This window comes from Bufo gargarizans, chromosome 2, assembly GCF_014858855.1.
Source record: "Bufo gargarizans isolate SCDJY-AF-19 chromosome 2, ASM1485885v1, whole genome shotgun sequence".
Classification (NCBI taxonomy): domain Eukaryota; kingdom Metazoa; phylum Chordata; class Amphibia; order Anura; family Bufonidae; genus Bufo; species Bufo gargarizans.
In genome coordinates, this window is record NC_058081.1 from 78,156,029 (window position 1) to 78,300,207 (window position 144,179).

General features: G+C 46.4%; 1 protein-coding gene across 3 annotated transcripts; it reads left to right on the plus strand.

The window, feature by feature from the left end:
• The first annotated feature begins 17,025 nt into the window (after positions 1-17,025).
• On the plus strand, positions 17,026-112,657 carry KANSL3 (KAT8 regulatory NSL complex subunit 3). 3 transcript variants are annotated; one of them, XM_044279241.1, is made up of 23 exons: positions 17,026-17,158; positions 31,636-31,894; positions 33,245-33,415; positions 34,163-34,253; positions 34,338-34,523; positions 34,622-34,753; positions 34,843-34,959; positions 38,739-38,840; positions 39,199-39,270; positions 41,023-41,097; positions 42,334-42,491; positions 47,475-47,538; positions 54,686-54,886; positions 66,503-66,653; positions 68,614-68,691; positions 82,599-82,772; positions 84,845-84,926; positions 92,798-92,946; positions 94,659-94,780; positions 99,841-100,063; positions 100,145-100,266; positions 108,232-108,376; positions 111,577-112,657. In XM_044279241.1, the coding sequence occupies exons 2-23, from the start codon at positions 31,680-31,682 to the stop codon at positions 112,041-112,043; spliced, it is 3,297 nt and encodes a 1,098-aa protein (XP_044135176.1). In that variant the 5' UTR covers positions 17,026-17,158; positions 31,636-31,679; the 3' UTR covers positions 112,044-112,657. The 3 variants fall into 3 exon arrangements, with proteins under 3 accessions (XP_044135176.1, XP_044135177.1, XP_044135178.1); XM_044279242.1 differs by having other exon boundaries at positions 108,293-108,376; positions 111,577-111,713; XM_044279243.1 differs by lacking the exon at positions 108,232-108,376 and having other exon boundaries at positions 111,577-111,709.
• Positions 112,658-144,179: the final 31,522 nt, after the last annotated feature.

Consider the following 144,179-nt stretch of genomic DNA (forward strand, 5'->3'; position numbering starts at 1 on the left):
TTTTGTGGACAGTTCAGCATGTCCGCAAAAAAAAGGATTGCATTCCATAGACTTCAATAGCGCCAAGACCTGTATTTCACTGACAAGTATAGGACATGTTTCATTTTTTTGCTGAGCAGTGCAATGCAAGAAAAGGGCCCCATAGAAGTGAATGGGACAACATCTAATTCGCTAAAAAAATCCGCATTTTTGCGGACAGCATACGGCCGTCTGAATGAGCCCTAAAGCTAATTTTTACACAAGCGAGTTCTTGTGAACGGACAGCATCCGGACTGAAACCCGACATGTTTATTTCAATGGGTATATGCTCACATGTTTTTTACTGACCATCTATACATTCAGTAAATATCGAAGCATGGTCTATCATCATAGTTTTTTCACGTACAATTGGTCCATTCAAGTGAATAGGCCAGTGAAAAAAAAAAACTGCCAGTACACACATGGTATCCTGATGCAGTCTGTTTTTCACTGATATATTCTATTTGAGGTGTGTTATTCTTCAGTTTTTCTTCACCCACATAAAACGAATGTAGTCCTGACAGAAAGAAAAACCTAAACACTGAATGCAGTCTGATTTAGGGCTTATGCACATTAAAGGGGATGTCTCATCATAGACAATGGGGACATATCGCTAGGTTATGCCCCCATTGTCTTATACGTGCGGGTCCCACCGCTGGGACCCGCACCTATATAGAGAACGGAGCCCAGCAAGTTGGTGCCTGGAGGACTCCGGTCCGGTCACCACCAAGCCGGCCCCCATTCATTTCTATGGGGCCGACAAAAATAGCCGAGCCAGTGCTTGGCTATTTTCACCGCCCCCATAGAAAACGAATGCAGGGCGGCTGCGCATTCGCAGTGCGCACTCCTTCACTTGCAGGGCTCCGTTCTCGATATAGGTGCGGGTCCCAGCAGTGGGACCCGAACCTATGAGACAATGGGGGCATTTCCTAGAGATATGCCCCCATTGTCCATGATGAGACAACCCTTTTAACTTTGACTTGAATGGGTTCGCAATCCGCAAAATACAGGACATGTCCTATTTTTTTGCGGTGCGGAGGCATAGACCTGAAAGCCCATGAAAACGCTTGCGATCTGTGCCTCCGCTCTGCAAAAGATAGCACATGTCCTATCTTTTGCCGTATCTTGCGGATCGCGAACCCATTCATGTCAGTGGGTCGGCATCCGCAGCACGGAGTGTGCACAGCCAGTGCCCGTATATTGCAGAACCGCCGTCTACGGTCCGCAATACGAGCACAGAGCCTTTAGGTTCATGTGTATGAGTCCTTATCTTGCATGAAAAGGAGATTTTTTGTGAAACTCACCTGTAAAATCTTTTTCTCGTCTTTTCCATTGGGGGACACAGACCATAGCTTAGGCTACCACTAGGAGGAGACACTATGCAAATAAGAAAAAACAGCTCCTCCTCCACTGGCTATACCCCCATGCTCCAACAGGAGGACCTCAGTGCGTGCAAAAGCAGCAGTAGGAGGAGGAGACCAAAAACCAAATATCAATAAAGAAAACAGAACCGAGGAATACCACCATCAGGCCCTTAACCATAAGGTCCCAATAGATAGAACCAACCTTTCCTGTAACAGACAAGAATGGGTGGGAGCTGTGTCCCCCAATGGAAAGGACGAGAAAAAGATTTCACAGGTGAGTTTCACAAAAAAATCTCCTTTTCTCGCCCATTACATTGGGGGACACAGACCATGGGATGTCCTAGAGCAGTCCATTGGGTGGGAGACCAACACCTCCAGAGGGAAACGTCCAACGGTTAAACAGGAACCACAGCCTGCAATACCTTGCGCCCTAGGGCAGCATCAGCTAACGCCAGAGAGTGCAGCTGTTAGAACTTGGTAAAGGTATGTAAGGACGACCAGGTGGCCGCCTTACAAAGTTGTGATGTAGAGGCTCGATTGCGCTTAGCCCAGGACGCCCTGGTGGAGTGCGCGGTAACCCCCGCTGGGGGAACCCTACCCCGGGATCGATAGGCCATGGCAATAGTCGACCGAATCCACCAAGCCACAGTCACCTTGGAGGCCGCCAGACCCTTACGAGGCCCCTTGGGAACCACAAAAAGGGACTCCGACGAAATGGGGCAGCCACCGACATGTACACCCGCAAAGCACTGACAACATCCAGAGAATGGAGAGCGCGCTCCTTGGGGTTATGTCCTCATTAAGGTGGAAGGCGGAGACCACCTTGGGCAAAAAAAGAAGGGACTGGGCGCAGTACCATCTTATCCTTGTGGAAGACCAAAAAGGGTGGCCAGCTCCGATTCCCTCCTGATAGAGGTAATGGCCACCAAAAAGACCACCTTCCAGGTGAGAAGACTCAGTGAAATGTCCCTCAGGGGCTCAAAAGGAGCCGTCTGGAGAGAAGACAGAACCAGGTTCAGATCCCAGAGGGGCAGGGGAGGGACATACGGAGGGACCGAATGCGCCACCCCCTGTAGGTAAGGTCCTCACCGGACCGAGCAGAGCCAGCGACCGCTGAAAGAAAATGGCCAGAGCAGAGACCTGACCCTTCAGAGAGCTCAAGGACATTCCCATCTCAAGACCCGACTGGAGAAAGGAGAGGACCACCGGAACGGAGAAACGAAGGGGAAAAACACCTAACTTCTCGCAAAAGGTAAGAAAGGCCTTCCAGGTACGATAGAGTCTGAGAAGCCCCTCTTCTTCAAGATGGAGGTCTCAACAGCCACGCCGTTAAACGAAGCGGCTGTAAATTCTGGTGGAAGAGCGGTCCTTGAGACAGCAGGTCCTCCCTGAGAGGAAGAGGCCACGGAACGTCTGCCAGCATCTGAGTGACTTCCGAGAACCAGGCGCGGCGCGGACAATCAGGGGCGATGAGTATGGTCGGTATCCCTTCCGCCGCGACCCTGTGAAGAATCTTTGGAAGTAGAGGCAGTGGTGGGAAGACATAGAGGAGTGTGAAGTCTTGCCACGGAGACACCAGAGTGTCCACCCCTTACGCCTCCGGATCCCGAGCTCGGGCCAGGAACGTGCGAACCTTGTTGTTGAGCCTTGACGCCATGAGGTCCACGTCCAGGCGGCCCCAACGGCGACAGACGTCCTCGAATATATCCGGATGCAGAGACCACTCTCCCGGATCCACCCTGTTGCGGCTGAGAAAGTCTGCCGTCCAGTTTTCGACCCCTGGGATGTACACTGCAGACAATATTGGAACATGACTTTCCGCCCACTGGAGGATCCTTTTCACCTCTTGCATCACCGTCCGGCTGCGGGTTCCGCCCTGATGATTGAGGTAGGCTACAGCTGTGGCATTGTCCGACTGGACCCTTACCGGGAGACCCGCTAGGAAGAGGGTCCAATGAGACAGAGAGAGGAAAATTGCTCTGAGCTCCAGTATGTTTATCGGAAGGCGGGCTTCCACCTCTGACCACACCCCCTGAACCGTCCGAGCCCGGAGAACGCCACCCCAACCCAGGAGACTGGCATCGGTGGTGACGACTGTCCAGGAGATTGGGAGGAAGGATCTCCCTGAAGCCAGATTCTGAGGGGACAGCCACCACAGGAGTTCCATGCGAAAGCGTGGAGGTAGGCGGATCTGAGAGTCCAGGCCCCTCGATGTCCTGTCCCAGAAGGACAGGATCGCCTGTTGAAGAGGCCGAGTGTGAAACTGGGCAAAGGGGACAGCCACCATAAGCCCTAGAACCTGCATGCACTCCCTGATGGAGATACACGGGGAATGCAGAAGGCAAGACACCGACTCCCATATCCGTGAGAACTTGTAATCCGGAAGGAATACCCGGGCTGTAGTGGTGTCCAGAATCATCCCCAGGAAGGTCACCCTCTGGGAAGGTTGGAGAGAGGACTTCGGGAAGTTGATCAGCCAGCCGAACTGTTGCAGAGTCTGAACAGTGATCCTGACGCTGTCTTCGGCCTGGGGACGAGAGGGAGCCTTTATCAGTATGTCGTCCAGGTAGGGCAACAGAGATATGCCCCTGGTGCGAAGAAGCGCCATGAGCAGCGCCAAGATCTTTGTGAATACCCGCAGGGGTGTCGCCAGCCCAAAGGGAAGGGCAACGAACTGATAATGACGGCCGCCAATGGTGAAGCGCAGGAATCTGTGGTGAGATTCTGCGATAGGGACATGCAGATAGGCGTCCCGGATGTCCACTGACGCGAGGATCCACCGGACGTACTGATCCCTCCTTCTTTGGCACTACAAAGAGATTTGAGTAGAACCCTGTACCCTGTTCCTCCAGAGGAACTGGGGCAACTACTCCCTGGACCAGAAGGGAAGAGACCGCTTGTAAAAGGGCCGAGGGGCTCGGGCCGGATCCCCCGGAACCCGAGAAGGGAAGAAACATTCCGGGGAATTCTATCTTGTAACCGGAAGTTACAATTTGCAGGGCCTGCTGAAAGGAGAGCAGACGGCGGATTGCTTGGGAGCCGCGGGGCGGGCAGAACTCCCCTGGAATTGTGCCCGCGGGCGCCAGGAAGGTTGAGGCTTAAAGTCAGGCTTCTTGCTGGAGTCCTGAGAGCCGCCGGAGGAGGGGGCTGACGCAGACCTGGAGGAGGAGAAGCGCCAAAAGGACTGGTTTCTAGAGCCAAAGGGGCGAGCTCTGAAGGCGCGCTTGGATCTAGATTGTGGCAGGTGTATGCTCTTGCCCCCAGTAGCATCAGAGATAATCTCGTGCAGCTTAGCAACGAAGAGCCTGGAGCCCGCAAAGGGGATGTTAGTGAGGGAGCGCTTGGAGGAAGCGTCGGCGTCCCAGACCTTCAACCAGACCTCCCTGCTCTGCGTGACCGAGAGGGCCGAAACCCGCGCAAAGAGGGTGCTGATGTCCAATGAGGCCTCACAGAGGAATGTTGTCGCTTGGGACATCTGGAGGACGAAGTTCAGGGTGTCCGCAGAGGCATCCTGCTCCGCGAGGTCCTGATGATGACGCTGCAACCACACCGAAAGCACCCTGGCTACCCAGGCCGAGGCGAACGTGGACCGCAGACCTGTGCCCGCCAGAGTAAAGATGGCTTTGGAAACAGAGTCCAAACGCCTGTCAACGGAGTCGATCTTAGGAGGAGAAGACCACTGCTGTACATTATCTGCCGGGAAAGGATACAGAGTATCCATGCACCTTGTGGCAGAAAAACTGTGATTAGGGCGCTCCCAAGCCTTTGAAAGGACCTTGTCGAACTCGCCATGAATGGGGAATGTGACTGCCTCTGGTGCGTCACCCCTTCAGGAGTGGAAAAGGGGGAATTCCTGGCTACTAGCAGAAGGAGGTTCCCCCTGGATGTCAAAGGTGTCACGGACCGCCGTGACCAAGTCTGCCACCATGGTGGAGAGCTTAGGCGAGGGTTCCGGCTCCGTGTCCTCGTCCGAGCCGGACCTTTCCCCTTCAGACCTGTAGTCCCTGAGAGGGGGAGAGGCTGAACACGCCTGCAGGCGAGGGGGAGAAGCAGAGTCACCCGAGGAGGGATGCTGCTGCGTACCCTGCCTCTTAACGGTCGAGCGTCCTCTGTGGGTGGCATCGGGAGGTGGAGCGGTGCTAACCACAGGCACCGCAGATGGTGAATCCGTGGCCGCCATGCGTTCCATAAACGCCATGGCTGCGCACGAGACTTGGGCCAAGTCTGCGCTCGCCCTAGCTATGGCAGAGGCCCAGGAGGGCTCCGCGTGCTCCGAAGGGGCGGAGGAGGGACTGGGCTGGTTTGGTGGAGGGGGAGGAGGAGGTGGATGATCCTGTCCCGAGGCAAGGCAAGAGTCACAGGAGCCTGTAACCGATAGTGGCAAGCAGCAGACCTTACAGGATCTCAGTGGGACCTGAGGTGTCGCTTTAGATATTTGGGGGGCCCCAGGTCTTGGCATGACAGCGGCAATCCCGGAGTCAGGGGCTCCTACAGTTTTGCGGAACATTATCTGTCCTACCGTGACCTGTGAGGAGCTGGAGTAGCAGCCAAAATTTGCGCGCGCGGAAAAACATGAAAAAAGGCAGACCCCCGACTCCGAAAATGGCGCCCGCCTTGCAGGAGTTAAGGAGCCCTCCGAACAAAACGGAAAAGGCGCAGCAGCATGGCGCTGCGAATAGCCACTGCCCCAAGAAGGAATCCCTCCTCCCTCTCACCCAGCAGGTCCTCCCAGATCCACAGGTAAGCCCTAAAGAACCGTGTCACAGTGTGAGCACGGGGGGAGGAGGAGTTTGCAGGAGAGCCGTTGTACTTATCTGAGTCCTGCAGTCTTCATCCTCTGTTCCGGACCAGCAGGGGGTAACCTCTTCAGTCACCTGGCACAAGGAGTGGCAGTGCACTGGATAGAGGGCAGGCCTAGGTGACCCCGTATCTGGTAGGCCACCGAATGTCACAACCAGACAGCTGAGAAGCTCTGACAGAGGCCTTTCAGAACCTCCTCCTTGAGTTTCTGTGTTGTGGTATTCAGCTCCTCCTCTCGTTAGCCTCTCTCAGCTGTCATGTGTTGGACTAATTGCTTCCCTTTAAATTCTTCCCCAGAAGGCTTTTCTGGGTGGCTTATACTACTTCCTGGAGTGTGTGTGCACGCTGACTCTGTCCTCCTGTTTGCTTCAAAGCTAAGTGTTGTACCTTTATCTGTTATTTTCTGTTTGCTGGATCCCAGGTGACCCTGACTCCCTCCGTATCTTGTGTAGGGAGCCGGTGGTCGTGTCCCCTCACTATTGTAGGGTGCTCAGGGCTTTATAGTCAAGGTTCGTGGATATGCAAACCTCCACCATTCGGATCTTTGCATAGGCTGAGCAGCCAGGGAAAGTGCCAGGTCTTCTGCAGGGGTCTCCCTAGGTTCCTTAGTTTTTAGATCCAGCGAGTCGTTTATACATGTTGCTTTGCCTTGTTTCCTGTACACCGTCCGTGACATTATAAGCCGCCATAACCGTCTCAAGCATGGATCCGGTTTCACTTTTGGCTGAACGCTTCCAGGGTCTTTCATTGGAGGTAGCTGATCTCCGTAAGACTTTTTCTCAGCTTCAAGTGACCGGTTCAGCTTGCGTTCATGGAGTTTGTTCTGAGCCTAAGATCTCGCTCCCGGATACGTTCTCCGGGGGTAGTGAGAATTTTGTGCGTTTTAGAGAGGCTTGCAAACTCCATTTTCGCCTTCTTCCCCACTCCTCTGGTGATGAGGAACGGAGGGTGGGGATCATTATATCGCTGCTCAGAGGTAACGCTCAGTCCTGGGCCTTTTCGCTGCCGGAGGGGGCACGGCCTCTCCGTTCAGTGGATGAATTCTTTTTAGCCCTGGGTCAGATATATGATGATCCGGATCGTATTGCTCTGGCTGAGTCTGAACTACGTCTATTATGCCAGAGTAAACAATCCGCAGAAATATACTGCTCAGAATTTCGGAGATGGGCAGTTGATACTGGTTGGAATGATGCTGCGCTCCGAAGTCAATTTTGCCATGGTCTTTCAGAGGGATTGAAAGATGCATTTGCCTTTCATGAGAGGCCTATTTCTTTGGACTCTGCTATGTCTCAGGCCGTTCGTATTGACAGGCGTCTTAGAGAGAGAGGAGAGATGTCCCCTTCCTGTCATACTCAGTCCCAGGACAGTGCAGCGGTCCCGTTCTGTGCGCAGGGGTCTCAGTCGCCGTCAGTCCCTTCTGAGCAGGAGCCCATGCAGCTGGGGTTGATTGCTTCTGACAATAGAAGATTCAGCTCGCATGGGAGGGTTTGTTTTTGTTGTGGAGGTATAAATCATTTGGCAAATATTTGTCCCTCTAGGAGATTCAGGCAGTTTTCTGGGAGTAATAAAGAAACAAACAGGAAAAAATCTTTTAAAAATGTTCCGTCTGTTACTATTGGCAGGGTTGAGGCGGAAATTGAAGGTTTTCCATTTGCTTGTAGTTCCCGTTTTGTCCTGCCGGCTAGGGTGGCGCTAGAGAGCAAGAACATTTTTTGTGAGATTTTTGTGGATAGTGGAGCAGCGGTTAATCTCATTGATAATCAATTTGCGATAACTCATGGTTTCCAGGTGCGCACTTTGGGAAAGGATATTCCTGTTTTTGCTATCGATTCCGCTCCACTTTCTCAAAAATCATTAAAGGGCATAGTTCACAATATCCGTTTAATTGTGAGTGATGCTTATGTTGAGGATGTGTCATGTTTCGTCCTTAGCGGTTTACCCACCCCTCTGGTGTTGGGGCTGCCCTGGCTCACTAAGCATAACCCCACCATTGATTGGCAAGCGAGGCAAATAAATGGTTGGAGTGACTTTTGCAGAGAGAATTGCCTCATGACATCTGTTTCTGAGGTTGCTACTAAGACTGTACCATCTTTTCTCTCTGAATTTTCGGATGTCTTCTCTGAGAGTGGAGTTCAGGATTTGCCCCCGCACAGGGAGTACGATTGCCCTATTAATCTCATCCCAGACGCCAAGCTGCCTAAATCTCGTTTATACAATCTTTCCCAACCTGAGAGGATCGCTATGCGTGCTTATATCTCTGAGAGTCTGAGAAAGGGACACATACGACCCTCAAAGTCACCTGTTGCCGCTGGTTTTTTCTTTGTTAAGAAAAAAGATGGTTCTTTAAGACCTTGTCTGGATTTCAGGGAGCTGAACAATATCACAATTCGTGACCCTTATCCGCTTCCTCTGATCCCGGACCTATTTAACCAGGTTGTTGGGGCTAAAGTCTTTTCCAAATTAGATTTAAGAGGGGCAATAACAACCTGGTCAGGGTCAGAGAAGGGGACGAATGGAAGACGGCCTTCAATACCCCTGAGGGCCATTTTGAAAATTTGGTTATGCCTTTTGGTTTGATGAATGCCCCAGCCGTTTTTCAGCATTTCGTGAACAGCATTTTTTATCATTTGATGGGAAAATTTGTATTGGTGTATTTGGATGACATTTTGATTTTTTCTCCCGATTTCAAAACTCATAAGGAACATTTACGTCAGGTCTTGCTCATCCTGCGGGAGAATAAATTATATGCGAAACTGGAAAAATGTGTGTTTGCGGTTCCAGAAATTCAATTTCTGGGGTTTCTTCTCTCCGCTTCTGGTTTTCGCATTGGACCCCGAGAAGGTCCGCGCTGTGCTTGAGTGGGAGCTTCCTGAGAATCAAAAGGCGCTGATGCGTTTTTTGGGCTTTGCCAATTATTACAGGAAGTTCATTTTGAATTATTCTTCTATTGTTAAACCACTCACTGATATGACCAGAAAGGGGGTAGATTTTTCTTCTTGGTCAGTAGAGGCGCGTAAGGCTTTTTCTGATATCAAGGAGAGTTTTGCTTCCGCTCCCATCTTGGTGCAACCTGATGTTTCTTTACCCTTCATAGTTGAGGTTGATGCTTCTGAGGTGGGTGTGGGGGCGGTCTTGTCTCAGGGTTCCTCTCCTGCCAATTGGCGACCGTGTGCCTTTTTCTCAAGAAAACTCTCCTCCGCAGAGAGAAATTACGATGTGGGAGATAGGGAATTGTTGGCCATCAAGTTGGCTTTTGAGGAATGGCGCCATTGGCTAGAGGGAGCCAGACACCCTATTACCGTATTTACTGACCATAAAAATCTGGCCTACTTGGAGTCAGCCAAGCGTCTGAACCCGAGACAAGCCAGATGTTCGTTGTTCTTTTCTAGGTTTAATTTTGTTGTCACGTTCCGCCCTGGAGTTAAGAATGTGAAGGCAGATGCCCTGTCACGTTGTTTTCCGGGAGGCGGGAATTTTGAAGACCCGGGTCCCATTTTGGCTGAAGGTGTGGTGGTCTCTGCTCTTTTTCCTGAATTGGAGGCAGAGGTGCAGGCAGCCCAGTCAGAGGCTCCTGATCTTTGTCCTCCTGGGAGGTTGTTTGTGCCTCTCGCTTTAAGACACAAGATTTTTAAAGAACACCACGATACGGTCCTTGCTGGGCACCCGGGGGTAAGAGCCACACTGGATCTCATCGCTCGGAGATTCTGGTGGCCTGCGCTTCGTAAGTCGGTTGAGGGTTTTGTGGCAGCCTGCGAGACTTGCGCTCGTGCCAAAGTCCCTCATTCACGGCCATCAGGTCCTCTCCTTCCCTTACCCATTTCTTCCCGTCCTTGGACACATCTGTCCATGGACTTCATAACGGACCTGCCTCGTTCCTCGGGGAAGACTGTGATTCTGGTGGTGGTGGACCGTTTTAGCAAAATGGTGCATTTCATCCCTTTTCCTGGTTTGCCCAATGCTAAGACGCTGGCGCAGGCATTTGTTGATCACATTGTCAAATTGCACGGTATTCCTTCAGACATAGTCTCTGATAGGGGCACGCAGTTTGTTTCCAGATTCTGGAAGGCTTTCTGTTCTCGCTTGGGGGTTCGGTTGTCATTCTCTTCTGCTTTCCACCCGCAGTCGAATGGCCAGACAGAGCGCGTCAATCAGAATCTGGAGACATATCTGCGTTGTTTTGTGGCGGAGAATCAAGAGGATTGGTGTTCTTTTTTGTCCCTTGCTGAGTTTGCTTTAAATAACCGTCGTCAGGAGTCCTCTGATAAGTCACCATTTTTTGGTGCATATGGGTTTCATCCACAGTTTGGGACTTTCTCGGGAGAGGGGTCTTCTGGTTTACCTGATGAGGACAGATTCTCCTCGTCTTTGTCATCTATTTGGCAAAAGATTCAAGATAATCTAAAGAGCATGAGTGAGAGATATAAGCGTGTGGCTGATAAGAGACGTGTGCTTGGTCCGGACCTGAATGTTGGTGATCTGGTGTGGTTGTCTACCAAGAATATCAAATTGAAGGTTCCCTCCTGGAAGTTGGGTCCTAGGTTTATTGGGCCTTACAAAATCCTGTCTGTCATCAATCCTGTTGCATACCGTCTTGATCTTCCTCAGACTTGGAAGATCCATAATGTTTTTCATAAGTCCTTATTGAAACCTTATGTTCAACCCATTGTACCCTCGCCTTTGCCTCCTCCTCCGATTATGGTTGATGGGAATCTTGAATTTCAGGTCTCTAGGATTGTGGATTCTCGTCTTGTCCGCGGTTCTCTTCAGTACCTTGTTCAGTGGGAGGGGTATGGTCCTAAAGAGAGGATGTGGGTCCCAGTGACGGACATTAAGGCCTCTCGTCTCATCAGGGCTTTCCATAGGTCCCATCCTGAGAAGGTGGGTTCTGAGTGTCCGGAGTCCACTCGTAGAGGGAGGGGTACTGTCACAACCAGACAGCTGAGAAGCTCTGACAGAGGCCTTTCAGAACCTCCTCCTTGAGTTTCTGTGTTGTGGTATTCAGCTCCTCCTCTCGTTAGCCTCTCTCAGCTGTCATGTGTTGGACTAATTGCTTCCCTTTAAATTCTTCCCCAGAAGGCTTTTCTGGGCGGCTTATACTACTTCCTGGAGTGTGTGTGCACGCTGACTCTGTCCTCCTGTTTGCTTCAAAGCTAAGTGTTGTACCTTTATCTGTTATTTTCTGTTTGCTGGATCCCAGGTGACCCTGACTCCCTCCGTATATTGTGTAGGGAGCCGGTGGTCGTGTCCCCTCACTATTGTAGGGTGCTCAGGGCTTTATAGTCAAGGTTCGTGGATATGCAAACCTCCACCATTCGGATCTTTGCATAGGCTGAGCAGCCAGGGAAAGTGCCAGGTCTTCTGCAGGGGTCTCCCTTGGTTCCTTAGTTTTTAGATCCAGCGAGTCGTTTATACATGTTGCTTTGCCTTGTTTCCTGTACACCGTCCGTGACACCGAAGCTGCAGGTTGAGCCCGGTTCCACTTATCTTCTGGGGGGAAAGGGAGGTAGCCTGGGATGGACATTCGGCCCCGGCGCTCGCTCCGCTGAGACCAGGGACGCACCATGCGACCCTGCGTCCTCTGTTTAGAAAAAAAACAAACAGGAGAAGAAAAAACTACAGGGACAACCCTGCAGGAGCAGGAGTGTCACCTCCTTATCCGACACTAAGCTAAAACTGGGGTCCTCCTGTTGGAGCATGGGGGTATAGCCAGTGGACGAGGAGCTGTTTTTTCTTATTTGCATAGTGTCTCCTCCTAGTGGTAGTCGCCCTAAGCTATACCCATGGTCTGTGTCCCCCAATGGAATGGGCGAGAAAAAACATCAGTTTTTCACTGAACAGACTCTGACAAATTTAAATTTGCTTATGTGAAAGACCCGTAAGGGTACTTTCACACATTATTTTTGTGGTGTTTTTCTGCACTGTTGTATTTTTTTTTTAAAACGCCAGCTCCAGATGATAGCTAAAGGTCTATGAGAAATATGAAACACAAGATAGATAAGATTTTTTTTCTTCTGCTTCTTTTTTTTATTGTCTTTCTGACTGTCACAACCATGGTCATAGTCGTGACTCAGGATCCGCATGCAGTTGCCTGTGGTTTGGTTTTATTGTCAACCACATGGTGAGGGCTGCTGGTATGTTGCCTCACGTGTGGTTGCCACTGGTAACATGATTATACTTGGCAGTATAGCAGCCTGAGCTTTTGCTGGGCAGCATGCGGTTACACCTGGTTGGGTGTGTGTGTATGCACTTTGTATGTTTGGTGTGCACAGGGTTTATTGTGTGTATTCCCCTTTTAGTTGCTGTCTTCCCTTCCCTGGTGTGAGAAGGGTTAATTCCCTTCCTAGTCTGTGAGCACTGGGTGTGTCTGCGTGGGTGTGGCTACATGGACTATTTAACCTCAGTTGAGACCTGATGTCTGAGGGGTACTCCTTGTAGTAAGCTGGAGGCACTCTCCTGGTCCCATATACCATCTGCCAGTGAGGGCCACCCTTGTGGTCATAAATTGTGTTACTATGTTTATGTGATGTTTAGTTTATGTCTATGTGGTGTCTGTTACTATTGCAGCTATGGTTCTGGGTCCCTGTGTGTTTGTGTGCTGTGTCCTTTTATGTTTGTGTGTGGACTTCAGCACTTGTGTCCAGGGATCCAGTCAGTGTGTCTGTGGCAGGTAGAGGTGGAAGTCTTTCACTCTCCTGCCATATCCATAGTCTGTTTATGGTTACATCGCATTTATTTATTAAACCCCCAGCGCTTTACAGACATTATCATCCAACTGTCCCCAATGGGGCTCACAATCTAAGGTCCCTATCAGTATGTCTTTGGAGTGTGGGAGGAAACCGGAGTACCCGGAGGAAACCCACAAACACGGGGAGAACATACAAACTTCATGCAGATGTTGCCCTTGGTTGGATTTGAACCTAGGACCCCAGCGCTGCAAGGCACCAGTGCTAACCACTGAGCCACCGTGCTGCCCACTGCATAGCAGCTCGGCCAGTTTAGACTCCTGTTTCTCCGCATCCAGGAGGAACAGGTGGTCTACCCAGCTCCTAGTTCAGGGATCGGCGGAGGGTGAGTAGGGATCCGAGGTTCCTGAGCATGGGCCCTCCTACCTTCAAGGTCGGCTCATGCAGCTATGAGTTAGGGTCGGATTAGGGATGCGTTAGGAGGTGACCTGCTCCCTCATTCTGTTGTCCTGGCCGAGCAGCGACTAACATCACGTGGCATCGCACGGCTGAGGGTTTTCCCCATCCTCAGCCGTGACACTGACCTGCTAAAAAAGATCTTGTAATTTTTTTTCAGGAGTTTAAAACTTCTCTTTAGGAGAAAAGCTGCATGAAGAAAACGCTAGTTGTAAGACACCCATGGTGCAAAAAAATATGAGAAACTGCCACTAAAACTGCAGCTATTAATTTACTAAGGGCTCATGCAGACGGCCGTTACCCCGCTGGGCCTGTATTGCAGTGGGTCTGCAATATACGGGCCCCAGCCGTTTGCGCACCGCATTACAAATGCAAACCCATTCACTTGAATGGGTCTGCAATACGGAAGGTGTTGTGTGGAACGGAGGCACAGAACCCCATGGAAGCCCTCCATAGTGCTTGTTCTATTTTTTTATTTTTTTTGTGGTGCGGACGGATCACGGACCAATTCAAGTGGAATGGGTCTGCATCTTTCTGCGGAAAATGCACGGATGTTGCCCGTGCATTGGGAACCGCAAATTGTGGTCCCCAATGCACGGAAAGGCCGTCTGCATGAGCCCTAAGTCTTTAGACCCCTTCACTTTTTTCACATTTTATTACATTGCGGCCTTGTGCTAAAATGAAAAAAAAAATATATATATATATAGTTTCCCATCATTCTTCACTTAATACCCTATAATGAGAAAGTGAAAACAGAATTTTAGAGATTTTTGCAAGTTTATGAAAAAGGAAAATCTAATATTTGGCATAAATAGAAGTATTGAGAGACCCTTTGCTATGACACTTGAAACTTACGGTAGCTCTGTGGGGCTCCTATTTCTTTTCATCATCTTTGAGATGTTTCTACACCTTGATTGGAGTCACCCCTGGAAATTCAGTTGCTTGGATTTGATTTAGAAAGACAGAGCCCTGTCTATATAAGGTCTCACAGTTGCATATCAGAGCAAAAGCCAAGCTATAAGGAGGAAAGAACTGCCTGTAGGGCTCACCAACAGGATTGTGTGGAGGCACAGATCTGGAGAAGGGTGCAAAAAGAATTCTGCTGCACTGAAAGTTTCCAAGTGCACAGTGGCCTCCATAGTTCTTAAATGGAAGAAGTTTGGAACAACCAGGACTCTTCCAAAAGCTGTCCGTCCCACCAAACTATGTAATCAAGGGAAAACCGCCTTGGTAAGCGAGATGACCAAGATCCCCAGTGGCCATGTTGGCTGAGCTCCAAAGAGCCTTTGTGCAGATAGGAGAAACTTCCAGAAGGTCAACCATCACTGCAGCAATCCACCAATCTGGGCTTTATGGCCGAGTGGGCCAGAAAGAATGACACATGAAAGTCTGCCTGGAGATTGCAACAAAAAAAAAAAGCACCTAAAGGATTCTCGGACAGCAAGAAACAGGATTCTCTGGTATGATAAATCCAAGATTTAACTTTTTAGCCTCAATTCTAAATGCCATGTCTGGAGGAAACCAGACACTGCTCCTCACCTGCCCAATTCCATCCCTACAATGAAGCATGGTGGTGAAAGCATCATGCTGTGGGGGGGGGTTCAGCGGCTGGGACATAGAGATTGGTTAGGGTGGAGAGAAAGCTGAATGGAGCAAAGCCAGAGATATTCTTAATGTAAGGCCTCTTTCACACGAACGTGTGCGCCCCGTGGCCGTATTGCGAACCACATTTGCAGATACGCAATACACGGGTGCCGTTCCGTGGGCATTCCACATCACGGATGTGGACCCATTCACTTGCAAATCGCAAGATGTGGAATGGTGCGGAACGGAACCCTACGGAATGCTTCCGTGGGGTTTCGTCCCATACTGCCGTTTCGCAAAAAGATAGAACATGTCCTATCTTTTTGCGGAACGGGCGGATCGCGGACCCATTAAAGTGAATGGGTCCGCAATCCGCTGCGGCTGCCCCACGGTTGGTGTTCGTGCATTGCGGCCCATAATTTGCGGGCCGCAGCACGGCCACGGGACGCACACGTTCATGTGCCTGAACCTGATGCAGAATGCTCTGGACCTCAGACTGGGCTGAAGGTTCACCTTCCTACAAGACAATGACCTAAGCACACAGACAAGACATCACAGGAGTGGCTTAGGGACAACTCTGTGAATGTTCAATTCTTGAACCCTATCGAACATCTCTGGAAAAAAACTGAAAATGGCTGTCCACCGCCAGTCCCCATCCAACCTGACGGAGCTTGAGAGGATCTGCAGAGAAGAATGGCAGAAAATCCTGAAATCCAGTTGTGCAAACCTTGTGGCATCATACCCGAGAAGCCATTTTTGCGGGCTCGAATGCGGATCTGTTGCTCCGTTCTGTGGCCCCACAAATAAAATAGAACATGTCCTATTCTTGTCCGTTTTGCGGACAAGAATAGGCATTTCTACAATGGGCCGTCCGTTCCGTTCCGCAAATTGCAGAAAGCACACGGGTGGCTTCCATTTTTTGCGGATTCGCGGTTTGCAAAAAACGGAACGGTCGTGTGCACGAGGCCTAAAGGACAGATGTTAGACAACCCCTTTAAAGCCCCTTTCAGACAAGCGAGTGTTATGCTTCAGACTCACAGCATGAGTATGCAGCAGCTCCCGGCCTGACCTCCCAGCACTGCTGGGGTCACATAGCATTATATTGATTTATGATGCTATGTAACCCTTAGAGGTCTGGAATGTATTGGATAACACTGACATATTGCTGTCAGTGTTATCTAATACATTCTAGAACCGCAAGGCCCCTTTCACACGAGGGTGACGGAATAGGTCCGGATGCGTTCAGTGAAACTCAAACCATTTTGCAAGCAAGTTCAGCCAGTTTTGTCTGGAATTGTGTTTAGTTGTTCCGTTTTTTTTTATGCGCACTTGCTTGCGGATGCAATGCGTTTTTAACGCAGACCGATTCACTTCTATGGAGCCTTGGCTGCGTGAAAAACGCAGACTACAGAACATGCTGCGTTTTTCACACAACAAAAAACTAATGCGTGAAAAAAAAAACGGTCTTGTACACAGACCCATTGAAATAAATGGGTCCGGATTCAGTGCGGGTGCTATGCGTTCACGTCACGCATTGCACCAGCGCAGAAAACTCGCTCGTGTGAAAGGGGCCTAAGGGTCCATTCACATGACCATATTGCTTGGTCCGCATCCGTTTTGCAGAACAGGTGCGTCCCCCATTTATTTCAATGGGGCCGCAAAAGATGCGGACAGAACACTGTGTGCTGTCCGTATCCGTAGTTCCATTCTGCATCCCCGGAAAAAATACAGACCATGTCATGTCCTATTCTTGTCCGCAATCGCAGACAATAGGCATTTCTATATTAGGGCCGGCAGGCCGCAAAATGCAGAACGCACATGGCTGGTATCAGTGTTTTGCGTACCTGAAAACACGGACATGTGAGTGTACCCCCTAGTCTCCTGAGCTCTAGTACCCTAGATATATTTAACACGTAAATTCAAACGGGACATTTTTTGGGGGGCTTTTAAATTATAATGTGACTATCAGGTGGTTAATAAGAAAAAAAAAAATCCTCGTATTCATCACCTGCGTTAACGCATACTACACAAGAGCTGACAGTCTGACCAGGACCGCACACCGCAGTACACTGACGCCAAACTGTAGGGGAAGCTCCTCCCTTCATAATCCCCGCCTCCACCAGCGTGACGTCAGACGCACGTCTCTGCCCTGAGGACGTCCATACGCTCTAACGACGCACCGGGCCGCAGCCACCGGGAGACCGAGAAGCGCCTCTGGGAGGGGTAGGCGGGGCTGAACATGAGGTGGAGAAGGTGAGCGCGTAGTGATTGAGCGGGAGACGAGGGGAGTGTCTCCGGGATAAAGCCCATCTGTGTCCGGGTTGTGTGGTGGTTGTATACGCCGCAGCCCCGCCGACTGCTCTATACTGGGTACGGCCGCTATGTGGCGCTGTTGTCCTGGTATTGTGTGGTCTGCAGCCATTGAGAATAAAGGCGGTGGAGTGTTGTTGTGGGGCTCACATGGTGTGGGGCGCCCTCTTGTATGCAGCAGGTCTGTACTTCTGAGTGACTTGTGGCAGAAGCAGCCCTCACTCTGGCTGTGACACAGGGTGACCTGTCGGTAAAGCACTGTTCACATCTGTGAAGATACAGATACTTTGCCTGACCGATCCAAGGAGTTCTCTCAAGATGACCACCATTGGTACTGCAGGAATAGCGCCGCCCAGCAGTGTGACTATAGCCTTACGCCATATTCAGGCTGCTGTTGTAATTGGTGGGGGTCCCAGCGGCTGACCCCTGCTGATCTAATTATCCTCTATCTTGCGGGTAGGGAATACATTGGTGTAACCAGAATATCACCCTTGTGTTCATTGCAGCCGGACCTATGGAGGAGAGTAGCCTACTTACCTGCTGCCGCTGGGCGCCGGCTCCTTTGGTCCGCTTCTTCTGGTCTGAGATTATAAACATCCAGTTTGATACGGGTCATGTGGCTACTACATGACTGGTGGCAGCGGTGACATGTACCCCATGCGTCACATCACAGGGACATGTCACCGCTGCAGCAGCCATGTTACCCACGTCACACTGGATGTTGACTTGCGGAGATCAGTGGTGGCGGGGGGACCGAAGGAGCCAGAACCCAGAGGTGGTGAGCAGGTATGTACGTTTCCTTCCTTCGGTCCATCAAAGGGCGAGGCCACGTGTGGCAGGTCCTGCAGAGGATCTGTCCAGAATCTGCAGCTGATAAATCCTGTGGATTCTGCTCCAGATTTGCACACATTTGGTGCACTGCATGGCTCTTGTACAGACAACGTCTTAAAGGGGTATTCCCACTTCGCATTTTTATACTTACCTGCTGCCAGCGCGCCGTTCACTTCCTGGATTCTGGCTGGGGGTGGGCTTCATCTTGATTGAAGTCTTCTCCCGGCTGGGCCGCGCGCTGGACTGAATGCGCATGCACCATGGGGACTTATTCCTGGCCAGTATAGTACAGAGTCGGCGTGCACCGCTCTGTACTATTCTGGCCGACACGCTGTGCCGATGTGAGTGTGTAGGTTAGCTGGGACCTGGTGTAGGCCCCAAGCCAGACTTCAGTCTTCTCCTACTGGTCAGTATAGCACTCACATTAAAATGCAATTCACTATAGGCATAGTGCGCTGTAGTTTAAAAGCAATAGAGAGATTGCTTGGTAAAGTCCCCTTTCACACGGGCGAGATTTCCGCGCGGGTGCAATGTGGGAGTTGAACGCATTGCACCCGCACTGAATCCGGACCCATTCATTTCTATGGGGCTGTTCACATGAGCGGTGATTTTCACGCATCACTTGTGCGTTGCGTGAAAATCGCAGCATGCTCTATATTGTGCATTTTTCATGCAACGCAGGCCCCATAGAAGTAAATGGGGCTGCTTGAAAATCGCAAGCAAGTGCGGATGCTGTGTGATTTTTCACGCATGGTTGCTAGGAGATGATCGGAATGGGGACCCGATCATTATTATTTTCCCTTATAACATGGTTATAAGGGAAAATAATAGCATTCTTTATACAGAATGCTTAGTAAAATAGGGCTGGAGGGGTTAAATTATTTTTTTTTTAAATAATTTAACTCGCCTCATCCACTTGTTCGTGCAGCCCGGCTTCTCTTCTGTCTTCTTCTTTGCTGTCCAGGAGGAAAAGGACCTGTGGTGATGTCACGGCGCTCATCACATGTTCCATCCCCATGGCGATGTATCATGTGATGAGCGCAGTGACGTCACCACGGGTCCTTTTCCTCAAAGAAGAAGAAAGAAGAGAAGCCGGGCTGCTCGAGCAAGTGGATGAGGTGAGTTTTATTTTTTTAACCCCCCCCCCCATCACTATTTTATTAAGCATGCTGTATGAAGAATGCTATTATTTTCCCTTATAACGATGTTATAAGGGAAAATAATAAAAATCTACAGAACACCGATCCCAAGCCCGAACTTCTGTGAAGAAGTTCGGGTCTGGGTACCAAACATGCCGATTTTTCTCACACGTGTGCAAAACGCATTAAAATGCTTTGCACTCGCGGGGAAAAAATCGCGCATGTTCCCACAACGCCCGTGTGAACCCAGACTTAAGTGGTTAAAAAAAAAAAAAAAAAAAAAAAAAAAAAAAAAACATTCCAATGAAAATATGCCTTTCAATGAAAAAAATTGCAAAAATAAAATCTCCCCCACGTGTTTGGTATCGCCGTTTCCACAACTACCTGCACTACACAAATATCATGTAAATTATCCACTACATTGAATTGCTAACTTAGTCGACACCGAAACAAACTTAATAACAAGCAATCAAAAAGTGTTATTTACCCCAAAATGATACGAATGGAAACTAAGTCGTCCTGCAAAAATCAAGCCCTCACACAACGCCATAGAAAGAACCATAAAAAAAGTTATGAGTCTTGGGATGCGGAGATGCAAAAACGATTTTCTTAGTTTTTTTTGTTTTACAACTTTTGTGCAATATGTATTTGGTATCGCTGTAATCTCACTGACCCAGAGAATAAAGATATATTATTTATGCCGCAAAAAAAATTATAACGTAAATACTCAGTGACGGTATTGCTGTTTTTTCCATCTCCCTCCCAGTAAGAGTTAATAATAATCAGAAAGTTATGTCGACCCCAAAATGCTGCTGTTTAAAAACTACAACTCCCCCCCCCCCCTTAAAAAAACAAAAAAAAAAAAACAAGCCCTCGTCCTGCTATATACCGTAGATGGAGAAAAAATAAAAAAGTTATAGCTCTTGGAAGGCGATGATGGGGGGGGGGAGGAAGAAAACGCTTGGTCAGTAAGGCCCAAAATAGGCTGGCAACTAAGGGGTTAAAATTATGTCGCACTTAAAAACGTGATTTAACCGCCTCAGGACCGCCGTACGCAGGATTCCGTCCTGGCGGCGGCCCTGTTATTCCTCCTGGACGTGCCGGCGCGTCCTCTCGCGAGACGTGAGATTTCGGGCAGAGCCGGCCCGCACATGCGCAGTGCGGGCTGGGAATCGTTACAGGAGAAGTTCGTCACCAGCCTGCCAGCCAATGATCATCGCTGGCAGGCTGGTGATTTTGAAAAAATCGAATCAGAAGCCATATAACACCTTATATTTATAAATATAAGGTTTTAAATGGCTTCTGTGCTCCTCTGCTGGTCCTTTTCGTCGGTTGGTCCCAGCAGAGGAGCACACATCACAGTGAGTAAACCAAACACTACACTTAGCCCCCAGATAACCCCCCATACTGCCCTGGCATTTTAGGGGCCCTAATGCGTGAGAAGTAGTTTGAAATCCAAATGTGTAAAAAATGCCCTGTGAAATCCTAAAGGTGCTCTTTAGAATTTGGCCCCCTTTGCCCACCTAGGCTGCAAAAAAGTGTCACACATGTGGGCAATGTGTTTTGGGGTGTCTTTGAACATATACCCATGCTGGGTGAGAGAAATCTCTCTAAAATGACAACTTTGTATAAAAAAATTGGAAAAGTTGACATTTAGAGAGATATTTCTCTCACCCAGCATGGGTATATGTAAAATGACACCCCAAAACACATTTCCCAACTTCTGAGTACGGCGATTCCACATGTGTGACACTTTTTTGCAGCCTAGGTGGGCAAAGGGGCCCAAATTCTAAAGAGCACCTTTCGGATTTCACAGGGCATTTTTTACACATTTGGATTTCAAACTACTTCTCACGCATTAGGGCCCCTAAAATGCCAGGGCAGTATAACTACCCCACAAGTGACCCCATTTTGGAAAGAAGACACCCCAAGGTATTTCGTGATGGGCATAGTGAGTTCATGGAAGTTTTTATTTTTTTGTCACAAGTTAGTGGAATATGAGACTTTGTAAGAAAGAAAAAAAAAATCATCATTTTTCGCTAACTTGTGACAAAAAATAAAAAGTTCTATGAACTCACTATGCCCATCAGCGAATACCTTAGGGTGTCTACTTTCCAAAATAGGGTCATTGTAGAACCTCAGGAAACATGACAGGTGCTCAGAAAGTCAGAGCTGCTTCAAAATGCGGAAATTCACATTTTTGTACCATAGCTTGTAAACGCTATAACTTTTACCCAAACTAATAAATATACACTTATTGCATTTTTTTTTTTTTTTTTATCAAAAAAATGTAGAACAATAAATTTAGAGAAAAATTTATATAGAAATGTAGTTTTATTTGAAAAATTTTACAACTGAAAGTGAAAAATGTCTTTTTTTTTTTTGCTAAAATTTGGTAAATTTCGATTAATAACAAAAAAAGTTAAAATGTCAGCAGCAATGAAATACCACCAAATGAAAGCTCTATTAGTGAGAAGAAAAGGAGGTAAAATTCATTTGGGTGGTAAGTTGCATGACCGAGCAATAAACGGTGAAAGTAGTGTTGTGCAGAAGTGTAAAAAGTGGCCTGGTCATGAAGGGGGTTTCAGCTAGCGGGGCTGAGGTGGTTAAACAATAGGTCATTTTCTGATGATACATTCCCTTTAAAGGGTTTCTGTCACTTGAAAACAGGGTATTAAGCTGGCTGATATTAGCGATGTGCTAATGTCAGCTTAACATAACTATATTAGTGCCATCTCACTGCCTGAAGCCTTTATTGAGAAAAACAAACTTATATAATATGCTAATTAGCCTCTAGGGTGGGGGTGGGGGGGGGGGGGGGGGGGGCGTTGTTCCTGCTCCTAGAGGCTCTGTTCTCCCACTTCTGGTCACGCCCTCCTACACTAGATTGACAGGGCCAGGCAGCGTTGGTCTCCTACTGCCGGCCCCGTCTGCCGTGTAAATCTCGCGCCGTTCAGTATTCGGCGCAGCCGCTGAGCATCCTTCACTCACTGCGCCGATTACTGAACGGCACGAGATTTACACGACAGACAGGGCCGGAAGTAGGAGACCAACGCTGCCTGGCCTGTCAATCTAGTGTAGGAGGGCGTGGCCAGAAGTGGGAGAACGGAGCTTCTAGGAGCAGGAACAACGCCCCCTCCCCCCGCTCCTAGACGCTAATTGTCAAATTATAAGGTCCCTTTCACACAAGCGAGTGCAATGCGTGACGTGAACGCATAGCACCTGCACTGAATCCTGACCCATTCATTTCAATGGGTCTGTGTACATGAGTGTTTTTTTTTTTTTCACGCATTCTGCGTTGCGTGAAAATCGCAGCATGTTCTATATTCTGCGTTTTTCACGCAGCCCTGGGCCCATAGAAGTGAATGGGGCTGCGTGAAAACACATTGCATCCGCAAGCAAGTGCGGGTGCGATGCGTTTTTCACTGATGGTTGCTAAGAAATGTTTGTAAACATTTGTTTTTTATCACGTGTGTGAAAAACGCATCAAAACGCATTGCATCCGTGCGGAAAAAACTGAACAACTAAACGCAGATAAAACTGACTGAACTTGCTTGCAAAATAGTGCAAGTTTCACTGAACGCATCCGGCCCCAATCCGCAACGCCCGTGTGAAACCAGCCTAAAAGTTAGTTTTTCTGAGTAATGGCTTCAGGCAGTGAGATGGCACTAATATAGTTATGTTCAGCTTACATAAGCACATCGCTAATGTCCGCCAGCTTAATATCCATTTTTCAGGTGACGGAAACCCTTTAGGCCCCTTTCACACGGGCGAGATTTCCGCGCGGATGCGATGCGTGAAGTGAACGCGTTGCACCCGCACTGAATCCGGACCCATTCATTTTTATGGGGCTGTTCACATGAGCGGTGATTTTCATGAATCACTTGTGCGTTGTGTGAAAATCGCAGCATGTTCTATATTGTGCGTTTTCCACGCAACGCAGGCCCCATAGAAGTGAATGGGGCTGCGTGAAAATCGCAAGTAAGTGCGGATGCAGTGCATCCCGGCATCTCTTCTGTCTGTCTTCTGTGCTGTGTGCAGGTAAAGGGCCTGTGGTGACGTCACTCCGGTCATCACATGGTCCATCACCATGGTAAAAGATCATGTGATGGACCATGTGATGACCGGAGTGACGTCACCACAGGCCCTTTACCTGCACACAGCACAGAAGAGATGCCGGGCTGCGCGAGCAAGTGGATTAAGGGGAGTTTAAATATTATTATTTTTTAACCCCTTCAGCGCTATTGTACTAAGCATTCTGTATTCAGAATGCTGTTATTTTCCTTAATAACCATGTTATAAGGGAAAATAATACAATCTACAGAACACCGATCCCAAGCCCGAACTTCTGTGAAGAAGTTCGGGTACCAAACATGCCGATTTTTCTCACGCGCGTGCAAAACGCATTACAATGTTTTGCAATCGCGCATGTTCCCGCAACGCACCCGCACCTTTTCCCGCAACGCCCGGCTAAAAGAGGCCTTAAGCAGATCGGCTGCATATAGACACTTAGTGGAAATACAAAGTGGTAGCTCAGAGTCTCACTAGCGCCACCTTTTGGAAGTGGCTCCCTATGAAGCAATGTCTGAACTTGTAATAAGCCTCGGAACATAACAAGGGGAAATAGCCTAGCCCAATATCCGGCTGCAGACAGCTTATTAGGGTGTAACTCCCCCTCTTCAAGCTGCGTTTAAGCCATCTCACCAAAATCCTGTTCTGTATAGGGTTGGACGATATAAAAAAATATTCAGACGATAACGATATAAAAAAATGTATCGCGATAACGATATATATTGCGATAAATACCCGTTTTAAAGAAAAAAACAGAAGGAGCCGTTATACTGTATGGGGGGCAGCCACAAGGAGCCGTTATACTGTATGGGGGGAGTGTGTACAGGGTGCATGCAGCAGTGTAGCATGTAGCAGAGCAGGAAGCCTGGCAGGGACTCGGTGACACGTCTCTGACTCATTCGATTCTTTTAACTAATAAACTCTCAGACGATTCTCTGAGTCCCTGCAATAACTGTACATTGTAAGTCCCTCCTGACCTTCGGTTCACTGGAGACTGAGCCGACTCAGCAGTTGCTGCTGTACTCAGCCTGGGGGCGTCGCCTGATTCCGACGTGAGACGTCGTGGGCGGAGACAGCACATTCAGAGCAAGCAGGAGGAGCCGCTGCTGGAAGAAACTGGTAGATACTGATGGGGGAGGGCAGCCGCGGACGCAGTTTTTAAAGCGATGACGTCACAAAATATACCGCGGTATTTAGGAAACTGCCATATCGCTGTTTTTTTAATACCGCGGTATATCGTGATACCGGTATATCGCCCAACCCTAGTTCTGTATAGGGGGACAAAGACCCCCAAACATCTGTCTGCGGATGGATATTTGGCCTGGCACTTTAGCTTTGACGTGTGAGGTGGCACTTCTGAGATGGTCCTCTTTCTACAAGGGGATTCAGTAGTGTCTGGCAGAAGCTTGTTCTCCCTATTGAAACAAACACTCATAGGCCTCATTCACACCACTGTTCTGGTCCGCATCCGAGCCGCAGTTTTTGCGGCTTGGATGTGGACCCATTCACTTCAGTGGGGCCGCAAAAGATGCGGACAGCACTCCATGTGTTGTCCGCATCCGTTGCTCCGTTCCGTGGCCCAGCAAAAAAAAAAATAGAACATGTCCTATTCTTGTCCGTTTTGATGTCCCGGTACTTAACCGCTCCAGGACCGCCTAACGCACGGATGCGTCCTGGAGGCGGTCGATTCATTCCTCCTGGACGCATCCGTGCGTCATCTCGCTAGAGGCGAGATTTCCTGTGAACGCGCGCACACAGGCGCGCGCGTTCACAGCAACGGAAGGTAAGAGACTGGATCTCCAGCCTGCCAGCGGCGATCGTTCGCTGGCAGGCTGGAGATGCGATTTTTTTTTTAAACCCTGTTAATTTTTGATAACAGCGTCTAATATACCTGCTACCTGGTCCCTTTTGCTTGGATCGACCACCAGAGGACACGGGCAGCTCTGTAAAGTAGCACCAAACGCCACTACACTACACCCCCCCCCCCCCCCGATCACCCCATATAGACTCCCTGATCACCCCCCTGTTATTGATCACCCCCCTGTAAGGCTCCATTCAGACGTCCGTATGATTTTTACGGATCCACGGATACATGGATCGGATCCGCAAAACACATACGGACGTCTGAATGGAGCCTTACAGGGGGGTGATCACCCATATAGACTCCCTGATCACCCCCTTGTCATTGATCACCCCCCTGTAAGGCTCCATTCAGACGTCCGTATGTGTTTTGCGGATTCGATCCATGTATCCGTAAAAATCATACGGACGTCTGAATGGAGCCTGACAGGGGGGTGATCAGGGAGTCTATATGGGGTGATCACCTGGTCCTCTGGTGGTCCCTTTTGCTTGGATCGACCACCAGAGGACACGGGCAGCTCTGTAAAGTAGCACCAAACACCACTACACTACACCCCCCCCCCCCCCGTCACTTATTAACCCCTGATCACCCCATATAGACTCCCTGATCACTCCCCTGTCATTGATCACCCCCCTGTAAGGCTCCATTCAGACGTCCGTATGTGTTTTGCGGATCCACGCATCTATGGATCGGATCCGCAAAACACATACGGACGTCTGAATGGAGCCTTACAGGGGGGTGATCACCCCATATGAGACTCCCTGATCACCCCCCTGTCATTGATCACCCCCCTGTAAGGCTCCATTCAGAATTTTTTTTTGGCCCAAGTTAGCGGAAATTGTTTATTTTTTTTTTCTTTTCTTACAAAGTCTTATATTCCACTAACTTGTGTCAAAAAATAAAATCTCACATGAACTCACCATACCCCTCACGGAATCCAAATGCGTAAAAATTTTTAGACATTTATATTCCAGACTACTTCTCACACTTTAGGGCCCCTAAAATGCCAGGGCAGTATAAATACCCCACATGTGACCCCATTTCGGAAAGAAGACACCCCAAGGTATTCCATGAGGGGCATATTGAGTCCATGAAAGATTGAAATTTTTGTCCCAAGTTAGCGGAAAGGGAGACTTTGTGAAAAAATACAAAAAAAGGTATAAATTTCCGCTAACTTGTGCCAAAAAAAAAAAAATTCTATGAACTCGCCAGGCCCCTCATTGAATACCTTGGGGTGTCTTCTTTCCAAAGTGGGGTCACACGTGGGGTATTTATACTGCCCTGACATTTTAGGGGCCCGAAAGTGTGAGAAGAAGTCTGGGATCCAAATGTCTAAAAATGCCCTCATAAAAGGAATGTGTGCCCCTTTGCCCACCTAGGCTGCAAAAAAGTGTCACACATGTGGTATCGCCGTACTCAGGAGAAGTTGGGGAATGTGTTTTGGGGTGTCATTTTACATATACCCATGCTGGGTGAGATAAATATCTTGGTCAAATGCCAAGTTTGTATAAAAAAAATGGGGAAAGTTGTCTTTTGCCGAGATATTTCTCTCACCCAGCATGGGTATATGTAAAATGACACCCCAAAACACATTGCCCAACTTCTCCTGAGTACGGCGATATCAGATGTGTGACACTTTTTTGCAGCCTAGGTGGGCCAAGGGGCACACATTCCAAAGAGCACCTTTAGGCCTCTTTCACACGGGCGTCATGTTTTTTTGCCCGGATAAGAGGCGGGTGCGTTGCGGGAAAATGCGCTATTTTTCCGCGCGAGTGCAAAACATTGTAATGCGTTTTGCACTCGCGTGAGAAAAATCGCGCATGTTTGGTACCCAAACCCGAACTTCTTCACAGAAGTTCGGGCTTGGGATTGATGTTCTGAAGATTGTATTATTTTCCCTTATAACATGGTTATAAGGGAAAATAATAGCATTCTGACTACAGAATGCATAGTACTAATAGTGCTGGAAGGGTTAAAAAAAATAAAAAAGTTAACTCACCTTCTCCTCTTGATCGCGTAGTTCCCGGTCTGTTCTTTGCTAGCTGTGGGCTGAATGACCTGTGGTGACGTCAGATCACATGGTCCATCACCATGGTGATGGAGCATGTGATCTGACATCACCACAGGTCCTTTAGCCCAAGCCCACAGCTAGCAAAGAACAGACCGGGAACTACGCGAACAAGAGGAGAAGGTGAGTTAACTTTTTTTTTTTTTTTAACCCTTCCAGCACTATTATACTATGCATTCTGTAGTCAGAATGCTATTATTTTCCCTTATAACTATGTTATAAGGGAAAATAATACAGTGAATAGACTGTCACCTAGCAACCATGCGTGAAAATCGCACCGCATCCGCACTTGCTTGCTATGGGGCCTGCGTTGCGTGGATTATCGCACCGCAACGCACAAAGAGGAGCATGCTGCGATTTTCACGCAACGCATAAGTGATGCGTGAAAATCACCGCTCATGTGAACAGCCCCATAGAAATGAATGGGTCAGGATTCAGTGCGGGTGCAATGCGTTCAACTCACGCATCGCACCCGCGCGGAAATCTCGCCCGTGTGAAAGAGGCCTTAGGATTTCACAGGTCATTTTTTACACATTTTGATTTCAAACTACTTACCACACATTAGGGCCCCTAGAATGCCAGGGCAATATAACTACCCCACAAGTGACCCCATTTTGGAAAGAAGACGCCCCAAGGTATTTCGTGATGGGCATAGTGAGTTCATGGAAGTTTTTATTTTTTGTCACAAGTTAGTGGAATATGAGACTTTGTAAGAAAAAAATAAATAAATAAATCATCATTTTCCACTAACTTGTGACAAAAAATAAAAAGTTCTATGAACTCACTATTCCCATCAGTGAATACCTTAGGGTGTCTACTTTCCGAAATGGGGTCATTTGTGGGGTGTTTTTACTGTCTGGCCATTGTAGAACCTCAGGAAACATGACAGGTGCTAAGAAAGTCAGAGCTGCTTCAAAAAGCGGAAATTCACATTTTTGTACCATAGTTTGTAAACGCTATAACTTTTACCCAAACCATTTTTTTTTTTTTTTATTATCAAAGACATGTAGAACAATATATTTAGAGAAAAATTTATATATGGATGTTGTTTAAAAAAAAAATAATTACAACTGAAAGTGAAAAATGTAATTTATTTTTGCAAAAAAATCATTAAATTTCGATTAATAACAAAAAAGTAAAAATGTCAGCAGCAATGAAATAGCACCAAATGAAAGCTCTATTAGGCTGAGTTCACACGGGCATGACGGATTGGCTCAGGATGCGTTCAGAGTGCGTTCAGTTAAACTTGCACCATTATGCAAGCAAGTTCAGTCAGTTTTGTCTGCAATTGCGTTTAGTTGTTCAGTTTTTTTCCGCGCGGGTGCAATGCGTTTTGATGCGTTTTTCACGCGCGTGATAAAAAACTGAAGGTTTACAAACAACATCTCTTAGCAACCATCAGTGAAAAACGCATCGCACCCGCACTTGCTTGCGGATGCAATGCGTTTTTCACGCAGCCCCATTCACTTCTATGGGGCCTGTCCTGCGTTACAAACGCAGAATATAGAGCATGCTGCGATTTTAAAGCATTGCAGAAGTGATGCACAGCCCCATTGAAATGAATGGTGCCGGATTCAGTGCGGGTGCAATACGTTCACCTACCGCATTGCACCCGCGCGGAAATCTCGCCCGTGTGAACTCAGCCTTAGTGAGAAGAAAAGGAGGTAAAATTCATTTGGGTGGTAAGTTGTATGACCGAGCAATAAACGGTGAAAGTAGTGTAGTGCAGTAGTGTAAAAAGTGGCCTGGTCACTAAGGGTGTTTCAGCTAGGGGGGTTGAAGTGGTTAAGGACACATGACCGGTACGTCATTGTGTATTTCCGATCACCGCCGTGTGCCCAGCAGGCACCCTGGGACAATGCCGAGGGGGGGGGGGGGGGGGGGGGTCCGTATCGGCGATCGCTGCAAACCTGCGTTTTGCAGAACTGTCGGAACTTTCTGATCCCCGTGGACCGCGGGGATCAGAAACTTCAAATTTTATTTTTTAACCCCCGTTCCTGCAGCCCTCATTATCTGCCGGCGGGCTGTGCAGGGGGGGAGGTGCGGGCTGTGCAGGGGGGGAGGTGCGGGCGGTGCTATCATTTCCAGGATGGCTGAGCGGTTAGCAAGCAGAGTGTCAGCACATTCTGCTTGAAACGGCTGACATCTGTGCTGTGATGTCAGCCGTTTAACCCCTTCCATGCCGCGGTCCGTAGGGACCGCTGTATGGAAGGAGTTAACAGGGAGGGAGCTCTCTCCCATCGGGGGCAGCTGTGTCTTTTCGGCCCCCGATTCTTGACGGGATCACCATCACCCGCTGCTGTGGCAGCGGGTGATGGTTACCATGGCAACCGAACGCCTTCACAGGCTTCTGGCTGTTGATCAGACTTTGTAAAGTGAAAATACAGAACACTATATAGTGTACTGTACTGTATTATACAGACATCAGACCCACTGGATCTTCAAGAACCAAATGGGTCTGGGTAAAAAAAAAGTTAAAATAAAATGCACTACATATATTTGGTATTGCGGCGTCCCTAATAACCTGCTCTATAAAAATATCACATGACCTAACCCCTCAGGAGAATACCGCAAAAAAAGCTATTTTTTTTGTCACCTTACACAAAAAGTGTAATAGCAAGCAATCAAACAGTCATAAACACACCCCAAAATAGTGCCAATCAAACAGTCATCTCATCCAACAAAAATCATATCCTACCCAAGATAATCGCCCATAAACTAAAAAAAAACTATGGCTCTAGGACTATGGAGACACTAAAACAGGAATTTTTTTTGTTTCAAAAATGAAATAATTATGTAAAACTTACATTAAAAATAAAAGTAGACATAATAGGTATCGCCGCGTCCGTAATAACCTGCTCTATAAAAATACCACATGATCTAACCTGTCAGATGAATGTTGTAAGTAACAAAAAATAAAGACTGTGCCAAAACAGCTATTTCTTGTTACCTTGCCTCATATGTACCCTAAACTAGTACCAACAAAACTGCCACCCTATCCTGTAGTTTCCAAAATGGGGTCACTTTTTCGGAGTTTTTACTCTAGGAGTGCGTCAGGGGGGCTTCAAATGGAACATGGTGTCAAAAAAACAGTCCAGCAAAATTTGCCTTCCAAAAAACGTATGGCATTCCTTTTCTTTTGCGCCCTGCCGTGTGCCCGTACAGTAGTTTACGACCACATATGGGGTGTTTCTGTAAACTACAGAATAAGGGCCATAAATAATGAGTTTGATTTGGCTGTTAACCATTGCTTTGTAACTGGAAAAAATGGATTTAAATGGAAAATCTGCCAAAAAAGTGAAATTTCTCTATTTTCCATTAATTCTTGTGGAACACCTAAAGGGTTAACAAAGTTTGTAAAATCAGTTTTGAATATCTTGAGGGGTGTAGTTTGTAAAATGGGGTCATTTTTGGGTGGTTTCTATTATGTAAGCCTCACAAAGTGACTTCAGACCTGAACTGGTCCTGAAAAAGTGGGTTTTAGACATTTTCTGAAAAATTTCAAGATTTGCTTCTAAACCTCTAAGCCTTGTACTCAATTTTACCAGTGTCATGAAGCACAATATGTGACGAAAAAAACGATCTCAGAATGGCCTGGATATGTAAAAGCGGTTTAAAGTTATTCACACATAAAGTGACACTGGTCAGATTTGCAAGGGGTTACCTGTGAAATATAAATAAATAAATAAAAAAATATATATAATTTATATAATTTATTTTTATGGTTCCCCAACCCCAATGTGACTAAGAACTTTAAGGCCCCTTTCACACGGGCGAGTATTCCGCGCGGGTGCAATGCGTGAAGTGAACGCATTACACCCGCACTGAATCCTGACCCATTCATTTCTATGGGGCTGTTCACATGAGCGGTGAAAATACAAATGTTGAAATTCCAGTAAGCACTTTCCCTGGTTACTGGAACCTAAATAACCATGTGCGGGAACTATGATGGAATTCTGTAATACCGCATATGTCATACCATTGTTTTTGGTTTAGCGCCAATACCCAGGGCAAAGACAGAGAACAAACTGTTCACTCCTGATCATTGCCTGATTGTTCGCTGTGTTTATATCTGCACTTATCCCCACTGTTCGGAGATGAATGATTGCTACTGCGATCATTCATCCCCAAGTAAACTTGTTGTTGGCAGCACATCTCTTCTTACGAAGGCAAAGACAAATGAGACATAAATAATGGATCACCCAACAAAGGAGCGTTCTGCTTGTTTGTCAGATGATCGGCAGAGCTTTTATACTGGGCAGTATTTGGGAACAAGCATTCATAACACTCCTGATAATTGGCCCAATATTCTGCCAGTCAGTGAATTGTAGTCTGTGTGGAGATCCATCTTTATGTATGACACAAAATGCCAAGACCTTCCACATGCTAAGCACGTGTAGCTTATTCTCCTGTTGGAATACATTTTTAATGATTGCTTCTTTTGGAACAGGATTTAGTACTTTCTCCAGACCCCGAGTCTGTGGAGCAGGAACGATGACGCATCGGACAGGTGACCGAGACCTACAGTCCTCTGCTAGAAGAATGGGCACGTCTCTCCTTTTTCAGCTGTCAGTCCATGAGCGAGAGCTGGACTTGGTATTTCTAGACCACAGCTATGCAAAGCCTTGGAGCGCCCACCCAGATGCCAGTAATGCCCGTCCCACTCGTACCCTGTTCATTACTCCACGGAGACAACAAGAAAGTGCAGTGTAAGGGTTTATGTTACCTCTGTGATTTATTTTTATGGTCTGTTGCATACATAACCTTCTGGGCTGCATTCGTATCTAATTTTTTTTACACATTGACCATATGTGTCAGGAATGATCACAAATTCAACCTGTGCAAAAACTTTTTCCTTTGGCGTACATAGTGTTCGTATGAGTCAGTGTTGTTCCCCCCCCCCCCCCCCCCCCTGTATTTAAAAGTGTAAAGAAAGTCATATTGGCCCAGATTTATTAATGTGTCTGCACCAAAAATAGTTGGTATAGTGTCTATCCTTGCGCCAGATTTATCATCCAACATGAGCCCCTGTGATAGATCTGATGCACGTCTAGACAGCCGGTCTAAGCTTACACCATCTATAGCAGTGATGCTCAACCTGCTGCCCTCTAGCTGTTGTAAAACTACAACTCCCACCATGCCCTGCTGTAGGCTGTCTGGGCATGCTGGGAGTTGTAGTTTTTCAATAGCTGGGGGGCCGCAGGTTCGGCATCACAGATCTATAGGATTAGTAAATTTGGCCATTGTGTACAGTGCAAGTCAGGGACCTATGTTGGGCGCATGTACCAAGAGCCCTTTATTGTAAATGGGATTGTATGGCCACATTAGAGAGATGTGTATACACACACACGGCCAAAAGTTTTGAGACTGACATAGATTTTGGTTTTCACAAAGTTTGCTGCGTCAGTGTTTTTGGATCTTTTTGTCAGATGGTTCTATGGTATGCTGATGTACAATTATAAGCATTTCATATATATATATTTTTTTACTTTTATTGATAAATCTTTTATATTGACAAATATCAGCTTCTGGGCGACTGATGCCAACCTATTCATGCCTAATCAGTGCGTAGGGGTTTATCACAATTCCTTTGTTGGATTGACCACCGTTTCTTTATGGGACTGAGATCTGGGGAGTTTCCTGGCCATGGAACCAGAATTGACCAAAATTTGTTTTGTTCACCAAGCGGCTAAGTTATCCCATTTGCCTTGTGATATGGTGCTGCCTCGGGCTGGAAAAAGCATTGTCCATGGTTGGGAGAAGTTGCTCTTGGAGGTTGTCTTGATACCGTTCTTTATTCTCATTCTTATCCAAGGAAGTATGCTCGCTCCAACAACACTGCCATAAATATAGAATGGTATAAAAACATCCCCCAAGAGCAACTTCTCCCAACCGTCCAGGAGTAATTTGGTAATTCCCAGCCTGATAGAGCAGATTGCTGCGCAAAGGTCAGATAAACTGGCGTATATTTGATAGTAAATGACCCCCACCAGTGAAAAGTAGTGCAGTCTTTTTCAGCTATTTTGAAATTCTTGCGTTAACGCTGAGTTCATTTCCAGTGAAGCAGATGTTCCCATTGATGTTGAGACCGTCTCTCCATCACCCATGCCTTTATATGACAACCAGAAGGCAAGAAGTGTTATGAATGAGTGTGAACGCCATGTGATTTTTGTACGCACGGACACTGAAGCTCCACCACCCCCTGATGACTGGGAAGATCACGTCAACAGGTGAGATTTTGTGTTCTTACTAAGTAGATTGAATGCAACTAAGCGTGTAACCACTTACTAATAAAGGCTGCATTCACACAACCGTGTAACGGCCATATCAATGTTGCAGACCGCAAACCACAGACACCGGCCGTGTGCCCCCTGCATCACGGCACAGACTGACTTCAAGGGGTCCACTGTTCCCAAGATGCGGCCAAAGATGGGGCATGTCCTATCTATCGTCGCACTGAAGTATGGTCCAGGAAGCACATGGAAGCCTTCCATAAGCTTCCTGGTCCGTGAATCAGCGCCACAAAAGATAGGACATGTCCTGTCTTTGGCTGTGGATGTTGACCAGTTTGTCAGTATGTGTGCCACGCGATGCACGGTACACACGGCCACTGTCTGTGGTTTGCGATACGACTTTCACACGGTTGTGTGAATGTGGCCAAAGGGATACAATTCTCTGGGTTCAGACTGCTTAGGCTGGGTTCACATTACGTTTTTGCCCCACATTAAACATATATGTTGGAGGGGAACAAGGATGGAGATATAGATATAAATTTTTTTATATAAACAATGGAACTCTATGGTGACTGATTCCACTGTATGGCAACTGTCTGGGTCAGCCGTTTAATGTATATGTTAAACATAAGACAAAAATGTGATGTGAACCCTCCGCTTTATCCTAAGCGGCTAAACTGTTCAATTTACTGCAGAAGTGTAGTAAAATATTCTCGTGCATTTCCTGTCATGCTTTCTTATTAGAACTGGCTGGACTACTTCCCAGAATAAACTTTTTAATAAGATTTTGAAAGCCCTACAATCTGACCGTCTTGCTCGACTCGCTAATGATGGTGTAAGTATACTTTTTCAATCCTTAGATAAATACTACACTGTAAAGTGCTGAGTTGTATATTCATCAAGAGTTATCACTTTCCAGGCAGTCAATGAACCAGTCTTGAGAAGAATTGCGGTGGATAAGTGTGCACGTCGTGTACGACAAGCTTTGGCCTCTGTAGGCTGGGATACCAAGTTGGTTCAGTGGCTGCATACGACTCTTGTGGAAACACTCAGCTTGTCCTTACTTGCTGCTTATCTGGATGCATTGCAGACGCTGAAAGGAAAGGTAACCCATTAGTTTGCTGTATAGAATTGCATCTAAAAATATCTCTGCATCTGCTTATTTAAAATGCTGTTTTTTTTTTCCCCCCTTATCCCCTGCAGATCCCTGCTCTTATTGACCGCATGCTCCTGGCGTCCACTGTGAGGGCAGGAGGCGCTAGCGCTGAAGCTTTATCTTTGCTGTTGAAGAGACCATGGGACCCAGCAGTTGGAGTGTTGTCGCATAACAAACCTGTACGTTTTTTTTGCTGTATGTGTTTCTTTGCTGTTGTTGACTTTTATGACATAATAGATCGTCTGTATTTTCTCCCATTTGTGCATAGAGCAAGCTTCCAGGCTCCCCTCTCATCCTTATTGCCCCATCAGGACCCACAAACTCTATTTTCCCCACCTCGCGGCGGCACAGATTCTGGCAATCTCAGCTTTCTTGCTTGGCCAAGGTTAGTTTCTTCTTTCACGTTTTAGTCTACATTCACACTCGCCTTTTGGCTTTCCGTATGTGAGATCCGTTCAGGGCTCTCGCAATAGGTCCAAAACGGATCAGTTTTGCCCTAATGCATTCTGAATGGAAAATGATCCGCTCAGTTTGCATCAGTTCAGTCTCCATTCCGCTTTGGAGACGGACACCAAAACGCTGCTTGCGTCTTGGTGTCCGTCTGATGAAACTAAGCCAAACGGATCCACCCTGGGACACAATGTAAGTCAATTGGGACGGATCCGTTTTCACTGACACAATCTGGCACAATAGAAAACGTATCCGTCCTCCATTGACTTTCAATGGTGTTGAAGACGGATCAGTCTTGGCTATGGTAAAGATAAAAATACTCAATTTTATTAAGAAAATCACAGAAGACACATGATCAGCACTGGTCACAAATAAGACAATACATACAGGTTACAATACATGTTAAAAACCAAGTAAACCGATGGTGGGCTGCCAATACAAATATCTAAGGTAAAGTGCAAGTGCATGATTATACCCAAAAGGTCATAAGTGGTGGACATATAGTATCCAAACGCTGTAGCCTTTAGACACCACAAGTATCCACATGTATATATGTGTCGAAATTTGCCACAAGCCGGTGTGAATATATACACCAAAGTTATCAGAATTAGGGCAATACCAATAATCACAATTGTATTTGACACATGATGGAAACTATTATATATACTGACCAATTGATTCGATTGTATCGTGCAGCAATACCACCGGTCCACTCCCCAACGCACGTTTCGCGTACAGCTTTTTCAAGGTACGCGAAACGTGCGTTGGGGAGTGGACCGGTGGTATTGCTGCACGATACAATTGAATCAATTGGTCAGTATATATAATAGTTTCCATCATGTGTCAAATACAATTGTGATTATTGGTATTGCCCTAATTCTGATAACTTTGGTGTATATATTCACACCGGCTTGTGGCAAATTCTGACACATATATACATGTGGATACTTGTGGTGTCTAAAGGCTACAGCGTTTGGATACTATATGTCCACCACTTATGACCTTTTGGGTATAATCATGCACTTGCACTTTACCTTAGATATTTGTATTGGCAGCCCACCATCGGTTCACTTGGTTTTTAACATGTATTGTAACCTGTATGTATTGTCTTATTTGTGACCAGTGCTGATCATGTGTCTTCTGTGATTTTCTTAATAAAATTGAGTATTTTTGTACTATTGTAGTATATTTTCTTTAAATCAAGCTATATTTTACTTACCTTACTCCTTCAATCGGTTATATATATTCTAATTAGGGGTAAGCCCGCAATTTTGTTAGGGCTATATATAGGTTTATGGTAAAGATAATACAAACGGATCCGTTCAGAACGGATGCAGACGGTTGTATTATCTGAACGCATCCGTCCATGACGTATCTGTGCAAAATGCGAGTGTGAAAGTAGCCTAAGTCTACATTGTGTTGTTAAGGATAATTTTTGTCCATGAGATTCGGATTTTAGTACTAACAATAAATCTGTTTGCTTTGTATGATAAGGACAGGAAAATGGGATTTTTCACTCTTAGATCCTTTTGTTGATCACTGTCAGGCATGACGCATCTTTTGTGTATGGTGCTGCTCAATGATACTAACTAGAAGCTAATAATATGGTCCAGGAATGAATCAGAACTTGGGTGAAATAATGTTTATTACTCCATCTAACATTGCCATTATTTTTGAAAAATACATTAAAGGGGTTATCCTATGATTAATGTCAAAAATTAAAATCAGACATCGTATAGTACATGACAATCTTTCTAACAAAGCTAGAACCAGCCCTGTACCTCCCATGGATCCAGAGATCTCCCCAGTCCCCAGTCATTGCTCTACTAGATTTATATCAAGCTGGCAGCTCAGGGGGCGTGTCTCAGCTCTCCCTTATCACAGCTCAGGGGGCGTGTCTCAGCTCTCCCTTATCACAGCTCAGGGGGCGTGTCTCAGCTCTCCCTTATCACAGCTCAGGGGGCGTGTCTCAGCTCTCCCTTATCACAGCTCGGGGGGCGTGTCTCAGCTCTCCCTTATCACAGCTCGGGGGGCGTGTCTCAGCTCTCCCTAATCACAGCTCGGGGGGCGTGTCTCAGCTCTCCCTAATCACAGCTCGGGGGGCGTGTCTCAGCTCTCCCTAATCACAGCTCGGGGGGCGTGTCTCAGCTCTCCCTAATCACAGCTCGGGGGGCGTGTCTCAGCTCTCCCTAATCACAGCTCGGGGGGCGTGTCTCAGCGCTCCCTAATCACAGCTCGGGGGGCGTGTCTCAGCGCTCCCTAATCACAGCTCGGGGGGCGTGTCTCAGCGCTCCCTAATCACAGCTCGGGGGGCGTGTCTCAGCGCTCCCTAATCACAGCTCGGGGGGCGTGTCTCAGCGCTCCCTAATCACAGCTCGGGGGGCGTGTCTCAGCGCTCCCTAATCACAGCTCGGGGGCGTGTCTCAGCGCTCCCTAATCACAGCTCGGGGGGCGTGTCTCAGCGCTCCCTAATCACAGCTCGGGGGGCGTGTCTCAGCGCTCCCTAATCACAGCTCGGGGGGCGTGTCTCAGCGCTCCCTAATCACAGCTCGGGGGGCGTGTCTCAGCGCTCCCTAATCACAGCTCGGGGGGCGTGTCTCAGCGCTCCCTAATCACAGCTCGGGGGGCGTGTCTCAGCGCTCCCTAATCACAGCTCGGGGGGCGTGTCTCAGCGCTCCCTAATCACAGCTCGGGGGGGAGTTGAAGGATGGAACTGAGCATGTGTGGCCTTCTCGGTGAGCAGGACAAAAAAATAAGTAATGAACAAACAGCAGGTGGCGCTATACAGAAACGTTTTATTGAATATCTCAGTGGATATACAAAATTTTTAATTACATGCAATTACAAAAGTATATATGTCGGATACAGTGACCGAAACAGAGTACCGGAGTTTATAACGCAGATGTGAACCCGGGCTAACATGCAGATTGGACTGCACGTTCAGCTTGACAATTTTGTTAGAAGGGTCCCTGGACAATAAACTCCATCAAAGAGCAATCCACTTATGGGACCTCCAGGAATCAGCCTTTACCTCTAGGGAAACTTGCAGCAAGTGTTTAGGTTCTTTCAGGACTATCTATGTTCCAGTTTCCAGAGTATTTACATCGGGCACTGCATGGGCACAGTCGCATGCTCTGCTGCTGCCAGTAACTGGCTTCAGCAGTGATGTGACCACAAGAGGGCATTACCAGTCATTGGCTGTAGCAGAGCATATGACCGTTCTCATGCAGCGCTGAATGTAAACACTCTGGGGATCGGAACATAGACACATGGGAGCCACGCTGGAGGACCGGAGTGGCGTGGAGCAGCTAAGTATGCATCTATAATTTATGGAAGCAGGCTGCGGGCATTAGATAAAAAGTCATTTTTGTTTGAGAACCCTTTTTTCATCAAATTAAGCATTACACAGTGCCCTCTGAAATAATTTGGCTGACCATGTAATGCAGGGAAATGCTGTTGGTCACCTCTGTCTTCTGACAGATCAGGCCCATGAACTCTGCATTGACTCAGAGTATTTGAAAGTTGGTTTTCAGGGTTAAAATCCCATTTAAATAAAGCGGTTACATTGGTAATTCACTGCTTGGAAATTCCCCCCCCCCCCAAAAATCAAATCTTAAAAAAAAAAAAAAAAAAAAAGATTGTAAAAATATATATCTTCACCATGTGGCCACAAATGTCTGTCATTACGTATGTTCTCTTTCTATACCTTTTTAGGTCATCCCTGTTGGCTCCCAACTGATAAACAGTGGTGCTGGGCAAACCTCTTTACAGTGCCTGGAAAACATGATTGCCGGATTACGGGGGAAAGTTATTGAGGTACACGATATCTTCTAATAGATGAGACCTCTGTTCATCAAATGCTTCACATATCTTCCTCATCAGTTTATCTTCAGACTTGATATGGTCTGTAAAATGGGAATTGGGTATCATTGCGAGAACAGATGGTCAAGTAAAAAAATTCCTATATAAATTTGCATTTGCTTTTTTTTTTTTTGGTGGGGTACATTGTGGTGTTTTAATTTTAGGCAACCGAATGGGTTAAATAGTGAAAGAACAAAATGGTCACTGTTGGAAGAAAGGTGTAAAACAGCTAACTTCATACCACTATAATGTAAACCAGTTTAAAGCTATAGCACCAGTTGCATATTTATTATTTGTCTGGTCTTTTATACAGGTTCACAATCATTTTCCTCACAAGCCTGTCATTTTGATTGGGTGGAATACCGGAGCTTTAGTTGCTTGTCATGTGAGTAGCGATTCATGAATATTTTTACATTAAAGGCTATAGATTTTTATTATTCTGTTCATCTTTTTCCTAAATGCAAAATTAAGCAAATTTCTAAATGTCCTTTAAAAATGTCCTACAATTTTACTGCCAATTCTTTGTAACTCCTTTACATGAGTGGCTGTCCTGTTGCTTCCTGTATTATTCTGACAGAGCATTGCTGCTGGGTGTCTTCTTTCTGTCCTCCCCCTACCTTAACCAAGATATCAGAAGAGAGTTGTGCTCAGCTGATCAGATTGTGGATTTTGAGGGAAGCATCCACCTTCACTGAGGGCAGATCTCAGGTTATTCAGTATCAAAGTGCAGATAGGGAGAAGCACACACATGAGTCTTCAAGTAAAGGTAGGCTGTGTATGAGTGTAGAGAGAGGAGAGGAACCATGACAGACTCTGAAGGGTGATTGAAGGAGACCTAACCTATAGAAGAGCTAGTGAAGGCAGTAACATCCTGGATACACAGGCTTCTCATATAACATATATTACAGGGAGGGATGCAACTACATGAGGTGCATGTAAGGCTACTTTCACACTTGCGTTTGGGGGTTCCGCTTGTGAGATCCGTTTGAGGGCTCTCACAAGCGGCCCCGAACGGATCCGTTCATCCCCAATGCATTCTGAATGGATAAGGATCCGTTCAGAATGCATCAGTTTGGCTCCGTTCCGCCTCCATTCCGCTCTGGAGGCGGACACCAAAACGCTGCTTGCAGTGTTTTGGTGTCCGCCTGGCCGTGCGAAGCCAAACCGATCCGTCCTGACTTACAATACAAGTCAATGGGGACAGATCTGTTTGACGTGGACACAATATGGTGCAATTGCAAATGGATCTGTCCCCCATTGACTTTCAATGTAAAGTCAGGAGTCCCTACTAATATACCATCGGATCAGAGTTTTCTCCAATCCGATGGTATATTTTAACTTGAAGCGTCCCCATCACCATGGGAATGCCTCTATGTTAGACTATACCATCGGATTTGAGTTAGATTGTGAAAACTCAGATCCGACAGTATATTCTAACACAGAAGCGTTCCCATAGTGACGGGGACGCTTCAAGTTAGAATATACTAAGAACTGTGTACATAACTGCCCCCTGCTGCCTGGCACCATCCGATCTCTCTCTTACAGGGGGCTGTGATCCGCACAATTAACCCCTCAGGTGCCGCACCTGAGGGTTTAATTGTGAGGATCTCAGCCCCCTGATCGGGAGCTGCCAGGCAGCAGGGGCCAGACCCCCCCCTCCCTCCCCAGTATTTAAAGTTAGCTACTTTTCTCCTGACTTTACATTGAATATACTGTCGGATCTGAGTTTTCATGATCTTGAAAACTCAGATCTGAAAAAGCTGTTATGCAGACGGATCCACACTGAATGGATACCATCGTTTGCATTTATAGGTGCGGATCAGTCTGCAGATACCAGACGGATCCGCACCTAGCGCAAGTGTGACAGTAGCCTAAGCTGTATATCTGGGGGTTTGAAAATGAATAAAGTGATGGAGATTTTAGATTGAAACGTAGGGAATTTTGTTAAACTCAAGGTAGCCACAAAACATTTTTTTCTTGTCAAGGTTGTCTACAGCCTTTGCTGCAAGTGTCCATTTATGTATTGCTGTTCTCTTGATAACTACAATTTATACCGATGCATTACTTATCCCCATATCTGACACCAGGATTTCTGTACAAAACGTCCTTATTACAAATACCATTTTGCTTTGTTCAGGTTTCTCTTATGGAATATGTGACCGCCGTGGTATGTTTGGGATTTCCTCTACTCACTATTGATGGGCCCAGGGGGGTAAGTAGTGGTGAGAGTTATGCTGTCTTACAGAAAATACTCCATGAAAAACCTCAATTGTTGTAATTAACTTGAGCTGTGGAACAAGTTACTGATTCCCCAGTCTACTTTTGGGCTTGTAAATTGTAGCACAGAAGACCACTCATAGTAAGAAATGTATAAGACTCTTCAGTGTCTTTAATCTGTATTAGGCCTCATGCACATGCCCGTGCTACAGACCGCAATTCTGCTGATGCAGGTCCACTTGAATGGGGTCCGCATTCTGCAGCCGACGGTCCAGACCACAAAAAAGTAATGTATGCTCTACTTGCGATGCGGGGGCATGGACAGAAAACCCGCGGAAGCACTCTGTAGTGTTTCTGCTCCGTGCCTCGGCTATGCACTGTATCTTCGGATTGCGGGCCCATTCAAGTAAATGGGTTCACATCCGTAATGTGGTGGGCACACGACCGGTGTCTGTATATTGCTGACCCGCTGTATTGCTGTCGTGTGCATGTGGCTCTATAGTCGGGCAGGAGTCTTATTCAGCCACTAGTGAGTGCTGTATTTTCATTAGCTGGGGCCGGTTGTTGAGGGCATAAGGGCTGCTGTTCAGGACCAATTTTAGCACAAAAGAAATCATAACCACCTGTTTTGCCCGTGTCCAGCTCGGGCAGTGGGAAAAGTAGCTAACTGGAGGGGTAGGGGGGCTGCTTTAGATGCTGCTATCTCCTGAATGGTAGCGGCTAGAAACATGCAACTGGTCTTGTTTGAACGCTGATAGTCCAGGTCAAAATGACAATATTGGCCTAAGCAACAGAGGAGAAATCACTGTTAGAAATCGAGTTGGGAATAATCGCAAGTAAAATTAGTTTTTACGTTAACTTTCAGCTCTATTCACAGAATCCCGATTTCTATCAGTGATATCTTCCCCTGTACTGAACATATTGCTGTCATTCTGGTATTGTACATGTTTCTAGCTGCTACCATTCAGGCGATAGCATCTAAAGCGCCTCCCCCCCCTCCAGTTAGCTACTTTTCCCACTGCTTTAGCTGGACTGGGGCAAAACAGTTAGGGGGTTAAAACTGCATCTTATTGTTTTTTATAATGCTCTTCAAAAAGAGTTTAAGAAGTGGAATGTCAATAAAAATGCTGCTGAAAAAAGGAATGCACTGAATCTCATGCTCTCAATGTGGTGATCAACAAAACATTTTTGTACCATAAAAATTTTGTGACCATGCGTCTTTGCGTTGTAGGATGTTGATGACCCTCTGCTTGACATGAAGACACCAGTTCTTTTTGTGATTGGTCAGAACGCTCTTCAGTGTCACCCAGAAGCAATGGAGGACTTCCGAGAGAAGCTCCGAGCTGATAACAGTCTGGTCATTGTTGGAGGGGCTGATGATAATCTTCGGTAAGAGCTAACTGAGGATAAGAAAAATGGTGTGAACAAGGTCTGACATTAGACTCTATCACATTGAGCAGCGCACTGAGGCCAGCTCTAGACACAGCAGATTGCCATGGGAATTCCACATTATAGTACGATACCAAGAGATGAGATTTTGAAATTACGTCAACGCATAATGGAAAAATTCAGCACGGAAATCGGAGCATGCTGTAGATATTTAGTACCGCAGCGTCCTCATTTCCCTTTGAATTGCAAACGGTAAAAGGAACAGCAGAATCTGAAATTATCCGTCACACCTGGACCTGGCATAAATACGACTACTTGAGTGACTGTATGACGTGTCTTGTTGAGCTTTGCTCTGGAAGCTCCAAAGAGTGGAGTATGCATAGAAAATAGGGCAATTTGAGCTTTAAAAGCATTTGACGTTATCTATAATTTTATAATGTACAGTATTTCTTTTACCTTTTTATTGCTGCTTGTCTTCCTTTCTGGACGGTGGCCACATGACCATGTCCATGCAGCTGTTTATTTCCTGTTTATGTCAAAGCAGTGATATGGGAGTGTCTATGTAACTAGCTGGTGGGAGGAGCTATAAACTAGCTGGGGGGTGATAGGGGAGTGTCTATGTAGCTAGTCGAGTGGGAGGAGCTATAAACTAGCTGTGCATTAGGGGCGGTTCTAGAGCTGTGGCAGACATGGGGATTGGTTTACATGGCAATAACGCATCAGGAGAGTCCACATTGGGAAGAAAAACTGCATGGGTACATGAGGTAAACTACATGGACTTATCTGTTAAAAATTATAGCAGTCCTGAAAAACCCTTTTAATGTTGCCACCTCATGATTTTCAAATGGGACAAATCCTGTTTTGTTTTCTGTTCACATTAGTATCATTGTTTTTGTTTTCTTTTAAGTAGGGATGTCCTGATACCAGTATCGGGACCGATACCGGACATTTTGTACGAGTACTTGTACTCGTGCAAATGTCGGCGATACCTCATGGCCGGCCGTGTCCCAGATGATCAGCGGTGGGGACTGCGGCGGCGGGTTCAGTGTTGTCTTTCGGGCAGCGGCGCTGCTCCCAACCGATCAGCGTGGGGACGGCAGCAATGTCCCAGCTGATCAACGTGGGGCGGGACTTCTGTGAGGCAGAATGCGGTTTCCTAGCACTGGGAGGAAGTTAAAGCCACTTCCTCCCAGTACTCTGGTGCATATTCATGGGAAGGATTAAAGCAGGCCATGGTGCATGAAATGGAGGAGAAATTCTGTTAATTTCTCTCCATTTCATGTTAAAACGGACAAACAGTGAATAATAAAATAAGGTGGTGGGGGGGGAATGGGCATATAATAGTGATCCCCAACCAGCGTGCCTTCAGCTGTTGCAAAACTACACCTCCCAGCATTCCCGCACAGCCAAAGGCAAGCTGGAGGCACGCTGGTTGGGAAACACTGTTATATGCCCATTTTATTAATCTTTTAACCCTTTAAAGCAGTTGTCCATAGCAACCAAATTCCAGCTTTAATTTTTTTTATTGCTATCAGCAACTGCGCCGCTGTTATAATTGGTATCGGTGAGTACTTAAATAAAAGTATCGGTACTTGTACTCGGTCTTAAAAAAAAAAAAAATGGTATCGGGACATCACTACTTTTTAAGAGGTAATTAACCCCTTAGGGACACAGCCTTATTTCACCTTAAGGACCAGGTCATTTGCAAATCTGACCAGTGTCACTTTAAGTGCTGATAACTTTAAAACACTTTGACTTATCCAGGCCATTCTGAGATTGTTTTTTTCGTCATATATTGTACTTAATGACACTGGTAAAGTGAAGTTAAAAAAAATTAATTTATTTATAAAAAAAATACCAAATTTACCAAAAATTTGTAAAAAAATGTCCAAGTTTTAATTTCTCTACTTCTTCTTCTATAATGCATAGTAATACCTCCAAAAATAGTTATTACTTTACATTCCCCATATGTTTACTTCATATTTGGATCAATTTGGGAATTATATTTAATTTTTTGGGGATGTGACAAGGCTTAGAAGTTTAGAAGCAAATCTTTTTTTCAAAAACCCACTTTTTAGGGACCAGTTCAGGTCTGAAGTCACTTTGTGAGGCTTACATAATAGAAACCACCCAAAAATTCTAGAAACTACACCCCTCATGGTATTCAAAACTGATTTTACAAACGTCGTTAACCCTTTAGGTGTTCCACAAGAGTTAATGGCAAATGGTGATAACATTTCAGAATTTAGATTATTTTTTTTGGCAAATTTTCCATTTTAATCAATTTTTTTCCAGTAACAAAGCAAGGGTTAGCAGCCAAACAAAATGCTATATTTATTGCCCCGATTCTGTAGTTTGCAGAAACACCCCATATGTGGTCGTAAACTACTGTACGAGCACACAGTAGGGTGTAGAAGGAAAGGTGCGCTGTATGGTTTTTGGAAGGCAGATTTGGCTGGACTGTTTTTTTTGACACCATGTCCCATTTGAAGCCCCCCTGATGCTCCCCTAGAGTAGAAACTCAATAAAAGTTACCCATCTAAGAAACTACACCCCTCAAGGTATTCAAAACTGATTTTACCAACTTTGTTAACCCTTTAGGTGTTCCACAAGATTTAATGAAAATTAGAGATACAATTTCGAAATTTCACTCTTTTGGCAGATTTTCCATTTTAATACTTTTTTTTTCCAGTTACAAACCAAGGGTTAACGGCCAAACAAAACTCCATTTATGGCACTGATTCTGTAGTTTACAGAAACACCCCATATGTGGTCGTAAACCACTGTACGGGCACACGGCAGGGTGCAGAAGGAAAGGAATGCCATACGGTTTTGGAAGGCAGATTTTGCTGGACCGTTTTTTTTTGACACAATGTACCATTTGAAGCCCCCCTGATGCGCCCCTAGAGTAGAAACTCAAAAAAAGTTACCCCATTTTAGAAACTACGGGATAGGGTGGCAGTATTGTTGGTGCTAGTTTAGGGTACATATGATTTTTGGTTGCTCTATATTACACTTTTTGTGAGGCAAGGTAACAAGAAATAGCTGTTTTTGGCACCGTTTTTATTTTTTGTTATTTTCAACATTCATCTGACAGGTTAGATCATGTAATATTTTTATAGAGCAGGTTGTCACGGACGCGGCCATTCCTAATATGTATAAAAAAAAAATTATTTATGTAAGTTTTACACCATGATTTCATTTTTGAAACAAAAAAAATCATGTTTCAATGTCTCCATAGTCTGAGAGCCATAGTTTTTTCAGTTTTTGGGCAAATATCTTGGGTAGGGTATGATTTTTGCGGGGTGAGATGACTGTTTGGCACTATTTTGGGGTGCGTATGACTTTTTGATCGCTTGCTATTACACTTTTTGTGAAGTAAGGGGACACCTTTTTTTTTTTTTTTTTTTACGATATTCACCTGAGGGGTTAGGTCATGTGATATTTTTATAAAGCAGGTTATTACGGACGCGGCGATGCCTAATGTGTAGACTTTCTATTTTATTTATGTAAGTTTTACTCAAGTATTTCATTTTTGAAACAAAAAAATCAAGTTTTAGTGTCTCCATATTCTGAGAGACATAGTTTTTTCAGTTTTTGGGCGATTATCTTAGGTAGGGTCTCATTTTTTGCGGGATGAGGTGACGGTTAGATTGGTATTATTTTGTCGTACATACGACCTATTTTTATCACTTATTACCTTTTTGGGGAAGTAAGGTGGGCAAAATTTCAATTTCATCATAGTTTTTTAAGATCCAGTGGGTCTGATGTCTGTATAGTACAGTACAATATATAGTGTATTGTACTGTATTTTACTTACACTTTGAACACATTTATGCCTTTAGCACAGATCTGTTCAGCTTCATGGACAGCAGGATGCCTGAGAAGGCGTCCTGTTGCCATGGGAACCTTCCCCGTCTGCCACAGCTGAGCAGACGGGGAATGGTAAGGAGGGGAGCTGTCTGGGGGCTCCCTCCCTCTCCCATCGGGGGCTGCAAAGCCACAGCAGCCCCCTAATGGGAGAGGGAGGGAGCTCCCTGACTGTTAACCTCTTCCATACAGCGGTCCGTACGGACCGCGGTATGGAAAGGGTTAAACGGCTGACATCTCATCACAGATGTCAGCCGTTTATACCAGAGTGTCAGCAATGTGCTGACACCCTGGTATACCCACTGGCGACCAATGATTATTCAAGAGGAGGCGGGTGGGGGATCGCAATCCCGCCTGCCGCACCGCCCGCTTCCTGCACCGCCCGCAACCCCCCCCCCCCCCCCCTGCACCTCCCGCTAGCATAAAATCATTCAGGGGTGCAGGGAGATAAATATATATTTTCGGAATGCTAAAGTTTCTGATCCCCGCGGTCAGAAAGCGCTGCAAACCGCAGATCTGAATTGACCTGCGGTTTGCTGCGATCACCGACATGGGGGGGGGGGGGGGTGATTCACGGGACCCCCCCCCCCCCCCCTCCCACGCATTTAGTCTAGGTGCCTGCTCAATGATTTGAGCAGGCACCTTGTTCCTTTCACCGCCGGGCGGCGGTGATCAGACCAACAACACATGACGTACCGGTACGTCATGTGTCCTTAAGAGGTTAATTTGGTTTTCCAAATAAAAAAAATACATTAGTCCCCTGACAAGGAGAATAGCGTACATATATCCAATGTTAAGGTTTTTAATAATACCATCCCATTAGAAATCATTGTTTAACATAGCATTTCCAGCATTAAGTATTACTCAGTTGTAAGCACCATTATTCAGGTGGCCCTCAAACAGCAGGGTCCGACCTGCATGCAGATAAACAATCTATGTTGACAGTGGTGACTTTTTTTCTTCTTTTCTGGATGCTAACTCATCCCATTGGCCTTTGAGTCCACCAGGTTTGAGTTGTAGTAACCAGGTAATTCTTATGTAACTTAAAAACCGTCCTGTCTGTTGTAACACTTGTCCCTGTAACATCTCAATATCTGATTTTTATATTGACAGGATAAGCAAAATTAAGAAAAAAACGGAGAGCCTGACACAAAGTATGGTGGACCGATGTATCCAGGTAAAATATATCCCAGTTCCAATATTTTGTACAGAGCGGAAATAGGGTAAATTACTCTTACCGGTAATTGGATTTTCACAGGATTTAAGGAGTCTCCTCCCCTTACCAGTCAATAAGAGAGGACACAGAAGTGATGTAGAAAAATTACCGTATTTTTCGCCGTATAAGACGCACCGGCGTATAAGACGCACCTAGGTTTTTGGGGAGGAAAATAAGAAAAAAAATATTTTTAACCAAAAGGTGTGCTGTGGGTTTGGTGGGTTTGGAACTAGGTGGTCTGTGGATGGCACTATTACTGGGGATCTGTGGATGACGGACACTGTTATGGGGGGATCTGTGGATGACGGACACTGTTATGGGGGATCTGTGGATGACGGACACTGTTATGGGGGGATCTGTAGATGACGGACACTGTTATGGGGGGATCTGTGGATGACTGACACTGTTATGGGGGGATCTGTGGATGACGGACACTTATGGGGGGAACTGTGGATGACGGACACTGTTAGGGGGGAACTGTGGATGACAGACACTGTTATGGGGGGATCTGTGGCTTTCACTGTTACAGGGGGATCTGTGGCTGGCACTGTTACAGGGGGGCATCTGTGGATGGCACTGTTATACATGTGTCATCCACAGACCCTCCCAGCCCATAACTGTGCCATCCACAGATCCCCCGCCGCTCCTGTATACTAATATAATATGTCTTATTCAATTAATAGTTATTAAATATGCCTCTTTATTCCTAATAGTACCTTAAATCCTAAGCGCTTCAGTACAATGCCGGCAGGCCGGGCGGCCGGCGCGGCGCGTCACTCACTGACGTCACTTGCCTGCGCCGCCTGCTTCATTCATAAAGTAGGCGGCGCAGGCACGTGACATCAGGGAGTTACGCTGCCGCCCGCCCGGCCTGCATTGTACGGATGAGCTTAGGATTTAAGGTACTATTAGGCATAAAGGGGCATATTTAATAACCATTCATTGAATATGACATATTTTATTAGTATACAGGAGCGGCGGGGCGGGGCTATAGTACAGTGACTGCACCGCCCCGCCGCTATTGCCGGCCCCAGCTCCTCCTCCCAGTCCCTCCCCGAGTCCTCGCTCTCTTTACATCGCTGCCAGCGATGTAAAACTGACTGCATTCGCCGTATAAGACGCAGGGGCATTTCTCCCCCATTTTGGGGGAAGAAAAAGTGCGTCTTATACGGCGAAAAATACGGTATATATTATAGTAAACAAATTACATCATTTGTCTACAAAAAACATTCAAAATTTGGGAGGGAAACCAGCCACAGCAGATAGAACTTTACGACCAAAGGACAAGTCCTGATCCCTTACTACATCTAGCTTATAGTGCCTGAAAAAAGTCATAGGGTTGGCCCATGTGGCGGCTCTGCAGATCTGTTCCAGAGGGACTGCTTTAGTCTCTGCCCAGGATGAGGCCACTGCCCTTGTAGAATGAGCCTTCAATATCCCTGGTGGCTGACAGTTCTTGGTAATGTAGGCAGAGGATATTACGTTCCTAATCCATCTAGCTATGGTCGATTTGCTAGCTGCTTGCCCCTTATTAGGGCCCTGAAATTGCAGAAACAGACGGTCCGATTTTCTTAGTGGCTTATAGGTAGGAGAGGACTGATCTCCTGACATCCAGATTATGGAGAGTTCCCTCCGAGTCAGTAGATGGAGACTGTAAAAACGAAGGTAGGGAGACTTCCTGTTCACAAAACTGAAGGACCTGAGGAATATCAGGAGAACAGACACTTCCCAAAAAGGCATTCCAGGTTCTCAAGTAGATCCTTGAAGTTACGGGTTTCCGGCTTTTTAGCATCGTGGAAATAACAGCATCTGACAGGCCCTTCTGTTTTAGCAGGAGGCGTTCAGATTCCAGGCCGTCAAACTGAGTTGCTTTTACGCTGGGATGATTTACTGGTCCCTGATGGAGTAGGTCTGGGTTTGACGGCAGTATCCAATAAACTCCGGCTGATAGTTTGAGCAGGAGCGGAAACCAAGCCCTTCTTGGCCACAAGGGGGCCACCATAATTACATAGACCCTCTCTTCCTGAGTTTTTACCAGGACTCTTGGAATGAGGCTGAATGGAGGGAAGGCATAAAGGAGCTGTTTTGGCCACGGCCGGTAGAGTGCGTCTAGCCATACCGGATGATCTCTTTGTGAGAGGGAACAGAACCTTCTGACCTGCCTGTTGCTTTTGGTGGCGAACAGATCTAACACTGGGGTCCCCCACATCTGGCAGATCTGGCTGAAAACGTGGTGATTTAGGGACCATTCGGTTTCTCTTATGAGATGTCGACTGAGATAATCGGCCACCACATTTTTTTTCTCCCCTGATATGCACCGCAGAAAGGGACAGAAGGCTTCTTTCTGCCTAACAAAAAATGTTTTTCGATACTTCCGCCAGTGAACGACTTTTGGTTCCACCTTGTTTGTTTACGTACGCCACAACTGTAGTGTTGTCCGTCAATATTTTTACGTGTTTTGGAGAAGAAGTTTTGTAAAGGGAAAGGAGAACTCTGTGGACTGCTGACAGTTCTCTTAAATTTGAGAAGGTCTCCTGCATGTCTTTCTCCCAGGATCCCTGAACTACTGATCCTGAAGAATGACCTCCCCAACCTGAGTTGCTGGCGTCTGTTGTAATGACCATAACATCTCTTGGGCGCCAGTGAACCCCCTACGCTCAGGTTTCCCTTTATTCTCCACCAAGTTAGTGACTGTTTTACCCGTTTGGGAACGTGAACTTTTCTGTCTAGAGATGAATTTTTTCCGTCCCAAGAGGATAGGAGAAAGGCCTGAAGGACCCTTGTGTGACTTTGGGCCCACCTTACCGACGGGATTGTGGCTGTTAGCAGCCCCAGTACAGCCATGATGTCCCTTATCGAGGACCGATCCCTGCTGGAAAACGAGACACTGTTTGGATTAAGTGAGATTGTTTGTCTTGAGGAAGGAAAGACATTAGATGCCTTGAGTCTAACAATACCCCTAAAAAAAAACTTTTCCTGACTGGGGATAAGGTCAGATTTTTTGGGATTTATTATCCACCCTAGAGATGTAAGGCAGTCCCGGATTTGCTTGAGGCGTGATTGTAGAAGTTGGCGCGACTCCGCAAACACCAGAAAGTTGTCCAGGTATGGAACGATCTGTACCCCCTGAAGGTGAAAAAATGTTGTGACCTCTGACATTATTTTTGAAAAAACTCTGGGGGCAGAGGATAGGCCGAAAGGAAGAGCTGTGTACTGAAAATGGGACAATTTTCCTTGAAAATAAATTGCTATCCTTAGAAAACACTGATGCCTGTGGAATATTAGGACGTGGTAATAAGCGTCCTGAAGGTCGAGGGTAGCCATGTGTGGTAGATTTTATGGTCTCCATCTTGAATCTCTTGTAAACGATGGATCTGTTTTAGGGACTTTAAATTTATTATTAGGCGAAAGGAGCCGTTTTTTTTTTTTTTTTTTTTTTTTTTTTTTTTTTTTTTAAATTAAAATATAGGGGAATAGAATCCCTCGCCGTGTTGTTCTTCTGGTACAGGGATGAGGACTCCTTTGAGGAGTAACGTAGCTATCTCTGACTCTAGGGATGCCTGTTTGTCGGTTTGCTGTCTTTGGTTGATAAAGAAATGTCTTGGGGGGGGGGGGGGAACAAATTCTAGCTTTAGGCCTTCTCTTACGGTACGAGTGACCCAAGGGGAGGCATGAATTTCTTGCCAGGCGGAGGAGAATTGTTTTAGTCTGCCTCCTACCTGGATCAGCGTGTCACTGGGTAGGGCGGGTAGAGGCTTCTGGCTTAAAAAGGTATCCCCTCTTCTACCTCTAGAAGGCTGCCACCTTTTTGATCCGTCCCTTTTACCCTGATCTGCTCTCGACCTTTTCTGATTTTGAAAAGAACGCCTCTGTTGATGGTAACGATTATCAGAGGGAAATCCTTTTCTCTTATCGGAGGCCTTCTCCAAAATATCATCAAGAGCGGAGCCAAATAATCTATCTCCCTCACACGGGATGGAGCATAGGCGGTTCTTAGAGCCTGCGTCCCTTGTCCATGAACGGAGCCATACTGCCCTACGGGTCGCATTGGCTAAAGCACTGCTTCTTGCAGAGAGCTTAACCAAGTCAGCCGCACAAGTGGACGCTATGCTGGGACGTAGCATCGCCGTATTTGTCTCCCAGGATTTCCTTAATACATTTTCGCATTTTTTGTCCATCGAGACCCATATCCTCAAAGGGCAGCGAGGACTTCTTTGAAATACGGGCCACCGTTGCATCTATTTTGTCAGACTCTGAAAGTCAGACTCTGAAAAGGGGTATTTGCGCTTGAAGGCGGCCGATACAGTCCACCTTCTATCAGGATCCTTCCATTCCCTGGAAATAAGAGCTTTAATATTGTTGTGGATGGGGAAGGATCTTTTCTTCTTTTCCCCCAACCCCTGAAAAATCTGATCGTGAAGGGACTGAGTCTCTTTTACGTCTTCTAATTTTAGGGTAGATTTAATATCCTTCAGTAGGGATTGCGTTTCTTCGGGAAAGCACATAGGCCTCCCTGCAGCATCCTCAGAGGATAAGGGGTCCTAATCATCAAGTAACTCCCCTTCATCCAGATCCACTTGGTCTGATATTTCCAAATTTAGGGAACGGGAAGGCCCAGGGGAGAGCGCCAATTGTCTAGAATCAGCCGCAGCTTTAATCTCTTCTCTATTGAGGGTTCACATGGACTCCATGAAGGAAGGGGATTCTTCTGAGATAATTTTTTCAGTACATCTAGGGCAAAGGATCTTCTTCGGATCCGACACCAAGCCTTTACGGCAACCACCACACTTCCTGCGCCCCGAATCTCCTTTGGGTTTAAGCTTTCTGGACTCGGTGTCCTAAAAGGAATAAAACAATCTTTGTATAGGACAAAGGAGAGACCCAGAGTAAGGGTGGTGAGGGGTCAGTATAGTAAAATTACAGACACCCAGCGTGCAGGGGGAGGAGAGGTCCAGGACTCCTTAACCCTATATACTTATGTGGAAACATATATAAAAAAAAAAATAGGGATGATAAAAAAAATTAATTATATTTCCATTTACATACTGTTAAAAAAAAAAAAAAAAAAAATGAAGCTTTATGACATTTACTGACAGAATGGCGCCACTGGCTGTTCAGTGTATAACAATGTGCATGTCCATCTGCTGAGCTATTTGCTGCTTGCTGGTCACACATGCTCAGTTAGTCACATCTCTGCTTAGTAACCCTCTGTTCACTGCAGAGCATTTAATGTTTTCCTTCCAGAGGCGCTATTAAATATGGCTTTCTTTCCTGCAAAAAGCTGAGGGAGATTTATCAAACTGGTGTAAAGTAGAACTGGATTAGTTGCCCATAACAACCAATCAGATTCCCCCTTTTCTTTTTCAAAAGTAGATGGATGTGTACATTGCTATACACTTTGAACACCAGGTGGTGTCATACTATGTAAGTAAATCTCACCAGTTTTCACTGGATTTTTTTTGACCGCATGCAAATGGCAAACTCACTTTTTATGATCTGTAAAATGAACATAACCTGTTATGGAGGGTGGGTTGTGATCTCCTTCGTTGCCTGTTATGCCACTTTTCTGCATGACCTTCCCTACTACAGATGTTGTTGTTTTTTTTGTTTTTTTTAAATCAATTATAAACATGTAGTATCTATAATACTGCTAATAATAAAAATACTGTATTTTTCGCCCTATAAAGCGCACTGGCCCATAAGACGCACCTAGGTTTTAGAGGAGGACCATAAGAAAAAAAATATTTTTTTATTAGACCTCAGATCAGACCAGCAATCAGACACCTAATGTTAATCAGACCTCAGCTCACAGCCCCAATTAGACCGCCAATGTTAAGAAGACCCTCAATCAGACCTCAGATGAGACCCCCAGCCTCAGATCACACCACCTACCTCTCCTGCTCTGGATGCTGCCGCGCTTCACCTCCAGCGCTCCTCCTGCTCTTCCTGCCGTTGTGCTTCCTGGTCCTCCGGTACTAATGAGCGCTTCCATAATGGAAGCGCTCATTAGTATTCACCCCATAAGACGCAGTGACACTGTGCGTCTTATGGGGTGAAAAATACAGTAATCTATATATAGTGCTAACATATTCCGCAGCACTTTACAATTCAGGGGTTCCTGTACAAACAGTCAAAAATAACATAGCAACAGACAAGTCAATAATTTGAACAAGAGGAATGTGGGCCTTGCTCGCAGGAGCTTACAGTCTATTATAACTAAAATTGCTGTATTTTTCTCAGTCATTTCAGCAAGTTGTTCAAGGGGGGACTTCTAACATGATTAGAAGATCTGATAGAATTGTTTTAAAGGAAATCTGTCACCAGGATAATAGCTATTGCAGTAAAGCCATGGCCTAATAGCACTTAGTACCTTATTTCCAGATGTACCTTTGCTCCAGCAATAGATGTTTATCCTCTGAATCCAGTTTATTTGGTGTGCAAAGGAGCTAGTAAGGAGCCCAGAGGGGCTTCACTCTTGCAGGAAGGAGCCCAGACATGCCCCCTGCCACAATGTATCCACCCTCCCCTCTCCTACATCACATTCAAGCCATAACTCTGCCCCCGTTTTCCCTGCTCCCAGCCTGAGGGCGGGCTTGGGCACTAGCGGAAGGTGTGTCTGGGTTCCTTCCTGCAAGAGTGACGCCCCTCTGGGCCCCTTATTGGCTCATTTGCATGGCAAATAAACTGGATTTTCAGAAGATAAAAAAACATCTATTGCTGGAACAAAGGCACATCTGGAAGTAAGGTAGTAAGTGCTATTAGGCCATGGCTTTACTTCAATAGTGATTATCCTGGTGACAGATTTCCTTTAACTCCTCCGCCTACAGCTCTATAAAATCTATTTCAACGGTGTTTGTATAGGACTATAGGCGGAGGAGTTAAAACAATTCTATCAGATCGTGTTACAAGTCCCCCTCGAACAACTTGCTGAAATGACTATTATAATTTAAAATTGCTGTGTTTTTTTTAAATCTATTCACTGCTTACACTAGTTTACACCAGAATATCCCAAAAAGAAATTTTACAAGTTTATTTACTTGATGTTCTTAGGTTAATTAAATAACCTATTATTTATTTATTTACTTACTTACTTAAAAAAAAAATCTAGGATGAGATTGCCGACTTCCTTGCAGGGGTCTTAACGCGAGCAGATGGCCATTCTGGTTCTGATCCGCGTGATCTTGATGCAGAGAAGAAAAAAAAGCCAAGAGAGTTCCTGAGGAGAGACTTATCACTTGATCTGTCAGAGAGGAACAGCAGGCCAGCCTCTCCTGCAGCTCGTTTCCCTGCTTCCCCTTCTGGTTCTGAGGTGAGAATTATGTAAATTTGCAAGTGAATCTGTAAACTTAAAGGGGTTATGCCTAATTGATGTAAAAAAAAAAAATCTCACATTTAGTACATCTCTTTATGCTGCAGCTCTCCTTTCTTTCTTTCTTTCTTTCTTTCTTTCTTTCTTTCTTTCTTTCTGTCTTTCTGTCTTTCTTTCTGTCTTTCTTTCTGTCTTTCTTTCTGTCTTTCTTTCTTATTCTGTCATGAGATTTTACCCCTATAACCTAAACATATGCTCATTTTCGGAGTAATAAGAATAATCTTAAACTGGCCTTATTAAACTTTACTGTGGCTCTTTTTGCCCTAAAAACAGTTTTTTTATAATCTGTCAATCACTCACTTAAAGGGAGTCTTTCACCTAAAATTACCATTATACACCACAAACATCTTGATATCTATTACATTCCCCATATTATAATCTTACCTTGTATATTGCTGTCCGTCGCCTATTCTCTCTTAAAAACGCTTTTATTCCATATGCTAATTAGGTTCTGAAGGTGCCCAGGGGCGGCGTTTATGCGGCCGGTGCCCAGGCTCCACGGCACTGTTCAAATCAAACCCCTCCCCTTTTACCCCTCTGGCCCGCCCTCGGTTCTTCAGATACCATCCTCGAGTCAATGACAAATCCTGCGCACTCCATTACCCACTAGGGCAGAGGCAGCAGAGCGTTTAATGCGCATGCGCCGGCCCGTACATCCCGATATTTTGACAGTTTACTTCCGCCGGCTAGATCGGGATGTACGGGCCGGCGCATGCGGATTAAACGCTCTGCTGCCTCTGCCGCCTCTGCCCTAGTGGGTAATGGAGTGCGCAGGCGCCAGATTTGTCATTGACTGGAGGATGGTATCTGAAGAACCGAGGGCAGGCCAGAGGGGTGAAAGGGGAGGGGTTTGATTTGAACAGCGCCGTTTTTAAGAGCGAATAGGCGACGGACAGCAATATGAAAGGTAAGATTATAATATGGGGAATGTAATGGATATCATGATTGTGGTGTATGATGGTCATTTTCGGTGAAAGACTCTCTTTAAGGTGCCCAAGGGGAGGTCCGTTAATACAGGGTGCCAGGCCGCACCCCTTGCCGTCCGGTGCCCAGCACCACCTTCGCTGTCTTCTGCGCCGCCTTCTACAGCTCACCGCCACCTCCGCAATCCTACCTGTCCCTCTGCCAGATCCTGCGCACTAGGCTCAGCCTGATGCGCCGCTGACTCCTGGCAGCGGCTTCATTGAGCGAAGTGCGCATGCGCCAGCCTGATGCGCATGTGCACTTCGCTCAACAAAGCCGCTGCCAGGAGTCCGCGGCGCATCAGGCTGAGCCTAGTGCACAGGCGTGGGATCTGGCAGAGGGAAGGGTAGGTCTGCGGAGGCGGTGCTGAGCTGTAGAAGGCGGAGCAGAAGACGGGGAAGGCGGCGAGGGGTGCAGCCGGGCACCCTGTATTAACGGACCTCCCCTTGGGCACCTTAAGTGAGTGAGTGACAGGTTATTAAAACCTGTTTTTTGGGCAAATAGAGCCACAGTGAAGTTTAATAAGGCCAGCTTAGGATTATTCTTATTACTCTGGACATGAGCATATGTTTAGGTTATAGGGGTAAAATCTCATGACAGAATCCCTTTAAACTGAGTATGTGCAACCACCTCCGTGATGTGGACAAGAAATGAACAAAAGAATAAACAGCAGGTAGCACAATACAGATATATTTGATTGAATTACTCTGTGTTTTTATACAACATTTTTCATTACATGCAGTTACAAATGTATTGAGATTTAGGTGCTGGTTTGAATATGTAAAAACTACTTAACCACCTCCGGACCGCCTAACGCAGATGTGCGGTCCGGAGGTGGCAGCCCTGCGCACAGTCACGCATATATGCGTCATCTCGCGAGACGCGAGATTTCCTGTGAACGCGCGCACACAGGCGCGCGCGCTCACAGGAACGGAAGGTAAGCGAGTGGATCTCCAGCCTGCCAGCGGCGATCCGAATTTTTTAACCCCTAACAGGTATATTAGACGCTGTTTTCATAACAGCGTCTAATATACCTCCTACCTGGTCCTCTGGTGGTCCCTTTTGTTAGGATCGACCACCAGAGGACTCAGGTAGGTCAGTACAGTCGCACCAAACACCACACTACACCCCCCCCCCCCGTCACTTATTAACCCCTTATAAACCCCTGATCACCCCATATAAACTCCCTGATCACCCCCCTGTCATTGATCACCGCCCTGTCATTGATCACCCCCCTGTCAGGCTCCGTTCAGACGTCCGTATGATTTTTACGGATCCACGGATACATGGATCGGGTCCGCAAAACGCATACGGACGTCTAAATGGAGCCTTACAGGGGGGTGATCAATGACAGGCGGGTGATCACCCATATACACTCCCTGATCACCCCCCTGTCATTGATCACCCCCCTGTAAGGCTCCATTCAGACGTCCGCATGATTTTTACGGATCCATGGATACATGGATCGGATCCGCAAAACACATGCGGACGTCTGAATGGAGCCTTACAGGGGGTGATCAATGACAGGCGGGTGATCACCCATATACACTCCCTGATCACCCCCCTGTCATTGATCACCCCCCTGTAAGGCTCCATTCAGACGTCCGCATGTGTTTTGTGGATCCGATCCATGTATCCATGGATCCGTAAAAAATCATGCGGATGTCTGAATGGAGCCTTACAGGGGGGGTGATCAGTGACAGGGGGGTGATCACCCTGATCACCCCCTGTCATTGATAACCCCCCTGTAAGGCTCCATTCAGACATCCGCATGTGTTTTGTGGATCCGATCCATGTATCCATGGATCCGTAAAAAATCATGCGGATGTCTGAATGGAGCCTTACAGGGGGGGTGATCAGTGACAGGGGGGTGATCACCCTGATCACCCCCTGTCATTGATAACCCCCCTGTAAGGCTCCATTCAGACGTCCGCATGTGTTTTGCGGATCCGATCCATGGATCCGTAAAAATTATACGGACGTCTGAATGGAGCCTTACCAGGGGGGTGATCAATGACAGGGGGGTGATCCGGGAGTCTATATGGGTGATTACCCCCCTGTCATTGATCACCCCCCCTGTCATTGATCACCCCCCCTGTCATTGATCACCCCCCCTTTTTTTTGGCACAAGTTAGCGGAAATTTTTTGTTTGTTTTTGTTTTTTCTTACTAAGTCTCATATTCTACTAACTTGTGTCAAAAAATAAAATCTCCCATGAACTCACCATACCCCTCACGGAATCCAAATGCGTAAACATTTTTAGACATTTATATTCCAGACTTCTTCTCACGCTTTAGGGCCCCTAAAAAGCCAGGGCAGTATAAATACCCCACATGTGACCCCATTTCGGAAAGAAGACACCCCAAGGTATTCGCTGAGGGGCATATTGAGTCCATGAAAGATTGAAATTTTTGTCCTAAGTTAGCGGAAAGTGAGACTTTGTGAGAAAAAAACCAAAAAAAAAACCAACTTCCGCTAACTTATGCAAAAAAAAAAAAATTTCTATGAACTCTCCATGCCCCTCATTGAATACCTTGGGGTGTCTTCTTTCCAAAGTGGGGTCACATGTGGGGTATTTATACTGCCCTGGCTTTTTAGGGGCCCGAAAGTGTGAGAAGAAGTTTGGGATCCAAATGTCTAAAAATGCCCTCCTAAAAGGAATTTGGGCCCCTTTGCGCATCTAGGCTGCAAAAAAGTGTCACACATCTGGTATCGCCGTACTCAGGAGAAGTTGGGGAATGTGTTTTGGGGTGTCATTTTACATATACCCATGCTGGGTGAGATAAATATCTTGGTCAAATGCCAACTTTGTATAAAAAAATGGGAAAAGTTGTCTTTTGCCAAGATATTTCTCTCATCCAGCATGGGTATATGTAAAATGACACCCCAAAACACATTCCCCAACTTCTCCTGAGTACGGCGATACCAGATGTGTGACACTTTTTTGCTGCCAAGGTGGGCAAAGGGGCACATATTCCAAAGTGCACCTTTCGGATTTCACCGGTCATTTTGTACACATTTTGATTGCAAAGTTCTAATCACACATTTGGGCCCCTAAATTGCCAGGGCAGTATAACTACCCCACAAGTGACCCCATTTTGGAAAGAAGACACCCCAAGGTATTCCGTGAGGGGCATGGCGAGTTCCTAGAATTTTTTATTTTTTGTCGCAAGTTAGTGGAATATGAGACTTTGTAAGAAAAAAATAAAAAATAAAATCATCATCATTTTCCGCTAACTTGTGACAAAAAATAAAAAGTTCTATGAACTCACTATGCCCATCAGCGAATACCTTAGGGTGTCTACTTTCCGAAATGGGGTCATTTGTGGGGGTTTTCTACTGTTTGGGCATTGTAGAACCTCAGGAATCATGACAGGTGCTCAGAAAGTCAGAGCTGTTTCAAAAAGCGGAAATTCACATTTTTGTACCATAGTTTGTAAATGCTATAACTTTTACCCAAACCATTTTGTTTTTTGCCCAAACATTTTTTTTTTATCAAAGACATGTAGAACAATAAATTTGGCGAAAAATGTATATATGGATGTCGTTTTTTTGCAAAATTTTACAGCTGAAAGTGAAAAATGTCATTTTTTTGCAAAAAAATCGTTACATTTTGATTAATAACAAAAAAAGTAAAAATGTCAGCAGCAATAAAATACCACCAAATGAAAGCTCCATTAGTGAGAAGAAAAGGAGGTAAAATTCATTTGGGTGGTAAGTTGCATGACCGAGCGATAAACGGTGAAAGGAGTGTAGTGCCGAAGTGTAAAAAGTGCTCTGGTCATGAAGGGGGTTTCACCTAGCGGGGCTGAAGTGGTTAAAGGGGTTGTCCCACGAAAAATATTCTACAGTTTTCAAACCAGTACCTGGATCTGAATTTTTTTGTAATTGCATGTAATTAAAAACTTAGCATAGCCACTGAGTTATTCAATAAAATGTATCTGTATAGCACCACCTGCTGTTTTATTTTTTACCTGCTCACTGAGAAGGTCGCACATGCTCAGTTTCATCCTGTGACTGCCTCCTGAGCTGTGATAGGGAGAGCTGAGACACGCCTCCTGAGCTGTGATAGGGAGAGCTGAGACACGCCTCCTGAGCTGTGATAGGGAGAGCTGAGACACGCCTCCTGAGCTGTGATAGGGAGAGCTGAGACACGCACTCTTATCTGCAGCAGAGAAGACACTCCCCTTGAGCTTTAAGCCTGATATAAAACTAGTAGAGCAGTAAATGGGGAGATCTCTGTATCCATGTGAGGTACAGGGCTGGTTCTAGCTTTGTTAGAAATTGTCACGTACTAATGTACTATTTTTTTTCTATTTCATTCACAATGACAGCTACACATGAGATTTAAACTGTGTGTTCCTGCCCCTACAGAGGTCAAAGTCCACAACCCACTCTCACCCTCAGTGTTTCCTGTCCCTACGGGGCACCTCACAGAGGGACCTCCCTATGGGAGGTGAAGATTTTTAAGCAATTTAATATTTTTAGGTACATTTAAGAAACGGGGGTTGGTTTTTAGCCCTCCTTTACTTCTGCCCTCCTGCGGTGGCTACTAAAGCTGGGCAGAGGAAAATATAGGAGTAGATTCTCGTCCCTGAGAGCAGGGGCCTGTTGTTCACTCCACGACACTGGGTCTTCCTTCCCTTCTGTGAGGAAGCAGACCGGAGATGAAGAGCACGCTGTTCAGCTGATACGAGCCACAGTCTGTGCTCTGTTCCCGACATTGCCGGAGGCTTGGGAACACATGAGGAGTGCGCGCGCACATTGCTGACGTCAGACGGGGGGGGGGGGGGTCTACAGACAAAAAAAATCCAAAGTTTTCCCCGTAAACAAAAATATTAGACATGATTCTGGATGAATGGATGGATCCAGGAAAAAGTCTCTGAGGAGTTTAAGACTAGGCTATTATTTAATCAGGCTGAAGTAAAAATCTTAATGAGACCCAGAAGATTGATAAGGTGGCAAAAATTGTCAAAAAACCTTCCCTGCCATTTGAGGATTCGTCGCAATTAAAGGATCCTATGGAGAGGAAGGCAGATGCTCTTCTGAGGAAATGCTGGGAAGCCTCCATGTTCGGAGTTGAGACAAACATAGGGGCAACCTCTGTGGCCAGGGCCATGTATTTTTGGCTTAATGAATTAGAGAACCACTTAAAGATCAAAACTCCTAGAGAAGAAATCCTAAACTCCATCCTCCTTAGGTCTGCCACAGCTTCCGCAGAATCAGTCAGATTTGCCGCTAAAGATGCGGCACTATCAAATTCAGCAAGAAGGGCACTTTGGATGAAGTCTTGGGGAGGCGACAGGACCTCCAAAGCTAAATTGTGCTCTATTGCGTTTTCTGGAGAATAGGTTTTTGGGTCTGTACTAGATTAAATCCTAGAGAAGGCGGCCGACAAAAAGAAAGGGTTTGCAGAGGAGAGTAAGAGAAAACCCTTTTGTCCCTTTAGCTCACAATCAAAATACTACAGAGGAAAGGAAAAAACAGGACGATGGCGCTATCAGAAAGGCGGAAAAGGCAGGGGGTTCCTCCTTTAATCCCCAAAACAAACAAACCAAAAAACAATGACACCAGGGTAGGAGGAAGGTTGAGGAATTTTCTATCTCTGTGGGAAACCGTAACCCAGAATCCCTGGTCTTAGACATCGTGAAAAATGGCTACAGGATAGAATTTCCCTTTAACCTCTCCAAGAAGATTTCGGATCACATCCCACAGTCAAAACATGTTAGCAAAAATTTGACAGGGAGTTCTGGACTTAAAAAAAAAATATAAAAAAAAAAATCAGGAGTGGTATTAGAAGTTACTGTACCAGAAAGAGGAAGGGGCTTTTATTCAAAGTTATTTTTAGTCCAGAAACCCAACGGCTCTTCCTGTACGATTATAAAATTAAAAGGACTAAACAAATCGATAACCTACAGAAAATTCTAAATGGTCAATCTCATCAATAATTCCCCTAATCAAAATGGGAGCCTATATGACATCCATCAACCTAAAAGATGCCTACTTCCATGTTCCCATCCATCAAAAGTCACTCAGATTAGCACTGAAAGACGAAGAGGGCATAGTCGATCATTTCCAGTTCATCGCTCTACCATTCGGTATGTCATCCGCCCCAAGAGTCTTCACAAAGCTGATAGTAGAAATGATTTCCCCTTTCAGACTAGAGGGGCTACAATTTTTTCCATATTTAGACTATTTCCTCATTGTAGGGAAACCAGATTTCCTCATTGTACTAGAAACGACCAGACAGACCAAATACGTGATTCAGAAAATCTCGGATTTGGGCTGGTTGATAGATATAAAAAAAAATCTTTCCTAGTACCAGCGACAGAAATGAAGTTCTTAGGGGTAATGCGAGAATAAGGAACTTCCAATCTCTGAAACAGTGCTCTATCAGAGGGGCCATGAGCATCCTGGGAATGATGCCATCATGCATTACAGCAGTAGCATGGTGTCAGGCTCGCACCAGAGTAACACAATCCTGGATTCTAGGAAAATGGGACAAAAAACAGTCCTCCATAGACAAAAAGCTAAACGTCCCTTACCACATAAAGTTTTTTTTCAACTGATGGAAGGAAAGGAAGAATCTATCAAAAGGTGTAGCCTGGCTAACAGTTCCACAAATTCAAATTATGACACTGGTTTCGGATGGGGGGCAAAAGTGGCCTCCTCAAGCTGGCAGGGCAAGTGGCCAGACGAAGTAAAGAACAGATCATCATACTACAGAGAACTGCGAGCAGTCTGGGAGACCCTAAAAGTATCTCAAGACATGTTACGCCAAAAGCATCTAAAGATATTTTCTGACAATACCACGACTGTGGCCTAGTTAAAACACCAGGGAGGCACAAGATCTCCAAGCTTGAGAGGGCTAGCAGAAAAAAATATTCACTTGGGCAGAGAAAAATGTCCTTTCGGTTACAGAAATCCATCTCAAAGGTTCAGAAAACATAGAAGCAGATTATCTGAGCAGAAAAACATTAGACCCAGGGGAGTGGTCATTAAGCCAAGAAATCTTTCAGAAGATTTCCTTAAATCCCAGAGAAGAACCATACGCCTTCTCAGTCAGGTGGACTTGGGACCTAGCATATGCTTTTCCTCCCTGGACCCTAATCCCTCGGGTCCTGCAGAAGATAACGGACCCAGTAACAGTGATACTAATAGTCCCCTACTGGCCCAAGCGAAGCTGGTTCTCCATCCTAAAGGAGATGGCTCTGGAAGAACCTTTGGAAAATACCATTGCTAAAGGAAATTCTGTCACAGAGCACAATCCTTCACCAGGACCCCAGCCTGTTCAAGCTATCAGTCTGGATCCTAAAAGCAAAGTCTTGAAAAGCAAGGGGCTCTCGGATAAAGTCATTAATATTTCTAAAGCTAGTAGGAAAAAAGTTACCTCTGCTATATATCTCAAAATCTGGAAGAGATACTGTAGTTGTCTGGGGGACTTCTCCCCCAATATGTCACCCCCATGTATCCAGAACATTTTAGATTTTCTCCAGAGGGGGTTGGATATCGGCCTTAGACCTAGTACATTAAAGGTCCAAATCTCCGCCTTAGGGGCCTTCTACGATATGGACTTAGCCAACCATAGATGGATAAAAAGATTTATAAGAGCCACTTCCAGACTGAGACCATCCCTAACCCCAAAGTTTCCTCAATGGGATTTAAACCTGGTTTTGAGAGGAATAATGAAGCCTCCATTTACTCCTATATCTGACATTTCAATGAAACACCTTTCATTTAAAACAGTGTTTTTAATAGCTTTAACATCACCTAGACGACTTGGTAAAATTCAGGCCCTCTCCTGCCGAGAACCCTACCTTTCAATATTTCATGACAGAATAGTACTGAGATTAGATCCGGGTTTTCTTCCAAAAGTGGTTTCCTATTTCCATAGAGACCAGGAAATCATCTTACCTTCTTTTTGTACAGACCCACAAAATTCAAAAGGAGAACAATTCCATCTCCTGGATGTAAGGGAGACAATTATCCAGTACCTGGCAGCCACTAAAGAATTTAGGAAGGACAACAATCTCCTTTTCAGTTCGCAGGTCAAAATAAAGGGAAAAAAGCTTCCATAGGTCATTGGATAAAGACCACGATATCCTGCTGTTACTCTATAGTGGGTCTTACTAGTCCCGCTAACATTACAGCCCATTCCACTAGGGTAATGGCATCTTCTTGAGCAGAAAAAGCCGGCGTTTCCCTTGACAGAATTTGTAGAGCCGCTACCTGGTCAAGTATAAATATGTTCATAAAGCATTATCTGTTCTTTATATTAGTCATGGCATAACCCCTTTTAAGGCAGAACCTCCTTTAATATGCTACCCTATGCAAAGGCAGCAAACCCTGACTTCTCCCTTCCTGAGGATGCCCCCTAGTTTCCGTTCAGATAATGCAAGCGTCTGCATCTGTTCAGTACGGATCCGTTTTTATTATCTTTAACATAGCCAAGACGGATCCGTCTTGAACACCATTGAAAGTCAATGGAGGAAGGATCCGTTTTCTATTGTGTCCGTGAAAACGGATCCGTCCCCATTGAATTACATTGTGTGCCAGGATGGATCAGTTTGGCTCAGTTTCATCAGACGGACACCAAGAGGCAAGCAGCGTTTTGGTGTCCATCCCAAAAGTGGAATGGAGACTGAACTGATGCATTCTGAGCGGATCCTTTTCCATTCAGAATGCATTAGAATGCAAACTGATCCGTTTTGGACCTATTGTGAGAGCCCTGAACGGATCTCACAAAGGAAAGCCAAAACGCGAGTGTGAAAGTAGCCTTAACCACAATCATGAATTTTAATTACGGCAGTTAATGCTTGTCTTGGCTATTGAAGCATTTTAAAAGTGGTATGTGCTGCAATCGCTGTTGTCCGCAGCATCTAAGGGGTTAAACACCATTCGTTCTGTTATTAGACAATAGCTTGGTAGCTTGAGATACCAGTGCATATTCTAGAGGTCTGTAAAAACACACTAGTGTAAGGCTTTCCTTGTGTGTACGGCTCCTATACAGAGCTGTCTCCTTTGTGTAGCCTGTTACCATGGAGATGCATAGGTGCTGGAGACAATAAAAGTTGTCATTTTCACAATTTTTCTCTTTTTGCTCTCATCTCGATGACTTCTGTCCTCCCTTTCTGTGGGAAGCAGCAGCTTGTCACATGAGAATGAAGCACCTTCATCTCCCAGCAGTGCATAGCAATCAGCGCTTGTTAACATCCTCTTCCCCTCCATGGAAAATAGTCCCTCACATATAGCCCCAGTGATAAATACAATATGTAATGCCCTCTCCCCCTAGTTCCTTCTTCATTGTGGTTCCTAACCTTTTCACTTGGTACCCCAAGGAAGCAAACATGGATGAATGTTAACAAAATAAGCATGTAGCACTAATCTTCCAGTCAAAATGACAGACACCCATGATTGATGAATTACTATTAAAATTGCATTACGCGCTACCAAATATACAGGAGAATAGAGCACCCCATACCTCTTACATCCAGTGACGTCTCCTCTGATGTAAATGTTTTCTTTACTCATCTTCTCCATTTGGACCAGACCAACATGATGACTCCTTTCAGCCATGTCTCATCTCTGCAGAATTTTCCACAGACATCTTAGTTTTTTACTTTTCCACCATCCTACCCCCATCCTGCCAACCCCCTATACCGTGCCCAATATGCTTCCCAATACCATACTACAACAGATATTTCCCTTGAAACTATTTGCTGCTACCACAAAGATGGTGCCCTCTTCAATATTTAGTGGCACACAGTGCCCTAGAAAATAACTGCATCCAGCAAATGGTGTCCCTGACAGTAATAGTGCCATAAACAGTGTTTCCCAAAATAACTGTGCTAATATGATAGTGTGCCAGGGTGCCCCCACACTAGTAGTGCTCCCAAAAATCCCACCACTAGTGAGAATTCTCTCCCAGAGTGGCCTTATAGTCCTCCATGTAGTAGCAATGTCCTGCATTGTGCCCCAGAAGTAATGCCTCCATAGTGCCCATAGTAGCAGTAATGTTCTCTATAGTCCCCTAGTAGTAATTATGCCCACCATAATGCCCCCAGTAGTATTAAAGCCCCCTATAGTGTCCCCCAGTTGTATATATGACCTCTTATAGTTCCCCAGTAGTAATTAAGTCCCATAGTTCTGCCCAGTAATAATATTTACCCCCCTCCCATAGAGTACAGAGTAGTGCTAATGGCCCCTATAGTGCCTACAGACTAAGGCCCACCATAGTGTGCTCCAGTAGCACTTATGCCCCCCCAATAGTGCCCCTCAAGTTATAAGCCCACCATAGTGCCCGCAAGAGTAATTAAGCTCACAGTGTGCCCTAGTAGTACAAATACTCCCTAGGGTGCTCCCAGTAGTACTAATGCCCCCTATAGTGTCCTCAGAAGTAGTAGAGCCCACCATAGTGCCACCCAGTAATAATAAAGACCTCATGATGTGCCCAAATATTAACAATTCACTCCATAATTTTGCAGACATGTGGATGGCGTTTTGGCTGTATGCGCCTGTTCTAGACCATACTTTTCTGTGTGTGAATAAGAAATGATTAGACATTTTCTAAAAAATCTTTTCTGTTTTGCTAAGGATTTGTCCAGCATGTCGAGCAGCCCAGCTTCCAGCCCTAAAACCAAGTTAACTGCGATGTCCTCGTCACATAAACCGGGACAGACAACTGTGCCTATAAAGACTCAGATTCAAAGACCGGGAGCCACCGTGAACCCTAAACAAGCTCAAGGTGAGCAGTTATAGACGACAGAGGAGATGGTGTATGTATGCATTAAAATCTTGTCTTACTAAGAGGAGCGTGCAGCGGCCCTGCTCTAACAGCCCGGACCGGCAGGAGTGCCGATCCAGGCTGTTTAACTTTTTACATGCCACGGGCAATGGCGCCCCACCGAAAGTAAAGTGCTGACAGAGGGAGCGATCGCGGGGTGCAGATGTGTGTAAAGGCTGGCATGGCTCTGATGTAGGCCCAAGACCAGCCTTCAGTAATTTCTAGCAGGCTGCGGCTCTCTGGCACAGCCTGCTGGTCAATGTTAGAATAGCACTGCCATTAAAATGCAATGCACTATAAGGATAATGCATTGCATTTTAAAAGCAATCAAAATACTGTCTGTTGTAGTCTCCTTGTGGGACTATTACTGTAATAAGGACATAGACTTTTCTTATGGGATAAATGTGAAAGAAAGTTTTTTTTGTTTTTTTTGTCTCCTAAGTTCCAAACCTGGATTTTCTACATGCAAACCCAATCACTTAACCACCAAGCTATAGCATTACCACATAAAGGTGTATGGTTTTTCCCCTGCTTATAATCTAACCCATATTGCTGTTTATAATCCTGCATCCTGTGTGAATAAAGCAGTGATATGTAGATTAGCTTTCTGAGCAGATCTCGGTGTGGTGAAGCTGTAGTGTATGGTATATATGATATTGCTATCGCACAGCTCTGCCCTTAGCCTGATGTCTAGCCCTGTCAATCAAGGGGAGGGGGCATGTGCAGAGCACAGGGGGTGTTACCTAGCGGTGCTCAGACCATTCAGTCCCTCCTCTTAGTGCTTGAATTGCTTATTTGCATATGAATAAAAACACTGATTTATCTGCAGCTGTTACGCAGACACACAAAGAAAAGGTACAGTTTAAATCAGCATGATCAGCCCTATCCGCCAGTCTGCCTGGTTTAATAGGGTTGATCCTGGTGACAGAGCCTCTTTAATGTTTTACTACTTTAAAAATTGAAAAACGACATAAAATTTGCACCTTAATATACTATTGTTCAATAACCAGAGTCTAACGCAGCCATAGTTTTTAATTAATACCATCTGGGAATTATATCACTTTTATTTTTTTACACGGTGACCAGAAACTGCACCATTTTTTTCTTCTTTCATTTACAGCATTCACAACAGATGATATGATATAAAATATATATATATATATATGTCATATTTTAATAGTTCTGACATTTTCGCATACAGCAACACCAATTAGTATAGTATTTTTTGTAAGTTTGGGAAAGTTAGTGATTTGTATTGTGTGTGTGTGTGTGTGTGTGTGTGTGTGTATATATTTTTTTTATAATTTTAAGAACTTTTTTTTATTTTTCAATGTTATTTTTAGTTTCCTTTGGAGACTTGAAGATCAGATGTTCTGATTGATTGTCCCATAGACTGCAAGAGTACCATTGCAATCTATGGGATTTTCACAAGCTTCTTGACGCAGACAGAAAGCTATGGCAGTCCTGGGAACCTTTCCAAGACCCTGGCTGTCATAGTGATTGAGCGTCACCCTGCAATTTGGCCATCGGGGTTAAGATCGGGGGGCAGTGGGAGCCCCCTCCCACTGTCTAAGCACTCAAATGACATGGTTGCTATTGACAGCAGCATCTGTGAGATTAAATGATTGGTAACAAAGTCCTCACCAGTCTTGATTATTGCCAGTGGGCTACAACTGTATTTTACAGCCAGTACTCGCCATGTATGGAGCGGGATTCCTACCTAACCCGTGTGAACTGGACTGATGTATCTGTCATGCGTCGTTAAGGGGTTAATAAAATGTTTATCTGATGTTTGAGGCTCTTTGCACGACAGAGGTTCCTGGACCCTGTTTTCTAGAGTTTCATTTTTTTGTAATATCGGGCTTAGGTTGACACCATGGAAATATTTTCAGTAATGCTTTTTATGATCCTTGTATTTCAGCTCAGTTTGCAGCTTTCCTGAAGCAAAATATGCTGGTGAGAAAGTCCCTGCCGACAGGCTCGCCCTCCTGTGTGTTTGGTGAGTGGACAAGACACCTCCTGTTTTGAAGACTACATTTTACACACCTCTTTTGCAGAAATGTCACTTTCACTCAAAGGGTTTTCCCATCTTAGACATTTCCAGCATAGGGGAAAGCCCCTTTAAGACATGCGTATGAGCAACATGACTGCATTTGCCTTCAGAAGGATAGCAGACGTGCATGTTTTTCCATAGGTTTCGGTTCATTAAAAGCATGGTCCCATCATGTCAACACCTGTCCATGGGCATCATAAAGGGATGCCACTCGGGCCTATAATAAACCACCTGCCAGCGTTGTGTACCTCTAGAACAGTCTCCACAACAAAATATCTTTTTTTTTTTTGTTTTGTTTTTTTGTTAATTAGATAATTTTTATTCAACAGTTATTCAAGTTACATAAACATAAGGGACACAGATATCTCGGATAATACTCCGACAAGTTTTCACACCATTATACATAGTTGTCGGCTGTATACCAAAAAAAAAGAAACCCTCCCCACTAACCCACCCCCTAGCGGAGAGACGGTTACTCAGAGTCTCTGCAAGGGTATCAAACTTCTTAATGTCTAAGACAGACGTGCTCAACCTGCGGCCCTCCAGCTGTTGCAAAACTACAACTCCCAGCATGCCCAAACAGCTTACAGCTATCAGCCTACAGCAGGGCATTGTGGGAGTTGTAGTTTTACAACAGCTGGAGGGCCGCAGGTTGAGCATGCCTGGTCTAAGATATCATGTCTGTCTATAAGTGTGATCTGGACCCGCTTGTCTCCAAATTCAAACATGGCTCCCATTTTCCCCTCTACATCATTCTCACCAAATCTATTGTTACCTACGTCTGATCTAAACGTAAAGATTTTCTATCTACCGCACCACTTGAGCCTCCCCCCCCCCCCCCCCCCCATGGCTAGTGTATTAGAGGGAGGCAGGACGGAGGAAGGCGCACCAATCCTGGGAAAAATCCACTTGTCCCATATTTTGGTAAACTTGCCGATGCACTGCCTTTTGACATAGATGACTTTTTGTAGTCGAAGTATACCATCCATTCTATTCAGAAACTAAGCTAAAGTGGGGGGTCGTGAGCGAAGCCAGTGCTTAGCAATTAGTTTCCGGGCCTGAAAAAGTAGGCGATGTACACTCAAGCACGTACAATGGTCCGTAATAGGGATCGACCGATATTGATTTTTTAGGGCCGATACCGATAATTTGTGAACTTTCAGGCCGATAGCCGATAATTTATACCGATATTCTGGGAATTTTCATTTTTGAAAAAAAAAATTAAAATTCCCACAAATCTGCTGAAAATTAATGTTTATTGTTAATGTGTATTTTTATTTTTTTTGTAAATCTTTCTTTTTCATTTATATTTAATATTTTGGTGTTTTTTATTTTTATTACTTTTTTTTTTTTTTAACTAACTTTTAGCCCCCTTAGGGACTAGAACCCTTGTCCTATTCACCCTGATAGAGCTCTATCAGGGTGAATAGGAGCTCACACTGTCCCTGCTGCTGTGTGCTTTGTGCACACAGTAGCATGGAGCTTATCATGGCAGCCAGGGCTTCAATAGCGTCCTGGCTGCCATGGTAACCGATCGGAGCCCCAGCATTACACTGCTGGGGCTCCGATCGGAGGAGCAGGGGAGAGGGAATCCTGTGGGGGGCGCACTGCGACTGGGGTGGGGTGGGGCGCACCACTGTTTAATACTGGGGGGGGGAGGGGGGGCGCACTGCGCCACCAATGCTTAATACTCTGGGGGCTTGGGGGGGGAGGCGCACTGCGCCACCAATGCCTAATATTGGGGGGGCGCACTGCGCCACCAATGTCTGATACTGGGGGGCTTGGGGGGGGGCACACTGCGCCACCAATGAAGCTTAATCTCTAATTTATTCATATACAGGAGGCGGGAGCTGGCTGCAGAATCACATAGCCGGCTCCCGACCTCTATGAGCAGTAGCTGCGATCCGCGGCACCTGAGGAGTTAACTACCGCAGATCGCAGCTACAGCTCATAGAGGCCGGGAGCCGGCTATGTGATCCTGCAGCTCCCGCCTCCTGTATATGAATTAATGTGAGATTAAGCTTCATTGGTGGCGCAGTGGCCATAGCTCCTCCCCTCCTCTTGTCCCCTGTCCTCCCATTGGCTGGAGCGGCAGCAGCAGCACAGGGGGAGGAGACACTGCTCCTTCTCCCCTGTGCTGCTGCTGAGGGAACACGGAGAGCGCTGTCAGCAGCGCGATCTGTGTTCCCAGGACGTTATCGGAATATCGACAAAATAAATGCCGATACCGATAACGTTCAAAATCCTGAATATCGGCCGATTAATATCGGTAAATCCGATAATCGGTCGATCCCTAGTCCGTAATGTCCAATACACATTACCTAGGACCAGACTGACCCCCTACACAATAGGCGTCCTTGATACTTTGTAGCACGCCTGTCCAGAAATTCGAAAGCTCCGCGCATTCCCAGTGCACTTGAGACGCTGGACCCACCGTACATCTCGGGCAGGAGGCGTCAGCTCTGCCCCCCACATAGTAGGGTTCCCCACACTGTCCCCCATACTGGCGTCACACAGTAGTTTCCCCCCACACAGTAGTCCCCCCCCCCCCCCCCCCCCAAACACACATACACACAGCCTTTTGCCTCACACTGCCCGCACAGTAATTTGCCCCCCCCCCCCCCCCCATAGTAATCCCCTCCCATAATAATTTTCCCACACACAGTATCCCACCATGTTTTCCCTCCACATGCCCTCCTGTGTGCACACCCCTCATGTCCCCCAGAGTTGGCACATAAAATTTTAAAAAAAGAGAAATACTCACCTGCGCTTGCTTGCAAAGTCCCGACACTGTGCTGCTGAGTCCCGGCACAGGCGTGCACGATGACTGCGCTGGGATTTCACTATTGCATAGGCCTCAGGCCTACTAGGCTTGAAGCCTATGGCGGTGATCGGCGGCAGGGCAGCGAACTATGCGCTCCGCTCCCGTGCCCCACCGCAGTATGTGGCCGTCAGCACTTCAGCAATGAGCGTGTCCATCTGTATTGATGGATCGCTTATTGCTTCTGAGCCTGGCAGTGGCATCCCCCCCCTGGGCACGCCACTGGCTGGAGCGGTGGCAGAGAAAGGAGAAGTGCATCATGGATTTGGTTGGATACAACAGGATGATTTACAAATAAGATAAAAACAAACTAGAGGGATTGGATTATATGATCAGGAGTCCACACTGAAAAAGAAAACGCATGGGGAAGATGTACATGAGCATGTCTGTCAAAAACTACATTAATCCTGGAAAACCTCTAATGTTGTACATGTACGGCATTATTAGCCTACATTTGTATGGAGTGGGTTGTATCATACAGCCAGCACCTGGCCGCAGTGACTGGGAACAGAGATACCACCGAACCCCATCATTTAACCCTTCAGATGCCATGATCAATGCTGATCGCAGTTCCAGAGTTAGGCAAAGGGATGCGGCTCCATCTGCCTCTGTAGAAGGTGCTGAATAGCTGGTAAGGTAAGCTCCCTGCTGCTGTGTGTACAAGGCACAGCGCGGTAGGGACAGTGAAAAAATCCTATTCACCTTAATAGATCTCTATTAGGGTGAATAGGACAATGGATCAAAAGATCCCAGGTTGTAGCCCCCTAAGTAAAAAAAAAAAAAAAAAAGTTTAAAGCACCTCGCTTTCCAAGTGTAACATATATTTATTTTCCTATTGTTTATATATTTTTATCTTGGCTATCGCTGCTTCCAAAAATGTCTGAACTATTAAACATTTTTTTATTTTTGTGAGGTGAATGGTGTAAGGGGAAAAAAATGAAAAACACATGATTTGACATTTCTAAGGCTACTTTCACACTAGCGTTCGGGGCTCTGCTTGTGAGTTCCGTTTGAAGGCTCTCACAGGCGGCCCGAACGCATCCGTACAGCCCTAATGCATTTTGAGTGGATGCGGAATTTTTGTCTAAACTATAATGCAGACGGATCCGTTCTGAACGGATCCCATCGTCTGCATTATAGGAGCGGATCCGTCTGTGCAGACACCAGATGGATCCGCTCTGAACGCAAGTGTGAAAGTAGCCTTAGTCATCTTGTTCCCCCGCATCAAATTTAATAACATTGATCAAAAAGTCATACATGCCACAAGAATGGTACCAATAAAAACTACAGTTCGTTACGCAAAAAACATGCCCTCATACAGCTCTGTAGAGGGAAATATATAAAAAAAAGTTATAGCTGTCTGTATATGGTGATGCAAAAAAAATTTAGATTTTCTTTTTTTAAATGTTTTTATTTTTTAAAGTAATTAAAATAAAAACTAAACAAGTTTGGTATCGCCACAATCATATTAAGGCACAGAATAAGGATTTCATGTCATTTTTAGCACACCGTGTCAAAAGCCCTTGTATGGCTGTGAACGGAAGAATCAATTTATTGGCTTAACAGGCTTAACAACTGATAAGGGCCCCACAATTTTGCTGAAAGGGGCTCTAATAAGAGCACAGCGGGAGCCCCCCCCCCCTTCTAAAAGACTCACATGCCAAGGCTGTTATGGACTGAGGCATCTGAGGGGTTAAATGGCCGGGTATTTTTTCTCGTACATTCCATTGGGGGACACAGACCATGGGTATAGCTTAGAGGTATTACTAGGAGGGACACTATGCAAAACGAAACTCCTCCTCCTCGGGCTATACCCCCAGACACCTTCAGGAGGACTTCAGTCTTTGCTTAGTGTCCGTCCAAGGAGGTGACGCTTGTTCTTCCCCTGTTTGTTATTTTTTTTCTGTTTTCAGAGGGGGACGCAGGTCAGCATTGCGCTTTCCTGGCCCCCGTGGAGTGTCTGCCACCGTCTTTCGACTTGTCCTGGCTACCTCCCATCCCCCCACAGAAGAAAAGTGGATCCAGGCTCAACATGTCAGCTCTGGCATCCCACCAGCTGCTGGGACGCCTGCTGCCTACCCTCCTCCAGAGCACTGTTCTCCTGGATTGGAGTCAGAAGTCTGAAGAGGTGCATCCCTGCTGGTCTGGACATCGAGGGAGCATGCTGAGCAGATAAGTATTGCCCAGTCCCTCCCTCTCCCTCTGTGTCTGTTTGTCTGTGGCTACCTGGGTGAGCTTGAAGAAGGATCCTGATGGGGGCACTTTCCTTTGGCATCTCTTGTGGGCTTCAGCGCTTCTCTCTTCGGGCCTTGGCTGCTGCGCTCTCTCAGCGCCCGCCGGCAGGCCGCTCCTCCATGGCCTCATTAACCCCTGCTGCGCCGCGTGAGGGGAGACGGGGTGTTTGTTCAAATCGCGCGCGCGATTATTTTCCCGCGCACGCTTTTTTCGCGCCATGATGACGCGTTCGGGGGGGGCGGAGCCTCGGCATGCCGCTTTGACTCTCCTTACACCGGAGACTTTGTTTGCTCACGGCCGTGCAGCTCCTCATCTCTCTACACCGGAGACTTCTGCTAGCGTTGCCTGGGTGGTAGGATAACAGCTTGCTCTGCTCCTGATCTTTGCAGCAACTGGTAGGAGATCTTTTACTGTGGGGTTCCATCATGCCAAAGCCTGGGGCCCTTAAATCTGCCAAGGCCTCCTCTCAGGCTCTTTTGGGGTCATGCAAGGTGTGCCTTCTGCCTTTTTCTGCCTCTGGCACCTGTGACTCGTGCCCTGCTCCTGGACAGGATCAGCCTCCTTCTCTTGCTCAGCCCAGTCCTCCCTCTGGCCCTGCGGAACCGGCGGTACCCGCCTGGGCTTCCGCCATGTCTAGTGCGGCAGCGGATCTGGCCCTAGTTGCCAAGGCAGCCATGTCCTTCATGGAGCGTATGGCAGCTACTACTCCAGTAGCATCCACTGCTCCATCTCCTCTCAGTGATTCTCACAGGGGGCGTCTGACGTCTAAGAGGCAGCGTGAGCGGCAGCATTCCTCGTCGGATGACTCCGCTTCTCCCCCACGCCTTGAGGCATGCCCGGTTGACTCTCCCTCTCGTGGGGAGCGCAAATCCGAAGGGGAATTGTCCGGATCGGACGAGGCCACGGAGCGGGAACCCCTGCCTAAGCTTTCCACCATGGTATCCGAATTGGTGGAGGCTGTCCGTGACACTTTTAATATCCAAGGAGATTCCACTCCCTCCACTAGTCGGGAGTTCTCCCTCTTTCCGCCCAAAAGGCCCGAATCCGTGGTGTTCCCCGTTCATGAGGAATTCACAGCGGTCATATCAAAGGCTTGGGACCGACCCAATCAGACATTTTCGGCCACCAAGCGCATGGATACGCTTTACCCTTTCCCCTCTGACTCGGTGGAAAGCTGGACTTCTTCCCCTAAGATAGATCCTCCGGTGGCCAGGTTGGCCAAGAACACGGCCCTTCCTGTCCTAGACGGTTCCTCCCTGCAGGATGCGGTGGACAGACGCCTGGATTCACTTTCCAAGTCCATCTTCTCTCTGGCGGGCGCTTCCCTGCGACCGGCTTTTGCGTCGGCTTGGGTTGCCAGAGCCCTTACTGCGTGGTTGCGGCGCCACCACCAGGATCTGACGGAACAGGGCGCCCCTGCAGACACTTTGGAATTTATTCTCCAAATGTCTCAGGCTTCTAAATATCTCTGTGAAGCTTCAATGGATATCGGTTCCCTATTTGCCCGTATTTCGTCCCTCTCGGTCATTCAGCGTAGAGAGGTTTGGTTGAAGGTGTGGGATGCTGATGCTTCTTCCAAGCGTTCCCTCGCTAACTTTCCCTTTGAAGGATCTAGGCTCTTTGGAGCCCAGTTGGACGAATTCATTTCTGCCGCAACGGGTGGCAAGAGTACGCATCTGCCTCAATCCAGATCCAAACGGCCCTTTCGATCTCGGGCTTCAGGGTTCCGGGTCCAGTCCTTTCGTCGCTTCTCCACGGCCAGGGCGTCTTCGTCCTCGTCGGCTGGGGGATCCCAGGAATCCCGCAAGAAGCCTTTCTTCAAACCCCAGCCCTCTTGGCGACCACGGGCACAGTCAACCCGTCCCCCTGCTCCCAAACAGCCCTCCGCATGAAGGGGGGCCGTTTGCTCTCCTTTCAACAGGTCTGGAGGGCTCACGTTCAGGACGCCTGGGCTCTGGAGATTGTGACGTCCAGTTACAGTTTGAAGTTCGCGTCCAGCCCGCCGGAACGTTTTTTCCCATCTCGCGTTCCGGGGGATCCAGCCAGGGCCTCGGACCTCCTTTTGGCGGTCTCCTCTCTTCTGGACCGGGGTGTCATTTTTCCCGTTCCCCCGGAGGAACAGGGAACAGGTTTTTACTCAAACCTGTTCGTCGTTCCGAAAAAGGAGGGGTCGGTGCGCCCGATACTGGATCTGAAGCTTCTGAACAAGTTTCTACGGGTGCGGAGGTTTCGCATGGAGTCCCTTCGCTCCGTTATTGCTTCTCTGCTTCCAGGGGAATTTCTCGCGTCTGTGGACATTCAAGACGCCTACTTACACGTCCCGATTGCAAAGTCTCACCATCGATTTTCTGCGTTTTGCCATCTGGGGTCGTCATTACCAGTTCGTCGCCCTGCCTTTTGAGTTGGCGACCGCCCCTCGCGTTTTCACCAAGGTTTTGGCGCCTCTCATGGCGCTTCTTCGCACCAGGGGCATCTCGTTGTTGCCCTACCTGGACGACATCTTGATAAAAGCCCTGTCTCTTCCACAGGCCGAGGACAGCGTCCGAGACTCTCCTTCCTGGGGATGATTTTGGACACCTCGAGTTCTCGGGTGTTTCTTCCGGATTCCAAGTCCTCTCAGATTTGGAGGGCGGTGTCGCTCCTTCTACAAGCTCCTCGTCCCACCATTCGGGAGTGCATGCGGGTTCTGGGCCTTATGGTCGCCTCCTTCGAGGCGATTCCGTATGCCCAGTTCCACACTCGACCGTTACAACAGTGGATTCTTGCCCTCTGGGACAAGACCTCTCGGGGTCTGGACGCTCCCGTCCGCCTGTCCCGGCAAGTTCGGTTGTCTCTCCCTTGGTGGCAGGCCTCCCCGAATCTCTCATCAGGGAGGTCCTTCCTTCCGTTCTCCTGGACGATAGTCTCCACCGATGCCAGCCTCATCGGTTGGGGAGGCGTTCTCCGGAACCTCACAGTTCAGGGGGTCTGGTCGACGGAGGAATCCCGTCTTCCGATAAACGTTTTGGAACTAAGGGCGATCTTCAACTCCCTCTCCCACTGGACTTCCCTCCTTGCGGCTCGGCCGGTGCGTGTTCAGTCGGACAATGCCACGGCTGTGGCCTACGTCAATCATCAGGGCAGAACGCGCAGTCGGGCAGTGATGCAGGAGGTGGCGAGGATCCTCCTATGGTCAGGTTTCGGCCTTGGCGGTCTTTTTTCAATGGTCTATTGCCTTTTTGGGGCCTGTAAGAACCTTCCTGCAGGGGGTGGCGCATTCGGTTCCTCCGTATGTTCCTCCCTTACCCCCCTGGGATCTTAACCTGGTCCTGCGCGCCCTTCAGGAGGCGCCTTTTGAGCCTCTGAGGGAGGTCTCCCTAGTCTTCCTCACCTGGAAGGTGGTTTTTCTGGTGGCCATTACCTCCATCAGGAGGGTTTCGGAGCTGGCCGCGCTTTCCTGTCAGGAGCCTTTTCTGGTCTTCCACCAGGATAAGGTGGTGCTACGGCCGGTTCCTTCTTTTTTGCCCAAGGTGGTTTCCCCGTTCCACCTTAACGAGGATCTTGTCCTGCCCTCTTTTTGTCCTTCTCCGGCGAACCCCAAGGAACGCGCTCTCCACTCCCTGGACGTCGTCAGGGCCCTGAAAGTGTATCTGGGGGCCACTGCCTCCTTTCGTCGTTCGGACTCCCTCTTTGTGGTTCCCGAGGGGTTTCGTAAGGGTCTGGCGGCTTCCAAGGTTACTGTGGAGCGGTGGATCCGTTCCGCTATTGCTGCGGCCTATCGCGCTCGTGGTCAGGTACCCCCGTCGCGGATTACAGCTCACTCCACAAGGGCAGTGGGAGCTTCCTGGGCCAGACGCAATCGCGCCTCCGCCTCCCAGTTGTGTAAGGCTGCCTTTGGTCGTCCTTGCATACGTTCACAAAGTTTTATCAGTTGCATTCGCTGGCCTCGGCTGATGCTGTTCTCGGGCGCAGGGTATTGCAGGCCGTGGTGCCCGTTTAACAGCTGGACTTTTTTTCTCCTGGCGGTGTTGGTTTTTCCCACCCCATGGACTGCTTTTGGACGTCCCATGGTCTGTGTCCCCCAATGGAATGTACGAGAAAAGGAGATTTTTGTGAAACTCACCTGTAAAATCTTTTTCTCGTCTTTTCCATTGGGGGACACAGCTCCCGCCCACTTTTTTCGTTTATGCTCAGGGTGTGTTGGTGTGATGTTTCCACTGTGGTTTTTTCAGTTCTCCTTCTCCTACTGCTTTTGCAACGACTGAAGTCCTCCTGGAGGTGTCTGGGGGTATAGCCCGAGGAGGAGGAGTTTCGTTTTGCATAGTGTCCCTCCTAGTAATACCTCTAAGCTATACCCATGGTCTGTGTCCCCCAATGGAAAAGACGAGAAAAAGATTTTACAGGTGAGTTTCACAAAAATCTCCTTTTTTTTTTTTTTTTTTATCGATTTATTTCTTTTTGTGTCATTGCCCGGGCTTGTCTTCTGTATTATACAAGAATTCACAGCTAAGACAATTGCCCGTCAGAGGGAAGATATTTTCGGGCGGTATTTCTCTACATCAATTGTTTTCACAAAGTACTGTCGGGTATATAAAGCAAATGCTTTATATAAATATAAAGAGTTCAATCGAGAACCTGATTATTTTGTGCAATCAGTAAAACAGGGTACAAGCGTCTATGCAAAAAATATAAATGGTTTATTATACAATAGGTTAAAATACAAACGAAAATGAATCAACATAAATTTCAATAATATACAATCATATGCAGTACCCAGAATTCACCACTATATGATACCACCAAAACACTACTCAACCAACACAAGAATATTATGCAATACAGCTTTAAATTTTGTGAGAAATATACAATCAATGGATTATGCGGAAAACTCAATCAAGAAGATGACAGATACGAGCCCTTGCTCCGCCCAAAAATGATGACCAATCTTCAGATAATGGTAGTATTGCAACAAAACTTATAAATTATTGGCTTGATATCAAACTAGGAAATTCAAAGATTCCCAACAAAGAGTTTCTCCAATATTATCCCCTTTTTTCAGTTATATGCATCGTAACTGAAATCAGAGAAAATACTGATGTAGCAACTAACGTTACACGTCCGCAAGTGAGCGGGTATCTGGCTAAGTATCAAGCCAATTAATTTAAATCAATACTACATAAAACAAAATATACATTACCCAATGGTCAAGTGATGTGCAGAGTCTTGGGGCAGCCAGCTCAAGAGTTTTTCCCGATAATCCAAATGATTCTCCAGAGATCTATAATCCAAATGTTTGTTTTCTCTTTCTTTCTTTTTCTCCTTTTTTTTTTTCTTTCTGGTAACTGGTTTCTTAACCCAAAACTTATCAGATGAACACGCCCTCCGAGTTTGGAACTTTCCAATCATTGTTGGAGGGGTGTGTGCATTGATAAGGAGCATGACGTCATAATACTACCCAGAATGCAATTTTGCTACTGATGTAGTATTAACCGCTTATATCTAGATGGCACTGTTGTATAAGCAATATGCATCATACCATTAAGGGTTAACTCATACATGCCTAATATTTTCAACACTTTACACCTCTGACATCTGGGGCCTTGTCTCAGGGCTGAGGGACAAACTTTGATACATGGATATATACTCATGAGGAACATCTAGACCATTCTCACACTGTGGAATTCATGTTCAGATAGGAAAAACAATAAAGCCTCAGAATCTGCAGGTGCGGCGTATCTTCTAACTTTCTAAATGTATAATATATTGTTACAATAACACTAGTTTTGAACAGTACAGTAATCTTCTCATGGACTTACTTTGGCCTACATGAAACTTCATACAAAACAGTGAATATAAATCAACATTGCTCTTAAAGGCAATGAATACCCATTATAACTAAAATAAGTAAGTATAACTGTTTAAACTTATGAAAAAGCACAACAGTACAGCCTATTATAAAACGTAGCCTTTATTATATTTAGTATAAAAACAACCCCACAAAAAGAAAAAAAGAACAAGTGCGCTTGGATGATTAGCAATAAATACGGTATGGACAAGGTGGTCCTGAGTCCTCCAAGATACTGGAGGGGACTGTTCTTCGGGTAGGGTTATGGCATTAGATTTGGGACCTCTCCCTAATGCTCACCCTTTTCTTGATAATCCCTGCCTAAAGAACGGAATGGCCGCCCGATAGGGGCGATCCCGTATTCAGGAACCTCCTGTATGCCCTAGGATGGCCCCGAAGACAGGTGACACAGGCAGAACCCTATGGTATGCCCAATATTTATATACTGTGGCCTATTCTCGGTACAAAAAAATAAAAATAAATACTCAGTACACACAGTTGTTGTAGTAGATATTAGATAAATGCTGAGTACACAATGTCGTTCTTCTAGATACAAAAATAATGATGCTTAGTACACATGGTTATCATTATAGATATTAAATAAATGCTGAGTACATATCGTTCTACTAGTTAATACAATATTGAAGTGGATGCCAAGTACACTGTTCGCCAGTTTAGATTCAATAATATGGGTACCTAAGCCATTACAGTTGGCAACACCACGCTTTATGCCCACAACAATAATTTGGACTTTTCAGGGGACACCTAATACAGTGTCCCAATAGGCATCATGTATAGATAAAGATCAATTATCCCACTGATGAAAATGATTTGTCATTTTCAGCAAACAATTATAACAATAAACCATATATCTAGTCCGACATATGGACCCTGATATGCCCCTCCACAACCATGTTGGTGAATAGGGTTCACATAGGCTTCAGGGAAATGTGCATAAATTATATTGCACCCTATTAATATGTCAGTGGTACTTGCGTGCCCCGGGATAGATGATCAAGATGACACCATGGGATAACTGATGAGTATGGTTACCACATTAATCTGGCTGCATTCTTTTTTTTGTGTTTTTTGTGGGGTGGTTTTTATACTGAATATATTAAAGGCTACGTTTTATAATAGGTGGTACTCTGTGAAAACAATTTCTGTATTATACAGCCTGCACCTGCCGTGTATGGAGAGGACTCGGCTCATGAGCCTGCTCCATACATCCTTTTGACCTAAATGACGTGTATGTATAGTCGTGGCCAAAAGTTTTGAGAATTACAGAAATATTGGAAAAGTTGCTGCTTAAGTTTTTATAATAGCAATTTGCATATACTCCAGAATGTTATGAAGAGTGATTAGATGAATTGCATAGTCCTTCTTTGCCATAAAAATTAACTTAATCCCCCAAAAAACTTTCCACTGCATTTCATTGCTGTCATTAAAGGACCTGCTGAGATCATTTCATTAATCGTCTTGTTAACTCAGGTGAGAATGTTGAGGAGCACAAGGCTGGAGATCATTATGTCAGGCTGATTGGGTTAAAATGGCAGACTTGACCTGTTAAAAGGAGGGTGATGCTTGAAATCATTGTTCTTCCATTGTTAACCATGATGACCTGCAAAGAAACGCGTGCAGCCATCATTGCGTTGCATAAAAATGGCTTCTAAGATTGCACCTCAATCAACAATTTATAGAATCATCAAGAACTTCAAGGAAAGAGGTTCAATTCTTGTTAAGAAGGCTTCAGGGCGTCCAAGAAAGTCCAGCAAGCGCCAGGATAGTCTCCTAAAGAGGATTCAGCTGCGGGATCGGAAGTGCCACCAGTGCAGAGCTTGCTCAGGAATGGCAGCAGGCAGGTGTGAGCGCATCTGCACGCACAGTGAGGCGAAGACTTTTGGAAGATGGCCTGGTGTCAAGAAGGGCAGCAAAGAAGCCACTTCTCTCCCAAAAAAAACAATAAGGGACAGATTGATCTTCTGCAGAAAATATGGTGAATGGACTGCTGAGGACTGGGGCAAAGTCATATTCTCCGATGAAGCCTCTTTCCGATTGTTTGGGACATCAGGAAAAAGGCTTGTCCGGAGAAGAAAAGGTGAGCGCTACCATCAGTCCTGTGTCATGCCAACAGTAAAGCATCCTGAGACCATTCATGTGTGAGGTTGCTTCTCATCCAAGGGAGTTGGCTCACTCACAATTTTGCCCAAAAACACAGCCATGAATAAAGAATGGTACCAAAACACCCTCCAACAGCAACTTCTTCCAACAATTCAACAACAGTTTGGTGAAGAACAATCATTTTCCAGTACGATGGAGCACCGTGCTATAAGGCAAAAGTGATAACTAAGTGGCTCGGGAACCAAAACGTTGACATTTTGGGTCCATGCCCTGGAAACTCCCCAGATCTTAATCCCATTGAGAACTTGTGGTCAATCCTCAAGAGGCGGGTGGACAAACAAAAACCCACTAATTCTGACAAACTCCAAGAAGTGATTATGAAAGAATGGGTTGCTATCAGTCAGGAATTGGCCCAGAAGTTGATTGAGAGCATGCCCAGTCGAATTGCAGAGGTCCTGAAAAAGAAGGGCCAACACTGCAAATACTGACTTTGCATAAATGTCATGTTATTGTCGATAAAAGCCTTTGAAACGTATGAAGTGCGTGTAATTATATTTCACTACATCACAGAAACAACGGAAACAAAGATCTAAAAGCAGTTTAGCAGCAAACTTTGTGAAAACTAATATTTGTGTCATTCTCAAAACTTTTGGCCACGACTGTACATTTGCGCTTAGGGTTTAAACATCTTGTAAATGGCAAATAGCACGTGTCATGGTGGGACAATTCCTTGAAATGTTGCGTTGTTCGTTTTAACTGTTACAGTACATTGTATAAAGCACGTGATTTAAAAAAAGAGAAGTTCAGAAATGTATTATAATGTTCACTAATGTTTTACATTCCCGTGTTCAGTCCCCGTCTCTTCAGAATCTTCAGAGGAAAAAGATGATCTTCGAGGACAGTTGAAGAGGCCTCCTAGTCCTGGAGGTAACATTGGAGTGAAACCTTCCAAGCGTGCCAAAATCAAAGTGACCATTGTCTCCCATGGAGATGCATCAGGAGGAGAAAACACCACTTCACAGGAAGGTCTGTAAATATAACAATGCCTAGTGTAAATGTGCGTCTTACTTGACTCCTGTTTGGCTCCAGTCACCTGTTTCCTAGCAGAATGATTTAAAGGAAATGAGGTTTTGTATCTGAATTGGGCCTCTTGCACACGACCGCCTGCTCTCCGAGACATACGGTCTGTGAGCGGGCCATATGTCCCGAGGCGGCATTGATTGTGTGCACGGGAGCGCACAGCATCATAGATAACAATGATGCTGTGGACCTCTGGCCGCCCACGGGGCTATTGTCCCGCACTCATATGATCATAGTCCCATGGGCAGTCCGACGTGCACAGCATCATTGTAATCTATGATGCTGTGCACTCCTCTGCGCACGATCAATGCCGCCCCGGAACATATGGCCCGCTCATGGACTGTATATCTTGGAGGGCATACAGTTGTGTGCAAGAGACCTTATTCAACTTCCTTTCTGTTCAAAACACTTACTTCATGAAGAAAGCAGTCTCTGTCCCAGACGCTCCCCACCACGTTTTGTGAGAAAACCCTGCAGTAATTCATTAAAACCTGAGGTTTACTAGAAAACCAGTGTGTGGTGTAAACTAACATATGGTTATAAAATGCAGAATTAGGATTTGTTCAGATGAGAATATTATACCCAGGTAACTCTCCATAGGAACATCAGAACCCCTGCAGTTCTACTGAACCAAACCTAATTGTATGTATGTGGGACTCAATGGCGCCTGACAATGCAGCATACAACAAAATGAGTCCCATATTGGATGAAATGGGTTCTTCAGCATTAGAAAAACATGGCTGCTTACTTTAAAAAAACAAAAACAGTGCACAGGGTGTATGGTATTGCAATTCACTACCGTGGAGCTGCAAAACCAAAAAAAACAATCCACAGACTGGAGTTTCTGGAAGTAACCATGGGGGTCATTTATGATGCTGAAATACGCCTATATTAGGTGTATTTCAGGTGCAGATTGTGGCGCAACAGTTACTTGCACCGCAGTCGGCCACTTTTTCCCGCTCACACCAGGTGAGGGCGGGGAAGGAGCCTGTCTCATTTACCATTTTCTACGCTTGTTTCAGGCATAGAAAAAGGTCTAAATATAAGGCGGCAAGGAAGATGTATTTCGTTTAGAACTGGCAGAGAATCTGCCAAAGTTATGAAGAAGCCAGTGCCTCTACATAACTCCGGCGGATCCACCTCCTGTGAGCTTCAGCGTCTAGTGTGCTATTCTGGAAAAAAAATTAAAATAAAATCATTATTCAGTATACATACATATATGTAAACCCCATAATAAGCCTTACATTACCATGGCCACATGGGAATAGTTACATCTCAACACTGAATGTTCACATGGGCCTGTAGGAGTTCTTGAGTGTTAAAGGGGTTGTCTCACTTCAGTAAGTGGCATTTATCATGTAGAGAAAGTTAATACAAGGCACTTACTAATGTATTGTTATTGCCAATATTGCTTCCTTTGCTGGCTGGATTCATTTTTCCATCACATTATACCCTGCTCGTTCCCATGGTTACAGACCACCCTGCAATCCATCAGTGGTGGTCGTGCTTGCAGAATATAGGAAAAAGCGTCCCGGCCACCAGAGAGGCTGATGCTTTTTCCTACAGTGTGCAAACACGACCACCACTGGTGGATTGCAGGGTGGTCGGTAACCATGGAAACGAGCAGTGTATAATGTGATGGAAAAATGAATCCAGCCAGCAAAGGAAGCAATATGGGCAATAACAATACATTAGTAAGTGCCTTGTATTAACTTTCTCTACATGATAAATGCCACTTGCAGAAGTGAGACAACCCCTTTAATGAAGGTTATGGTATGGGGCCCTATTAGTTATGTCTACTGAATAGTGTTTCGTTTTTTTTTTTTTTTTTTTTCTTTTGTCCTTTTAGATAGCACATTGGGCCCTGAAGTCTGTAGGTCGCAGTGAAAATAATTCCGTAAAAGAAATTACACTGGGTTGATTTTAGAGCTTATACATATAAACAAGGTTATTCTTTAATTGGGGTAATGATAGTACAAATTTTCTTTGCTCTACTTTGCTATGTTTTTTTTATACAGCTTTAAAGTCTTCATCCACAGCCATGATTGGCCAATCACCCGTGGGCTCCAAAGAGATAGCCAGCCTTCTGACATCACCAAAGTATGTCCTATGTGTTATTAATTGTGTAGTGAGAGTTGTGCTTAATACCATTATACAATACAATTATGAAGCAGAAGCAAATGTTTTAGTCATTCATTATTACTTGAACCACCAATGAAATCATAGGAGGCAAGGGTTACATTGGAACCATAGCACTTACACAGATACAGAGACAATTTCATGGCTGCTTGTTTTTATCTGCCTGAGGACTTGCTTTGACGCGTCTGATTATAGCCTCTTGCCATAGTTCTTGAATTAAACTAATTTTAACAGGGTTTTTGGGTAGTTAGATTTTTATCTCCTCAGAATAAGTCATTAACATCACGGCACCCTCACCAATCAGCCATTTGAACAGGTATACCAAGCAGAGTGCTGTACATTGTATAGCACCGGTGCTTGCAGATCATTCCCATTAACTTAAAAGGGGCTGAGCTGTGGAACAGCCATGTAACTGATGAACATAGGTCGAAGAAAAGACGTAACTCTTGCCCAAGTGCCGCGGCCCCTACCAACAGCTGATCGGCATGGATGCTGGAGTCTGACCCCCATCACAGATATTAATAACCTATCCTGTGGATAGGTCATTCATATTAAACTCCAAGGAAACCCTTTTTCTCGCTCATATCATTGGGGGACACAGGACCGTGGGTATAGCTTGCTGCTGCCACTAGGAGGCGAAACTAGGCTGAAAGCTGTTGGCTCCTCTCCTGCAGGCTATACACCCTCCAGCCTGGAGAGAGCATATCAGTTTTTAGCTTGGTGTCGTAGGAGGCAGACCTCCCTGCTTAGCAGGGTGGCTCTTTTACAATTTTGTTTTTATTTTATTTTATTTTTTTAGGTTAAGGGGCACAGATTCGCATGCGTCTCTGTCTCCCTGGGAGGCTGGCCGGTGTTGCCTGCTCCACCGCCCTGCCTCCCCCAAGAAGTCAAAGCGGACCAGGGCAGCCTTGCTCCCCTGCTTCCCGCCAGCAAGAGGGCCACCTCCTCTCCAGCCCTTCTCTACCTGGACCCCTGATGCCTAGTGCCAGCGGTCGTGGGGTGGCCCTGCTGGTACAAGACTAAGGGTGAAGACCACAGATGAAGATAGGTGAGTATATTCCCCTCTCCCTGTCTCCCATCCCGGCCTGTAGGGGGTAGCGAGGGTTTCCACCCTACTGGCGTCTATCGGCTCCCCACACTTGGTATAACAAGGGTTAATTCTGCCGCCGACTGCATCGCATGCAGGTGTCGTAGGAGGCAGACCTCCCTGCTTTGCAGGGTGGTGCTTTTTGATTTATTTCTATATTTTTGTAGGTTTCCTGGATGGGGAACAGATTCGCATGGCTTTTGTCCCCCTGGGAGGCTGGCCGGTATCCCTGATTCAACCACCCTGCCTCCCTCAACAAGACAAAGCGGACCAGGGCAGCCTCGCTCCCCTGCTTCCCGCCAGCAAGAGGGCCACCTAATCTCTAGCCCTTCTCTGCCCGGACCCCTGCTGCCTTGTGCCAGCGGTCGTGTGGTGGCCCTGCTGGTACAGATTTAAAGGGTGAAGACCACAGATGAAGACAGGTGAGTATATTCCCCTCTCCCTGTCTCCCATCCCGGCCTGTAGGCGGTAGCGAGGGTTTCCACCCTACTGGCGTCCATCGGCTCCCCACACTTGGTATAACAAGGGTTAATTCCGCCGCCGACTGCATCGCATGCATTCTGTCCCCCCCGACACCCTTTCAGGGATCGCTGCATCGGCACCCCTTCACTGCGGGTGCACATCGCCGCATCGGCACCTTTTCAGTAGGGCGTATATCGCCGAATGCGGCACCCTTCTAGCCGCAGAGGCCACTGTCGGGGGGTGATAAATAGATTCGGCCACATTCTTTTATATATGGCCGTGTTTAATGGTGGCCGTATGCGCCGCCCGGCAAGAGCACCGAAGCGGGGGGGGGGGGGGGGCGTGGCTTCCTCCAAAACTGCCACTCTGCCTTCATTCTCAGAGTTGGAGGGGGGCGGGGCTTATTCTCCTGCCGCGGCAAGCTTCCTACTTCCTATAGCGCTACAGGGTAAGACACAGGATCGGGGACCGCCATATTTTCTGGTAGGAGATCGCTACCCCCTCCAGCATAGAGACCGTGCCACAATGTCTGATCCTGCCAATACTCCCCCTCAGGGGGGAGTATTGTAGGACCACTTACTATGCCTGCACTTCATGCTCAGTGAAGTTCCCTCGTGGCCAGTCACTATCACTATAATCTGCATGTCATGCACCTGCACAGAGCCATCCACCTATTCTTCAGCAGCCCACAGAAGCGAAGGACCATCCTGGCTATGGGGAAACCGACTGGGCAAGATCCCTGTCCCGGGCAGTGAAAGACCTCTCTAAAATCTCCCATTCCACCCTTTCCTTGCTGGGTCGTTGAGAAATCGCCACCGGTGCAATCCACACCGTCGTATTGCGTACAAACCAGAGGCAGACCTCCTAGTAAGCGTCCCAGAGCAGGCCACCGTTTCTCCTCTGACGCCTCAACATCCCCTCCTCCTCCTGGCTCCCAATCACAGGCCTCCTCCCTCTTAGGTGGACGCACTGTCGGAGGGTGAGAGTAGGGATTCGGATACGGAAATGGACCTGGAGCATTCTTCTCAGATTGCATCCATGGTAGATAGCCTGATATCAGCTATACGTGACACCTTCCAGGTTCAGGAGGATCTTCCCTCCACTAGCCACCAGGGGGGGTCATTTCTGCGTTCAAGGCAGGCACCTAAGTCTTTCCCATTACACAACGACTTTTCTGTGGTTGTCGCAAAAGTTTAAGACCAGTCAGGTCTACGCTTCATTGTTCCGAAGCGACTGGACCTACTCTATCCCTTTCCAGGCGATTACGTGGAAAAATGGGCTTCCCCACCGGTCGCTCGCCTGGCTAAGAACATGGCTGATCCGGTGGCGGATGGCTCTTCATTCCAGGACCCAGTAGACCGTTGCATAGAATCACTCTCCAAGTCTATCTTTGCGGCTAGTGGTTCGGTCTGATCTTCGCCTCTGCATGGGTAGCCAAGGCGGTCTCGGGAATGGGCTCTCCATTTGAACCAATACCTAGCGTCCGACCTTTCCCCGGCTGACCTTCAGTCTTTTAGAGCTCCAAATTTCTCAGGCAGGGAAGTATCTCTGCGAAGCTGCTCTGGACGATGGTCGCCCATTCCTCGGCTCTCGCGATATCTATCCGCTGAGAGTTATAGCTCAAGGTCTGGAAGGCAGACTCATCCTCTAAATGCTCGCTTTTGAGCCTACCCTTTGCTGGGTCGCGACTCTTTGGTGCCCGGCTGGGCGAGATTATTTCGGAAGCAACGGGTGGGAAAAGCACCCATCTGCCCCAACCCAAGGCGAAGCGTCCCCTTTTTATTCTAGAGTTTCCTCCTCCCGTTACCAGTCCTTTGGCCGATTCTCGGGCACCCGTCCAGCACCAACCTCAACGGCGGGACCGTTTAGTTTACTAAAGACCGACGGAAGGCCTGTCCCCGGCCTTTTTCAGGAGATTTGGCAAACCCATATTTTGGACGCATGGGCACTCGAGGTCATCTCCTCGGGCTACAAGATAGAGTTCAAGTCTATTTCCCCCCCCAACCGTTTTTTCCTCTCTCAGCCTCCCAGGGATCCAGTTCGTGCCGTGGCATTCTTTCACGCAGTTCAATCCCTTCTCTCACGGGAGCTAATAACACCAGTGCCCTTAGAGGAAAGGTTTACGAGTTTTTATTCCAACCTGTTTGTGGTCCCCAAAAAGGAGAGCGATATGCGCCCAGTGCTGGACCTCAAGTTATCTAACCGCTTCCTCCGGATTCAGCGTTTCAGGATGGAGTCCCTCCGTTCCGTGGTTGCTTCATTGGTACAAGGGGAATTTATGGCATCCATAGACATCCTGAATGCCTAAGTGCTCGTCCCCCTTCTGTGCCTTCTGCGATCCAGAGGCATTACTCTTCTCCCTTATCTGGACGACATCTTGATCAAGGCTCCTACGGCATCTCAATGCGAGGAGAGTCTTATATCACTGTGAGCACTCTATCCCGCTTCCGGTGGATAGTCAATCTGCGGAAGTCCTTCCCATCTCCCGCCACTCAGGTCAGATTCCTAGGCAAGACGTTAGATTCAGGTGCAGCCGTCGTACGTCTAACTGCAACTGTATGCGGGTGCTGGGCTTGATGGTTGCCTCTTTCATTCCACACCAGGTGTTTTCAGCGGGACATTTTGTCATCCTGGGACAAATCCCTGGTCTCTCTGGAGCTCAGGATTAGTCTATCTCGACAAGTGTGCTCAGCACTCAGTTGGTGGATCGTGACTGCGCACCAGTTTTTCGGGAAAATCCTTTCTCCCTGTGACGTGGACTGTCATTACAACCGACGCCAGCCTCCACGAAGTCCAAACTGCCCATCAACATCCTGGAGTTCCAGGCCATCTACCTCTCCCTTCGCCATTGGACTCCCCTATTGCAGGGTCGTCCGGTTAGAGTACAGTCGGACAACGCCACGGCGGTGGCCTATATCAACCACCAAGGAGGGACTCGCAGCCGAGCGGTGATGCAGGAATCTGCGAAGATTCTACAGTGGGCCCATGTTTCGGTCATTTCGGCAGTCTACATTCCGGGGCGGCAGACTTTCTCAGCCGGACGGTGGTGGACCTGGGGGAGTCGTCTCTCCGTCAAGATGTGTTCGAGGCTCTCTGTCTCTGGTGGGCATGTCCGGAAGTGGATTTGATGGTGTTGAAAGCTCAATCACAAGCTCCCGTGTATCTTGTCTCGCACAAGGGACCGGGTGGCGTACGACGTGGATGCTCTCGTGGCACCATGAGACAGCTTCTCTTTCCTGTACGTGTTCCCGCCCTTACCACTACTGCCTCGGATCCTGTGCAGAATCAGGATGGAGGGCGTCCAGGCAATCCTGATCGCCCCAGACTGGCCTTGACGAGCTTGGTACTTAGAGCTCATTCTCCTTCTGGGGGATGCACCGTGGTCCTTTCCACTCAGGGCCGATTTGCTCTCACAGGGTCCAGTCTTCCATCAGAATTTATATACGCTACGTTTAACGGTGTGGCTGTTGAAACCTTCTTGTTGAAACAGAGGGTTTTTTTCTGATTGATTAGGGCTAGGAAGCCCTCCTCTTCCAAGGTTTACTATCGGACTTGGAAGTCCTTCCTATGCTTCTGTGAGTAACGCGGTCTTTCTCCCAGGAGGTTCTCCCTGCCTACTGTACTGGCGTTTCTTCAGTCCGGATTAGAACTGGGTCTGGCTCTTAGTTCTCTGAAGGGGCAGGTCTCAGCCCTTTCCATTTTTTTCCAGCGTACACTGGCAGTCTTAGGTCTGTTCAAAACCTTCATACAGGGGGTGGCTCACACCGCGCCTCCCTGACGGCCGCCGTTGCACTCTTGGGACCTGAACCTAGTTCTGGTTTTGCTCCAGGCCACGCCATTCGAACCTCTAAAGAGGTCTCCCTCCGGTTGCTTTCCTGGAAAGTGACGTTTTTTGTGGCTATTGCATCTATTCGGGTGTCAGAACTGGCGGCTCTTTCCTGCAGGGAGCCCTTCTTGGTGTTCCATCAAGATAAGGTAGTGCTCCACCCAGTTCCATCTTTTCTACCAAAGGTTGTATCTGCATTTCATGTTAACGAGGACATTGTTCTGCCCTCATTTTGTCCTAAGCCTTCTCATCCACGGGAGGTTTCTCTCCATGGTCTGGACGTAGTACGGGCCTTGAAAATCAGTGGTGGCCCCCTTTTAGACGCACTGACGCTCTGTTCGTAATCTCGGAAGGTCCTCGTAAAGGTTTGGCGGCTTGTAAGTGGACTATTGCTCGGTGGATTAGGTCGGCCATTGCCAAGGCCTATCGCTCTAGGGACAAGGCACCTCCTCCTGGAATCACGGCTCACGCTACCAGAGCGGTCGGGGCTTCTTGGGCGCACCTCCACCACGCTTCTGCGTCTCAATTGTGTAAGGCGGCGACTTGGTCCTCCTTACACACCTTCACAAAATTTTACCGAGTGCATTCTTTAGCCTCGGCGGATGCTGCTCTCAGCCGAAGAGTCTTACAGGCCGCAGTGTAGCGACTTCCATGAGGGAGTTAGTTTTTGAAGGTTTTTGTTTTCCCGCCCTGGGGACTGCTTTTAGGATGTCCCATGGTCCTGTGTCCCCCCAATGAAATGAGCGAGAAAACGAGATTTTTGTGAACTCGCCTGTACAATCTTTCTAACTTTATTCATTGGGGGACACAGCACCCACTCATTTTTTGTTATGCAGCAAGTGGGATCCAGGTTTTGCCAGTTGGGACCGGGTTTGGTTCAGTCTTACGGCAGTGTGCAGTCCTTGTTGGCTTTAGTTAAATTCTGTTTCTCCTACTGCTGAAGCACAAACTGATATGCTCTCTCCAGGCTAGAGGGGGTATAGCCTGCAGGGGAGGAGCTAACAGCTTTCAGCCTAGTGTCGCCTCCTAGTGGCAGCAGCATTGCATTAGAAAACAAAAAAACAACTAAGTTGGAAGTACACAATCTCCAGCATCTCATTGTTTTCTTGTTTTCTGTAGCATTGAGATTAACCTTTATTGAAATTAAGAAGCCCTGGCGAAACCATGCAATACAGTCTCCTCCATCAACTATGCCTTAGGCAGACAGGTGTCATTCACCCCTAGCATCTTTCCACATCCTGCTATATCTATACAATATATAGCTGTGTTTTCTGTGTTGACATCTGCATTCTGCGTAATAAACTTTAAAGGGCTTCTGTCACCCCACTAAAGTCATATTTTTTATTTTTTTTTGGCTACTTAAATTCCTTATACTGCGATTATATCAATATATAATGCTGTTACTCCTTTTCGTTCAGCAGTTTCTTCAAAAAACTGACTTTTATAATATGTAAATTACCTCTCTACTAGCAAGTAGGGCGGCTACTTGTTGGTAGCTGCCGCATCCTCCTTTCATAAAGACGCCCCCTCCTCATGTTAATTGACAGGGCCAGTTCGTCCTCTGGCTTGCCCTGTCTGCGTTCAGAATCTGGCTCCTGCGCCGTACCGGTCTTCACTCGGCGCAGGCACACTGAAAGGAGGACGCTCGCTCGGCCGCTCCATCCTCAATGCGCCTGCGCCGATGACTTCACATCTACACCCGGCGCAGGCGCACTGAGGAAGAAGTGGCCGAGCGAGCGTCCTCCTCTCAGTGCGCCTGCGCCGACTGAAGACCGGTACGGCACAGGCGCCAGATTTTGAACGCAGACAGGGCTAGCCAGAGGACGAGCGCGTTCGCTGGCCCTGTCAATCAACATGAGGAGGGGGCGTCTTTATGAAAGCAGGATGCGGCTGCTACCAGCAAGTAACCGCCCTACTTGCTGGTAGACAGGTAATTTACATATTATAAAAGTCTGTTTTTTTTAAGAAACTGCTGAACGAAAATGAGTAAGAGCATTATACATTGATATATCGCAGTATAAGGAATTTAAGTAGCCCAAAAAAATATATGACTTTAGTGGGGTGACAGAAGCCCTTTAAATCATGTGACGCAGGGCCGGATCCATCACTAACAGTCACTGCTTTCTATTACACGGGTATTCTGGTTACTAACAGATATCCTCTATCCTAGGACATATAACAGTATAGATAAGTAAGATCATATTAAACATTTGTAATGTACACTTAGGATTCTTTTTTTTCTTTTCTGGTTGACCTGTCCTTTGAGTTCATTATTAAAGATGGTGGGATGCAATAGAAATTTGGGGAAATACTAGCTATTTTATCTCTAGGACTTTGAAGCATTAGCTGTTTGTTATAATGCATGTCTAGTCCATAAACTACCATATCCTACATAACTCCAATATATATTGTGTATGGTTTTGTTTTAATATCTTGTTTTCTGTCTCTGTACTACAGACTGGTATCTGAAAATGTACCATCCAGCGGTGTCTCTTCAGCCCTGATCCCCAATACATCTGCCCCTAGTGCTTTTCACTCCATCCAGAGTCGGTTAGCTTCCAGTATTTCTCCCGCTGTACAGCACCAACAGGCAGGAGCATTGACAGGTACTGCAAAATGCTTATTGGGGTATTAAAAAGCATATCATTTTAGTGAGCAGTGTGTGGAAGTGGGTTGTAGTCCTCAGTCTTAGGGCTCATGCAAAAAACAGATCTACAAAATATACGGATGACATCCATGTGCATTCAGTATTTTGCAGAACGGAAAAGCTGGCCCTTCATAGAACAGGGCTATCTTTTGTCCATAATGCGGACAATAATAGGACATGTTCAGTTTTTTTTTCGGAACGGAAATACGGACAGAAACGGAATGCACACTGAGTAACTTCTGTTTTTTTTTGTAATTGAAGTGAATGGTTCCGCATACGGTCCGCAAAAAAAACAGAACGGACATGGAAAGAAAATATGTTCCTGTGCATGAGCCCTTATTCCTTTTATTTTCTAGAGCAAAGATCAGCAATTTTCGGAACTCCAGGTTTGCTGAAACTACGACTCCCAGCATGCACATTTTTGCTTGGCTGTTCTCAGAACACCCATAGAAGCGAATGCAGCATGCTGGGAGTTGTAGTTTCACAACAGCAGGCGTGCCTGGAGGTTGCTGACCCCTGTTCTAGAGGTTTGGCAAAGCCACAGCTCAGTAAGATCTCCCCATGAGATGGTAAAAGAAAGCATGGTGCGTGTCTGTCCTCGGCACAGTGTGACACAGTTGCTATCCTTGATGTGCCTGAATTTGGTTGTACGTTGCACCTTCTTTTTGGTGCAAATCAGTTTTGGTCAAATTTTATTTTTGATTTGCACTAAACAGAAAAGATGCCTTGTGCTTTGCTAGGCATTTTTCAAAAGCTTCTACAAAGGAGGGACATGGTTTTTGTCAGGTCGTAAAACATGGCAGTAATTTGCATGTCTGGTTTTTGGCACACTTAAGGCTACTTTCACACTTGCGGCAGTGTGATCCGGCAAGCAGTTACGTCGTCGGAACTGCCTGCCGGATCCGCCGATCTGGATGTGACAAAGCATTTGTGAGACGCATCCTGATGCCGATCTGTCTCACAAATGCGTTGAAAGAACGGATCCGTCTCTCTGCTTGTCATGCGGACAGACGGATCCGTCTGGTATCTTTTTTTCACATTTATGCGCAGACCGGTATTTTGAATGCCTGATCCGGCACTAATACATTCCTATGGGGAAAAATGCTGCAAGTCTTAAGTTTTTTTCGCCGGAGATAAAACCGTAGCATGCTATGGTTTTCTCTTTTGTCTGATCAGTCAAAATGACTGAACTGAAGACGTCCTGATGCATCCGGATTGCTCTCCATTCAGAATGCATGGGGATATGCCTGATCAGTTCTTTTCCGGTATAGAGCCCCTGTGACGGAACTCTATGCCGGAAAAGAATAACGCTAGTGTGAAAGTAGCCTTAGTGGTGGTAAAAAAAGGTCTAAGTTCTTGCCAGTTGTGCCAATACTATCTCATAGCGTGCACCACTGTGATAAATGTGACACATTTTTTAGTCTGCCTGCTCGGAGTTTACGCTATTAGAGTGCTGTAGTAAAAGTGCCCCAATATTTCTGTCCTCAGTTGAGTGTTGGTGAAGGATTAGTAATTGAATGATTTGCCTTATAACTGTCCAGTCCATCAGTGTCATGTCAAGCACAAGCATGATATCCTTAGTATCAGCAGCTTCTAGTCTCAGTAGTTAGTTTGAACTGGCTGGTTCTATAAAACTAGTTTCTTTACTGAAAAGTGGTCCCTGTGTTTCAGGTACGAGTTCTGGAGCCTCTGCCAGCAGCCTCCTGCAGGGGTTAAGTTTCAGTCTTCAGGATATAGGAGGTAAATCACCTGCCCTCCCCAGCACTACAGCCAATACTGGATCCACCACACAGGTACTTATACCCCAATATTCTAAGTAAAACAATGGGGTTTAGTGTGTTTAGACCGTACAAATTATAGGTCATTAAAATGCATGAGTGCGTCTTGTGAAATACATATATCTACCGCTTTTTTCCCCTCTTTACTTTTTTAGAATTTTACTATATTTAAAGGGCTCTTCCATGATGACCACCTCTGTCTTTATTCCCTGTCAGAGCAAACCAAGTTCACAGGGGTGGTCTGCTGGTGCAGGAGATGCTTCCGTTCTTGAAGGCTTGATACAAGACATTTTCTATTTTTTTTTTCCGGAGCACTTCGAAAATACGGATGCGGACAGTACACTGTGTGCTGTCTGCATCAATTTCGTCCTCATAGAAAATAAATGGGTTTGCACCCGTTCCGCAATTTGCAGAACGGATGCTGACCCATTATTACGGCCGTGTGAATGGAGCCTAACTGCATGCTATTATTAATTACTCTTGAAGGGCCTTTGCAGGTATATTATTTTGAAAGCCCAAAACAAAAAAAAATATTATCTTGTTACCTTCAAGGGAACCTGTCGTATAGAAAACACATATTAAGCGGCCAGCATTACCTTATAGAAGTCTGCAGCTTGTTTCCAAAGTTGGTCTGGTCCTTGGTGTCAGATGCACCTAATGGCAAAAAAGAGACTTTTATTCCCCTGCCCGTGTCATGTAAATTAGGATCTTGAAGTCTAAGGGGCAGTGGCTTTCTATCCTGAAGTCAAGCTCGCGGTGCCCCCTTTCAAACCCCTAAGCATTTGATTAATAGACGTCCAAATTCCTAACCTGTCAAATGCAAGCTCTAAATACCGTGCATTTACCGCGTCCCCGTTATGACTGTGCATTGTTCTCTGCTGCTGTGAGCCAGTTCTCGGCAGCTCAATGCGCAGGGGCATACTCGCGAGCACACCACTAAACATTTACACGTGCGTAACATAGACGCCTCTGAATGTTTACTGGCGCACACACGAGTATGCCCCTTCGCATTGAACCGCTGCAAACTCGCTCACAGTGGCAGAGAACAATGCACAGGTATAACAGGGATGCGATACATGCATAGGATTTAGAACTTGCATTATAGGGACATGATAGGAATTTGAACATCTATCAATCAACGCTTAGGGGCGGGGGCGCCACGAGCTTGACTTCTGGAGAGAAAGCCGCTACCCCCTTGACTTAGAGCCTAATTTACATGACACGGGCAGGGGAATAATATTTTTTTTTTTTGCCATTTGGCGCATCTGACACCAAGGACAAAACCAACTTTGGAAATGAGCTTTATACGGTACTTCTATAAGGTAATACTGTCCGTTTTTAATATGCATTTTTTTCTATGTGACAGGTTCCCTTTAATCATACTGACCCCTGGAATAAAGTAAACATTGTCATTAATTAATACTCCCTCTAAAAAAAAAAAAAAAAGATTTTGATACAATTTATATACATCCATAATAGTGGTTTTAGTAAATGTAAACATTAATGAAAATTGAAAAAGTTATGGTTCTTGAACACAGATAAAAAAAAAAAAATTTGCTTGGACCTGGCATTTGTCATCAGCGATCCTTGTTTTAAATCTATCACAGCCTGATCTAACCATACCATTTATAAGGCAAGCCGGTGCTGCATTACCAACAAATAAGTATTTGTAAAATGTAACCGTCATGTTTTCATCAAAAAATCAATTTTAGCATATTTTACTGCTGCTGCAGTTAGTTTCTTCACATACCACTGTTTTCCTTGAGTTTTTTTTCCCTTAGTTCCGACTGTTTAAACATTTAAAATATGAGGACGTTCTCAAGATGGCTCCTCTGCCAGTTCTGAGGACAAAACTGCTTTCCCTCACTTCGCATACACACTTGCTGAAGCCACCAGCTCCCTGCCAGCCAATCAGATTGGATTAGTGAGAGACACGCCTCCTCGGTCTGAAGCCTAATGCAGGCATGCAGTGTGAAGGACCGCCCCTCTGTCGGTCTTCTTAGCCAGAGACAGACAAGCCCTAGCAACTGTCTTTTAAAGTGAACCTGTCATCAGGATTTTGGGTATAGAGCTAAGGACATGGGTTGCTAGATGGCCACTAGCACATCCGCAATATCCAGTCCCCATAGCTCTGTGTGCTTTTATTGTGTAAAAAAAAACGATTTGATACATATGCAAATTAACATAAGAGTCATATCTTACTTGTGTGACCAGAGAAGAGTCATATTTTCAAGCTTTGACTCATCTCAGGTTAATTTGCATATGTATCAAATCGTTTTTTCTACACAATAAAAGCACACAGAGCTATGGGGACTGGGTATTGCGGATGTGCTAGCGGCCATCTAGCAACCCATGTCCTCAGCTCTATACCCAAAATCCCGGTGACAGGTTCCCTTTAAGGGAGCAGTGGAAAGGGACAGGGGACATTAATGAAAGCTATTACAGATCTTGACAATCATTGACAGACTAACTCAGGTATACATGCCTAGCTCTAATAAACTAGCAAATAAAATAAAAATATGACCGTTGCACGTTAATAATTTCTGCATAAACGATTAGGTGCCCAGAGGGTGGTTCCTTCTCCCTGAGCACACCCTAGAGCCACCGCTTTCCTTTGGCAGCCTTTCCCTCTCCTTGATTGGCAGGGCCAGCCTTAAAGGGGACTTGTCGCCAACAAATGCAATCTGAAAGCACTGTTATAGAGCAGGAGAAGCTGAGCAGATTGTGTATGTTTGTGGGAAAAGATTCAGTAAAATTTGACATTTATATCTGCAGCCCTGTGAAGTGCTATCTGTAAAGGACGGAGGTGTTCTCAGTGACTGACAGCTATCTCTATATACACACTTATACACACAGTGCTATCTGTACAGGAGGGAGGTGTTCTCAGTGACTGACAGCTATCTCTGTATGCACACTTATACACACAGTGCTATCTGTACAGGACGGAGGTGTTCTCAGTGACTGACAGCTATCTCTGTATACACACTTATACACACAGTGCTATTTGTACAGGAGGGAGGTGTTCTCAGTGACTGACAGCTATCTCTGTATGCACTCTTATACACACTGTGCTATCTGTACAGGAGGGAGGTGTTCTCAGTGACTGACAGCTATCTCTGTATACACACTTATACACACAGTGCTATCTGTACAGGAGGGAGGTGTTCTCAGTGACTGACTGCTATCTCTGTATACACACAGTGCTATCTGTACAGGAGGGAGGTGTTCTCAGTGACTGACAGCTATCTCTGTATACACACTTATACACACAGTGCTATCTGTACAGGAGGGAGGTGTTCTCAGTGACTGACAGCTATCTCTGTATGCACTCGTATACACACAGTGCTATCTGTACAGGAGGGAGGTGTTCTCAGTGACTGACAGCTATCTCTGTATACACACTTATACACACAGTGCTATCTGTACAGGAGGGAGGTGTTCTCAGTGACTGACAGCTATCTCTGTATGCACTCTTATACACACTGTGCTATCTGTACAGGAGGGAGGTGTTCTCAGTGACTGACAGCTATCTCTGTATACACACTTATACACACAGTGCTATCTGTACAGGAGGGAGGTGTTCTCAGTGACTGACTGCTATCTCTGTATACACACAGTGCTATCTGTACAGGAGGGAGGTGTTCTCAGTGACTGACAGCTATCTCTGTATACACACTTATACACACAGTGCTATCTGTACAGGAGGGAGGTGTTCTCAGTGACTGACAGCTATCTCTGTATGCACTCGTATACACACAGTGCTATCTGTACAGGAGGGAGGTGTTCTCAGTGACTGACAGCTATCTCTGTATACACACTTATACACACAGTGCTATCTGTACAGGAGGGAGGTGTTCTCAGTGACTGACTGCTATCTCTGTATACACACAGTGCTATCTGTACAGGAGGGAGGTGTTCTCAGTGACTGACAGCTATCTCTGTATACACACTTATACACACAGTGCTATCTGTACAGGAGGGAGGTGTTCTCAGTGACTGACAGCTATCTCTGTATGCACACTTATACACACAGTGCTATCTGTACAGGATGGAGGTGTTCTCAGTGACTGACAGCTATCTCTGTATACACACTTATACACACAGTGCTATCTGTACAGGAGGGAGGTGTTCTCAGTGACTGACAGCTATCTCTGTTTACACACTTATACACACAGTGCTATCTGTACAGGAGGGAGGTGTTCTCAGTGACTGACAGCTATCTCTGTATGCACACTTATACACACAGTGCTATCTGTACAGGAGGGAGGTGTTCTCAGTGACTGACAGCTATCTCTGTATGCACTCTTATACACACAGTGCTATCTGTACAGGAGGGAGGTGTTCTCAGTGACTGACAGCTATCTCTGTATGCACACTTATACACACAGTGCTATCTGTACAGGACGGAGGTGTTCTCAGTGACTGACAGCTATCTCTGTATGCACACTTATACACACAATGCTGCCAGTCACTGACACCTTCCTCCTGTACCGTTCACAGATGGTGGAAAAAGCAAAGATATACAGGTGAAACTCGTGCAAAGTTCATTTATTTCAGTAATGCAACTTAAAAGGTAAAACTAACATATGAGACTCATTACATGCAAAGCGAGATATTTCAAGCCTTTATTTGTTATAATTTGGATGATTATGGCTTATAGTTTATGAAACCCCAAAGTCACAATCTCAGGTCCCCTTTGCTCAGGGGGTACGGATCAATTAGCTAACTAGTGTGTGCCACTTTGAGCCTAGAATATTGAACCTTTTCACAATATTCTTTTTTTTTTTTTTTTGCATTACGGAAATAAATGAACTTTTGCACAATATTCTAATTTCACCTGTAAATGTATAAATTACAGGTTTTACTAAATCTTTTCCCACAAAACGATATATTAATTTGCTCAGCTCCTTCTGCTATATAACATGGTGCTTTCAGATTGCATAGCATTTTTTGGTAACAGGTACTCTTTAATGACAATAGAGAAGCCTGATTACCAAATCTTTTCATTGCTTTCACTGTTTTGTTTTTTGACTGTCTATAAGGAATTATAGTAATTTAAATGTTGTTTGTAACAGGCAATGACTGTCAAAGCTCCTGCCCAGCTCCAGGGATTGGCCACCATCACCACCGGATCTGGCACAATCCTGCGCACTATACCTGTAGTCACTGCTTCCTCCTCCCTTGTGGCATCAGCTGGTGGGAAACCAACTGCAATCCATCACTTGCTTACAAATGGTGGCCTAGCAAAACTGGCTAGTAGCATCCCTGGTCTGGCACAGTTATCCAGCCCGTCTGCAGGTAATAGCGCAGACTGTTGTGCCTTTTATAACCGAGATTCTGAAAATTGAGCCAATATTTTGTTATTTCATTTTGCTCCAGGTTTAAAAGCACCAACCACCATCACAGTCACCCTTCGTGGTCAGCCAGGTCGTGTTGGCACCCTCAGCCAGGCCAATATGGGAGTAGGGTCCCAGACTAAACAAGATGATGTCTCCCAACAGGTGAGAAACTTTATTACATGTACAGATCTTAAATAAGGGCATGTTCTCATCAAATTATAGCGCTCCTGTGACAAAGCCGTGCCTGTGGCATGATTTCCCAGTTTAACGCCACAAATAATTTTTCTCGCTCGTATCATTGGGGGACACAGGAATGTGGGTATGACTGTTTGCTGCCACTAGGAGGCGACACTAGGCTGAAAACTGTTAGCTCCTCCTCTGCCAGCTATACCCCTTCCAGCCTGAAGAGAGCATATCAGTTTTTAGCTTAGCGTTGTAGGAGGCTTCCTTTTTGATTTTGATTTTAGATTTTTTTCTTTGTTCTTTTTTCTTTTCTCCTGTTTCGTATAGATGGGGAACAGAGTCGCATGCCTCTGTCTACCCGGGGTGGCGAGGCTGGCCGGCCCTTGTCGGTTGTCCCACCGCTCTGCCTCCCCCAAGAAGAAAAGGTTGACCAGGGCAGCCTAGCACCCCTGCTTCCTGCCAGCGTAAAGGCCACCTGTTCTCTTAGCCCTTCCCTCACCAGTGCCCTGCCACTTGTGTGCCAGCGACTGTAGAGGTGGCCCTGCTGATCCATGGTGGAAGGGCGAAGAACACAGATTAAGGCAGGTGAGTATATCCATCCCCCGCCTCCCTCTCCAGCCTCAACTCCCTACCTACTCCAGAATTGGCCCGCAAGGGATCTTCCGGGAGGGGTAGCGATTTCCACGTCTCAGGCGCCATCGTGGCCATGCATGGGTTAATTTTTTTTGCGGGTCCAATCTTGGACCCAGCTGCCGAGTGACTCTGCTATTGTGGGCACTAGGGGCGCTCTTCTTCTTAAAACCAGTGCCTCTTTATCTCCCTTACTTCCCCGCCGCTGTACCCCGCTACACGCGTCATACTGTCGGGATCCATATGCGCCGCAGAGTGTGGGCGTGGCTAGTCGGCAGCGAGTGGCGCTTGTCAGCTACGTGCCGGTCAGGCTCCGCAGAATCCTGAGGGGGTGTGGCTTGCTTTCCCACCTCACCAGGAGTTTCTCTTTCCTTCTTATCAATGATCTCTGCAGCTCTTCGTGTGGGAACACAGGACCTGGGTTCGCCAGCCATTTTGGTAGGCTATCGCTACCCCCTCCAGCATTGAGACGCTATCCACAGCTCACCATGTCTGACCCAATCAATACTTCCCCTCAGTCCACCCCACCCGCAGGGCCACCTACTATGCATGTACCATTTGCAAAGTAAAATTTCCTCTCGTAGACAGGCAGACTTTCTGTGCTCGCCATGCAATGTGCCCAGGCAGGTACACCCCCCCCCCCCCCCCCCTTCAGCCCTCAGCCCACAGAAGTGCAGGATCAGTCTGGCAGTGGAACCAGACTGGGCACAGTGGAGGACCTTTCTAAGATATCCCAATCCACCCTTTCTCTCATGGGTCGTTTGGTTCATAAATCCCCACCTCCGCAGTCCGCAGGTCTCCTCACAATCATCCCAGAGCAGTACACCATTCCTCCTCTGACGCCTCGGCATCTCCTCCCGCTGCTGGTTCCCAATCACAGGCTTCCTCCCTCCTGGGAGAAGCTATGTCGGAGGGTGAGATTGCCGATTCAGACTCTGATGTGGATCTGGAACAGTCTTGCCAAATTGCGTCCATGGTAGATAGCCTGGTATCTGCTGTCCGGGATACCTTCAAGGTGCAGGACGACGTTCCCTCCACCAGCCACCAAGGGGTGTCTTTTTTGCGCTTGAAGCATGCACCCAAGACTTTCCCCGTACACGAGGACTTCTCTGTGGTTGTCGCCAAAGCATGGGACCAGCAGGTCTGCGCTTTCTGATCCCAAAGCGACTGGACCTACTCTATCCCTTTCACTCTGAGTGTGTGGCGAAATAGTCCTCAACTTCGAAGGTGGATCCCCCAGTCGCTCACCTGGCGAAAAATACGGCTATTCCGGTAGCCGACGGATCGTCTCTCCATGACTCAGTAGACCGTCGCATAGAGTCTCTCACCAAGTCTGTATTTGTGGCCAGTGGCTCAGCACTACAGCCCATTTTCGCCTCTGCCTGGGTAGCCAAGGCGGTCTCTGAGTGGGCTCTCCATTTGAACCAGGACTTGGTGGCGGATCTTCCCCCAGCTGAGCTCCAATCCTTGGCAGTGCAAATCTCGCAGGCAGGGAAATATCTCTGAGGCGACCCTGGACGCTGGGGCTATGGTCGCCCGCTCCTCGGCCCTCGTGGTATCTCTCCGCCGAGAACTCTGGCTTGGGCGTCGGATTGCTCTAAGTGCTCACTTCCGGGCCTTCCTTTTGCCGGATCCCGACTCTTCGGTTCCCGGCTAGACTAAATCATTTCGGAAGCGACGGGTGGAAAAAGCACCCATCTTCCACTGCAAAAGACCAAGCGCACATTCCGTCCTAGGGCTTCGGCGTCACGCTCCCATTCCTTTAATTGATTCTCAGGCACCTGGCCGCCGGCTAACTTGTCTGCCAGACCGCCCACACAGGACCAGCGGAAAAAAATATCTTTTAAACCACAACCCGCGCACTTAGCTGCCACGTTCCTCTTCTGGTAAGCAGTCTTCCGCATGAAGGCGCGCCCTGGCGGGTGGGGGGTCGTCTCCTCTTTCAGGAGACCTGGCGGGGTCACATCTCGGACCTAAGGGTACTCCAGATTGTAACCTCCGGTTACAAGCTCAAGTTCACTTCCATCCCTCCCAATCGTTTTTTCCTCTTAACCCCCCAGGGATCCAGTTCAGGCGGTGGTTTTCTTCCAGGCGGTTCAATCCCTCCTCGCACGGGGGGTGATATCTCCGATTCCTCTGGAGGAACAGTTTACAGGTTTTTATTCAAACATGTGGTCCCCAAAAAGAAGGGCACTGTTCGTCCGGTTCTAGATCTCAAGGTTGTCAACCGGTTTCTCTGTGTTCAACGATTCAGAATGGAGTCCCTGCGCACCGTGGTTGGTTCAAGGGGAATTCCTAGCTTCCATAGATAAATTCAGGACGCCTACTTGCACATCCCCATTGCAGCCGCCCACCAACGCTTTCTCCGTTTCGCTATTCAGTCGTGCTATTACCAGTTTGTCGCCCTGCCCTTTGGCTTGGCAACAGCTCCACGGGTATTCACAAAGGTATTCACTCCCCTCCTTGCCCTTCTGCGATCCAGGGGCATTACTCTGCTCCCCTATCTGGACGACATCCTGATCAAGGCTCCTACAGTCTCTCAGTGCGGAGGAAGTCTGCGAATCACACTGGATACGCTCTCTCGTTTCGGCTGGTTGGTGAACTTACAGAAGTCTTCACTGCGGCCCGCCACACAGATCAGGTTCCTAGGCATGATATTGGATTTGGGCTGAGCGTTGTTTCGCCTCCCCCAGACAAGAGACTGGACCTTCAGCGAGCGGTCGATCAGTCTTCTCCTCCAGCGCCGGAGCCCGTCAATCCGCAATCCGGGAGTTGATTTCCATGGGGTTCTGTTTTCACGGTCCTGTGTCCCCCAATGATACAAGCGAGAAAACGAGATTTGTGAACTCGCGTGTAAAATCTTTCTCGCTTAGTTCATTGGGGGACACAGCATCCACCCAATTTTCTTCGTGCAGCATGTAGGGGCAGTTGATTGCTGGTTGGGACCTCGGTTTTGGTTTGGTCCTGTGGTGGTGTGTGGTTCTTGTTTTTTTTTTTTTCAGTTTACTTTCTGCTTCTCCTACTGCTAGGGCACAAACTGATATGCTCTCTCCAGGCTGGAGGGGGTATAGCTGGCAGAGGAGGAGCTAACAGTTTTTAGCCTAGTGTCGCCTCCTAGTGGCAGCAAACTGCTCTACCCACGGTCCTGTGTCCCCTAATAAACTAAGCGAGAGAGATAAAAATCTTGTTTTTCCCATTTTCCAATACAAGACATGGTAAATTAAAGGGAATGTGTCATCAGAAATGTACCTATTCTTTAATTCACATTTTTAAAGAATTTTTTATATATTTAATTTTCAATGTGATTATCTTTATTTAAACAAAAAGAAAAGAAAATCCTTCAGCACTGGCCATTAAGCCTAATAGGCGCCATTTCTTGGTCTGTACAGATCACTTTACTGCAGTTACCTGCTTATCTATCATTTTAATCCTGCCTGTAATGATATCACCTGTGTATAGATGACAGGATCCACCATTCACAATAGGTGATTGTCAAATCTTATCTATTCTTTCCCGGTTTACAGAGCACGCCTAGAAAACTCTCCCATAGAAGTCAATGAGGTCTTCTCCTGACCATTGTGTCCATTGCCCATGGAGCTGCCGTAAAGCATTTTTTAAATGCTGTTAAGAACAGCTGAGGCAAGATGGCCGCCCCCATCAGAAAATAAAAACAGATTAGAAAAACGAGGTTTTTGTGGACTCATCTGTAAAATCTCTTTCTCGCTGAGTTCAATGGGGGACACGGGACTGTGGTCGGGCCGCCGCCTTTTTTTTTCAGGCATTACAGTCCCTCCTCGCTCAGGGGGTAATCCCCCGGTTCCCCTCGCCGTCAAACATAGAGATTTCAAATGCTGGTGGAAGACTGGTCCCTCAGAGAGAAGGTCGTCCCTGAGCAGAAGAGGCCACTGAGTGTCTCCTAGAAGAAGGATTAGATCGTGTACCAGGCGCGACGAGGCCAATCCGGGCCAATGAGAATAGTCTGGATGCCCTCCCTCTTCATTCTGCGAAGGACCCGGGGTAGGAGAGAAGGAGGAGGGAAGACATGCAGGAGAGAGAAACTGTCACATGGGGCCACCAGTGCGTCCACTGCAGATGCTCGGGGTTTTCTTGTCCAAGGGATGATGACGGGAAGCTTGTGGTTGAGTCTGGATGCCACCAAATCCACGTCCGGACGGCCCCAACGTAGACAGATGGAGTTGAACACCTCCAGGTGCAGAGACCATTCACCTGGGTCCACGGTCTCCCGACTGAGGAAGTCTGCCGTCTAATTCTACACTCCTGGAATGTAGACTGCCGATAGGGCTGGTACATGTTCCTCCGCCCACTGTGGAATCTTGGCCGACGACTTAATCACCGCCTGACTGCGGGTTCCCACCTGATGATTGATGTAAGCCACCGTCGTGGCGTTGTCCGACTGGATCCGGACCGGCAGGCCCCTCAGGAGTCCAATGAAGCAGGGACAAATGGATGGCCCGAAGTTCCAGGATGTTGATAGGCAGTCTGGATTCCAACTGAGACCATTTGCCTTGGGCTGTCTGAGGCGGGAAGACTCCGCCCCATCAGTGGAGGCTGGCATCGGTGGTGATGACAGTCCATGAAATCGGGAGAAAAGATTTGCCGTAGTCCAAGGCTGGAGCTGAGAGCCACCATCTGAGGGGTGACCGCACCCGCGGAGGAAGGGCGATGGTATGGTTCAAAGATCCCAGCGACTTGCCCCAGGATGACAGGCTCGCCTGTTGGAGAGGACGGGTGTGAAATTGCACAAATGGAAGCGCCTCGAAGGAGGCGACCATCATACCCAACACTTGCATGCAAAATTGGATTGTTGAATGTCTGCGCCGGAGGAGAAGACAAACTGACCACAGAAGGGATTGCCGCTTGTCCGGAGGGAGGCAGACTGACGGCGTGGCCGTGTCGGGGATCATGCCAAGCAAGGTAATCCGCCTGCTGGGATGCAGGGATGACTTCTGGAAGTTCACCAGCCAGCCAAAGCATGCCAGTGCGTCCAGGGTGATGCGTAGACTGTCCTCGTTGTGACCGAAGGTCACTGCCTTGGTCATCCAGATGGGGCATCACCCTGATACCCTTGTAACGAAGGGCAAGGAGAGGTGCGAGCATTTTTGTGAAGACCCGCAGCGCTGTCACCAAACCAAAGGGTAGAGCCACGAACTGGTAGTTACGAGACCCAAAGCGGAGGAAGCGCTGGTGTGCGGGGGAAATGGGGACATGCAGGTATGCGTCCCAAATGTCCACCGAGGAAAGGAATTCACCAGAGATGCAACCACTGAGCAGAGGGACTCTATTCTGAGGTGCTGGATTCTGACTTTAGGTCCAGAACCGGGCGAACGGATCCCTCCTTCTTAGGGACGACAAACAGGTTTGAATAGAAACCGGTCAACTCTTCCACAAGGGGAATCGGGGAGATCATCCCCTGAGCGAGGAGGGACTGTAATGCCTGAAAAAAGGCGGCAGCCCGACCACGGTCCTGTGTCCCCCGATGATATGAGCGAGAAAAAGTATGTGCGTGACTATCTGGTTTTAACCGGCAGATAAAAAATTTGTGACACATTTCCTTTAATTAGTGGCATTAAAAAAATTTGGCAAATCAAAAAAGTCACAGGATTTATCTGAAAAACCTACTTTGTGACACCACCCTTAGGGCTCATGCACTCGAACGTATTTTCTGTACGTTCCATTTTCGTTTTTGTTTTTCTTTGCGGACAGTGTGCGGAACCATTCATTTCAATGGGTCCGCAAAAAAAAAACTGAAGTTACTCCGTGTGCATTCTGTTTCCGTATGTCTGTATTTCCGTTCTGCAAAACAATAGAGCCTGCCCTATTATTGTCCACTTTACAGACAAGGATAGTACTGTTCTATTAGTCGCCAGCTGTTCCGTTCCGCAAAATCCAGAATGCACGCAGACGTCATCCTTTATTTTCTGCGGATCCGTTTTTTGTGGACCGCAGAGTACATATGGTCGTGTGCATGAGGCCTTATTCATCCATTTTCATGAAGGTGGTTAGAAATGCAGCGAAACCAGTTATTTCCATGATTTATTTGGGGGCCACAATAGAGGGCTTTCTATTCATTTTTCTGGAAACTTTACTAAACTCTATATTGCAGTGTCCTATACCTGTAATCTGCAGGGCTCCCTGGCAACACATCGACACCCTGCCATAGGGTGCTAAGGGCAATAATGGACTTGCAGAGGGAGCACCTTCCTCTCTAAAAGCACTGATGTGCTGACCGCAGAATCTGAGCAGTTAAATGGTTAGCTCTGATCCCAGCATTGTATAGCGACTATATGTCACCACATGGAATATAGAACAACTTTTCTATATAGAATATCTATCAGAAGTGGATCCTCCTCCAGCGCTGGCTGCACCTCTCTGCATGCATTCTGATTACAGGGAAGGCGAAGCGCATGCTTGGTTTCATGAATATTACAAGCCATTATCAGGCGCTCCCAGTATTGAGCTGTCCCAGTGTTCACCTCCCTATTTGAGTTCAGGTGCTCTTGTCTTGCAGGCTGCTGCTTCTGAGACATAGATTATGGTTTAATAACTTGACATGTGAGTGATTTGTTGTTTGCGGGGCCATCAAGAGTGTCGTGCTTATCTGTTTCATATGACTAATTGTTTTTATTTTATTTTTTTGCTGTATTGGATGCTGAGAGATATGGAGCGGAGTTAATCAGACACCATCTTCTTAAATGCGCCACTATCTAGTGGATGTTTGCTTGATCAAATGTCTTTTTTGAGGCTTTCTACAGAATTTCACAGAAGCTGATGATTTTTATTGGACATATCTCTTTTGAACCCTCTCAGTGTTTGCTCTTACATTACTTATAAACTATGTTCATTCCTGTCAGTATAAGACTGGATGAGACATTACTGCTTCTTTTAGATGTCCCCCCCCCCCCCCCCTTATTCACCGTGCACCTCCTCTTGTGGTTAGGGCATAAATCTTTGTATAATTGAATACATAGCTTCACGATATCTCAGGTGGGGCAATGAAAAGCATATGGCCACCATAACACTTCTAGTAGAGCAATCTGTAGCAGATCCTGGACTGTTACTTGTTCTAGCTGTGTACGGTTTTCTTAGGATACCCTTATAGAGATATCATCTGTGGCATATGATATACAAGTCTATAAAGGTCCTAATACAGATGCATTTAGACGACTGAACCTACAGGTCTTTTCGGCCTTAGCCATTATTTATTGATGAGGAAGAAAGGTTCCTTATTGTTAGGAAGAACCAGACTTTTGCATGAACCGGCCTCTGAAACAATGTCTCTGCTGTGATCTCCAGGCAATAGAGTCTTCCTCCACCACGGTTTCTGCTAGTAAACTTCTCCCCCCTCTTGTGACAGAGCAGTGCAAGGTATCAACATCCAGCGACAGGACACCTGGGGAAAAAACATTGTCAATAGTGCGCGCTGTGACCCCTCCAGCAGGTGAGATGCTCCGGTTTTGCACCTGCGGAAATGTAGTAAAATTGTTATTTGTATAGCAAACGCCTAAAAAGCAGAGTATGCATGTAGAACCACAGACTTCTTCTGTATGACCTTTTGCTGCAATGAGGGTTCACAACATAAGATGGTGGAAGAAACTACTATGCCAGAATGATCGTTTTTTGTTATATAAACGCATGCTGTTCATTCCTTTTCCTTTTATAAATGTATATTATTGGGGGGTTTGTATTTTTATTTTTATTTTTTTTTTACTTGTCCAAGTTCAGCCCTTTTATAGGGGGCATCAAAAAGCATGAGGTAGTTGCCAATGTTTGCTCTTGGTACTTGCTGTGCCTTTGCATCCCTGACCCAATAAGGGAAACTGTCATCAACTTTATGGAGACGCCACTGAGGGCAGCGTAAAGTAGTGACAGATGCTGGTTTCAGCAGTCTGTCATTCATGATCTAAAAGTAAATTTCTGCCAGGAACGAGCATAATGATCATTACAGCCCCGGCCTGGAAAAAGAGTCATGGTTATTCATGATCTCCTGCTCCTCACCCACCTTCTAATGACAGAAAACTGAAAAGACTGTCAATCTAGGAGAGAGCTGCCAAGGAAGCCTGTCAATCATCAGCAGGTGGGCGAGGAGGAGAGGAGATCATGAATAACCATGACTCTTCTCAGGTAGTCTTGACTCTTTTCCGGGCCTGGGCTGCAATGATAATGATCCTGGTTCAAGTTGATCACAGGTTCCTTTTAAAGGGAGGAACTTTGGCCAGTTGAGCGGGCTTTTCCTGCTTTTCAAGAGCAGCCAGAAAGGATTGAAATCGGAACAGCGGGGGATTTTCTTTTTTTTTGTTATGCCATTCTGACCCATAGATAAGTATGTATATACCTATAATTAACCCCTTAATTTCATACCCAATCTTTCAAGAGGTTTTTATTTTTCACCCAAACTATTTCAGTTTTCACAGTGGCCACTGGAGGGCACTCAGTAAGCTGATGTTGGTCTTCTTCAGTGTGGCCGCCCCAGGGAGTATTTTACAAATTGATTAACACATAAAGGCAGATTTATGAAAACCACCTGAAAGGAAAACTGTCCTTGTTATCCAAAGCAACCAATCACAGTGCAGCTTTCGATTTTCAAGAGCGTCACAAGAAATGTGATTGGTTGCGATGGGCAATAAGTAGTTTTTCTTTTAGACCATTTTATAAATGTCCATTATTTCTCTTCTGCGTACTAACATGTAGTAATAATTCATTAAAGGGATGGCCAGTTTATATTGTTAGAGGCACATGTGCTGGTAACAGTATAGTTTAATATTCATTCATTTTTGCACGCAGGTCCCCCGACCTGTTTGCCGGCGCTGCGCTGGGAACAAGGCCGTTGATGGAGGGTTCCGTCCATCATCGGCCCCCATTCACTTATACTGGAGACAGACTGCACATGCACTGGTTTCCTTGTCATTCCCCAGTGTAAGTGAATGGAATCCTCCATTAGTGGCCAAATTCCCAGCGCAGCTCCAGCACGCAGGTCGTCTGGACATCAGTACCAATGGTTTAAAGACTATGTCCAGGATTAGAAAAGCAGCACCACCCCTATCCATAGGTTGTGTCTCGGATTGGAGTTGTAGTGAACGGGGGGCACAGTTTTAATTCCACCCACAACCCTTGTACAGGGATGGTGCTGTTTTTGGAAGAAAGCATTCATGTTTTTCTAATCCGGGACAACCCCTTTAACTGGCTTATTACTAGCTGCATGTGTGTGTGGTGTTCCCAGCCGCTAGCAATATGAACTGGCCAACCCCTCTATTCTCCGATGATGAGCTGATTGTTTGTTTGGCTTTTGTTCATGTTTCCTTGCAGATGCCCAGCTCCTCCGTTAGAAATCATCACCACTTAATAAAATTTTAATATTTAATATGCCAGGAGCCATGTACCAAAACGGGTTGTCACTTTAATAACTGTTTGACTAGTTGGGCACTATATAGAAAAACTACAATACAACTGGTACTGAATTGTTTCCTTGCATTGCTTCCAAAGCTAAAAGCTACATGTATTGAACACTGTCATGTAGTGTAAGCTAAACCGATACCTTAAAGAGTAACTAAACTTTTTTGTATGCATTTTTGCGAACATGTCCCTAATAACAGTTTTTGTAATAGTTTATTAATGTTTTTGTTTTTTTATTACACTTCCCCCTCCTAAAGTGCACGTTTCTCCGTGCGCTTAATGGGAACCTGTCATCAACACTATGCTGATCTCATTGAGGGCAGTATAAAGTAGAGACAGAAATGCTAAGTCAGCGGTGTGTCACACATCAGCTAAAAGTGGTTGCCGAGAACCAGCTTTATAATCATTGCAGCCCAGGCCTTGAAAAGAGTCAAATCTACCTGAGAAGAGTCCTGGTTATTCCTAATCTCCTGCTCTCTCCCCCATCTGCTGATGATTGGCAGTTCTCTCCTAGAGAGAGAGGGAGAAAACTAGATGGGAGACGGTCAGTCATCAGCATGTGGGCAGGAGAGCAGGAATTCATGGATAACCAGGACTCTTCTCAGGTGGCCGGGACTTTTTTTTTTTTCCCCAGGCCCAGTCTGCAATGATTGTGATGTTGGTTCTTGGCAACTACTTACTTTTAACTTATAAATGACAGACCGCTGAAATCAACTCGTCTGCCTCTACTTTATTCTGCCGTTAGTATGGGCAGCATAAAGTTGATGACAGGTTCCCTTTAAAATCTACTCCCCTGTACACCACTGACTTGTCAGCGGAGTACACATTTTATCAATGGGGCCGCAGCGCAGGGAGCACGGGCAGGAACACACATTGCTGCTTATTCCCCCCGGAAGTTTACTAAATCCTGGCATAGCATGTGGTTACAGAGTACCCATGTTCTATGCCAGCATTTAGTAATCCTCCAGGGGGCATAAGCAGCAATGTGCGCTCCTGCCTGTTCACCATGCGCTGCGGCCCCTTTGATAAAATGTGTACTGTAAAGTAGATTTTAAGCTCACAGCGAAACATGCGCTTTAGGGGGAGGGGGTAAAGTTTATTAAAAATACAAAAAACACTACTAAACTATATTACAAAAACTATTAGGGCATGAGGGACAGGTTCACAAAAATTTATACAAAAGTTTAGTTACTCTTTCAGTTTTCTTCATCTGTTTTCTTACTTATTTTTTTCCCTTCTTTTCTGTAGTAACTACAAGTCCACCCAAGACATTGTACGTCATGTCAGATGCCAAACTTTCGGCATTAACCAAATCTGTGGGCAGCGAACTGACTTCTCTACCCCTCAAACCTATGACCTTACAAAGTTCGTCAGCTGTCAACCCTGGAACAGTGACTTTTACTACACCGTCGCTTGCCAGTACATCGAATCCAGCCTGCACCATGGTGCTGTCCAAGATTGGCCCAGTTTTACAGGCGTCTTCTAAAACTGTCATCTTGGCGAAGACCGAAGCAAGTGAGAAAACTGGAAACCACTTAAGTGCGGTGGAGAGTCTAGGCAGGGTACCATCGGTCGTCGATGAGGGCAGCACCATAATTCACAGCCGAGAATCACTGGTCAATAGGCAGCTTCTGCAACCCTCTTTGATAGCATTGTCTGGCTCTAGTAATATGGTTCAAGGCCCTGGGACATCAGCCAATCAAAAAACACAATGACTACCTGTTTGGTATAGAAAAAGCTAAACAAGCAGAAGAAAGCAAAAGCTCTTGAATTCACATCGCCCTTGTGTCTCCTGCTAAGGTTTTCGAACCTAACGTTTACACGGACAGTGCGTTCCTGCTGTGCACAAATCCAAAGACATGTTTGATTGCTGTTTTATTCTTTTGTGTGTATGATGGAAATGTCAAAGCACGTCCACGGGCAAGATAACTAACTAATCTGTTTAAGTACTGTGAGTAACCGGAATTGGTGCAACGAGCCTAAGTGATATTGCTGGTGGCTTTGCCCAGAAAAGATCCCAACATTACCAGGCAAAAATGATGTTAGTGCACTTCCACCTGACTGAGATTCCCATGCGTCTCTCTTTTTTGTGTGTATCAGCAAAGTAGCCTTTAGGAACTATTGCCACTTTTGTACGAGAAATGGAAGGAGAGACCAGAAGCCAGCAAAGCAAGCAATTTTCTTGTATATAGTTAGCAGGGATGTATCAGTTGTATATGTTTGTAAAATATGTTACAAATAGGAATTTTTAGATGTGTATGACTAATAGTAAGTACGTTTGACACGCTGTAAATTATATATAATTTCAACAAGGAGTCATAAAAGTGGATGCACTGGTTATATACCAATTATTTTATTTTCTCTATTGAGGTCCACAGCTTCTTTGAAAATTCTCTCTGTAAAGCACTGATCACATCACATCATGTTTATGTGACACCTGCTATGTATGAAAACAGTGGCGTACATCATCCATAGAAGTCCTTGCAAGGAATAACGCTGAGTGTGCCCTTTTTTTTTGCACCAGCATGTTGGTTTAGACTACACCTACTTGTATACGGAAAAAAGGGAGGAATTAAACTCTTGGTCAGGCTCTGTTCATACCTTTTTGCTGCTGAAATATACACCAGTTAGGTTCAGAAATATTTGGACAGTGACACAATCTTAATCATTTGGGCTCTGCAGGCCACCACATTGGATTTCAAATGAAACTAAGATGCAAATGATGTGTAGACTTAGAGGTTTAATTCAAAGGGTTGAACAAAAATATCCAGTGAAATTAATTAACATTACCATAAATGTTCATATTTAATACTTTTTACAGAATCCTTTAGGCTTGGTTCACACCTGAGCGTATTCGATAAGCGCTGTTTACAGGCGTTTTTATCGGGTGTTTTTGAGGCGTTTTTGTATTTTGGAAACGCGCGTCGTACGCGCGTTCTTGCTATTGGCCACAGAGGTGTTACACTGGACAATACGCCCCAAAGAAGCTCCTGTACTTCTTGGGGCGTAGGGCGTTTTACAGCGCGTTCGTACGCGCTGTAAAACGCTCAGGTGAGAACCATGCCCATAGGGAAACATTGTTTTTTGCCTGTTGAGCGTTTTACAGCTCTTAGGAACGCGCTGTAAAACGCTCGGGTGTGAACCTAGCCTAACAGGCAATGACTGCCTGAAGTCGGTAACCCATGGACATCACCAAACGCTGGATTTCCTCCTTTTGTCGTGCTTTGCCAGGCCTTTACTTCAGCTGTCGTCAGTTGTTGCTGGTTTGTCTGCTTGAAAGGGGTTATCCCATCTTAGACAATGGGGGCATATCGCTAGGATATGCCCCCATTGTCTGATAGGTGTGTGTCCCACCTCTGTGACCCGCACCTACAAGGAGAACGGAGCAGAGAAAGTTTAGGAGGGCGCATGCGCAGCCGCCCTCTATTCATTTCTATGGAGCTGCCGAAAATAACCGAGCCATTTCTGTTGGCCCCATAGAAATGAATGGGAGTGGTGGCCGTGCATGCGCGGTGCGCTCCTATTCACTTCAATGGGAGAGGCGGGGAGCTGCGCCTGGTGGTGGACGGACCCCGGGAAACCTGCGGTTCTCCAGCCACAACTCTCCCCGGCTCCGTTCTCCTTGTAGGTGATTGACTCGGCCATTGCAGAATATTCCACTGCTTTCCCTAAAATACAACTCCTGGGTTGCTTTCACAGTATCTTTTTGTCCACCTGTACTGTGAAGCGCTGTCCAATCAACCTTGCTGCATTTGGTTAAATCTGAGCAAAAAGCCTATCCCTGTACACTTCAGAATTCATCCAGCTGCTTCTGTCTTCAGTCACATCAACAATAAACACTAGTGACCCAGTGCCATTGGAAGCCATGCATGCCCATGCCATCACACTGCCTCCACCATGTTTTACAGAGGAGGTGGTGTGCTTTGGATAATCAGCCGTTCAAAGCCTTCCCCATACTTTCTTCTTCCCATCATTCTGGTACAGGTTGATCTTGGTTTCATCTGTCCAAAGAATGCTGTTCCAGAACTGGGCTGGATTCTTTAGATGTTTTTTTGGCAAAGTCTAATCTGGCCTTTCTATTTTTGAGGCTGATTAATGGTTGCACCTTGTGGTGAACCTTCTGAATTGCTCTCATGAAGTCTTGTCTTTATGGTAGACTTGTACTGATGCACCTACTTCCTGGAGAGCGGTCTTCACTTGGGTGGATGTTGTAAAGGTTTTTTTTTCACCATTGAAAAGAATATGCGAACATCCACCACTGTTGTCTTCCGTGGACATCCGGGCCTTTTTGAGTTCCCGATCTCATCAGAGCCCTCTTTTTTTTTTTTTTTTCTTTTTTTCTTTTTTTACCAGAATTTACTATTGATTTGACCACCCTTAACATTTCTGCTATCTCTGATAGATTTCATTTTTTATTTTTATTTTTTCTCCTTAGCCTAATGATGGTCTTTTTCACTTCCAATGGGAGCTCATTTGACTGCATGGTGTGGGTTTACAGCAACTGCTTCCAAATGCCACACCTGGAATTCACTCCAGACCTTTTACCTGCTTAATTGATGATTGATTAATAAGGGAATAGCCCATGCAGCTCGGTAAATAGTTTTTGAGAATTGTCCAATTACCTTTTGGGCCCTTAAAAAAAGGCAGTGACATATTAAAGACCTGTAATTCCTAAACCCTTCCTCTTATTAGGAAGTGATTACCCTCAAATTAAAGCTGAGTATGCACGTTAAGGCCATATTGATTATAAAACTGTATCTTGAATATATTTTGGTAAACAGCTAAAATGCCAAAACTTGTCACTGTCAAAATATTTCTAGACCTAACTGTTTGCTGAATTAGTCCATGAACCAAACCTTTATTGCATTCTATAAAAGAAGCATCAGGCTCTTAAGCATATCCATTCTGTAATATTGCTGCCATAGCATCCTGTATAGGCCTATACTGTGCTGCAAAGAAATTGTCATGTGTGATCACATGCTGTACTATACTACAGAGCTTTGAGAACATGGTGAATCAAGGAGGCACCATATGGCGGCTCTTGGTGTGACAGTAGGCTTGCAATAAAAACATTTTGTCCTGCCATAGAGGGTCCTGCTCACATATGCTATGCACATGAGCCTATACAGTATTATTGGACTTTAAGGCTGGATCTACATGGCAGTCTTGGCCTCAAAATGGCCGTTGTGCAGCCATTAAACTAAATGGTCACAATGAATTATTTGATACTATGGTTGTGGCAACTTTTGGGCTGGGACCAGATTCGTTGGCTGTACTGGCTACAGTGATCTTTGCTCAGACTGGTCTCACCGCAAGATTTACAGTAGAATAACATTTTTGAAAGTTGTACATTGTTGCCTAAACATGGAGTTTTCCTTAAAGCATCTGTCAGCAGATTTGCACCTATGAAACTGGCTGACCTGTTACATGTGCACTTGGCAGCTGAAGGCATCTGTGTTGGTCCCATGGTCATGTGTGCCCGCATTGCTCATATATTCAAATGAGCCTCTAGGAGCAACAGGGGTGTGGCCATTACACCTAGAGGCTCTGCTCTCTCTGCTACTGCCAGGGCCTCTACTTTAGAGGGTCCATTCACACGTCCGCAAATGGGTCCGCATCCGTTCCGCAATATCGGGAACGGGTGCGGACCCATTTATTCTCTATGGGGCCGGAAGAGATGCGGGGAGAGCACACTATGTGCTCTCCGCATCCGCATTTCCGGAGCTCAGCCCCGAACTTCCGGGCTGCCGCTCTGCAATTGCGGATAAGAATAGGCAGTTCTATGGGGGGGTGCCGGACGGGTGTATTGCGGATCTGAAATTTGCGGATCCGCAATACACTTTGGACGTGTGAATGGACCCTTATGGACAGCACCAGTGAAAACGTCATCACACCTGGTCCTGTCAACCAAAGTGGAGAAGGCGTGGCAGTTGTAATTAGAGCAGAGCCTGTAGGTGTAGCGGCATGGCCCCGGTGGCTTCTAGAGGCTAATTTGCATATATATTTTTCTCAGCCATATGAACATGGGACCAACACAGATGCCTTCAGCTGCCAAGCGCACATGTAACAGGTCAGTCAGTTTCATAGGTACAAATCTTCAGCCTCCAGCACTTCAGCTGTTGTGCAACAAAAACTCCCATTGTACCACCTGCTTTTCTGTTCTTGGAACTCCCATAGAAGTGAATGCTGTGGGTTGTAGTTTCACAACAACAGGAGTGCCTGGAGGTTGCTTACCGCTGTTGTAGACGTTAACATTTAGTTCTATAAAAAAAATTATAATAATAAAGAATTGGTAAGGAAGTAAAAAGAGAAAGCAAAATGTGTGTTATTAACCACATGTAAAATGTTGTATTTGGTATTTTGTTGACCAGCTTCATATGATGAATTTGTAGGGTGTTTTTTTTTATGCAAAGTAATGGACAAGTAAATTGCTCTCTTGCTGCTTATTCTGAAAGCATTTCTGCTGCATGCTCCTTTGATGGGTGAAGAGATAAATAATATGTTGTGCACGCAGTTTGTACAATTGAACATGTGCGTAGATATGTGCAGCAGCTGGAGCCCGATCAAGCAATTACATGAACGATCTTTAAGATGCTTCTTGCTGCTTAGATCAGATTGTAAATTTCACATTCAAGTGGTAATCGCTACATGCAAATGGTTATCAAATCCAATGTTGACTAGTAGCAGGACTAGAACGTGAGTGTTATTTCTGTTCTCATTTCAAGAAAAGGTCTTTTCTTGTAAATGTATGATTCATTTCTGGATAGCTGTGGGATCTTAGTCTGCTTTCATGTGATCACTTGGTGCAAAGCAGCCCTTACTTTATACCTGTTACTAGGAGACCACTGACTTGTTTGCCATGACATACAGTGCATTCGGAAGGTTTTCAGACTGCTTCACTTTGTTGGGTCCTTGTGTCAAATAAAAATAATAATCCAAGTTTCCCCACATAATTCTGCACTTAATACCATAATGAGAAAGTGAAAGCAGAATGTAAAAAAAAAATGGTTGCAAACTTACTAGAACTGAAAAGCTAACATTTTTCATGGATCTGAGTAGTCAGATCCTTTGCTAGGACACTTGAAATGTAGTTCTGGGGTCTCCCATTTCTCTTGATTATCTTTAAGATGATTGACATGATTTGGAAAAACAAACCCCTGTCTATGTACTGTAAGGTCTTACAGCTGATAATGCATGTCAGAGCAAAAACCAAGCCATGAGAGAAAAAGAACTGCCTGTAGAGCTCACAGAAAGGATTGTGTGGAAACACAGATCTGGAGAAGGGTACAAAGATTTCTGCTGTACTGTAAGTTCCCAAGAGCACAATGGCCTGCATAATTCTTAAATGGAAGAAGTTTGGAGCACGCAGGACTCTTTCTAGAGCTGGCCACCCCAATAAACTAGGTAATCGGAAGAGAAGGACCTTGGTAAGAGGGATGAACGAGAAACCCAATGGTTACAGAATGTCCAACATTACTACAGAACTCCACTAATTTAGGCTTTATGGCGAGAAAGGCCAGAAAGAAGCCTCTCCTTTGTTAAAGACACAAAACCCGCCTGGAGTTTGCAAAAAGGCACCTAAAGGGCTCTCAGGCTGTGAGAAACGGTCTGATGAATTGCTTATAATTAAAAGTTCAGGCACTGTTCATCACCTGTGCAGTATCATCCCTACATGAAGGGAAGCATGGTGGCAGCATCATGCTGTTGAAGTTTTTCAGTGGCTGGTCAGGGCTGAGGGAAAGTTAAATGGAGCAAAGTATAGAGATATCCTTTAAGAAAAAAACTCAGCTAGAGCGCTGTGGACGTCAGAGTGGGTCCAACAAGACGACCCCAAGCACACAGCCAAGACAACACAGGAGTGGCTTAGGGACAACTCTGTGAATGTTCTTGAGGCCTAGCCTGAGCCCTGGCTTGAACCCAATCAAGCATCTCTCAAGGCAGCAGAAAATGGCTGTCCACTGATGGTCCCCATCCAACCTGACGGAGCTTTAGAGGATCTGCAGAGAAGAATGACAGAAAATCCTCAAATCCAGGTGTGCAAACCTTGCGGCATCATACCCAAAAAAGACTGAAGGCTGTAATCAGTGCCATAGGTGCTTCAACTAAGTCCTGAGTAAAGGGTCTGAATACTTATGGCAGTGAAATATTTAAATGTTTACCTTTTTATAATAAATTACCAAAGATTTTGAACATTCTGTTTTCACTTTCTCATTATGAGGTATTGAGTGCAGAATGATGGGGGGGGGGGGGGGGGGATTTAATTTTTATGTTGGCACAAGGTTGCAACATGACAAAGTGAGAAGGTCTTAAGATTTTCTAAGAGCAGCATGCACTGTAGTCCAAATAAGTTATCCAGCATTTCTAAGATTTTTGAATGGTAAATCTACATAGATGACTACTTTGTAAATATTCCATTTTATAGGGTAACCAGACAGAACTGTTAGTAGTTACGGATTCGCTTTGAGAATTTAGTAAGAACCATGCGTTTACTAGAGATGAGTGACTAGCTCAAATTCTATTCGGTTTCGATTCAGCCAAATAGCTTGATTTGATTTGTAGCTGAATGAAAGGTGCTCCTATTGACCTTAAAATTTGTGTAGGACACTGTGAGGTCTCCTATTTTCTCTTGTTTCTCCTTTTTTGCATTTCATTTTTTATCCTTTTTTTTTTTTTTTTTTTTTCTTCTCCCAACTGCCCCCTCTTTCTCCAAAATTTGCCTGCCTGAAATCGCCATTAATGTCCAGAGAAAAATATGAAATGGCTGTATAAAAATCATAACTAGCAAAGAGAAAGATAACTGAACTTTTACCCTTTTTTGGGTGGGGTAAGGGGTTTCTGTACAACTATATAGATTTTTACTTAGAGGTTTTCCATTGGAATCCTTTTATGTAAAACATAGTGAGTTAAAATACAGGTGAAACTCGAAAAATTTGAGTATCATGCAAAAGTTCATTTATTTCCGTAATGCAACTGAAAATTAGAATATTGAGAAAAGGTTCAATATTCTAGGCTTTGCACGATATTCTAATTTTTCGAGTTTAACCTGTAACTAATAACCCTTTAAGGACCCATTACGTAGCTGTACGTCATGGGTCCGATCCCTAAACACGCGTGCTGTGGGCGCCTTAGCCACGGGGTCTCTGCTATTTTAAATAGCAGAGACCCGCGGCACATGTATGCAATCAGCCATAAGGCGCGCTTCTGCTCCGGTAACAACGTTCCCCGGCTGTTACCTTGCGCTAATTAATCGAATCCTCAAGCAGGCTTCGGAGTCAATTAGATGAATATACCAATACAGGCCACTAGGTGGCAGAATTGTATTGTATAGTGCAAATGAAGTCTTCAATGATGGCTATTTAGCCATCACTGAATACTATGGGCAATTGAAGGGCAATCTAGTGACTTAAAAAAAAAAAAAAGTTTTTACAAATATAAAAAAGTTCAAATCACCCTCCTTTCCTTAAAATAAAAATACTTAACCAATAAAAAAAAAATAAACATCATGGGCATCGCCGCATGCGAAAATGCCCATACTATTAAAATATAACAATATTACGGCAAATGGCGTAGCGGGGAAAAAAATAAAAACGGCCAATTTGCCATATTTTTTTTGGTCACTTCAACTACCCAATAATGTTTTAATAAAAAGTCATTAAAAAAATCTCACACATAAAATTTGGTATCCCTAAAAAGAACAGATCGCTCCGCAAAAAATGAGCCTTCACACAGCCCCGTACACATAGCTACAAAAAAGTTATAGGGGTCAGAATATGGTTATGAAAAAAAAAAAGTTTTTCCTCAAAGATATGATTTTTTTTTTTTCAGTATTAAAACGCAAGAAAAATTGTACAAGTGTGGCATCGTTGGAACCGTACTGACCTGAGAATGAAGATAACAGGTCAATAAGCCCTCATAAGGCTATGTGAATGTAAAAAAAAAAAAGGCAGGGAGTGAAAAACGAAAGCGCAAAAATGGAAAATCCCAGGGTCCTTAAGGGGTTAAAGGTTCTTTTCCACAGACCAATTATCAAGCAGATAAACTTGTTCCTGATAATTGACCTGTGAATGAGAAAACGATGTTCTGCCGGCACCATAAATCGTGATCTGCTCAGAAACTTGAGAAGGCTGCAGGGAATTTAATTACCCTTTTCTCATACTTTTTTTCCATTGGGGGGACACACCATGGGTATAGCTTAGAGGTATTAGTAGGAGGGACACTATGCAAATACAAAAGAGCTCCTCCTCCTCGGACTATACCCCCCCGACTCCACAAGGAGGAACTCAGTCTTTACTTAGTGTCTGGTGAAGGAGGTTGACACTTTTTCATTAGTCTCCCTTTTGTTATTTTTCTTCCAGCTGGGGACACAGGTCGGCAGTGTGCCTTCCTGGTCCCCCATGGAGTGCCTGCCGCCGTCTGTTGGACGTTGCCAGGCTGCCTCCATTATCCCCCAAGAAGGCAAGTGGATCCGGGCTCGACCTGTCAGCTCCGGCATCCCACCAGCTCCTGGGTCACCCGCTGCCACCCTCCACCAGAGCACTGCTCTCCTGAGCAAGGAGTCAGATGTCTGAAGAGGTGCATCCCTGCTGGTCCTGGAGTCGAGGGAGAAGATCTGCAGGAGCAGGTAAGTATGAAGCTGCACCTCAGGTCTGAAGGGGAATTGTCCGGCTCGGACGAGGTCACGGAGCGGGACCTTCCGCCAAAGCTCTCCACCATGGTGGCTGATCTAGTGGCGGCTGTCCGTGACACCTTTAACCTCCAAGGGTATTCTCCTCCTTCCACTAGGAGGGAGTTCGCCCTTTTTCCTCCCAAAAAACCGGAGGCTGCTGTCTTTCCGGTCCATGAGGAATTTTCCGCTGTCATAGCCAGGGCATGGAACCGTCCTAATCAGAAGTTTTCCGCCACAAAACGCATGGATACTTTCTATCCTTTCCCGGCGGACAGCATTGAGAAGTGGTCTTCTCCCCGAGGGTGGACCGCCAGGTTGGCCAAAAACACGGCCCTCCCTGTCCTGGACGGCTCCTCTCTGCAGGACGCTGTGGACAGGCACCTAGATTCTCTGGCAAAATCCATATTCTCACTGGCGGCACATCCCTACGACCTGCCTTTGCCTTGGCATGGGTGGCCAGAGCTCTCTCAATGTGGCTGCAGCGCCATCACCAGGACCTGGCAGACCAAGGTGCGTCTGCGGACACACTGGATTTGGTTCTCCAGATGTCTCAGGCCTCCAAATTCCTCTGTGAGGCTTCCATGGACATCGGTTCCCTTTTTGCCCGCATTTCGGCCCTCGGTCATTCAACGCAGGGAGGTCTGGTTGAAGGTATGGGACGCTGACTCTTCCTCCAAGCGCTCCCTTGCGTACCTCCCCTTTGAGGGTTCCAGACTTTTTGGGGCTCAACTGGATGAGTTCATCTCTGCCGCTACTGGGGGCAAGAGCACTCGCCTTCCCCAGCCTAGGGCTAAGCGCCCCTTTCGAGCAAGACTTCCGGTTCACTGTACCAGTCCTTTCTCTGCGAACAAGTTGTCGCCTGCTTCCTCTGCAGGAGGGTCACAGGACTCCCGCAAGAAGCCCTCTTTCAAACCCCAGCCTACCTGGCTCCCGAGGACACAGTCGACCCGCCCTGCCGCTCCCAAGCAATCTTCTGCATGAAGGGGCGCCCCCACCCCTCGTGGTGGGGGGCCGCCTGCTTTCTTATCAGCAGGTTTGGAGGGCTCATGTTCAGGACGCATGGGCTCTAGAGATTGTAACGTCTGGTTACAAGATAGAGTTCGCGTCCAGACCACCGGAACGTTTTTTTCTCCTCTCGCATTCTGAGGGATCCGACCAGAGCCTCAGACCTCTTACGGGCAGTTTCTTCCCTTCTGGACTGGGGGGTTATTTACCCCCGTTCCTCCAGAGGAACAGGTTTTTATTCAAACCTGTTCGTGGGCCCAAAGAAAGAGGGGTCGGTGCGTCCGATCCTGGACCTAAAACTGCTCAACAAATCTCTACGGGTGCGGAAATTTCGAATGGAATCCCTCCGCTCAGTTATTGTTTCTCTTCTTCCAGGGGAGTTTCTCGCATCCGTGGACATCCAGGACGCTTATCTGCATGTTCCGATCGCAGAATCTCACCAACGATTCCTGCGCTTCGCCATTGGGGCTCGTCACTATCAGTTTGTCGCCCTTCATTTCGGGTTGGCAACCGCCCCGCGGGTCTTTGGCACCGATCATGGCGCTTCTTCGTACCAGGGGCATTCCTTTGTTGCCCCATCTGGACGATATCCTGATAAAAGCCTCCTCGCTTCCTCAGGCCGAGGACAGCGTCCGGATCACTGTTCAGACTCTGGAACAGTTCGGCTGGATAATCAATTTCGCAAAGTCCTCTCTCCTCCCATCCCAGAAGCTCCCCTTCCTGGGAATGATTTTGGACACCTTGTCCGCCAGAGTGTTCCTGCCACCCTCCAAGTCCTCCCAGATCTAGGGGGCAGTGTCGCATCTACTGCGCTCCCAGTTCCTCTCCATACGGGAATGCATGCGGGTCCTGGGTCTTATGGTGGCCTCTTTCGAAGCCGTTCCATATGCCCAGTTTCACACTCGCTTGTTACAACAGGAGATCCTTTCCTTCTGGGACAAAACCTCTCGGGGTCTAGACGATCGCATCCGCTTGTCTCAGCGGGTTCGGGCAGCTCTCAGTTGGTGGCTATCCCCATTGAACCTGAGGTCGGGGAGATCCTTTCTCCTGGACGGTCGTCACCACCGATGCCAGCCTCCTGGGTAGGGGTGGCGTTCTCCAGTCTCGCACGGTTCAAGGGATTTGGTCGGCAGCAGAGTCTCGCCTTCCAATCAACATTCTGGAACTGAGGGCGATTTTCCACTCTCTCTCCCATTGGACCCCTCTCCTTGCGGGCCTCCCGGTGAGGATTCAATTGGACAATGCCACGGCCGTGGCCTACATCAACCATCAGGGCGGGACCCGCAGCCGGATGGTGATGCAGGAGGTGACGGGAATTCTGACGTGGGCGGAGTCGCACGTTCCGGTGTTGTCAGCAGTTTACGTTCCAGGAGTGGACAACTGGACAGCGGACTTTCTAAGCCGCAACAAGGTGGTTCCAGGCGAGTGGTCTCTGCATCCAGAAGTGTTCGAAGAAATCTGTCACAGATGGGGCCGTCCGGATGTGGACTTGATGGCGTCCAGGCTCAACAGCAAGCTCCCAGTGTTCCTGGCTCACGCCCGAGATCCAAAGGTGTACGGAGTGGACGAGCTGGTGCCTCCGTGGCAGGACTTCAGCCTCCTCTATGTCTTCCCTCCATTTCCTCTCCTACCATAGGTTCTACGCAAGATCGAGGCGGAAGGGATCCCGACCATTCTCATCGCCCCAGAGTGGCCTCGCCGCGTGTGGTTTTCAGACGTGGCTCGGATGCTGGCGGACTCCCCATGGCCTCTTCCCGACAGACAGGACCTACTGTCTCGGGGCCCGCTCTTCCACCAGAATTTACGGTCTCTTCGTTTAACGGCGTGGCTGTTGAAACCGCCATCCTGAAGAAGAGGGGGTTCTCGGATTCAGTGATTAGGACCATGATCAGAGCGAGGAAGTCTTCTTCCTCCCGGATTTACTATCGTACCTGGAAGGCCTTCCTGTCTTTTTGTGAGGGTTCGGGGTTCCCTCTCCTTCGCTTTTCCATCCCGATGGTGCTGTCTTTTTTTCTTCCGTCCGGGCTTGAGAAGGGACTGTCGCTTAGTTCCCTGAAAGGTCGCTTTTCGGCGCTGGCCGTCTTTTTTCAGAGGTCCCTTGCTCTTATGGGTCCTGTGAAGACCTTTCTTCAGGGGGTGGCACATTTGGTTCCTCCGTATGCTCCCCCTTTGCTCCTTGGGATCTCAATTTGGTCCTGCGCGCTCTGCAGTCGGCCCCCTTCGAGCCTTTTGAGGGAGGTCTCTCTGACTGTTCTCACCTGGAAAGTGGTCTTCCTTGTGGCCATAACTTCCATCAGACGGGTGTCGGAGCTGGCCGCTCTTTCCTGTCAGGAGCCTTTTCTGGTTTTCCACCAGGATAAGGTTGTGCTCCGTCCGGTCTCTCCCTTCCACCTTTAATGAGGATCTTGTCCTGCCTTCCTTTTGCCCTTCTCCGGCTAACCCCAAGGAACGCACTCTGCATTCCCTGGATGTCGTACGGGCCCTGAAGGTGTATCTCGCGGCTACTGCTTCCCTGTTTGTGATTCCCGAGGGGCCTCGCAAGAGTCTGGCGGCCTCCAAGGTCTCTGTGGCGCGTTGGATCCGCTCGGCTATTTCCGCGGCTTATTGCGCTCGTGGTAGAGTTCCCCTGGCTAAGATTACCGCTCACTCCACTAGGGCGGTGGGGGCTTCCTTGGCAAGATGCAATTGTGCCTTTGCGTCTCAGCTGTGTAAGGCGGCGACCTGGTCGTCCTTACATACCTTTACAAAGTTTTATCAGTTGCATTCACTGGCTTCGGCTGATGCTGTCTTTGGCCGCAGGGTCTTGCAGGCTGTGGTTCCTGTTTGACCGTTGGACGTTTCTCCTGGTGGTGCTGATATTTTTTCCCACCCCATGGACTGCTTTAGGATGTCCCATGGTCTGTGTTCCCCAATGGAAAAAACGAGAAAAGGAGACTTTTTGTGAAACTCGCCTGTAAAATCTTTTTCTCGTCTTTTCCATTGGGGGACACAGCTCCCACCCATTCTGCCTGTTGCAGGAGGGGTCTTCAGTTCAGTTTCTGTTTATGGTTGGACCTTATGGCTTGGTCCGATGGTTTCCATAATTTATTTTCTTGCTCCTTCTCCTACTGCTTGTGCAACGCCTGAGTTCCTCCTGGTGGAGTCGGGGGGTATAGCCCGAGAAGGAGGAGCTCTCTAGTATTTGCATAGTGTCCCTCCTACTAATACCTCTAAGCTATACCCATGGTCTGTGTCCCCCAATGGAAAAGACGAGAAAAAGATTTTACAGGTGAGTTTCACAAAAAAATCGCCTTTTTTTTTGTCATACTATCATTTGTACTAAATAATTTTTGCAGGTTTGTATTTTCATGACACATGCTGTTTAATATATTTAGTGGAGAAATATATATTCTTTTTCAACCTTATTTGGGATAGACTGTAAAAAATATCTTATAGCTTTTCTTTAGATTTGCAAATGGACACTGAAATACATTATTAAAATTAGTTCTCTAATTTGTATTATTCGTTAAGACCAGTTGCCATGAAATAGAGCAGGAGCAGCTGAGCAAATGGATATACAGTTTTGTGGGAAAAGATTCAGCAAAACCTTTTTTTTTTTTTTTCAGTTCAGTTGTACATTGGGGGGGGACTTTTCAGTGACAGCCTGTTCTGTATTCATAGTTGGGGTTCAGACAGTTGTGTGAATGAGCCCTTAAACAGAGGCTGCTATCAGTCACTAGGCCTTCTTGAGTTTAAAAAAGCAGAGATTTAGATGTAAAAAATTCAGAGTTTTATTGAATCCCACAAAACTATCAATCTGCTCAGCTCCTTCTGCTCTATAACGTGCAGCCTGTAGATTACACTGCCTTCCATGGTGACAGGTTTTCTTTAAAGGAAACCTGTCACCGGGATTTGGGGTATAGAGCTGAGGACATGGGTTGCTAGATGGCCGCTAGCACATCTGCAATATCCAGTCCCCATAGCTCTGTGTGCAACCCATGTCCTCAGCTCTATACACACAAGCCCGGTGACAGGTTCCCTTTAATATGTATAGTCTCAGGAGAACCTGGTGACTTGTCGTGGGTGTTTTGTTTGTTTTTTTTTACTTTATTTTCTTGTTTGGTTTTCTTAAATTGTGGTAAATGCCCCTCAAAATGTCATCCAAAACACTGGTGGAGGGGGCGTAACATTTACCCTGTCTTTTTTTCTTTTACTTTCCTACTGTAACTGAACCAACCCCTAGCACTTCCAGTTTATTGTGGAAAACAGCCCCAATGATTACAGCAGTCACTGGCAGAATTCCATGACCCAGCAGCATTGCTATGGTAGGAGACTCCTAGCTTCTTCTATTCCAGGCATGCTCAACCTGCAGCCCTTCAGCTGTTGCAAAACTACAACTCCCATCATTCCCGGACAGCCATCAGCCTACAGAAAGGCATGTTAGGACTTGTAGTGTCACAACAGCTGGAGGGCCTCAGGTTGAGCATCCTTGTTCTATTCATTGTGTAGCTTACTGGGCAATGTGTATGCAGGACAAGTGAAGCCAGAAGCACTACTGCAGCAATGGCAAAAGATGACCACTGTAGACTAGGGACCTGCACCTCCCACAATACACAGAGAGTGGCCATGAACAGGGTAGCACTTGCCTCATGGACATTTCAAAAAATGTGACTGAGTTTGTATTACGCATACTAAAATGTTTTAAAGGGAGTCGGTCACCTAATCTGAGCCTTTTAGACCGCTCTGATCAGGTTATAGACTCCTGTGCCCTCATTACAATGGCACCTTTATTTGTGCTGTCCCTCGCCGAGATCTTCCAAAAAAGACTTAAAATGTATGCTAATGAGGTTCGGCAAGTGCCCAGGCCCCTCGGCAATGTGCGTAGAAAACCACACCTATTTCAGCCCTCTGGCCCGCTTTCCTTTCCTATTATTACCTCCTCTCCCTCACAAATCTCGCGCCTGCTAGAGGAAAGACGCTGCTGCGCAGCCCCTTCTTTAGCTTTACTGCAGTCCTCTGCAGCGGCGGGTTACTTCCGCCCGCTGGATTTCGAGCTACGGACCGGCGCATGCGCAGTCCAACTCCCTGTTCCTCTGCCCATAATGGGCACAGCAGTGCGCAGTTGCAGGACAAGTGTGGAGCGGCGCAGGAGCGAGATTTGTGAGAGAGAGGAGGAGGCAATAATAGGAAAGGAGGGCAGGCCAGAGGGGTGAAGTAGGTGTGGTTTTCTGGGCACTTGCCGAACCTCATTAGCATCTGTTTTAAAAGTCTTTTTTGGAAGATCTCGGCGAGGGACAGCACAAATAAAGGTACCATTGTAATGTGGGCAAAGGCTTCTATAACCTGATCTGAGCGGTCTAAAAGGCTCAGATTAGGTGACTCCCTTTTAAGGCAAATCTCTTCCTACTGCTATATTGACAGTATAAGACACGGAAAAGTGACTTTTTTAAAATCTTATTTAGCATGCTCCTAAGATATCCCCTCTTTATGAAGTTACTGCAAACGCTTTCCTTGTTTTCTTTTTAAATATTGGGACATACCTGATATTCTTTCTTCTCTAGCCAAGTAACTTCTCGGTAAACTCTTAATGGGGTTATCTGGGGGCTAATTGTTTCATTCATTGCAATGTCACTTCCATGCATATTCTTACCCTCTCTGCCCCCATTCACCCACTTCAAGTCTCATTCAGTGCAGTCTTGAAGTTCAGTAGTCTCATTCTGTTTGCTGATGTCACAAACCTGTATCATCTGACTTCTGGCCCCAAATCCCTCCCCTCCTTAGCGTCGGCTCCTCACTTTAAGAGGTTGTGCTGGTTTATAATTACAGTCGAGTGGCATTGAATGGAGGGAGGGAAGGAGGTGGATTCTACATGTGATTGCAGTCAGCTGGCATTGGCTGTCCAGTCCTCTGCAATCACATCGATGTGGTCTGGGTACAGCGCATTATTTTCTATTAGGAAGCTCTAGAGTGACCCTGTTAGAGGTCGATTTTTTTTTTTTATTTTTTATTTTTTTTTTTTTTACTACCTCCCTACACTCTACACATTGGTGCCTTAATGAATCCCTCCTTTTAAGTACTGTCAATATTTTAAAGAGAGCCTCCACAACTTAGTCCGCTGTGATGTCATGGGAGGCTCATAAAGCAGTGTTTAGGCGTCAGTGTATATCTATAGCCTCTGGACTTAAAGGGGTATTCCAGTTAGATTAAGTTAGTTATCTCCTATCCTGTGGACAGGGAATAACTATTAGATTGGTGGGGGTCCTACTGATGAGACCCCCCGGCAGTCATGAGAATGGGGGCCCCATACCCCTCCTGAAGTTCATTTCCAGAACGCCCTTAGAAATGAATAGAGCGACCATGCGCATGGTGTGATCGGCTGCTCTGTTCATATCAGGGGTGCTGCAGGGGGTATACAGACCCTGGTTCTCATACATGGTGGGGGTCCCAGCAGTAGGATCCCCACCAATCAAGATGTAAAGACACCGTTGAGGTGTCACCACGTTTTTCTACTCTCCAGAAAGGGTGGTAAGGCGTGGTGCACCCCAATGACAAATAAGTCCAGAGAGTCAGGGTTGGCAGTAAACCAGGTTGCTTCTTTACTGGAGGGATTCAGGTTTAAAACGATAAAGGCAAGGCATAGGGCTGGCTTCTTCAGTCTCCTCCCTGGCAGAAGAAAGGTTTGATGAGGAAAGGCCTGAGCTAGCTGTCCCTCTCTTGCTCTCAGAAGGCTGGTACCCTGGCCAAAGGCTGGAGGTCCACGGGCTGTAGCTCAGTAGTCCGGGTGGCTCCTTGGTCGCAGGGCTGGTGATCCATGGTCTGTGGCTCAGCGCCCCCATCTCAGTGTCTTCTTCTGGTCCCTCATGCAGGCTGGAATGAATCTCCCCTCCAAGCACTGGCCCCTAACTGCAGAAGACTAGGGGCTCTGACTGCTCTCCAGCCAACCTGCTGCTCTCCAGCTGTGTAAAACTACAATTCCCACCATGCCCTGCTGTAGGCTGATAGTTGTAGGCAGTCTGAGAATGCTGGGAGTTGTAGTTTTGCAACAGCTGGAGAGCTGCAGGTTGGCCATCCCTGTTATATACAATTTCTAGCTAGACTGGAACCTTCTAGTGGGAGGGATCAAGTGGAGAAACTCAGCACAAGCAATAACAAAGTTACCACTCCCATCTGTCATAGACTTACATTAGAGCTTCAATGATACTCAATTGCAATGATACAGCAGTTTTTCAGACATAACCGAGCTAAAACCAGACATTCAAAAGGTCAGGCTGTCTGGGTTTGATGGTAAACAATGTCTGGCTTTTCCAAAACATGGTCTTCTTTAAACCCTATGGCAGCTGTGGAAAATTATCATCTTTTCATTTAAAGTCCTAACAGTCTCTCAGTATTCATTAACCCTTTTCACAGAGCCAGTGATAATGAACAGGACATATATCACAACATACATATAATTAGAGTTGAGCGAACACCTGGATGTTCGGGTTCGAGAAGTTCGGCCGAACATCCCGGAAATGTTCGGGTTCGGGATCCGAACCCGATCCGAACGTCGTCCCGAACCCCATTGAAGTCAATGGGGACCCGAACTTTTCGGCACTAAAAAGGTTGTAAAACAGCCCAGGAAAGAGCTAGAGGGCTGCAAAAGGCAGCAACATGTAGGTAAATCCCCTGCAAACAAATGTGGATAGGGAAATGAATAAAAATAAAAATTAAATAAATAAAAATTAACCAAAATCAATTGGAGAGAGGTCCCATAGCAGAGAATCTGGCTTCACGTCACCCACCACTGTAAGAGTCCATTTTCATAAATTTAGGCCCAGCACCCAGGCAGAGGAGAGAGGTCCCGTAACAGAGAATCTGGCTTCATGTCAGCAGAGAATTAGTCTGCATGTCATAGCAGAGAATGAGGCTTCACGTCAGCCACCACTGCAACAGTCCATTGGCATATATTTAGGCCCAGCACCCAGGCAGAGGAGGGAGGTCCCGTAACAGAGAATCTGGCTTCATGTCAGCAGAGAATCAGTCTGCATGTCATAGCAGAGAATGAGGCTTCACGTCAGCCACCACTGCAACAGTCCATTGGCATATATTTAGGCCCAGCACCCAGGCAGAGGAGGGAGGTCCCGTAACAGAGAATCTGTCTTCATGTCAGCAGAGAATCAGTCTGCATGTCATAGCAGAGAATGAGGCTTCACGTCAGCCACCACTGCAACAGTCCATTGGCATATATTTAGGCCCAGCACACACACAGGCAGAGGAGGGAGGTCCCGTAACAGAGAATCTGTCTTCATGTCAGCAGAGAATCAGTCTGCATGTCATAGCAGAGAATGAGGCTTCACGTCAGCCACCACTGCAACAGTCCATTGGCATATATTTAGGCCCAGCACACACACAGGCAGAGGAGAGAGGTCCCGTAACAGAGAATCTGGCTTCATGTCAGCAGAGAATCAGTCTGCATGTCATAGCAGAGAATGAGGCTTCACGTCAGCCACCACTGCAACAGTCCATTGGCATATATTTAGGCCCAGCACACACACAGGCAGAGGAGAGAGGTCCCGTAACAGAGAATCTGTCTTCATGTCAGCAGAGAATTAGTCTGCATGTCATAGCAGAGAATGAGGCTTCACGTCAGCCACCACTGCAACAGTCCATTGGCATATATTTAGGCCCAGCACCCAGGCAGAGGAGGGAGGTCCCGTAACAGAGAATCTGTCTTCATGTCAGCAGAGAATCAGTCTGCATGTCATAGCAGAGAATGAGGCTTCACGTCAGCCACCACTGCAACAGTCCATTGGCATATATTTAGGCCCAGCACCCAGGCAGAGGAGGGAGGTCCCGTAACAGAGAATCTGTCTTCATGTCAGCAGAGAATCAGTCTGCATGTCATAGCAGAGAATGAGGCTTCACGTCAGCCACCACTGCAACAGTCCATTGGCATATATTTAGGCCCAGCACACACACAGGCAGAGGAGAGAGGTCCCGTAACAGAGAATCTGTCTTCATGTCAGCAGAGAATTAGTCTGCATGTCATAGCAGAGAATGAGGCTTCACGTCAGCCACCACTGCAACAGTCCATTGGCATATATTTAGGCCCAGCACACAGGCAGAGGAGAGAGGTCCCGTAACAGACAATCTGGCTTCATGTCAGCAGAGAATCATTCTGCATGTCATAGCAGAGAATCAGGCTTCACGTCACCCAACATTGGAACAGTCCATTGGCATATATTTAGGCCCCGGCACCCAGACACAGGAGAGGTTCATTCAACTTTGGGTAGCCTCGCAATATAATGGTAAAATGAAAATAAAAATAGGATTGAATGAGGAAGTGCCCTGGAGTCCAATAATATATGGTTAAGGGGAGGTAGTTAATGTCTAATCTGGACAAGGGACGGACAGATCCTGTGGGATCCATGCCTGGTTCATTTTTATGAACGTCAGCTTGTCCACATTGGCTGTAGACAGGCGGCTGCGTTTGTCTGTAATGACGCCCCCTGCCGTGCTGAATACACGTTCAGACAAAACGCTGGCCGCCGGGCAGGCCAGCACCTCCAAGGCATAAAAGGCTAGCTCTGGCCACGTGGACAATTTAGAGACCCAGAAGTTGAATGGGGCCGAACCATCAGTCAGTACGTGGAGGGGTGTGCACACGTACTGTTCCACCATGTTAGTGAAATGTTGCCTCCTGCTAACACGTTGCGTATCAGGTGGTGGTGCAGTTAGCTGTGGCGTGTTGACAAAAGTTTTCCACATCTCTGCCATGCTAACCCTGCCCTCAAAGGAGCTGGCATTGACACAGCTGCCTTGGCGACCTCTTGCTCCTCCTCTGCCTTGGCCTTGGGCTTCCACTTGTTCCCCTGTGACATTTGGGAATGCTCTCAGTAGCGCGTCTACCAACGTGCGCTTGTACTCGCGCATCTTCCTATCACGCTCCAGTGCAGGAAGTAAGGTGGGCACATTGTCTTTGTAGCGTGGATCCAGCAGGGTGGCAACCCAGTAGTCCGCACAGGTTAAAATGTGGGCAACTCTGCTGTCGTTGCGCAGGCACTGCAGCATGTAGTCGCTCATGTGTGCCAGGCTGCCCAGGGGTAAGGACAAGCTGTCCTCTGTGGGAGGCGTATCGTCATCGTCCTGCCTTTCCCCCCAGCCACGCACCAGTGATGGACCCGAGCTGCGTTGGGTGCCACCCCGCTGTGACCATGCGTCATCCTCATCCTCCTCCACCTCCTCCTCATCCTCGTCCTCCAGTAGTGGGCCCTGTCTGGCCACATTTGTACCTGGCCTCTGCTGTTGCCAAAAACCTCCCTCTGAGTCACTTCGAAGAGACTGGCCTGAAAGTGCTAAAAATGACCCCTCTTCCTCCTCCTCCTGGGCCACCTCCTCTTGCATCATCGCCCTAAGTGTTTTCTCAAGGAGACATAGAAGTGGTATTGTAACGCTGATAACGGCGTCATCGCCACTGGCCATGTTGGTGGAGTACTCGAAACAGCGCAACAGGGCACACAGGTCTCGCATGGAGGCCCAGTCATTGGTGGTGAAGTGGTGCTGTTCTGTAGTGCGACTGACCCGTGCGTGCTGCAGCTGAAACTCCACTATGGCCTGCTGCTGCTCGCACAGTCTGTCCAGCATGTGCAAGGTGGAGTTCCACCTGGTGGGCACGTCGCATATGAGGCGGTGAGCGGGAAGGCCGAAGTTACGCTGTAGCGCAGACAGGCGAGCAGCAGCAGGATGTGAACGCCGGAAGCGCGAACAGACGGCCCGCACTTTATGCAGCAGCTCTGACATGTCGGGGTAGTTGTGAATGAACTTCTGCACCACCAAATTCAGCACATGCGCCAAGCAAGGGATGTGCGTCAAATTGGCTAGTCCCAGAGCTGCAACGAGATTTCGCCCATTATCGCACACCACCAGGCCGGGCTTGAGGCTCACCGGCAGCAACCACTCGTCGGTCTGTTGTTCTATACCCCGCCACAACTCCTGTGCGGTGTGGGGCCTGTCCCCCAAACATATGAGTTTCAGAATGGCCTGCTGACGTTTACCCCGGGCTGTGCTGAAGTTGGTGGTGAAGGTGTGTGGCTGACTGGATGAGCAGGTGGAAGAAGAGGAGGAGGAAGCCGAGAAGGAGGAGGTGGCAACAGGAGGCAAAGAATGTTGCCCTGCGATCCTTGGCGGCGGAAGGACGTGCGCCAAACAGCTCTCCGCCTGGGGCCCAGCTGCCACTACATTTACCCAGTGTGCAGTTAGGGAGATATAGCGTCCCTGGCCGTGCTTACTGGTCCACGTATCTGTGGTTAGGTGGACCTTGCCACAGATGGCGTTGCGCAGTGCACACTTGATTTTATCGGATACTTGGTTGTGCAGGGAAGGCACGGCTCTCTTGGAGAAGTAGTGGCGGCTGGGAACAACATACTGTGGGACAGCAAGCGACATGAGCTGTTTGAAGCTGTCTGTGTCCACCAGCCTAAATGACAGCATTTCATAGGCCAGTAGTTTAGAAATGCTGGCATTCAGGGCCAGGGATCGAGGGTGGCTAGGTGGGAATTTACGCTTTCTCTCAAATGTTTGTGAGATGGAGAGCTGAACGCTGCCGTGTGACATGGTTGAGACGCTTGGTGACGGAGGTGGTGGTGGTGGTGTTGGTGGTACATCCCCTGTTTGCTGGGCGGCAGGTGCCAACGTTCCTCCAGAGGCGGAGGAAGAGGCCGAGGCGGCAGCAGCAGAAGAGGTAGCAGGGGGAGCCTGAGTGACTTCCTTGGTTTTAAGGTGTTTACTCCACTGCAGTTCATGCTTTGCATGCAGGTGCCTGGTCATGCAGGTTGTGCTCAGGTTCAGAACGTTAATGCCTCGCTTAAGGCTCTGATGGCACAGCGTGCAAACCACTCGGGTCTTGTCGTCAGCACATTGTTTGAAGAAGTGCCATGCCAGGGAACTCCTTGAAGCTGCCTTTGGGGTGCTCGGTCCCAGATGGCGGCGGGCAGTAGCAGGCGGAGTCTCTTGGCGGCGGGTGTTCTGCTTTTGCCCACTGCTCCCTCTTTTGCTACGCTGTTGGCTCGGTCTCACCACTGCCTCTTCCTCCGAACTGTGAAAGTCAGTGGCACGACCTTCATTCCATGTGGGGTCTAGGACCTCATCATCCCCTGCATCGTCTTCCACCCAGTCTTGATCCCTGACCTCCTGTTCAGTCTGCACACTGCAGAAAGACGCAGCAGTTGGCACCTGTGTTTCGTCATCATCAGAGACATGCTGAGGTGGTATTCCCATGTCCTCATCATCAGGAAACATAAGTGGTTGTGCGTCAGTGCATTCTATATCTTTCACCGCTGGGGAAGGGCTAGGTGGATGCCCTTGGGAAACCCTGCCAGCGGAGTCTTCAAACAGCATAAGAGACTGCTGCATAACTTGAGGCTGAGACAGTTTCCCTGGTATGCATGGGGGTGATGTGACAGACTGATGGGGTTGGTTTTCAGGCGCCATCTGTGCGCTTTCTGCAGAAGACTGGGTGGGAGATAATGTGAACGTGCTGGATCCACTGTCGGCCACCCAATTGACTAATGCCTGTACCTGCTCAGGCCTTACCATCCTTAGAACGGCATTGGGCCCCACCATATATCGCTGTAAATTCTGGCGGCTACTGGGACCTGAGGTAGTTGGTACACTAGGACGTGTGGATGTGGCAGAACGGCCACGTCCTCTCCCAGCACCAGAGGGTCCACTAACACCACCACGACCATGTCCACGTCCGCGTCCCTTACTAGATGTTTTTCTCATTGTTATGGTTCACCACAACAACAAAAATATTATTTGGCCCAATGTATTGTATTCAAAGCGTGTGTGTGAAGTTATTCTGAATGACCCTATGTGCACCTTGAATATTATATACCCTTTTAGGGATAGATTTCAAATAGCTCTGATATAGCAGAAACCACTAAATTATGAAATTGCTAAATTGGGAATTGTATTTCAACCCAGAACAAAAAATGTGCTTTGACGGACACTAAATAACTTTCCCAGCCACAACAGGACAGCGGTAACGAGAGATTTAGCGGGATATAAATTTGAGGCCTAGTATTTAGGCGCTGGGTGACCGGTATGGATTTAGTGACAGAATTAGACTTGGAAATGCACAGTAGCGTGTGTGTGAAGTTATTCTGAATGACCCTATGTGCACCTTGAATATTATATACCCTTTTAGGGATAGATTTCAAATAGCTCTGATATAGCAGGAACCACTAAATTATGAAATTGCTAAATTGGGAATTGTACTTCAACCCAGAACAAAAAATGTGCTTTGACGGACACTAAATAACTTTCCCAGCCACAACAGTACAGCGGTAACGAGAGATTTAGCGGGATATAAATTTGAGGCCTAGTATTTAGGCGCTGGGTGACCGGTATGGATTTAGCGACAGAATTAGACTTGGAAATGCACAGTAGCGTGTGTGTGAAGTTATTCTGAATGACCCTATGTGCACCTTCAATATGATCTACCCTTTTAGGGATAGATTTCAAATAGCTCTGATATAGCAGAAACCACTAAATTATGAAATTGCTAAATTGGGAATTGTATTTCAACCCAGAACAAAAAATGTGCTTTGACGGACACTAAATAACTTTCCCAGCCACAACAGGACAGCGGTAACGAGAGATTTAGCAGGATATAAATTTGAGGCCTAGTATTTAGGCGCTGGGTGACCGGTATGGATTTACTAACAGAATTAGACTTGGAAATACACAGTAGCGGGTGTGTGTGAAGTTATTCTGAATGACCCAATGTGCACCTTGAATATTATATACCCTTTTAGGGATAGATTTCAAATAGCTCTGATATAGCAGAAACCACTAAATTATGAAATTGCTAAATTGGGAATTGTATTTCAACCCAGAACAAAAAATGTGCTTTGACGGACACTAAATAACTTTCCCAGCCACAACAGGACAGCGGTAACGAGAGATTTAGCAGGATATAAATTTGAGGCCTAGTATTTAGGCGCTGGGTGACAGGTATGGGTTTAGTGACAGAATTAGACTTGGAAATGCACAGTAGCGGGTGTGTGTGTAGTTATTCTGAATGACCCTATGTGCACCTTCAATATGATCTACCCTTTTAGGGATAGATTTCAAATAGCTCTGATATAGCAGAAACCACTAAATTATGAAATTGCTAAATTGGGAATTGTATTTCAACCCAGAACAAAAAATGTGCTTTGACGGACACTAAATAACTTTCCCAGCCACAACAGGACAGCGGTAACGAGAGATTTAGCGGGATATAAATTTGAGGCCTAGTATTTAGGCGCTGGGTGACAGGTATGGGTTTAGTGACAGAATTAGACTTGGAAATGCACAGTAGCGGGGGTGTGTGAAGTTATTCTGAATGACCCTATGTGCACCTTGAATATTATATACCCTTTTAGGGATAGATTTCAAATAGCTCTGATATAGCAGGAACCACTAAATTATGAAATTGCTAAATTGGGAATTGTACTTCAACCCAGAACAAAAAATGTGCTTTGACGGACACTAAATAACTTTCCCAGCCACAACAGGACAGCGGTAACGAGAGATTTAGCGGGATATAAATTTGAGGCCTAGTATTTAGGCGCTGGGTGACCGGTATGGATTTAGTGACAGAATTAGACTGGGATATGGCCAAAAAATAACCACACTATTGCTGGTTAAATGCACTTGGTGACGGGCGCAGCTTGCCCCTGATGTAGTATATGGCCAAAAAATGAACAGACTATTGCTGGTTAAATGCACTTGGTGTCACAGCTTGACCAACCACACTACTGAGGGTTAAATGCACTTGGTGACGGGCGCAGCTTGCCCCTGATGTAGTATATGGCCAAAAAATAAACAGACTATTGCTGGTTAAATGCACTTGGTGTGACAGCTTCACCCTGATGTAGGCTTTAGCCAAAAAACAACCACACCATTGAGGGTTAAATGCACTTGGTGACAGGCGCAGCTTGCCCCTGATTTAGTATATGGCCAAAAAATGAACAGACTATTGCTGGTTAAATGCACTTGGTGTGACAGCTTCACCCTGATGTAGGCTTTAGCCAAAAAACAACCACACCATTGAGGGTTAAATGCACTTGGTCGCAGCTTGGATGCACTTGGTCGCAGCACCGCACAAGACACAAAATGGCCGCCGATCACCCCAGAAAAAAGTGACTGACAAACGGTCTGGGCAGCCTAAAAACAGTGAGTGAGCATTTGAATTTCAGCAGCTCAATGATGCACAGCTGCAGATCGATCGATTAATCAAGTGAAGTCCTTTGGAGGAGTTAATCTGCCTAATCTCGCCCTACTGTCGCATCCGCAACCTCTCCCTACGCTAATCAGAGCAGAGTGACGGGCGGCGCTATGTGACTCCAGCTTAAATAGAGGCTGGGTCACATGGTGCTCTGGCCAATCACAGCCATGCCAATAGTAGGCATGGCTGTGATGGCCTCTTGGGGCAAGTAGTATGACGCTTGTTGATTGGCTGCTTTGCAGCCTTTCAAAAAGCGCCAAGAAAGCGTCACAAAAGCGCCAAGAAAGCGACGAACACCGAACCCGGACTTTTACGAAAATGTCCGGGTTCGGGTCCGTGTCACGGACACCCCAAAATTCGGTACGAACCCGAACTATACAGTTCGAGTTCGCTCATCCCTACATATAATATGCAGTTACACAGTAAAAAGAACTGTATAAGTTAACTCTTTCAAGAGAAATAAAGTAAGTTTGAACTTTGTATACGGTAAAGGTCAGCGTATGATCGGGCAATGTAAATGTACACTTGTTTATCGGGTAATCCGATTGTTTGTGCGCAAGCAAAAATGATCATTTACCAGCAGCAGATTGTGCCGTGTAAACACAAACTCTTGCCGGCAAACGAGTCCTTATGGGGAAGAGCGATGGCATTAGCCTGTACTCTGGAGGAGTTTGCAGCATGTAAATGCAGCGGTCTCCTCCGCTAGCGATCATTAGATTGTCAGGAAGGAACGTTTCCTCTCTGACAATCTGCTGTAATGTTGTCCCATGTAAAGGGACCTTAAGTCATCAGTGTGTGCAGCGAATGCACAGAAAAATAACTTTTATTCATATGCAAATCAGATCCAAGGTGCCCAGCTGGGCAGGTTTTCCTTTTCAAAGTGCCCAAGATGTCCTCTTTTCCCCAATGCCTACTCCTCCTCTAACCTTTAAGTCTTCTTCATGGTGCTTCGATACCAAATCTTATGCAGGTACCCTCTGATGCTCTTCCGTCGCCTACGCACTGATCTGCATTCAGTATCCTTCTGCTAAAGGCCTCATTTCTAGAATCTATACCCTACTGACTGCTTATGTTTATCATCTTTATCTCCTTTCTTAATAGATTTGGTGATTTCTTCTTCCTTTGATGCCTTAATGATATGTTTGGCCTCCTTCTGTCTAATTTTATACAGCTGTCAGCTACACTTCAGCTACCTCCTATATGCAGATGTCTTTTACTATATATTACTTACTTCTCTAGTAAACCATATTGGTTTCTTTTTACTAATCTGTCTGACACATACCGTATTTTTCGCTTTATAAGACGCACCCCAGATTTTAGAGGAATTTTTTTTCATCAGACTTCATATCAGATCCTCAGATCAGACCCCCATAAATATCAGGACATCACATCAGACCCCCATATCAGGACATTATATCAGACCCCCATCACACCTCAAATCAGACCTTTGTTTCTGACCCCGATTAGACCTCCGATCAGAATAAATATAAAAAAACTCCTCTTACCTCTCCTGCGCAGCAGCTCCTCTTCATCTCCGGCAGAAGTCACACTTCCCTGTCTTCTCCGGCTCGTGCTGCACTGTCACCTGACCACGTGCAGCGTTAGGTCATAGTGCGCGCACTACGTCCTGACACTGTACTTGGTCAGTCCCAAAAAAGAAGATGGAGGCAGCATATCCGGTAAAAAATCCCTTTAATGGGAGCCGCTTAAGTGAACAAACGTGCAGTAGGTCGTGACGTTTCGGCTGGTTCACAGCCTTTATCAAACCAGCCGAAACGTCACGACCTACTGCACGTTTGTTCACTTAAGTGGCTCCCATTAAAGGGATTTTTTTACCGGATATGCTGCCTCCATCTTCTTTTTTGGGACTTGTTACTCAGGAGCCCTGATGAACCTTGGACTCCAGGTAGGCTGGTGCATTCCGGATGACCTCGAGATCTGGTGAGTGCGACTCTACAACTATTTTCCGTTACTGTACTTGGTCAGGACAGTACAGCGTCGGCCCCGGCAAAGAAGTCCAGGGAGGCCGAGTACCAGAAGCACTTGCAGTGCCTCTTCCCCACTCCTGGCTCCTAATGCATACTAGTGAGCACTTCCAAAATGGATGCACTCACTGGTATTCACTTTATAAGATGCAAGGCCATTTCCCTCCCACTTTTGGAAGGGGGGGAAAGTGCGTCTTATAAAGTGAAAAATACGGTAGTTTAGTTGTCTTGAAGATGACAACTTTTAATAGTGTCCACTGGGCGCTCACTTTTGCTGTGTTATCCTAACCTTTTATTTACATTTTTTTAATACTCTCCCATTTCCTTGAAGTTAGTCTTTCTAAAGACTAACTTGTGTATGTAAATATAAATCGTATGAGACGCACAGGAGTGAATGAGACCACAGACGGAGGTGCTCACAGTAAAGAGGATTTGCCCCTCCTCTGACAGATAAAGATAATGAGATAGACAATACTGGGCACTCTCTCTATAAGTAGAACCATGCGAAAAACAGGTGTATGAGTTGATAAATATTTTATTATCATATACAAATTATATAAAATTACATAAAATTTATTACTTATAAAAATATGGATATAAAATAATAGCTTAAAATATGTAATACCCAATTAGTACATATAAGATATATAAGATTGTTCCACTATCTTATATATCTTATATGTACTAATTGGGTATTACATATTTTAAGCTATTATTTTATATCCATATTTTTATAAGTAATAAATTTAATGTAATTTTATATAATTTGTATATGATAATAAAATATTTATCAACTCATACACCTGTTTTTCGCATGGTTCTACTTATAGAGAGAGTGCCCAGTATTGTCTATCTCATTAACTTGTGTATGTAGTGTATGATTTATGTTATCTCCTCTAGTCGCTGACTTGACATGCTGTTTCAAAGATGATCCTAGAAGTGTATCCGTTAGATTCCTGCTCCTGCAAGTAAGGGCACTAGAAATATTCCAATCTACATCAGGTATGGTTTGATATCATAATCTTCAGTTTGCCCTGGAGGCCTATGCACCGCACCAATTCTAATAACACTTCCCTCCTTCGTCTGCATGCATATCCATAGAGTTTCTAGCTCTGGGTGTGTACTCTGAACTACTGTAGATTGAAGAATATCCTTGACATAAATGGCTACTCCACCACCCCTTCTCGGTCTTTCCTGTACAGCAGGGGGGGCACATGCGGCCCTCGACCATCTGAAAACAAATATGCAAGGCTACTTTCACACTAGCGCAGGACGGATCCGACAGGCTGTTCACCCTGTCGGATCCGTCCTGCCGCTATTTCACCGGACCGCCGCTCCGTCCCCATTCACTATAATGGGGCCGGGGGCGGAGCTCCGGCGCAGCACGGCAGGGGACGTCACACAGGGTGAACAGCCTGTCGGATCCGTCCTGCCGCTAGTGTGAAAGTAGCCCAAATCTTCATTGTGGCTGCTCACATGTATTTTTCATGTATTCTCTCTTTAGATTGGAGTCCTGTGAGAGTAACTAGATGTTTATGGTATATACTTTGTGTTCCATATGCCATAAATGCCGTATTTCAGGTGGTAATAACCCTTTTAATTATTTTTTTTTTTTCCGGCTCTTGTGTTTGGTTCATTCTGACAATGTGGCCCCCGACCAGGAAAGGTTTGCACCCCTGCTGTGCAGTGTGTATCCAGCTATGACTATTTCCAAGTCATTCTAATCCTTAAACCGTGTCTCAGTTATCACAACCAGATCGAAATTATCCCTAGATGTGATCGCCATTGGCCTGCAGAGCTTGTTTCCTAAACTACAAGCATTAGTACATATTGTATGAAGAACATTACTATTCCATCCTGTATTATTCTCAACTGTGTATGATTTTGACTGGAAGATGATTTCAGAGAAAGATTTAGGAAAGCCCAGGATTATTTGATTTGTAAGGTAGGGGCAGACATACCGCCTGTGCAGCTGCACAGGGGCCCAGCATGTGATGGGGCCCATCCCAGTGCCAGCAGAGGCATATTTTTTTTTTTATCTTATCTTATTTTTAATTCCCTTTTTTTTTTGGGGGGGGGGGGGTGGGGGGGCCTGATTAGCACTTATTACAAATCTGCTGCCGGTTTGTGTCTACACTCCATAGCTGAAGGACCGTCGATGACATCATAGTCATGTGATCTTTTCAGCAGTGGAAGTGGATGAAGGACCTGTGATGAGGTCACCATCATGTGACCAGTGCAGAAAGAGGCAGCGCTCAGCAGTGGAGACCTGCGTGGAATGAATGTAAGTGTCAGAGAAATGCTGGGAGATGTGGTTCTCCCCATTATACCTCCTCCCTGCTTAGTGGGATGGAAATATGTTATTTAACTGGGACTGTATGTTAGAGGGGCTGAGGGGAGGGGTGTCAGTTGCATAGGACTGTATGTTATAGAAGACTATAATAAAGATGTTTTTTACATGGGACTGTATGTTATAAAAGATTGGAGGGAGATGACTGGTGTTATTTACATGGGACTGGATATTTTAGAAGACTGGAGGGTAAGGAGTGATGTTATTTATATGGGACTATGTGTTGGAGGGGGATGAAGGAGGGAATTTAAGTTATTTACATGGGACTGTATGTTATAGAGAACTGTAAGGAAGAGAAGTTATTTACATGGGACTGTATGTTATAGAGAACTGTAAGGAAGAGAAGTTATTTACATGGGACTGTAGGGAGAGGAGTGGTGTTATTTACATGGGACTGCATGGTATAGAAGACTGGAGGGAGAGGACAGGCATTATAATTTATGGGGGCACTACAGAGATGATTTTAACTCCGGGGGGATACGTCAGGAGGTATTATAATTACAGGGGGCACTGCAGGGAACATTATAAATACTGTGGGCAGTAGTGGAGGGCATTACTACTACTGGGGGCTTTATAGAAGTGCCTTATAGATTATAAAAGGGTGCCCTATAGAGGGGCCTTATTAGTACTGAGGGCACTGTAGGGGGCCTTATTACCACTGGGGATACTATTTGGGGGTGGCTTCCGCCTGGCAGTGAGCCCGGTGATGTCACTGGCACTAATGGACATGCTTTAGCGTTGCCTTAGCCTATAAAATGGCTAGGGCAGCACTAAAGCCACCCATCAGTGCCATTCTGTGTTGGGCCCATGTTCATAAATGCCTGCATTATTGAGGGGAAAAAAATAATATTTGAATATATGCAAATGATCCTCTAGGAGCAACGGGGGCGTTACCATTACACCTAGAGGCTCTGCTGACTCTGCAACTGCCGCACCCTGTCTACTTTGACAGGGCCTAGCAGTGAAAATGTCATCCCACCGGGCCATGTTAAAGTGCAGAGGGCGCGGCAGTTACAGAGAGAGCGGAGCCTCTAGGTGTAATGGTAATGCCCCTGTTTGTATATAATAAAACATCATATTTCTCAGCAATGCTGGCACATAAGAACATGGTACCAACGCAGATGCCTTCAGCTGCCAAGTGCACACCTAACAGGACAGTCCTTTTAATTGTCCAAGTGTATGAGGGAGTCCTGAGGGATAGCTGAAGGCCTAGGGAGCATTTTATCATCAACTATGGACTTCATTGGGGGGAGAAAATGGCACTAAAGTGCCTAGGGCAGCATCAAATCTAAATATGGACCTGGCTCCACAGCAGTAGCAGGATGTAGTGTCACACATCACACTGCTGGTCTGTGTATGAGGCAGAGCGGTGCGGACGGGAATCTGCTGTGCTCCTCCTCCTATGTGTGACACTACATCCTGCTACTGCTGTGGAGCACCAGCGGCTGAACTGTGATCATGAGGAACTAGGTGAGTATATTTTTTTTAACTTTCTGTGAAGGGGACACATATCTGGACATAACTACTATGTACTTGCACAAAGAGGGAATAATTACTATGTGGGGGCATTAAGGGGACTGGGTGTGTATAGCTATGCTTTGGGCAGAGTTAGAGGCGTGACCTAGTATGAAAAGAATCCCATATTGTAAACATGTTTACAAGATGTTTTTTATTTTCACATATATTTTTATATTTGTATGTGTGGTTTGGGGGGGCAGGTCCTTATTGCAGCCTGTGTCCACCCCTGTTGTAAGGCACAACATAGTATTTTTTTTAGTTGGGCAGAAATACATTGCGGAATCAGGGAAACAAAGAAAATTATTGCTGAATATTATTCAGAATCAAAAATAGCCATCTAAAATTAAGTTGATTAAGACTCGCTCTGGAACTCTCAAGATACTACATAAGGTCAATTTAGGACAATTTAGCAGGCGATTGTTGGGGAGGAACTTGTTTGTTCTCTGCAATCGCTGACTCGTCATTGAAGGAGACCACTGCATTTGCATGCCGTGATCTCCATAGTATGGGAAGGAGTGATCGCTAATGCCATCGCTCGTCCCCATACGGAATCGCTGTTTAGACGCGACATCTACTGCCGGCAAACAATGATTTAGATGTCTGCATGAAAGATACAATTACCTGGTTCATCGGGTAATCGGCAACACCTTTACACTGCCGGATAATCTCTAACGAGCAATCCTATGAAAGCCTGTGTAAAGGGCCCTTAAGAGTTACACAATGGATTGGCTTCTCCTCGTCACGAGTAAATGTGTCTTAAAAAAGTATTTCTGCTTTTTTCCACCATATATAGCACTACAATGAAGGTAGATTTTTCCACAGATATGTCATTTTTGTGCCCAATATGCTGTGCGTAGCTGGTGCCATCCAAGACATACCACAATCTTTAAATTGTTAGGCAGCTTCTACTGGATCCTGAAATACCATAAATGTGGATGTAAACGGCTGTTTGGGTAGCAGCAGGGTTCAGAAGGGAAGGACCACCTTTTGGCTTTTGCACTGCAGATTGGTTTACTTGGGCTATGTTGCTTTTGAACAGCCTCTGGTTTTACACAATAAAAGCATTTTTGAAAAAAAACTAACATTTTGTGTCGC

Excerpts from the sequence above, each read along its gene's own strand:
- KANSL3 (XM_044279241.1), top strand. The coding sequence starts at position 31,680 with ATGACGCATCGGACAGGTGACCGAGACCTACAGTCCTCTGCTAGAAGA. Across the intron at positions 47,539-54,685 it reads TGGTGGACCGATGTATCCAG|GATGAGATTGCCGACTTCCT; the intron begins GTAAAATATATC and ends AAAAAAATCTAG. Across the intron at positions 100,267-108,231 it reads AAGATGATGTCTCCCAACAG|GCAATAGAGTCTTCCTCCAC; the intron begins GTGAGAAACTTT and ends TGTGATCTCCAG.